The 144,179-nt window shown below is 41.2% G+C and overlaps 2 protein-coding genes across 2 annotated transcripts; both read right to left on the bottom strand.

Annotated features, from left to right (window-relative positions):
- Positions 1 to 27,393: 27,393 nt before the first annotated feature.
- LOC131292819 (ubiquitin-conjugating enzyme E2-17 kDa-like) lies at positions 27,394 to 27,837 on the bottom strand. The gene has a single exon (XM_058320903.1). The coding sequence runs from the start codon at positions 27,835 to 27,837 to the stop codon at positions 27,394 to 27,396; it is 444 nt and encodes a 147-aa protein (XP_058176886.1).
- A 38,681-nt stretch (positions 27,838 to 66,518) lies between these two features.
- On the bottom strand, positions 66,519 to 135,465 carry LOC131292821 (tyrosine-protein kinase Dnt-like). Its single transcript, XM_058320904.1, has 6 exons — positions 135,357 to 135,465; positions 67,980 to 68,346; positions 67,149 to 67,904; positions 66,848 to 67,067; positions 66,704 to 66,780; positions 66,519 to 66,630 (listed from the first exon to the last, which is right to left on the bottom strand). The coding sequence occupies exons 1-6, from the start codon at positions 135,463 to 135,465 to the stop codon at positions 66,519 to 66,521; spliced, it is 1,641 nt and encodes a 546-aa protein (XP_058176887.1).
- Positions 135,466 to 144,179: the final 8,714 nt, after the last annotated feature.

Below are 144,179 nucleotides of genomic sequence, written 5' to 3'. Positions count from 1 at the left end.
ACAGCAACATTGCATGGAGATTGTGATAGATGGTGGAGGTGGTGGACTTGCTGCGTTGCGGACTTTAAGCGTTTAACACTTTATCGCGCACATGAGTCGCGCGCAGCTTCTGCTGACCGGACAGGATGGAAACACCTAAGGAGTTTTTCCGAATACACGGTACGGAACGTTGGAAAGGGGGACTTCGACGATCCGGGAGAAAGAAATAAATGGTCGATAAATAGGTATCATACGGTTTCACGATTCGATCGGTATTTCGATGCACATACATAAATCTGTTGGGTGGGTTAAACTCCTGTGCAATATATTAATCGGCTGAAGTGCATTTAAAATGCATCAATACAACAACACAACCACTTCCGTAAATCAATGGACTCCCGATCCTTCCGGCGAAGAAATACGCAGGAAAAACTGCATGAGTTAATTGCTTCTTGCATTATTTACCATCCGATTAGTATCCACCGCAGCTGCATTCGATGCATTCAACTTATTAGCTTTGTTAAAGCACTAAACAGCTCAACAGAGACGGATGAGAGGGAAAAAGTGATGGGAGAAAAAGCTTCATACACTGTGAAGTTTGAATATGCTTCGCTAATTGATCGATCACTCGCAATGTATCAAATCATTGCCAATTCTCGCCGTCATTGTCCACAGTGAGGAATGGAACGGCTAAATCGTGCACCTCCAATCGAGTCGGTAGTTTAGGATCTTTTTCTCTCCCCCAGCACTCCCACAAACCTCACGCAAACGTTTCGATTGTCGATGGCATTTTGGACTCCGAAAGGTGCTGCTTTTCAGCCGACTTCAACTCCACTCCACTCATGTCCGACGATTTCGATGACGTATTTACGCATAAACTGATGGCTCATGTTTCTGGCGGGCGGGAGGGTGGCCAGCATCGGTAGGGAAATTCACCTTTGGCAAAAGGTTGTAGCCGACGTCGACATCGCCACCATAATCGTTGATCGATGTCGAGGTTCGGTTCGATTTGGCTTATATTGAAACTGAAAAAGCTAGCCTTCTGTATCGAGCAGCAATTTTCTGTAGGCAAAAAGGATCCGGCGATGAGGCAAAAAAGTCAATGTATGTAGACAATACCCTCGTGGTAAAACCGAGATCGAAGCGGAACGATAGTTCTGTTCATTAATACCAATTAAATTATTGTTCCGAAATCGATATCTAAACACTCCGGACGGAAGGATGAACGCTCGAGAACTATCTTGTCGTCGAGAAAAACGGCAGCCATTCGTGGCGTATTTTAAATCGCTCTCAAATTGTTAAATCTTTTAATCAATGTTAACAACGACGAGGAAAACAATTTAAAAGGGTAACAATGCATTTTGCTGGTGGACCGTAAATTTAGAGCATGTTAAGTCAAACGGACATTCTGTATCGAGAAAAAGATACCTCGATATCGATCGATATCGGTTCGTTGAAGGAAATGGCAATGATGAAAAATATTTGTGCAAGATTTTAGTAAAAAAAACGTAGCGACGAAGCAAACAACGACGTGGAGTGAAGCGATGCCAAGGCCTGTCTTCCCTCGTCGGAACTTGTTAATGATCCATGCTATGCTCCCACCGGAAAACCGAAGTGCGTCTGGAAGCAAATTGCACAAAACGTTAAACATTGTACCTCAGTCGAGCATTCAAATGCAATCAAACACGTGCTCGAAAATGTGGATTTTTCAACCAACAAAACGCAAACGAGTGCGAGTCAGGAAAAACATTATTGCTCGAGCACGTCTCCTCCGGAATGCCGCTAGTTGGATGGACGAGGTTTAATTACTCTGGTCCAAGTAAACTTTATCTCTTTTGGCAACCATTTGCAACAATGATCACAAGGTTTGTATTTGAACCGCTTTTGCATTGATGTCTAATTGGTGGATCGTTAAGTAGGTCATCGTTTTAGGGATTCTTCGCAATTGGCAAAATTACACAAAAGAGATCACTTGCGTTGGGTAATGTTTGTAGCATTGGCGTGCCTCATGAAGCGTATTTTTATGTTAAAAAGAAATAGAGCTGCCTCGAACACATACAAGTATCAATAAAATCTTATGAGCCCAGATTCTAAAGTAGTTTTAATTATTACTTCCTTTTTGCCTGCTTTTAGTCGAACCGTTTTAGCGCAAACGTCACTCAACTTTACATGGGATGTGATAAGCCTCGGGTTTGGCCTTCCCCGACCTCTGCCAAATCCTTACGGTGAAGGGAGATGACTTACTGCCAGTGAAGTCAAGTCAACGTTTGAAACATCAAACAGCTTTTTGAACGCATCAACGAACGCTTCTGAACGTTCTGAAAAACAATACAACTCAATCTATCCGCAGCGTTACAACTCCATTCCTTTCCGCCCTACGAAGTGGCGTTCTCTGGTGTACAAGAAAAAAGACAAAAATCGAAAACCGTTGGACGGGTGCACTAACGCACTACGGAAGGATTAAGGAGGTACAAGGAAGATTGGGGATTCTTTCCACTCATGTCATCGTTAGCATAATCATTACCGGATCACAACGAAAGCGGAAACTATCTTTACTTAATTCTACCAATGGAAGGCTTTCGGAAAACTGTGTTTAAATATTCCATTTTCGGGATCCTTTTGAGGGTTTTAGTTGCTTCATGCTGCTCGAATAGTCAAAAAAATGCATCCATAAATGAATTCTGTCAGGTCAGGATGAATCATAACCCCCGGTTTTGCATGTCTCATTTCATGGCTGGCCTTTTCTATTGGAATTTTGCTTGTTAAGAATCATCGCATTTTCCCTACAGCGAACCGGGACGATACCATTATTGTCACTGGCATCATCTTCCTTCTTGACATAAGGCCCTCGTTCTACATCATGTGAGTTTTGTCATCATCATCGTCATCGTTGTCTTGTGACTCCGGTGCGTATAATTATCGTTATCGTCGTAATTATTCCCTTTCTGGACCCATAATCAACGCCACCGAGCTTGGGATCAGCATCATCCATTAGATCTACGTTCTCTGCACAGTTTCTTTCTCCCAGCGTTTTGATGACTAGGAATCTTTTAATTTCAATTAAATTGTCACTACTTCGACCCATTGTGATGTTGCCTTCCATAAGTGAGTTTTCGCGATCCCTGCCTGATGCTAATTGATCATTCATCAGCTACCATATTTGAACCATAAAATGGCGATTCTGTAGTTATTCCTTTTTCAACGATAAAACTGTTTCCATTTATTTAGCCTTTCAAAGCACGTCTAGCATGAAACAGTAAAATGCAACTGAGAAAAACACAAACAACATTTCATTATTTTCTGAATTTCACCGCATCTCAAGCAAATCGGCAGAGAGTTTGATGTTTTTGTGCTGTCACTTTCCCAACAGTGTTTTCCACAAGTACGGCTTTCATAAAATTTTAATAAGAGCTTCTGATTTTTGTTAGTCCATGATAAAAATAATTATATTAAATAAATAAAATGAAAGTTCAGTTTTAAAGGAATTTCCCCAGTTTTTTATAAAAAAAATCAAAATATATTGAACATACTGGACTGTTCTTAATTTATTCAACCTAACGTAGGCTAGATGGCCATAGCCATATGTCCAATTGTTTACATCCGGAAGTCAAATCGGCAATCGTGGAACCTGGATCAAATGCGGCGGGCGATAATTGTGGTTCGCAATGGATTTTCAAAGAAGAGTGCGAACTTAGAAGTAAATGTTGACATTTTTATCATTCTAAAAGCATTGACTTGAATTGAATTTCATTAGCTGCCGGTCAAATCACAGGATATTTTTCAGCTTTTTTAAATGATCCAAAATTGTTTTTTTGAGGAGTGAGTTGTATCTTTATTTCACGGTGGATGTTGCCTCTTTGTTATGGTGCGTATTGCTCCTTTCTTGTGGTGCGTATTGCCCCTTTGTTGTGGTGCGTATTATCCAAAGGAAATGTGCGTTTTGCCTCAACCAGATACAGATCGATCAAAAATTGAACTTTTTGAATTGAAAAAAAAAATTGAACTTTTTCAAAACTGAAAAAATACGTTTTTCTTAGCAAAAACAGCAAACATTCCTGAACTGGTAACTAATTTGAACCTTAATTAATCCAAACAGTGATAAAATCAACAATCAAGAGCCAAGTTGTTAGAAAATTTTATAGTTTTCCTTAAGGGGTGCGTATTACCCCAACCACCCCTACAGCTTGGAGTATGTCTGTGTTGGACGTGACAAATTCGCCACGTGATGGCATAATGAAACGTGTGTTCACTTTGACAAATCAAAATATGTTCAACCATAAAACCAACGTTCAAGCTCTCGAATACGGAAGGAGTAGTGTTACCCGTCTATCGAGATGCTCCGGAAGCACCCGGCAAGTGCAACATCATTTCGTGGCGAATGCCAACACTATTTACCGGGAAAACTACACGCAAACTAACGAACCGGGCGAACTCATCACCGTCACAATCAGTGGCGCCTTGCTGTAAGCCTAGGGAAGAAGAGGAGAGGGGTGGCGAGTGGAAGGATGTGTGTAGATGGAGTATCGGGCGGGTTCCAATTCCGATTCCGTGCCAACAGCGGTTGATGGGCGAACGAAATGAGACACCCGAACAGCAATTCCACACGCAACCACAACCACATTGCGAACCACCATCATGATTATCAACATCAACATGCCGCGCTCTGCTTTTTCGGACGCCAGACCGCCCTTTCCTTCGACCCACTGCCAGACGTACAGGTGAACACCTTTCCACCTTTCACCCCAATCATCTGGTTGGTTCTTCTCGTCGTTCTTCACGCTATCGATGTCGGAACATGTACATTTGCTCGCCGGAAAAACCTATTTTCACGGTTTCCTGCCTGATTGCCTCGATGAAAAGCGTTGTTCATTTGTACCGGTTTCCCTTCATTTTCTTGTTCCGCGGGAATGAGCTCATTTCGAGGAGCATCTCCATCGCCCACCAGCGAGGTTCTTGATTTTCTTCCCTTGCAGCAAATAAATGTGGAAATATCCTGCAAATCTTTTCCAACTCATCGTGCATGATGTGTACCACTAAGAGTTTCTTAGAATCATTTTAACGTACTTCTGGCAACTATACACGAATGTCAAATGTTGTCGGTTCCAGTTCTTCTGCTGCGGATGCCAAAGCGTGGTAAATTTTTCCAGAAGTTTTTCTTCCTCCGCCAGGCGAAATACAAGGCAATGAAATTAAATCTGAACTGGTTTTCGTTTTTATCTCATCGAACACACTTCAATGTATCGTTGATGAGATAAGAGAACACGATAAGCACTGCTGATACTGGTTTTTACAAACATCCTACCACCATGACGATGTGATGACGATGTCCTTTCGTTCAGAGTAGTGTTTGTTTCGTTTGCTCCACGCTGCTTTTGAAACGATTTTAAATGCGAAACAAAACTGACAAAAAACTTCTCGTGCGAAAAGTGCTTAAGAAATTGTCTATCAGAAAACTTATTAACGAGGAACATTAGTTTATCGAGGTGGAAATGCGGATACTGCCAGCAGAAATGAACGCGGGAAATCGAAGCGATGGAAACATATAATCTCGAATCGTGTGCTTCGAAAACTTCCGAGTGTGGCGATGATTTTATCGAAATTTGTCCCAGATAAAAAAAAAGAAAGAACATTTAACACACCTCGTCTTTGCTTGATTTACTAGAGACGATTGGGGTTTCCAATGGTTGATTTGTCCAACGTCTATCCAACTCACGGATTTTGTAACCATTCATTCTAAACCAACGATGAAGGCGACAAGGATAAGGGTGATTCTAGTTAATTTATGATAGTATCAATTATGTAAAATGGAAAAACTGTTTTCAGGATTCTTACAATTGAATTTTGAGACATGATTTAGTTTTATTTTAAAGTAAATTTTGCTATAGTTCTTAGAGTTCTGCTGTTTATTGTAAGGCTGCTGTACATTCAGTCTTAATATTTTGTTTTTCTTCTGTCTAGGTTTTCTATTGCTTTTTAATCATTTTTGCACATGCACCAACAGACATGAGCCATTGTTAATAGAACTTTATCAATTTTACTGATGTGTTTTTCAATCTAACTTGTTCCTTCAAGAAATTTAACATTCAATGAATGGAGTTGTAATTCGTCGAATGTAGAATCGTTATTAATTTATTTTTCAATAAAGGTTTATTGGAAATAACGTCACTCCTTCTTGTACTTATTCTTTCTCACATTCAGATTATTTTCTAATTTTCAAGCTAGCAGAAATGGTAACATAATAAAGCTATCAACAATTATCACTTCTTCTTCTTCTCCACCGTGACAGATGTTTATGATGGGAATATTTTTGGAATACGAGAATCTCCCAGTCCCTATGGAAAGACAAACGAGCAGCGCTATCGACTCGTAAAGGTTTTTTCCACTTCGGTCTTCCGTAACCCACCCTAACTCGGGGCGTACGGAAGAGTAATTCGTCTGTCCTTCCTTTCAATAGACCATCCCCCGGTGGATTGGTTTGTACACAATAGTTCATCGATCTGCGTGGACGTGCAATTCAAGGCCATTGCTACTCATAAAGCTCAGAGAAGAAAAGCATATCTAATCATCAACCTGCCTATTGTCCACAACCAATGGACAGTCCATGGGATGGGGCCTGAGAGGCCATAGTGACATAAGAGTAATTTATTGGACCAACCGAATTAAAACACCACGTTGAAAGCGGCACTTCAACGAAGGGACGAAAGCGCGGGGAAGGGAGATTTGCTCACTGTTTATTCCACAATGTTCGACGGGAACATGAAAGGGTCTATCGGTAGGTAGTCCTACCGGTCGGTAGTCCTCATGAAATACCAAAATCAGTACTGACTCTTCCCTCCATGGAGGGTAACACTCGGTCCGATCATAATAATGTCATTACCCCTACGGACGTTGCAATAACCCCCAGGCAGTGGAAACTTCATTTTTGTCCAATAAGTATTACCTTTGGCTACGAAAATCGATGGCCATCGGATCGGCCTCGTGGCTGAATTTAGAAGCAAGTTGCGGTCCCCCGTTCTGGAGTATGTCCTCATCGATAAATTCTTCCACCGAATCTGGCCGGAAGTGGCTAACATAACCCGCCGAAAAGGGATTATTTCAGAGCCACCGCATAAATGAGGCCTATCATGGTGTGGCTCCTCAGGTTTGGTCCTGGTTAGTCGAGGGCAGGAAGGATATATTTATCTGCGTCGTTGTCCGCGGTGCAGCCTTTTCGAGAAGCCAAGGAACGAAGGGTTCCCCGGAGATAGAATGTCCTCGAACGTATCGAAGAGATGATGTTTGCTTTACCCTAGGGACTAAAGGCCTCCGATCCTACTGTGCCAGTAGGCAACTATGCAAGTCCCACTTGTGTATAATGCCCTTTACAACAACGACAACGTTGTCCGATTCCAAGGACCAGAGCTCAGGCTAAGGCCCTCTCATTAGCTCTTCTGTGCCACGCCGGTCGTACAAAAGGGTCAAAGAACATTTTCTCGAGTCCGAGAAAATGGATGGAATATTGTGTTGTGCGCATCCGGCAGGACATTTGGCTGCTATCTTTACTGATCAATTATGGCTATGTGTCTAGCATTTATTTTTGGAGTGTCTCCAATTTTGCTTTGTGGCCTCGGATCCGGCATGAATAAATAGAAAAGCGTTCCGGCGGACCAGCTTAAACGGAAAACAGATCGAATCGCAAGGATAGTCCTTAGACGTTAGTCTATACGTTTAATTTAGCGTAGATGCTTGTCGTTTTCATACCGCATCCCCTCGCATAAATTCTCCAGGAGAAGGTTTCCCTCCACGTCCAAAGCGTACTCATTACGGCAGTGCGATTTTGGTAGTGCCAAACATTAAGCTAGGTATATAGATTAAAGATGTTTAAAATGATTTATAGCAAGCTTATTAGGTATATAGATTATAAATGTCCTCACCACCTCGACGGCGTGGGTTCGAATCCCAACCGAGACCGGACCCTCCCCTGTACGAGAGGACTGACTATCCACGTACAACAGGGAAACAAGTCTCGTAAGCCCTTAACGAGCAGGCATGACCAAGAGATCGTTACGCCAAGAAGAAGATTATAAATTTAATAGTGAATAGTATCGTGGGCTTGCAACCCGCTTTCACCCGCTCATTTTCCAATTAGCTTCAACTAAAAATGATTTATAACAAATGTTTATGTGAATGCCCCATAGTATCGAAACTAAGATTAGTTGCGTGCACGTACAATTTTAGCTGCTTAAAAAACCTATGCTAATGACTCCACCCGGACCATGGCGCTCATATAAATGGATTAATCGCATTGAAAATGAAAACGAAGCCGTGAATCGTTCACTGGAATTTTAAAACATTCTTTCGATTTGTCTGATATGCCACGACTTAAAGATGGATCTGTTATAGTTCTGTGTCGACATCTGCAGTCACCAAATCAATGGGGCTTACCTTGAATTGTAATGCTTTGTTTTTTTTTTCAATATTGGGTCAGCTTGTCAGTTATATAGATCAAAGGTGATAAATTTATGAAATATATCAGGTAATTTCGTTAAGTTAAGAATGGAAGTTAAATTCAACCAGTAAATTAAGATAGATAGATAGAACTAGTTTTTTGGAGGCCAGGTACCTGGCCCGTCGGTAACTCCTGGGTCCCCTTCCGCCCCATGTAAGGTTTCATGTCGTCCGCGTTACTTTTTCTAGTTCTTTCTGTAGAAGGTCATTTGTGTCAAATGGTGGAAAGCGGGTTAAAATACAAATTCGAATTGTGGAATTAAAAATTAGATGTGAATCTTTCTGGACCTCTTCCTGGTCCAGGTCGAAGCCCCGCAGTATCAGCTCGAAACCCGGAAGACTGTGACGCATGCTATCCCCCACCTTCTGTGTTGCTCGGAAGGATGCATCTCCCTTATCCTGCCTTGTTCGTACCAATTAACTGACCACGTTGCTACCAAAGTCGGCCAGCGCACGGTTGTTCCCGTTCCCCCTCTTATGCTGCCCCTCTCACGCCCCCTCCCCTCACTCCTCATTCTCTCTCTCTCACGCCTCCCCCTCTCTCCCTCTCTCTATCTCACTCGCTTCCCATCCTTCTCTCTCTCTCTCTCTCTCTCTCTCTCTCTCTCTCTCTGTTTTTCTCTATTTCTCTTTCATTCCTGCTTCCCCAGTCTATCTGACTTACTCTCCCTCTTGCTCCTTCTTCTCTGTCATGTCTCTATTTCACTTTTTTTTGGCTTTCAAGCCCAAGGTATATATATATGGAAGGTGACATTACGTCGCTGTGGCAGGTGTGCCATATTTGAGTATTGATTTGTCATAACCTCAAACCTTGTGCAATACTCACTCAAAACTCACCACAATACCAACAGCAGAGTTACGTCAAGTCATGAAATGTCATTTTACTCTGGACGACTTCACTTTCTAATATATACACCTTGTCTCCAGCCCTCCTCAAAGGTGTCAAAACTGTTGCATCAAGATGTCAAAATTATGACAAATAAATTAATTCACCTTGCAATTCCATTTTTTTATTGAAAACCCATGATGATATTCCATTATCTCTATTTGATATGCTGTGTACACCTTGGGTTTGCACAAGATCAGTTTCACATGCCCATTATATTTACATGAACATTTACAAAGATACCTTACAACTCTATACACACCTTGGGCCCACCAATGGATAACTAAATTACTGATTTTATCATAAAGTCTCCTTAAATTTTTGAATGCTCCTTGTACCTTGCGTGGAACAAAAGAAGAATTACTACTAAAAGCATCATTGTATGTTCTAAAAGAAAGAAACTAAAAGCATCATTGTATGTTCTTCAAATCAAAATATGAAAACCACGCTTCTTCAGTTTATAGTTTGCTAAACTAAAAATCCTGACATTTTTAGAACACATTGATCACAAAAACTATTGATTTTATAATAAAGTTACCTTGAAACATTATATATACCTTGGGCCTTGCCTGAAATTGATATTTGCATCACATAACCAAGGTTGAGACAGCTGACGTATCTATTATTTTTCGATGATATATGATCGATGAACAAAAATAAAGCAAACAGTTTTTTTAAGCACTAAAGGTGCAATAAAAGCATTTTTTTATCTATTTTGATAACAAAACATGTTGATTTAAAAATTAGGTTACCTTGAAACGATGTACATACCTTGGCCCTGTCAGTGTCTTGAAATAATATCATTTTCATGAAACTGGCTTACATTACCCTACCTTTACAAAGGAAATCAAAGCAAGCTGTCAATGCAGTTCTAACTTGTTCATTCGTACGTGTGAAGGTTTTGTTTACAAAAGTTTTTTTCTAAAATACATTAAAACTTGTGCTTAAGAAAAAATGAAAACTTTATCGTTCAAGACACAGAGGTTTTGTGTTATGCTGTAGTGATTTTGCTCTTGATCTTCTGCTGAAAATGATTTAGAGAGAGAGAGAGAGTGTTTCCATCGCATGTTTGGTTTTAGCTGTGGCGGGCGCGACGGTCGAAAAACGCATGGTCGAAAAAACGCGTCAAACGAAAAAAAACGCTAAGTAACGCTCAAAACTATTTTAAGTATAAGGATAGTAACATGATAAAAAGAGATAGATACTTGTTTTATATAGATAATTAATTATTCTTAAATGTAAATTCAAATATGAAATAAAGGAAATGCTCGAATCAGATAGGTTATTAAAAATAGGTTAATAAGAGATACTGTTTAGGTAGGATAGGGTAATTACTACAAAGTAATAGTAAAGAAAGGATAAAATTGCGTAGCACAATCAAGCGGTCACTTTTGTTCAAATTGATATAAATGCGCACTTCGGGCGGAGTAAGATCACTGGCAATAAAGATATCGGTAAAACTCGAAAAAGCTTCAAATTTCTAAGTAAAAAGTTTTATATTTTTTTCCGAGTGGAGTAGAAAGATGATTTTGTATGTAGAAAGGCTGGTTAATGTTTTTCAACATATTTTCCCTCATTTCACAGAAAACAGTCTTGTGTCGGAACTTATTTTTTCGAAGGAGTTGGGGTTTACCAGACCAAAAAAACAAAATTTATAATGTTGCAAAACATACCTGGGTAGCGGACATTATGTTTTATGGATTACTAGAATTTTTCCATTGTGTTCGTCAATAGTTGCTCCTTTCGCACAGGGAACGTTACTGTCCCAGTGAGGATTTGAGCCCGTGGTGCCGAAAAAGTGCGCCAGGGCCGATTTTTTATCCCGTTTTTGCTGTACTGTCGCGGAACTTCAACGAGCACGTTCAATTTTATTATTTTAATATGGTATTTCTGTACAATCTCGTAAACTGCTGTTCATTTCACTCGAGCTGAAATTTTTGTAATGTGGATCTATTGCAGTTTTTTGGTATCTTATTGCTGTAATATTATTTTCACTTCTTAAAATGTGAAATCGTCAAGAAAACCATAACTATTAAATGATTTCTAAGCATTCAATCTGTATAACAGCAACCCATAAAACTGCCACATGACGACTTGCAGTGCTTCCGAAAATAATTAATATGTCTTCCCTTCTGCGTTCGCCCTAAAATCTACACACAAACAAAAAGCCCTGAATGTCAGCTATTGCAAACGGGTTAATCCAATAACGCCCAGTATCAAAAATCTCCAGCGGCGTGACTCAGTGAATTGCGCCTAAAGCATTTAAATTTATCGCCTTGCAGCGTGTGCCATGGATTGCCGCCGAAGTCGATTGAAGTTGCGCCTGTCGGTTTTTAATCGAAACTCTAACCGAAAGACCCGGCATCCCTGCTGGCAGTGTAATCGAATAAATCTTACTGCCTGTCCGTAGGAAGTTGAACCCTTCCCGCTGCCGAGTGAAGGTGATGTAGGATGAAAAACTAAACTGAAAACGTACTCAACGGCATCGGGGGATACAACCGGGTGCTGAAGAGTATAGTATTAAGCGCGAAAAAAATCACTCCACCAAGGATGCTTAAGGTTTCTGGTTTTCTTGTGATGATGCAAAACGAATGGAAAATATGTTCGCGACGATCGGCGAACAAGGCAGCATAGGGAGTAATTCCGTAACAATTCGAGCCTCAAAAAACCTATCCGACAAGTGGGGGATTTGGGATTACGAGCAATCTTATCAAATATTCATGAATCAATTGAAGTCGTCTGTCTGTGTGCACGACATCCCCCTCTCTGGTAGCCCTTTCTCTCACTTATAGCGAAAACCGCTACGGGTTTGTGGTTCAATGAGACATTTAATGGTGGCAGTTATTACTTTACCATAACCGGCTAACTCTAGGATCGGCTGTAACAGAAACCTCCGGTTGGGTTTGGTTGTAGTGAGCTTCAAATTTGCATTGAGAAGCATCGCTTTTTTGGTAGTTATCGAGTTTTGGCACCATCGTGCGATGAAGTTAGAGTTGAGCAAGGATCCAAATGGGTATTTTCAAAATGGACTAAAAAAGTGTAAGTGATCCTTACCACTCCGAACCGTTATCCGTGCCATGATTCTCGGCTATTGTGCTGTTGATTTGTTGTTTGAGTACACGCTGACGTTGTTTTTGAATAATTTTTAAATCTAAATCTTGGAGAGGAAACTTGTTGTCAATTTTTAAATTGCAAAATTCCAAAAACGAAGACTTTCACGGCCGCTTCATATTCACCCGTTGGAGCAATCGTTTCCAAGACGAACGAGCAAACAGTTCGCTGCAGACTTGTTTGCCAAACTGGCTGCGAACCGTGATGAATTAAATAAGAAACGAAAGTAAATGTCAAACTTTCGTCTGCGCCGACTTTGAACCAGTTTGAGATCAAAGACAGTGAAAAATGAAATGGGAATCGCGGGCGTTGTTTGATGACAATTTTGTTTACTCCAAACTTCCTGATTAGTTGTCGCTTTCGTGGTTGCTTTTTTCTCCCCATGGAAGGTAGCGATGGATTGATGATGACGCTGTTTTTGGTAAATTTTCGGATTTGCTTCTTCGTACGTGCAGCCCACGGAGTTTTGTGTTTGCACAGACGAGTTCTGAGAGAGGTGATGACAAATATTGAGGTCGTGATTTTTCGCTTGATGTTTAAATTATGTTAAAACTTAGGGTTCCCTGCTCGCACTTGCCTGTTCGACGCTGAAACCCTTGCCGTGGCAGTACTCAAGAGTGTCGTGCTTTCTGCTTTTCACCTGCATGAAAGAAAACATTACACCTATGTAAAATGGTGCAACGACGGAAACCGGAGCTGTCGGAAAACCGTCATGGCGGGAAAAGTGTCGGTACCGTTCCGGGCGAGTGCTCAAATGTTTGTACGGGAGCCGAGCAGGAATACTCACACACACACACATAACTTTTTCACATTGCAACGGCGCGCAATCTGGAACAAACATAGATTCTCTTTACACCACTAGTCGACGCGACACCAACAATTCAGCGTTGCATTTTTGAAGTACCTTCCTACGCAATTACTAAAAGCGGCTTGTTCGCCACTTGGACTCTTTTAACGCGGAACGTTTTGACCCCAATCGAGTGTCAAAAACGTGACGAGGTGTCAAGAGGCGCTCTGAAGATTCGCTCCAAGCTGGTTGCAAAATTAAAGAAGAGTAAAATGATGCAACGCATTACTTAAAACAGTTCCTCATGACAGAAAATTTCCAGTAGAAATAATGGGTCATGATGTTAAATATTTTTACAATAATACTGAAAAAAGCAATACAATTTGAGCCCTGACCAAGAAATGCATCAAAAGTGATAAAAAAAATCCAAAATAAATCAGAAGTACCACCTCACACAATATTTATTCATTCAAAATAATGTTATTACAAATAATGTCATGACAGTGTCATTCTATCGAGATTGAGTAAACCAATAAAGTAAAACGGATGAAAGTTAACAATTTTGAATTTTTTGCAGGGAAAGCTCTTACAATTACCTCTTCTCAAATCGGTACTGCACATTCTTTAATTTTATTGCATGCCGGGAAATGATGAACCTTTTCGATGTTAACCTCATCGTAAGAACTTGCCAAGATCTTCCTTCTTCATGCACCTATCCTGCTATGCTTCCCACAGAATGATTGGCACTCATTTAAAAAACATTAAATCGCAATGTTGATGAGAGAAACGAATTAAATGACATCCGCGTTCGTCTCTTGCGTAGTTGCATTATGTGGCGTTTCGTACGTCGTATAGTTTTTCCGTGCCATTTCGTGACTTATTTGAGCGTACAAACAAGAATAGACTACTACAAGCAACGCAAACAAGCGATATATCAATCAATGTTACGAGATGATGTTTAAATAATTTCCTTGCGAGGCTTGTACGTCTTCCCGAGACTCATTCCAGCAGTGCACGTCTTAAACTGAACGCCAAATTCCGTCACACGGAGCGACACACGACGACAGCGACGTCCATCATTGCCGCGCTTTAATGCCACAACATGGACAAGCATGTTCCGTCTCCAGGTGTTTTCCCGAGAGATCTAAGGCCCACCAGTAAACTTACTATTAAAATCGCTTGCAAAAAGTCTTACCCAAGAAAACGAACTTTCCCTCCGAACGAATGTTGAAGGAACTATTTGAAGAATTGAACGCTCGATCAATTGGAATGAACATTTGTGAACAGGAAAATGGCGCTGTAACCCCATGGCTCATCACGGTCACGGCTGGAAGCAATTTGATGTTGCCTCTAGTCTTTAATCAGGAAAAAATGACACCCGTACAGGGGCAGGAAGATTGGCTGGAGGATGCAACCTAGCAACCTTATTGGAAAAGATAATGATACTTCAATTGAGTTATCAATTGGGATGTAATTTGTCGCAATTACTGATGGAACAAATTGAGCAAAGATGGCGAAGATTTAAATTAAAAAAGCTATTTAGAATAACGCTTAAGCTTAAGGTATATGCAGTGAATTCATTCATTCATTTTCATTCTTTTTAACATAATTTTTAAACTTTATCAGCAACATTCAAATTTGTATGATGTTAAAATAAATGGTAATGTAATCAATCAATCAATGTAATGGTAATTAATCAAAATTAATTTATCATCACTTCTGCTCGTGAAACAAAATCGTACTTTCCTTGACAATTTACATAATTTCCCGCCTGTTATGGAGAAAGGAAGTCCCGTTCGTTCGCATGTCCAATCTGCAATCACACCCACGTGGGCGAAAGGCTAAAAGCAGTTTCGAATGTTTCCCTATTCTTTGCCCTCGAAATGAGTAGTAACAAAAATCACGGGTTAGTAACGATAAAAACAACATATTGATTCTTTCGGTCCCTTCGTTTCTTCGTCTTGTGTTGCAAAGGAAAAAAAGAAGCCTTTGCTTTGGGACGCCAACGTTGCCATTGATTATTTATTTAACGACGTATCGTAAACTGAAATTATGCTTTGGACGGTTCTTGCGCCCTTTCATTTTTCCATCCATCATTCAGCAGCAGCAGTATGGAAGCAACGTAACACAACTTCTGCATGGAGTTGATTTTATGATTCGCACCTATTCTTTCGACTCGAGAAATAATTATCGGTAAGGTTGCACTTCTCAATTGTTTTACGTACTTCCCCATTTCGAAAGCCTGGCTACCGAACGGAAGAGTTACTTGATCGAGCGGACAAATTTAGGCATTATGGAAATTTCACTTCATAATCAACATTACTCACTGACTTACCTTTCCTTGATCAAGATTAAATTGGGTTTTCCCCGGGGGAGTAAAAAATATGTAGTAAATTTGGAAACTTGCTCCCGTAGCATCATGTCCTATCGCCACTGGCGTAAAATGAGGACGAAAGCGATAAGTAAGGAATGGCAAACAACGACTAATCGATCATCGAACCGCTATGCTTATTGGATGGAAAATATTTATTACCAAGCTTCTGTGGTTCTAGATCGAGAAGCCAGACGCGAGGTTAGTGAAGAAGAACGGAAACGTATCGAGGTCACCCAAGTGACAGAAAACACGATTTAGATAATTTTCGCCAGGCTTAGAAAGGGGCTGCATAGAAGATTAATAGCAGTCTTATTAAGCCAAAATTGCAAGTGTGTGCGTGAAAAATGAACCCACCGTGGGTGCACTGATCCGATCCTTACTATTATAAATTGAACCCTTCCATCTCAACACCGGAACTGACAGCTCAAAGCCATCAAATCAAAACAAAATATAAATTCGAATTCAAACAGAGGATTTATTTTAACAATTTCAGCAGTTTTCTGGAATATTTTCTTCGCGTGTTCCAAAAACCGTCTAGTTGCAATTCGTAGTCATGAAACGAAAAAGACGAAAAGGTAAATATAGAAAAGTACAAATATACAAAAAAATACCTGTTTACATTTACCTTGCTTGCAAACAGGATAATCTTCCCCGACGAACTCGAATGCAACAAAATCGCAAACACTGCATGTATCGAGCCACCATGGAGTAAACCTGCTTCCTAGCTTGCTGCTCGTCCTGTATCACAGGGTCAGCTGCATCTTGCGGCGAACAGAGCGTCTGCATCATCATTGCATAAAGTTCATCCCTCGTCGATACAGTCACTGGAAATATTGGCCTACCCTGGCTTTCCAGCATTATTTTGGCTTGTATGTCCTGTCTCGTTTCCGAAATCATAGCCTCTACAAGCAGCAAACGCTCTACCACGGTCAATACGAGCAATGCAGAAACCTTCCGGCCTTTGTTGTTGGAACCTGCTGGACGGTTGCAAATAACACTTCCCAAATAAAAATTATCGAGTGCTGAAGCGATAACGCAAATAAATCAATAAACTTACCATAATCGATAAACTGCCTCATCACAATCTTGCTTGGCCCTGGGTAAACGTGTTGTTGGCTTTCATACTGTTGATTCACTCGCTGTTTAATCCGCCTTCTGATCGAGAAAATTAGATTCGCATCCCTGTTTATCTTCGAACCACAATGTTGTTTTTGGTACAGTGCAAACGACTGAATCGAGAGAGATGTGGAAATATGTTATTCGTAGACCGAGACGCAGGTGGGACATTTCAGTCCAGTCATTGCTGATGCTCTGCAGGAGTACCATGACAGTGCAGCGAAATCACTCCGTCGTGTAGCTTCATAGAACACTTTTTCCACTGGATCGTATGCCAGAGGGAAATTGGGCTACGTTCTATCGGTGCCGCAGGACAAGTAAGATCGATCAGTGCAGCCTGAATACCCATCTCGAGAATACAAGCGCAAACTACGATGCGAGTTGCATGGTTAAGCTAATGCAGTCTGACCTAGCCACAGACTGCTCGTTACAAGGCACAAGAGGTTATCTGCGTCATTTTCTTCAGCGTACTTCACACCCGGCGACTCGACACTGTTTCCAGCGCTGCTATCCAACTTTTCACTACGCTTTGTGAAAGTAATATCTTTCATCACCGACCTACCCGATTATTGAGAGGAAACATTCTCCTCGCTGCTGCTGCTGAGCGACGAGTTTTTCTTACGACTGGCCGCATCCTCGTAACAGAGCGTTAGCGAACCGATCGCGTCCTGTATGTCACCAAGTAGACGGAAGTGATCGAAGAGGTGATATTCTTCACCACCGCATCTTACACCGTATCCTCCTGCTCCTCGATCACCATTGCATCCTCAGACATGAACGATTTCGGTCCATGCTTACCGCCACCGTCGTGTACGTGTACGCATCAGTTCGTCGCCAGCACCATTGATCGCCGACGATTCACTTTCACGTTTGACCACCTCATCCATGTCGATCAAAATATTAATCTGCTTTTGCTCCCACGCGCCTCCGTGGACGCGGTTTTCCATCCGCTTTTTGTTCAACAATCGAACAATCGACTCCTGCCAGCCAATCTGTTTCGCGATCATGTGCGGAGCTTTCGGTTTGGTAAAAGTGTTGGTCATCAACCGTCGCGCATTTTCAAGCTTCAGTGACAGCTTGGCCAGATTGGTGTGATAAATCAAACAGAGTGCCCCGGCGTATCCCATCTCGGTGTCGGACCCAAGGACGAGATCCCGCAAACCCAAAAGAACGTGCGGCTCCAGCTCGAACGGCAGCGTGAAGGAAAACAACCCCGATTAAAGGTTGTGGCACTCAAGTGATGGATCGTAGAATCGCAGGACAGCATTTTTTTGCTCGAATTTCGCTTCGTGTTTAGCATATCGGTAATGAACTTGATCAGCTTCCTCGGCGCCAAAGTGTCATCAACCGTTGCCTCGTGCTTCGTTGTGGTGGTAAGGGTGAGCCCGAGTGAAATCCAAAACGAGAAAAATAGGAAAATGAATAAGCTTGTCCCCTGAATCTTACGAACCTTTTCAATGTTAAACTCTTTTCGGATGTAACACTTCACGTTTGGCAACAGTGACTACAGTACCATTTTGGTATCCTGCGGCGGAAGTGTCGTACCTATCGCGAAATTCTCTGTACCACGTCCAACATCTACTGACGTGACGCCGACAGTACTTCCGACCGTCCTTGATAATCGTACTGATGTATTGTATGTGCCCAGAATTTCGCCCAGATATGGAAGTTAAACACCCGATTCCGCAGCAGCTTATGCCGTAGCTTTATGTTACCCAGGGACATCTCGTTTTGAATCGATTCGATCAGCAATTCGAAAGCTATCGGCACCTTTTCGTCGAATATCCGCTGGTTGCACTATTGCAGCAGCGAACTGACGATGGCGATCACATCGTTCATCAGCACATTCTCCTTGTTTGTTGCGAGTTTGTAGAGAATTCCAGAAGCCACCAAGTTCGTTTTGCGAAGTTCTACTTCTCAAAAAACCCTATATCGAATATGAAGTTCAAGAGATGGAACATTTTAAACAAAACTTCCTTCAACGGTTGTGATTTATTCACTCCCGCCGTGTCAACAAGTTTTGATACAAACCTCTGGTTTGTTGAAGTTTTTTCATTGAACACCTACATTCGACCGACGTTGATGATGGTGCTAAATATGTTTCTGGAAAAACCGTGAAAACATGTGTGATTAATAAAGATTATCATCTTTTATTTACGCTGAACAAGTCCGCACGATGCACAGTCGCATTACCAAATGAAAACACCAATGACAGCTCAAAACTGGTGCACAGCCAGCTTAGAAAAATGTTCAAGAAGAAAACATTCATCAGTCCGTGTATGTACACGGCGATACGAAATTCCGCACCCATACATTCAAACATCGGTGGGATTTAGGGCAATTTCACTGCATTTTTCAAAAATAACCGTCAATTTTGTCACCTGGGCAAGCTTCAATCGAGTTAATATCCTTGCCATGTGCGCTGTTGGTTTTCGTTGCCCTCCGTTTGAAATGAGGTGGTGCATGGGAAGTGACATAAATTATGCTTCCTATCATAAAACGTGCAGTGTGTGATATACAAATTAAAAACGATAAGTAAAAGGCATTGAACAACATGGCGGAAAATCATAAAAGCATAAGTGTTCAGTGTTTAATTTCGTTGCTTATTTCAAATTAAATTCATGAAATATTTCTAAAAGAGTAAAGCAGGTCCGGCCATTGGTTTTTCGCTCGTGGGTACAGCTCTTGTGCAAGGACTTACTTTAATAAATGCAATGGGTGATATGTTACAGCCGTTACCACTCCGTACCGTCGTTCGTGTCATGATCTTCGGCTGTTGATTCGCCCATTTACTATTTAAGCCAACTCGCTTAGCTATAGCTATAGCTATAGCAATATATTGCACCAATTCCTTCATCTTGTTCGTTCCGTTCGAAACGTTGCGAATAAGACGAGGCAAGCGGATGCAGAATGTTAGATATAAGGAAACTGTTCACTAAAATGTTCGCCGAATCAGCAGTTCGCGCATACTCACAGTTAGGGACAGTTAGGCAAAGCACATGTTAGGAATAGTCAGTTTAGTTTTAGAACTCAACAGAAGAGGACATGCCTCACTAGCAATAAACAAATTGTTTTTTAAAAACTTAATTCTTTGCCCTCAACCAAACTTATAAATTCGTCAAATTCGTTGTGAAAATAATTTCACCTTAATATTCTCAAGTCAAAGTGATTTCACAAGAGCATACAACAGTTAGTTCGGAGCCGTTAGTTCGGAACCGATTTTCCCATCACTATACGGTACGGTGAGGCGTGATGTTCAAGTAGTTTTCATTTCCACTCGTATCGAGTTAATTACCGGGTTGCCGAGAAGCAAGTCAGCGAACCGTTAACTGCTCATTTAGAACGGTTGGATTTGAAAGAATTTTAATCTCAAGTAAATAGAGAAGCGAATAAGTGATAAGAGGGAGGTTGATATGATGATAAACATTTCTTTGCTGTTTTCTACAAAGCATTCAATTTGAGCACTGTTGAAAAAGCGTTCTATTTCTTAATTTCATAAAATAAATAAATAGGGATAGAGTGACTTCAAGTATTTGAGGTACCTTTCTGTAGTGTCGCCTTTCATTATCAAAACAACAAAACTATTATGATTCACAAAACATTTGTCTAGCAATCCCGGTTACACCTAAAATATGTTATCATTTACCTTCAAAAACGCGCCATCAACAACACTACTTAACGTTGCATGTTCCTGCTGAATTGATTTCAGTTTCATTAATGAACCCAAAACTGAACTCCATGTTCGTTCTGGTCGAGTTTTATCAATTATACTTATCAGCTGTCCAATTTTATGCCAACATGCATTATGCATTCGCCTTTTCCTTCGGGCTGTTACTTATTTTTCTCGCTGTTAATCGCTAACCAAACACACTGTGTGGTATCATTTGTCACTTGTGTTTTTTTCTTCTTCTGCACTCTCAGATTGGTTGTACTGACTTTTCGAAGCCACACTTTTTTATCCTCAGCCTGCGGTTTTAACGTGAGCCCTGAAGCATCGAGTGGTCGTTATTTTGGTGGTTAGCTGGTGAAAACTTAAAACGGCATTCAAATTGTTGGCCTCATTAAAATAATTGCTTCTCGTACAGACACACGCACTGGCACATGTGCAAGAATTTTCTCCTGGGGGTCTATGACGACAATGTGCTGTACGTTTTATAACGCCTGGAGATCGTATGCCTTCGCTGCATCTGAAGAATACTAATCAAGCACTCCGAAGGACCGCGGAAGATGCGCATAGACATTTCCTCCAGGGAATCCTGTTCCTCGATCGACCAATAGCCTTGAGACTCCAGATGGCCGGAGCGTTGTTGACGGAATGCGCTTTGCCTTGGCGTTTCCGCTTGGCGCGCTGTCAGGCGGTAAGAAATATGACAAAAGCATATTTCATGTGCATAGTTTCGCTGCATCTGAAAAGGTGGAGGTCTATGGGATATGGGGTTTCAATTTCGAAGGAACCAGTAGGGAAAACAAGAAGTTTCGTGAGGCCGTCGCATGCTTTTACTTTTTGGAAACTTCAACTACTATATCAACACGTCTGACGTACAACAAGTTTGTACGGGTAAACATGCGAGATGAAGAAAAACATACACCACAATGCAATCTTGGAGTAAAGTGAGCTTAAAATTTATAAAATGAAATAATATTTAAAAAAAAGTAAATCCTACCATACAATTAAATGAAACTTTAGTTCAACTATTCAAATCAAAAGGTTATGAGTCTATTGTGTCAATCCACTTATGAACATTCAGCACTAAATAATTCGGACATGAAAGAAAAATAGTCTTGACGCGTCATTTGTGCAGAGTTTTAAATTTAACTTTTAATGGATGACTTATTACAATAACTTTCATTCATGTAGCGTAACATTAATGTATATTATGTGTTCTGTTGATACAAAACAATGACTTTTGAATGTATGTGTTGTAATGCTATGATTTATGATGATTTTGTAATACTTTTGATAAACGAGAAAGGCTTCCACCAAACTGCCAGAAGAAACCGTCAGACAAATTCCTTCTTCTTCTTCTCGCGAGTCGTCTCGAGGGTGTGTGTGTGTGTGTGTTTGTTTTTCGGCCGCGTTTATCGCGTATGGATCTTGGATGAAATTTCCTCTCAGTTTCGAGCCGGCCAGGAATGTTTAATAAATCAACTTCTTCTACCCAAAGGAACAATGAATGGATCGGCTTCGCGACACTGACGCCCTCCAATCCATCGATCTTGCCGGCCTGGTTCTCAGTCCAGGGAGTATCGGTTGGCACTTAAGCCGCCGATCGCTTTGTCTGGAATTAGTTTCGAGTTGGTTTCTCTCTCGCAGTTGGAGCCAAGACGCGAACGCGAGTTACGTGATGTTTATGTATTTTGTGTAAGGTTATGGCACCCCCATTCTGCCGGATCCGTCTTCTCATTGCAGCATCCTTCAGCGAACAGCTCCATTTCCAAGTGTTTTGACAGGTTGCAAATACAATGAAAGTTATGCAGCGTGTTGGATGTTTGTGTCTGGTTTCCCCTACGAAAGACGATTACATTTGCAATCTATTTTTTCTTACGTACGAGGCGTCAAAAACTCAAACAGAACAAGCACAGACTTTGAGAAAACAAACGAATTCGATCACGAAATCAATACAATCAGGGTGTTTCGACCTTCTCGGAACAACACACCGTTATTACGTAGCATTTGCACAAAAAGATCCCAAATCCCATAACCAATTGACCGAAGTGTAACTTCCACATCCTGGCCATCGGAAAAGGCTGCGCTCGACTGACCTTATGTGTGGTCTTCCTTCAGGAACACCCAGAAACAAACCAACCGCTTTAAGGTGACCACCACCAGCTAGGAAACCCTGGCGAGACCTGGCTTGGAGGGATGAAACATCCGCAGGAGCCGTGTTTATGTTTGTTTTCTCGCTCGGTTCACCAAACAATCGGTCATGGTTTCTTATTTCCAGTTCAAAATAGGTATACTGCTTCATTGTTGTGTGTAAGTTCTATTCTTTTGGGTTTTTCATGGCGAATTTTCTTCTCATGTCTCAAGAATTCCGTTCCGTTGTCCAGCGGGAAGAGCTCCCACCATCTGTCGAAATGTTCGTTTCTTCTGGACCTTGAAATGGAAACAAAATAGCCTAGTTTTCTTCTTATGTCTAACTTTCGGCCGGCACAAACAGGAAATGTACAGCAGAACATGAAGCATTTCCTTTATTGTTCGAACTCTTCGACTTTTTGTAGTTTAAATTGCTCAATCGTTCAGAAACGATTCTGCCCAAGGACCGTAAATGAACCTGGCGTTGTCAAACGTTTGACGAAGATACCACAAGCCCGCTCGCTGTGTGTCTACCTTCGACCGACCGGAACAAGAGCTAATTTATTAGAAAGTATTCTTAAACGATCCCATTTCATCGTCCTCCAGTGCTCATCAGACGTTGCAGGCGAGTGAAGTGGTAGGTGCGAATTGGAATTCGGCCAGAAGCTGAGCGCTATTTCCCTTTCAAAGGTCACAACAAGAATGCTGGACAACACTTGACGTCTTTTAATGTTGGTTCGTTGGAATTAGGCGTAATGGGATATGAAAGATTTGAAAATGGATCTGTCTTTTTAGCATCACGATACGGATACTTAAAGTCAATAAATTTACTCAGCAATCGGCAGAGCAAAATGTTCAATCAAAGAAAACAATTGAATTATAAAAATAAAATTATTTAGCCTTACTCATGTTCAGAGCTAGTCCAGGAAAAATAATTAGTAATGAATTTACTTTTGTGTGAAAGTAACTTAATAATATGAAAATGTGAGATTGATCCAACTTTTATGAATTGTACTTTGAGCCAGAAAAGGTGCCGTGCTTTTGAGTAACTTAAAGAAACCACTGTAAAAGTTTCACAGAATAGTTTGAGGATGATGGACATGGATCTTCAAAAGCAATGTCCTACTCTTTTCCAAATATACCATTTTAACTTAACATTATTCTTACTTTATTTTTCAAACATTTTACGGTTGTCTATTTTAAATCGTCTAAAACATATTCAACTAAAAGTGAAAAAAATTACTAGTCATTTTTTGACTCCTTATCAAAAATGTGTGGTTTAAGTTGAATTGAAATTTTATAAATTTTGAAATAAAAAATTTAATGTGGAATGTATTAAATTTTTTTATTAACGACTTCAACTGATAGCTGCTTGGGACCCCTAGAACACTTAATCCGCCTCTGTTTCGGAGGAAACACTGGATGAAGAAGCATGGTTGAGTGGTTGGTTGAACGGCAAAGGAATGTTTGCCACGATGGGTTACTCCAAAAAAAAAAAAAGAAAAAAGGAGAAAAAAGCGACTTGCTATCCGTTGTTTGGGTACAGTTTTATTGGTCAGCCGTGGAGGGAAAAACAGCTTTCAACTACAAACAACTTTCCCTTCAATTTAGGTGCACTTCTCGGGGGTGGCTTGACGAAAAAGTTTTCCTTTTTATTAGCACGTTAAAAGTGGGAGAAAAAGAAAACTTTTTTCACTGCGTACGAAAAGCTAAGGTGGAGACAAATATCTTGCCACAAACCAACCACCACCGAGTGCCGGAACCAAATGGAAAGGGAAATAAAATTGTTCACAACACAACAACTAACTCTCGGCGTAAGGTAAATCAATTCCGTGAGAGATGACGAGGAGGACAAATAAAACAAACAATAAAAGAAGAACTTCCAATCAAACGAAATGAGGACAACTTACTTGATGTTCATTAGTGAAACAGAGCGTAATTTAATCCGGACAAACTAGAGACCTTCCATCGGTCGGTCTACAGGATCCGTTGTTGTTTACCCAAACAAGACTCTAACTCATCCTTCTTCCATTGCTGGCCTTTATTGTACCTCAAAGTCGTCGGCGACACACAATTGTCATATGATTGCTTCCGGTGGACGCAAATGCTTGATCCTATTTACCGTCACCGAGAAGAAGGCCCCAGGAGAAGAACTGGAGAGGGAGTAAACTTGAGTCAACCAGCATCAATCATCCTCGAATTTCCCCCTCGTATATTTCCTAATTTTTAGGATGCCACCACCCGCTGGGCGCTTAGCAGTAGAGGGTTTTGAGTTTTTGGCCTGGAGAGGTAATTTAATTGCACTTCAAAATGTGACAAGGTCCCGGAGCAACAATGGTTTCTCTTCATTGTCCAATGCCGGTATATTTTCCTTTCACCAGAAGCCAGATGAAAGTTGAGGGTAAGCCAAATGAAAAAAAAAATGCAAAAAAACAGAAACTGATGGATTAAGTTGGATGGAAAATTATCTTCCGACCAAGCGACGGACCAGAACCCACCATCAACAAAAAGATCGATTTTGAATTGAATTGAAATAGTGCCGCATTCAGACGTACCAGAGGGGCACTTCACACACGCAAACACAGTCACACATGTTGTTCCTAGAGATGTATCCTTTATCATCCTTACACGCTTCCGTGAAACACGAAAAACTTAGGATCCTACGGCGTGTGGGAGTTAGGATCGTTGCCAACCATGGAGCTGGTACCGTAATGCTTCGCTTTGCTTCGCAGTCCTTTTGGACGATTTATGACTTATTTTTAACACCGCAACCGAGGTTCGAAGGGAACGGCTGAGGTGACAGATGGCTAGGTTTTGGCAAATTCTATTTGAATTTGCAATTAAGAATCTATTCAATCTCGTTGTTGGAATACGGGTTTACTCAAACTGTGAAAAGAATGGTGCAACTCTAGCTTACAGTAAAGTAAAGTTGTAAAGAAATTTCCATTACCATTTAGTCTATTCGTATGCAATGCGTATTATTTGAGGTACCACGAACGACCATAAAATAAAACGAAATAAATATGTACCGTCTCTGATCTATTCCATACTGTTCCTACAAAATACTTATAAAATATCCTTATATCCACCAGTTTACATCAACAAACGAGAGAGAAAAATAAAAATAAGTAGAAATAATTAATATATGTCGCGCAATAAACCATGCATCCACTTTTTTATTTTAATAAAGATCATGCTTGTTTTTTTCAAACAAATTATCATACAGGTGTAAACGGTATGATGGATTCTACATCGTCACTTTGGTAAGATATCAATTAAAAGTTTTGTATTCCCGGCGCAGAAAGAGTCCACTACAGCGATAACCGGAAGGAACGCACATGACGAAGATCAGTATTGAAATAACCATCGTAAAATTCAAATGAGTTTTACACAGCATACAGGTAAACTTCCTGAGGATCGACCAAAGATTCCAACATCGTTTAAGTGCATGTTTCACGCAAATCCTTACAAAGAAGGCAATCCTGATCGGAACGCATGCCGTGTCACACGCTGTACAGCGAAGTTACGATTATACCACAAGTAGGTATATGTATGATACAGATCTTCTTTACGACAGCGTGGTTGGTCCTTTGCACACGGTATCAGATGGAAATCATCTCGTGAAAGATATCTTACAATCAATTGCAGACTATACTCACCCGACAAACAGGTCAAATGTAAATTAGCCCAAGCCGACGATTTACCTTCATTGGATGTCGAATGGTCTTCTATTGCCCGATATTCAAAAATGTGTATCCATCTTAACATTGTCCGAATGGCTGGATTGTTTTAAATCGAAAGCTATGCACTTGTAGCTTGAAAAACCACTCTCCTTCGGCAATTGATGATTCAAAACCTTTTGAAGTATAGATGCACTGAGAACCTACCAAAGCCCCAGAGGACATGAATATTTCAAAAATATCGAAATGGACCAGCTCGGAGACAAAAAACAAACAGATCCTTCGTTGTTGATCAGGTTGTTTTCACTAGTTAACAAAACTGTTAATCTGAAAACTATTTCACTTTGGAAAGAAAAGGCAAAGGTCCATAAAAAAGATACACAAATTCGCACAGATTTTAAGAGGTACTGTTTATCAAATTTATTGAATTATTAAAGAGTTCAGTTAAGTAAGGACAAATAAATTCGATCAAGCTCTAGTAGGAAAGCAGAAAACATTTCATGAATACAAAGATTAGTTTTTTTTTAGAGAACTCTCTACCCACAACTCTTCTTGTTGCAACTAAATTTGTTGATACCAGTTTATTAACGGTTCTTATCTCTGGCTAACTGGCAGGACGAGACTGAACATTGGACTGATCTTGGGTTGGTCTTGGCAAAATATATCTAGGGCGCGGGCGGTGTTACTGAAGGTAAGAAATAAATACAAGTGTCAATGGATATTGAGAGGAATTCACTCTGTCCACCCGTAAGAGATAATACTTACCAAAAAAAATCGAACGAAACTCGGCCGCATCGATCTTCGACCATGCTGCCTACCGTTCTATTGAAGTTCGTGTTGCCAAGGAGTTGTTGCTGTTACTGTTGCCGTATATGGATGGAATGCAACTAAATACTCCGCTCCTATCAAAGAAAGTTAGGATACATTCTGGTTCAATAGCTTATGATCAAGTGTGTCATGAGTTTCTTCTACCTTAGGCTGCCATGCGTTTATTGTTAAGCTGAAGATGTTGGGAATGCGGTTGGTGATGTTACCGGTTGTTACAATGATATTAATATTGAGTTATGCTTCTCAAAATCTACCTTGGCGATAGTCGTTGATTCTGCTGATGTTTTACGTGCTGCAAACACCACCGCCGACACTCACACCGTGAGCTAATGTATCGCCTTGAACGTATTACATTGCATATCTTTTTGTCCACATCCGGGCACGGTTATTATATTGTTCTCGATTCGTTTTATATACTTTGGCAATTTCGGGCACCAGTGGATCGTCCGGATTTGGATCGCATAACATAGAGCAGATGGATAATAACACTTTTGACACGGTAAGCGCCGGTGACCATGTACTGCGTAGAATGTCCAGACAAATCGACCCGTTACTGTTAATGTTGGGGTGATATATACGTGTTGTAAAAGCCACTTTAGGTGGCATAAACGGATAGCATGATGGGAAGTCTATTGTTAAGGAAAACAGGCCTCCCTGGTACGGACTGTCTGGCGGACCCATGATTGTAGCTTGCCACTGGTAAAGATTGTTGTGAATTGGACCTGCTGAGCAATGTGCTGGCGGGTCTCTTTGCAACTCTTCTAGTTCCTTGGTAAGCCTTTTCGACGCCATCTTCTGCTTTTCCTTATGCACTTCCGCCGTGCGTGACTGAGGTTCGATAACACTCTGCGCTCTACTACCGAATAATCACTTTTAGGGACTCTTTCCAATCTCGGGATATCTGACCCTGCTGTCCACCTGCTGCTGCCTTCTTGCAGTTGCGTTTGCTCCGCGCTTTGCTCTATTGCGCTATGCTCCACACAGCAAGCTTTACGATGTGGACTGAAGACTTGTATATTCTCGCAGTCACCATATGTTACACTCTGTTCAACAAAAGTTCATCGCAATACACGGATGCACTTTGAAATTCATCACCAGATCAACTAAATGCGACCACAGCAACGACAAAAGTAGCAATCGAATTCTAGATTTACATACGACCAAAAAGTTTTCCACAAACGTACTAGATTGAATAGCAAGAGTGAGATAACAGTATGTCTCACTGTCGGGACGAAGCTGTCACATTTGTTCAGCTTAGGAAATATTATGAAAGTTTTTTCAAGTCAATTTCAAATTCAAACGCTGCTTTAGTACAGTTTTTAGTACAATTATTTTTGATAAAACTCGTTCATAATGCAAATGCTAAGACTTTTAAAAAACTAAAATATTTATCTTATAGTTGAATCCCAATCAGAATACTTCTGTCACCCTATTTGTGGTTGTTTGGCGTTTATAAAGAGCACGCAGAGTACGTTTAAAAACTACTTTCGGTATATTGATTATGATTGAATTGGTTAAGCTCTGAAACATTGTACAATGTGTAAAATACATAAACTTGAGTTTTCACGGTTTAGTCTTTCTTAAATTATCAATTTGCGTCGATTTATCATCGCGGGCGGTTAATAGGCCCGGTTCTGTCTTTTACCGAGTCAGCACTGGATGCAAAGAAGCTGGCTGCTTTCGTGGCGCCCACAAGACAACCAAGAGGTGCGGCGGAATGAATGGAAGTTTGAGTACGATTCCCTTCCATCTTTTTGACTAAAGTTACCACGAATGGAACTGCCAGATTACTACCATTAAATGGTAATTATTATTATTATTGTTATTATTGTCGTCAGAACTCCTGCTCGTTGATTGTTTTCTCCATTCTAGTGTTTTTGGGGTCGTTACGGAAAAGAATGAACCTGTGGTCACAGCTTTGCGCAACCGCTTGCGGTTGCGTTTTTGATCTGTCAAACGAGCACAGCTTTTTGCCAAAAATACTTTAATGTTTGAATATACCACTTATATGAGCATACAATCTCATTAAAATCTACTAGAAGCAATATTTACTGTTGACATATAAAAACGTAAGGGTCTGCGGCAAGAATCAAACTCGTCTGATTTTTTAGTACAGAAACCGCAAGGTTTTGCATCTGCGGTGACAGCCCCTATCTCGCCCATGGGAAAAAACGCAACCGCTTGCGGTTGCGCAAAGCTGTGACCACAGGTTGAGTTGAGTTAATATTTGAGAAACACATTTTTTTCTTTATCCCAAACAATCTTCAAAATTTTTCAATCATAACAGTCAATTGAAATTTAGATGATTGAAATAAATAACGTAAGAATTCCATTTTCTTCATTTTCTATTTGAGTTTTCTTTATAAATTCTGCACAGCGAGAATGCTTAGGAGGTTATACCCGATGGAACGTATTCTTCCGACGTCGCTAAGAAATATTCTTCAAATATCCGGACCACGTTTCTGCAGAAGCTGTCGAGTTGGGGATTCAGAAAACTGCCTTGATCAGCTCACGATTGACAATCATTCTTTATTCTTTCCCAGCATCCATCCATCCACCGGATGGAACCGGCCTTGCGCAAGTCGTTCCTTCCGTTGCACCGGATATGGAAGCGTGCTGTTTATGTTTTTTCACTGCATTTTTCTTTTACATTTTATTGTTTTTTATGCTAATGACTGTTTGACGGCACCGATTTACTTGCCTCTGGTCCAGAATTTGTGTCACGAACCGGGTCACGTTTGTTTGACTTGACTTTTCGCTATTCGCACTTTTGTCTTTGGCAGGGCCAGTTTTGGTGTGGCAGTCGGGAAAATGGCGTCCCGACTAAGAAATGCTCCGTACATGACGATGGAAATAAGCTGGGCAGAATTTAAATATATATGCTCCCGGAAGAGCACAAAACGAAGCAAAAGAAGGCTCCAAAGCAAAAATAAATATAGTCCCGGATGGCGTCGCATGGCGGAAGTACGTTGGAAGGTGGATGCGAGTCCATCACGGGAGGACATATAAAAAAATTGTGATGAACCATTGATTGGATCTACGTCCCTGTCTGTCCCTACCATACCCTTCCCCAACACACTCACTACGTTTTTTCCCTTTGCCTTGGAACTATGTTATGCCGGAACTTACGATCGCGACTCACTTTGCATACTGGAAAAAGAGAGCTGTTTTGCCACCACGTTTTCGCCTCTTTCGTTGGGAAACTCGTCGATGGGAATGCGAAATTTGTGATCGCAATGTTCACGCCATCCTTTCAGGTCCATGGCCGCGGTTTAATCTATGCTGTTTGGGACGTTCGTGATTGACAGTTGAGTTTTTCATCTCCATTCCTTTTGTATTCCGTGCAGTCTTTTTCTAGTTTCTTCCTGTTCTGCACGCACACATAACTCAAATTTCGTGCCTTTCTCACAACATTTTCGATGGGCGCGGACAAACGTGTAGTAAATATGTATTATGGTACATTTGATTTGTTGAAATATTGTTTATCCAAATTTCGTTTTCTACTAGCTGCGATAACAAACCATCATCTTTCACAGTTCAAAGTTTATTTTTTTACTATGCAACATGTAAAGATTGCATTGATTTACTCCTCACTGTATGATGCAGTTTTACTGATGGTGTGTATTTTACGGTCTATTTTTATACTGTGTTTGTCATTTGGATTAGTTTCTTATAAAATGTTTCGAAAATTTATATTTCTTTTCTATATTTCAGGCAGTGCAAAAAGCATTGATTTTACCTTATCATTGATCATTAAGTTTCTATTATTTTCAGTAACAAGTGGATTTAGCTAGGTGAAAAAAAAAACCTTATTTGTTTTCAAAACTGAATCTGCCTCGCATTTTGGAATTAACAATCTAGTTCTAGTTCTAATAAAAGTAAATAATTTACATATTATTAAACATAATTTTAAGCCTCTTCATAATTTCTATACTTGTATTGCTCATAGTACTTGAAATACAAAAAATATGGAGTTGCGATGGGACAGTCTAAACATTGTGTCTTGGTTGATTTCCCGGTGAACCCAGCATCAGCCGCATCGTTTCCCTTCAATATACCTTTCGCAATATATACAACTGACCTCGAGCTGCATTGATTGATATTCATGAAATTATGCACACCCAAACAAACGAAGTGGCTGGAGGAGTACCATCCAAGGGGACAAAAGCATATGTATGTTCATCCTTAGACCATCAATCAGAACCGGATTGGCATCCGGAGTGGGGTGTTGGGAGGAAAATCAGTTTATCCTCCAGCCTGGGATACAAAAGGAGAGAAAAATGATCTTATTCTGTCTCCTACTAAGCGATTCTGCTTGGGGATCGAGGAGAACAAGGTACAGGGATACCGATCAGGTTCATATGTATATTTTCTTATTCTTTTTGTGCTCCTCTTCGTGATCAAATATTTTTTTCTTTAATTTATTCAGTGGCTGATGGCTCATGCAATATGTTTGCATTGTTGTGCTGGCCGTGTTTTCTGCTGCAAGGCTGAAGAACCATTTCTCGAAGTCACATTTATTCATTCAAAGCAGCTCGCTTGTTTGCCCAACTCCACCGACGCGGTGCGGATGGGGGAAAACCAAGAAACGGATAGCTCATTGCAGAGGCGGATCATACTGTAATCAAACTCAGCAGCTGCTTGGGGGCTCCGAGGTTTTAAAGGTTCCATCCTTTTGGCCCTTATTTTTTATTTATTATTTTTATTACCTTGCAAGAAAGTTGCTTGTCTTTTTGAATGTATAATGAGTTTAAACGTGAGAATGATCCAATTAATCTGAATTGTGTTTTGATGCATAAAAAGTATCGTCTTTAAAAAAAAGAGATTGAAGCACTAGCATGAATTAAACAGATTAGAGTAAAGATTTTAATAAAGATGAGGAAAATTCTCAGTATAGTGCGAAGATACCATGGATTACCAAAGGCCTGCACATTTCCTCATGTAGAAGTTCATAGAAAATGATATTCGTGGAAAAAAAAGAATCACGCTTGGAAAGTTATTGATGATTTTGCATGGAATAAGGTTTTGAAAATTAGGATTATGTCATTGAAATTTGTTTAACGGAATATCTTTGAGTTAAGTGTAAGTTTATTCAAATGTGATTCCTCGTTACAAATGTGTTGTTCAATCTGGATTGAAATTTTATCAATTTCAAAGTAAAAAATTGTATGGTTGATATTTTGCATGTTTTTGGAACCTGCAACTAATATTTGCTGGAGGTTCCTAGAACTCTCTATCCGCCTCTGACACATTGACTTTTCTTTGCTGAAAAAATGGTTTGTGAAGGTGGTTCCGATTGTCTTGAAAATGGTAACATTTATCGATCAATTCCTCTCATTCGATTGTACTCATTAGCTCGCTGTAAGGGCTATTATTTATTTATTTATTTATTTATTTATTTATTTATTTATTTATTTATTTATTTATTTATTTATTTATTTATTTATTTATTTATTTATTTATTTATTTATTTATTCATTTATTTATTTATTTATTTATTTATTTATTTATTTATTTATTTATTTATTATTTTATGAAATATTATCTAATAACTCGTTGTGTTTGTGACCGAGAAATAAGTTGTAGTTCAAAGAAAATGAATTTCGATATCGATTCAATTTTAATCATCACAATTTTAGTTACCTCCACTTCCCAAATCTCTCAGCATGATTTTCCTCTCCAACTTCGTTCCACTAATGACAACGGGTTTCCAATGCACACTCTCCACCCTAACTCAGTTACACAATCAATTTTCATCCGAAGATCATCCGTGTGTGCCGTTTCACAAATCATTACCGCATCACGAGCGGAAACGAACTGTTGTGTGGCGGAGCGACATTAAAATAATTTATTGGTCCAGAAAACCTCCTGACTGTGTTCTCTTCTTCACGATCGTCATCGACATCTTAGTCATCGTCGCTTTAAATGGTTATCAGATTTCTCCGGAAAATCCATTGTGGGAAATGCAGGGCAAGGGCTGGACTCTGGTTTTCTGCTCCTGCTCTTGTCAAAGAGAGAAATAGCGCTGATACGATGTCAAAACAAGAACCGTCCATCAGTAGAGCTGTTTTCCAAGGTTTTCAAAACGGCACAAGGCGCCATCGTAATGATCCATTTAACCGAAATTAACTACGATTATGAGAAACGATGATGGCTGGTGCGTGCAAGAAACGTGATGGCTGTGGTGAAATGTATCAAAAGTACTGAGACGCACATGAAAAAAGATTTTTATCGCACCCTCACTGAACGAAGCGAAAAGTGCGAGAAAACATATTTATAGCTTCCCGTCAGTTTATTATCACCGGGAAAAGGGGAGCCAAAGAGCAGCATTAAAAAATATAATAAAAAAAGAAACGCTTGATCAAGAGCGAACACAATAATAAAGAAAACCTTTGATTAGACTCTAGAGCGCTGGGACAAATAGTTTTCCATGGATGCATAAACGTGGTGGCATAAAAATTCCGATCACACACCGTGCTGAATAGTTCCATCTTAAACAACATTTCATCGTTGAACTCCAGGTAGTCTGCCATTCTATTCGTTAGCTGATGATTCCATATCACAAAGATAAAGAGGAAGAGAGTGAGGGTGAAAGAAATAGAAAAACGGAAACAAACGAATTGATCGATGCCGGGGTAATTTTCCTCCTGGCTTGCCATGACTCTAACAGCATCCCGAATTTCAAACCAAGATCGAGCAATTTAACGTGGACCGGAGTGCAACTTCGGACTGAAATGTTTGCACTTTTCCACCGAGCAGTTGTACCTCTGTGCACTGGTGAGGCAATATCCACCTGTTTTCCACCGACATCGGAAATATGTTGGCTCATTGAGGCGATCTATTTCGCTAATGTCAATTCGCAGTTTTTACAACTCGAACCCGAACGACCCGAACGGATACCTGGTGCTTCTGATTGTGCAGCATTGGTTTCTTCGAGGGTTGGGACGATGGGGAAGGTTTCGTTCGCTCCGAAAACTACTTCCGTCTATCGACAATCTACTGGCCCACGCTGACTGGCACATTTCGATTCGCAGTCTTGAAATGGTGATGACAGGGCAGTTGAATGGGTGAAGATAGTGAAAAACGTTTTCCACATGGGGATGAATTATTGCAAGGTTGTCCATGTCCATTCCAACTGCCAATCGTTGGTGGAAATCGTTTGAGAAAGAGTTAAGAAAAAATGAAAATGCTATAACCTGATCAGCACATTTTCAAGCAGACGCAACTCGTTCGGATCGGGAAGATAATTTTCGATACTTGATTTTATCTGTTTACACAAACCTTTATAACTATCGTGATGGGAATCGGTGAAAAATTCGAAAAATACAGTAGAAAAGCGCCGGGGCTCACCACCTCGACGGCGTGGGTTCGAATCCCAACCGAGACCGGACCCTCCCCTGTACGAGAAGGCTGGCTATCCACGTACAACAGGGAAACAAGCCTCGTAAACCCTTAACGGACAGGCATGACCAAGAGGTCGTTACGCCAAGAAGAAGAAGTAGAAATGTCTAAAGAAAATTATGTTTTTTAAGGCTTTCTCTTGTTGTGGAGGGAAAGGAAAAATGATTTCTTGTTGTGAAAAGAATAGAAATTGTAGTGAGCAACTGATTTGTTATGCTGTACTGTACTACACGCTGTCGGTTCGGGCTTAACTGACAACAATGGCGAATCAAATGCAATGGAAAGTATTTTCAAACAAGCCATCGTGCACAATTTGCCACCACCTTCATCGTAAAACAATTTTCGGTACAAATGCTTTCAATAGAAAAGTTATATCCTTAATACTCCATGAAATTGTTCCCAACAGGCGGTATTTCATTTATTTTCCTTAACAGGTGGATGTATTTTTCACCCTCGACTTGACTGACTGAGAACGAACAGAAAAAATATCTACAGAAATTCAGACAGTCAATTCAGTCATAGATTAAACAACAAAAAGGGAACAACAACGTATGGAATTGACGGAATAGTAGAGTGCTATACGTCCCCTTTCTTTTCGTCGCATATCCTCATGAGCCGCATCTAATTCTCAATGGAGATGCAGAATCTTATCAAATATTCATGAAGTAATTGTCTGGTTTTATCAGTTATCCTGACAGGGTTTCGAACCCTCAGTTGCATCCTTGCGTATGAAATTTGCTTAGTTGGAACTAAAGAAGAGGGGAAAAGGACCGTCTGGTGGCGTAGAGTATTAAAACCTACATGAAAACGTCTGTGGGTATCTGTTGTGAATCCTCTCGGATCTTATTTTTTGTTTTCGTAACCTGGCGCTATTTCTTCAATGCCACGACAAGCAACTCGTAGTCAATTTCGTACAATCTGTCAGGACATTTTCGGCACCAGGGGTTCGAGGAGGCGACAAAAGGCTCATGCATAATCGTGTAACTTCACTTTCTCACGATGTTTCCTGTTGACACCCTGCCAACGTTCAGCGAATGAGAAGTCAGTCCGGGGCGGAAGATATTGCGGAAATGATGTGCTTTGATGCTGTGTTTTTTTTATCTTACTCGTATCCTCGATGGGACAAATCCGGGATAAAACTCAAAAGATGAACTATGGATTTGAACTAAATGGAATATTTTTCACTAACTACAAGATGAACCTAAGAAATGACAAAAATATTAGAGTCTCCGTTCTTTTAGGTTCTGAGAAATATCCAGTGAAAGTCCAAATTTGTGAAAATATTGGAAGAAAAATAGAAAAAAATGTATCAAGTTTGAAGGTTTGTAACTTCTATGATAATGATCGGAATTTTACTTCAAGCACCCTTGTGGAAAAGTTTATTATCATGGTTTGAAACTACTGACAAATTGTATGAGATGAAGCTGAATGATATGAAATATTAAGCAATCCTGGAAAATGTTTCCATTTTCCGTTTTTAACCTTGCTCCATTGCTAAGGATTGTAAAAGATTGTATTATGATGCATACCAACTAATAATCTAGTATCTTTTTCAACAAAAAAATGTAAGTTTTTCTGCGCCCAAGCGCGACCTTTACCTTTTTTCATACTTTATATATGAAGCTTATAGTTTACCACCTACTAGGCGTCCCCATCATGTCATCATGTCTAGAAGTTTTCAAAGGATTTCTAAAATTTAGTTGAACAAATCATTTGACATAAATGCCTATACGGAAAACAAAAGTTGTGGATGTCCTAGAAAATTGTTTAGTGGTCTCTGCGTGCGGAATAAACGTGGAAGTTTTTCCAAAGACAAAGAGACAGAACTTATACTCTATGACAGGGATGTCAAACATGCGGCCCGCGGGCCACATGCGGCCCGCAAGAACATTGGGTGCGGCCCGCGACCCCTTTGAAACATTACATCGAAAGAAAGAAGATGACAAATGCGGAGCAATAAGTTAGCTATTATAATTATATACCTTTACTTTTCTAAAATCTTTACCAAAATACACAATAGTGTTGCACTGCAACATATATTTCAATAAACTTGATTTGAATTCGTTAAAATTTGGAAAACGATTGAGCAACAAACCCTCTCTTTTACTCAAAATTGGTAAATTTTATAAGAAGTAATATAATATGAAAAAATGTGAAAATGTAAAACTGTTAAGATAAAACCACATTGATAAGAACATATTTTCATCACTCCAATCAATTATATGGTTTGGCCCGCGAGCCTATTTTGGGAGAAAATGCGGCCCGCGAACCTATTTTGGGAGGAAATGCGGCCCGCAAGGTGAAACGAGTTTGACATCACTGCTCTATGAGGTTGTTAGCTTACGCTTTTGAAAAACTAGTGTAATGCCCTTGACGGATCTAGAGAACATTTAATAATGAGTAATGCATCATACAGTTATTTACTAGTATCGGGTTTAATGGCTATCCGTCTTTAGTTCATCAGTGACGATTCATATATCATCTGGATAAATGTTACGCTCCAAAGCGTTAGGATTTGCAAGGAAATTATGATTAAACTTGAGATAGAGTGAAACGAAAAATTTGTCAAACAGTTGAACAGTTAAAAGCTTAGTTCCTTATACAACATAGTTAAAAAAAAAACAATTTATGTGGCAGAAAATTATACATGTTACTTGAGTTTAGTTGTGTGTGTGGTGCCAAACCAACATTAATGTACAGTGTAGGCTACTTAAAAAATTAATTTATTCCAAATCTGGAGAATTTATCTTGTGAAATATCTCTGCTATTTGGATGAGATTTTTCGAATGCTTGCTACACACTTCGCATGGAATTGATTGAAAACTGGAAGGTTACTAACACTCTGACGTCCGGGTACATCTATAGATGTAATGTCTCCGTTTCAGTCTGCATCCTATCACATCATTTTGGTGTGTTGTCAACGCTGTCTCCTGACACGCATCACAGACAAATATCAAATGTAAACAAATATCAAAAGGAAAGTAAACAAATTTCGCAGGGCACGTTGCTGTTCGTACGTAAATTCTAATAAAGAATGAAAAAGGATAATCAAACAGGGCGGCCAGATACGGAGGAACTAGTGCAAACGCGCCGGTCGTAAAGCGTTGCGACACCGTGAATAGTACGGACGTCAAAGTGTTAAAAGTTATTAAAACATGCTGCTCAAATAAAAAATTACCGGCACAATAGCTGAAGATGGCACATGGCACAAACGCTTAAACACTTATATAAAATTTTCAATAGACTACACATATTGCTTTCGCTTTTCAAACAAACGGCAAAGCAACCGGAGTTTCGAAAAATCCAAGCGTAAAACAGTCGCCATGAACTACCCCATTCTGGTCGATACTAAAAACTTCGGCTAAAAACCGGCTATACTATTGAACCCATCTGCCATCCGTTGAGTTTTTCCGGACCCTAGCTTCGCGAGTATAATAATGGATTCTAACATTGTCCACTCATCCGTAGTGACATGTATTTATTGGAGTTGAAGTTTTTCATTTGCCAAAGTTTCCCATGGGAAAGCGTATAGAAACTCAAACGTCACCCCGAGAACATTCGAACACGAAAAACCGGATGTCCGGTGTGCTCTCAAACGATGTACACTTTACGCTCTAATGAATGTCGTTCCATTTTAAACTTTGAAACCACTCCAGTTCGCTACTACAGTAGCTAACCGGTTTCTATCACTGCACGGGGATTTGAATTTTTGGGTGGCTAATTTATGTGCGTTTTAATAAACTAAAACAATCTCCGGGCAGTGAAATGGACATACTTCCGGGCCTGGCTTTGCGAATGGTCAAAATGAGACGGTTGTAGCACGGAACTGCAATTGATTTCGGATATTTGCATGTTGGAAAGCTGTGGGGCGTTTTAAGTCGGGGACGGAAAATTTCTCAGCCTAGGCAGATGCAGCGGGCGGGTGCTGTTTAGAATATAAAATGAAGGATTTATGAAGCTTCCCCGCTTTCGCAGATTCCGTCCCAGTCTATTATGTAGCCGATGCCGCCGAAAGCAAAGTTTGCGGTTTAGATGTACCTTTTTATTGTGTTGATGAATACATATGCCAACGATCGGAAAATTCATGACCGTTGGAGTGGGGCAAATAGGTTTCTATTTTCCATTTTAACTGTTTTTAATATTTTTCATTTTAACCGAAAAATCTGCCCTTGTGTAAGCTTATAAATGAAAAGTACGAGCGCAACGAAAATCGAATGAAATGAAAGCTTCCCACGAGCGAAACCACATGTTTGGGAAACATTTGCCTCATTATAATTCTCCGGAAGCGAACGGCAGGGAAAACACACAAAAACCGAAAACCTCACACCATACAAGGTCCCTCGACAAGGGACGAACCGTTTTGACGACGGACAGTGTCGATGGAGCCATTTTGTCATTATCGTCCACCGGCTCGGACATTGCAAATCGATTCCCACACTTCACCCTGGGGGGCAAGGAACTGAGGAGGGGCTTTAATGTATCGAATCATTATCAACGCTATGAATACACTACGAATACCAGCTGCATTCTGGTTGGAGGGACGTCGTGTTGGAAAACGAGGGAAACATTTCCAAACAGGGAGCATTTTCGATTTTCCGTCCCGTCGTTTGTCCAGTGGCATCGTTGCCTTGGGTGGGATGGAAATCGAATGAAGCCAGCTGCGGCGGAAGCCAGATTGGCAAGCACGAAGCTGTACATTTTGTATCCGTATCCTTATTTTCCAGCCTTACATATACACACCAACGCACAACCAAACCCTGTGTGGCTGGTGTGCGTAATTTTATTATGCCGATTATTGCATATTTACAATCGCTCGGTGAAATATTATTCACGAACATGTTCGAGATCACGCGGTGGACACTGGCCTGCTCACGTATTGGGAAAACGTTTGCCATTTTCCGTACACCCACGATATTGGGAAAACGATTGCCATTTTCCGTACACCCACGGTATTTAGAGCACGCAACGCACGGGAACACGAAATTCGATTACAATGTTCGGTCGAGCATCATTTTGGGGCAGAAAATGGATCGTCGACGCGAACGCGGGAAAAACAACCAACGTTAAATTGAGTTGAATTTTCATCGAGTTTCCACACCGCAGTGTTAGAGGTGTGAAGTGCAGGTGAATTGAAACAGGCATATCAGAGTATGTTTCCCCTCTGCCTCTCATTCCTCCACAGTTCAACATTAACCAAAGCTATCAGCAGTCAAAACCAGAGAAAGAATGAAACCATCAACGGACGATGGGTTTTTGGAAGCGAATTTGTGACGCGACTAGTGTCCACGTAGATGGCACATGTTGGCACCGATGTTGCAGACGCGGAAAAGTGTATTGCTTTTTCCACCATCGTTTCCATGCCGGGAAAACCCCTTCAGTCGACTTCGGTTTGGCTCGTTGACCAACGGTGGCGTCGGTTTTTGGATGCCAACCGACTTCCATTTTCATCGCGTGGACGCTTCCGAGATGCGAATGAGGACCAATTTCCACATGCTACCGACCATCGGAGTGGAAAAGCGTACGTAGAGTTGAGCGGGAATAACCATAATTAAATACATGTTGCGAATCGATTTAATTTTGCCACCGCCTGCTCGGACGATGCGTTCTTTTGGAATCCTCATCCCTATCACCCCACCCCCCTCACCCCCTCAAACAATGCGACTTCGAAAATGTCCTTTACGCTTCGACTCGTTCCGCAATGGATTGGGAAGACACCGGAACGTGTAGAATGGTTTCGATGGGTGAACCACAGGATTAGGTACATACAAACGCATATCATTATATGTTTGTGTGTGTATGAAGCAAAAAGAAACGATGATAATGATGGTGATGATACCAAATTTGGGGACAGGATCTAGTGAGCCAGTCGTTAATAGTTTGAGAAAGGACAAAACGAATGAATTTTCTTTCGTAGGGCTACAACTTTTACACGAACCGAGGGAAAAGCGCAACAACTTTCTTTGAGTCGTAATGAGGTGAACATTTTTTGTAGTAAATAAAACACAATTACAAGAATTTATAAAAACGGTTTAGGCAAAAGTGGAAACTTTCCCAACTTTAGAATGGGTGTGATAAGTGATTATGGTGCCCGTGGCGCAGCGGTAGCGTGAGGAAACACCACGCCACAGGTGTGGGATCGAATCTCGAGTCTGGCACCCTCCGGTATTACGATCGACTGACCACCGATCTATAATATATCGTCTTGCGGTCACCGAAAATTCTCTTCGGAGAGAGGCCTTGTCCCACTAGGGGATGTCGTGCCACATAAAAAAAATATAATGGAACTGTTTTTGTTTGGTAATCATGATTTCTTGTTTACAAATATATGTAATTATTTTGTTGTTGATGAAACAATTAGTTCTGTATGAAATTTTCTTATTATTTAAACAAGAAGGCGTTTCAACACTTTTGTTAGCTTTCCCTTAACAAGACTATTACTACTCTGAAAATAAGCCTCAATAACTGAAAAAAAATTATTCAAACGTTTGGATCAATACCGGAATAACCGATTAAAAAAAATGTTTCATTGTGGCTCAAAAACATAATATATATGTTTTGATATAATAGTTCAAATATATATCGAGTGTGAAGATGAATGAAGAATTTGTTTTTCAATGGTTTTTTTGAATAAAATATTCCAGTGAAAACGTAGCAAAATTTTGCCAAAAATTTGCATTTAAATGTTTAAAATTGGTATTTAAAATGTTATCAACGCATTCGTGACCAATATTATTAATTGACAGATTAATTGCATCTGAATAGCTGGCCTTGCAAAGTAATTCGGTTGTAAGAATTTGTCAATGGTTTTTTATGTAATGCAACCACCCTCAAAATGATCATTTCACTATGTTACTAAAACAAAAATTAGCACACACATCAAACAAAAGCTATTGTTGATTTTCAAATTATAGACTTGTGTTAAACCAACGTACAGGAATAGTTTTTTGTTCACAGAACCTAACCGTTCAAAAGTGTTGAAATAGTAAAATTCTTTGCTTTATTCTTGATCCGAGGCTGGATGTCAAACTTTGCTAATGTGTTTCAAATGAATGAACTGCATGTCTTTCTTAACATTATCCTCCACTGCTGGCATGAGACGTCTCCTTTATTTTGTTTCATCCCTCTTAAGAGCACCTCCTAAGAGCACACTTTTCATATAAAACGAACATCGTGAATCTCTACTGGCTTCGACACAATAAGGTCGGCTGTTCTTCCAGAATACAACGGAAGAAAAGCTGCACTTTGCATCCTTCGAAAAGGCGTAAAAATTGCGCCGTGCAAACGAAAAGCCCTTTTCATCCAGAGCACGCCACATCCCCCAGATGTATGGAGGGTGAATTAGTGAACGAAGAAAAGCAGGCTTTTATCAAAATTAACCAACATCAGCGTCCTCTATGCAAAGATGCCACCCAAAAAGCAGCATGTAGAAGATGCTCATTTTATGCCATCCTAACCGCAACCCGACGCCCACGCTAGCAAACGCATTTGGAGCGTAAATATTTGTGCAAAAATATTAGTTCGAAACCGAGCCACTGCGCCAAGTGATGCACTCACCTTTTCGAGGTGCATCCGCCTTGCGACTTTCGGCCAGTGTTTCCCGTGCACTCTGCACCGTTTACGCTTAGACGAACTGTTTTCGTATGGAAATATATGTTCAAACTTCTCCCACAAGTGCATCTTTAATCCCCGAGAGTCTTTCAGCGGCATTCACAACGCTCGCTGCCGCTTTGTAGCCAGAATAGCTCACCTACAAGCTTCCTTCTAAAAGCTAGCAAATCGTCAGTGCAGGTGTATTAGATGAAAGACAGTTTGTTTAATACGGTTTAGGGAAGTGAGGTGGTGAAGCGTCTTGAATGGTTGCATCACTGATGGCTGCCGCGCATTTTGTATCGTTTCGTTCGTGAAACAAAAAACGCTAGAAAGAAAAACAAAGTGTCCGGTCAATGCATGGTAGATACAAACTCACATGCAGCTTCGTCTGCTTGGGTGAAAACAAGGCGTCATAAGAAAACCGACAGATACAACCACAACCACTACTACTTCAATTATCGTCATTTTGTTTTATCTATTGAAAAACTACAGTTTTTAATGGAGGAAACGCCACTTCTGGCTCTTTACTTCATTAAACCACGTGCTGTCTTGTTGACAATTTTAAACCACGCCTGATAGGCATCCTTCAAAGCCTCTCCTCTTGCAGAAAACTTTTGCATGTCTATCTGCGCAAACTATAAAACTCATTAACATCAACTTCCCAAATGGAAACTGACTCGTTCTATGCATTTGGGACACAAACTTTAAGCAATTATGCGTCTTATCGGCATCCAGTGCAAAATAACACGAGTTGCTTCTCTTTTATGGATGTTTCATTTTATCTAGTTTCAACACGTTTTGTGATTTGGATGACTCCATCAATCCGTTTCATTCCATAATCCAATGTTGTTTCACCATAAATAAGAGAATCCTTAAAACTCTTGTGGTATGCATCTGCTGCAGTGTCAGGGCAGCTTTACAGCCTTTTACGATGGATAGCATAAGTTGAAACGCGTTGAACGCCTTTGTAAACTCCGTTATCGCGTCTGGAAACCGGAATATGACATCTTGCAATCCTTCATCGCGTTTGTTACCTTCATTAATGATTCTTTAAACTCGAATATGATATTTGTAAACTTCATTATCGCCCTGTCAGATTGGAGGCCGGTTTGTTTTGGGTTTCATAGATGCAAATTGTGTACATATACATATATAGTCAACCATTCGAAAAAGACGTTACTGTTCACAAATTGTATCCACGCTGTGAATCAATTATTTTAAACGATTGAACGGTTCTATTGAATATCTGTTATGGAAATGGTATATTGTGGTATACACAAATCATAGGAGGGCCCATAGAAACGGAAATGTAAGATTTATTCTTACCAATCTAGTAAGCTTAGATGGGCTGCGGTGAAGGTAATTGCAAGTGAGAATTTCAGATTCCGTGATAACAAGCTCAGCGAAGGAGAAACAGGATTAATTTGCCCACTGAGGAGTAGTGAATTGGCCTTTTATTCCCCATTGAAACTGGAAAAGAAGTGTTGGCTCACGTTTACGCCAAACTCGCATATCGAAACTTTAACAATATCGAGATGGTCCTATGTAGCCTTTAAATTTAAATGTAAATGTGATATGCAACTAGTTCCTGTAAATGACCAGTGATTTATCAAATCATCCTTTGAATCCTTGCAGAATATAATAAAAACTATAGTTTGGTCGAAATAGCAAACAACAATGTTTTTCAGTGGTTTGAGATAAACTGATCCTCTGAAAATGTTTTGAACTGTGTATGAAAATGTTTTAAATCTAAGCCCTGCATGATTATTTGCATGGTATGCAACATTTTAGCGTGGGTTGTAGGAATTTATACATAGATCACCACAAAAATGAATAAAATATAAATAGCTTTCTTAGACTAGATGGGGTATCACAGATTTCTCAAAATAAACGCCCTAGTCCCTGCTCTTGCCCTTTGGTGTCCCCACACAGCATACACCTACACGGTAGTGCTACATGGGGGCGGGCGTCTGGCTATCGAGCCGTGGTTCTACTTATTTAGCCCCTATTGGGCCTCGCTCTACGCGATCCTAGCCTAGTGGGGTCACGACCGAACCTGCTCGTTCTCGCTCGATCTTGGGCCGCTGCCCGTACCGCTGCTTGTTCCGTTGCTCGCCGCCTGGCCGCTGCCGTCTGGCGCTAAGCGATGGCTTCCCTCTCGGTGGTCCAGAGCCGCTGGAGCTCGGAACAGATGATTCTTGCTGCATCCTCCAGTCGAACCCAGGCCTCCGTGCTATAGAGCAGGTGTTCGTGCATGTTGTCGGCGGTAACGGTTGCCAGCCCATGTCCAGACAGGAGCCGCTCGCGCACCCCGGCGAAACGGGGGCACTGGAACAGCACGTGTTCCGGCAACTCCTCGGCGTCAGGGCAGGCCGGACAGCCCGGGGATTGGGTAAAATTTTTGGCTGCGAGATACTGGCGGAAAAAGCCGTGCCCCGTCAACACCTTGGACAGGTAGAAGTTTACCCGTCCGTGTTTCCGGGCCATCCACCGCTCTACATCATCCGGTAGCTCCAGCGGACGAAAGCTTTCTTAGACTCGTCTTCGAACAATGAGGGTTCATTCAGAAAGCGGTAGGTTTGTTCGTGGCTTGTTGATTTCATCAAATCCCGTCGTTGCAGTGAAAGCTGCTGTTCATCGTCTTGAGCTGACACCATGCTTGTTTTCACATATGCACCCAGCAGGACCAGTGCCTCCAACGTGTCATTCTTTTCCAGTTTCAATGGGGAATAAAAGGCCAATTCACTACTCCTCAGTGGGCAAATTAATCCTGTTTCTCCTTCGCTGAGCTTGTTATCACGGAATCTGAAATTCTCACTTGCAATTACCTTCACCGCAGCCCATCTAAGCTTACTAGATTGGTAAGAATAAATCTTACATTTCCGTTTCTATGGGTCCTCCTATGATTTGTGTATACCACAATATACCATTTTCATAACAGATATTCAATAGAACCGTTCAATCGTTTAAAATAATTGATTCACAGCGTGGATACAATTTGTGAACAGTAACGTCTTTTTCGAATGGTTGACTATATATGTATATGTACACAATTTGCATCTATGAAACCCAAAACAAACCGGCCTCCAATCTGACAGGGCGATAATGAAGTTTACAAATATCATATTCGAGTTTAAAGAATCATTAATGAAGGTAACAAACGCGATGAAGGATTGCAAGATGTCATATTCCGGTTTCCAGACGCGATAACGGAGTTTACAAAGGCGTTCAACGCGTTTCAACTTATGCTATCCATCGTAAAAGGCTGTAAGGTGAGGATGAAGTTTGAAGATAGCAAACATCTAGCAAGGGTCAGCCGTTTTCCGAAGGACACGAGAACTATTGCCTCCTTTCCCATTTCCTTGTGCGAGTGTTGTCGGATGCATGTTTGACTTCTGCCAACCGGGCACGAACACTTTTCCTAGCCGAAAGTCATCCAGTGGCCGCTCGGGTGGAATTTGAAACCTCAACGGTTAGCTTGGTTTGAAGTGGAAAATGATTTTTTTTCCTGGTGCTACACCGGTTCAGATTTACTGGTTTGGTTGGGCCTTTGCGCAATGCCCTAGTTTAAAAAAAGTGTTAGAGCAAACTATATTATGCACAGCCTCAGGAGGCCAAATGCCCCTCAAAGCTGACGTTGGAAATATTTTTCGGGGGACTTGTTGACCAGGACGAACGAAGAATGCTAAACAAACACCGAAGTGATAGAAGACGCCTCGGAAAAACTGGGTCAACCTAATGAACAAAGATTGCATCAATTGGTGGAACTTCATCTTTTGCGTTAGCTGTTATTTATTTAGCATACATCTCCCCTAAAGTTTGTTTAACATCTCCCCTTGGATAGAGGGACTTCGACGTTCCGAGAGAAATAAATAAAACTACAAGAGGTTGAATTTATCATTATCTCCGATGAACTGGCACTTTAGTCCAACTATCGGTTCTTTATTTATACAAATTTTTTGGCTGTTTTATACCGGTCGGAAAGTATTTGTGATGATTATATAAAATAGTTTTTTTTTAATGTGGCACGACATCCCCTAATGGGACAAGGCCTCTCTCCGAAGAGAGTTTGTTTGACCGAAAGACGGTATATTATAGATCGGTGGTCAGCCGTTCGTAATACCGGAGGGTGCCAGATTCGAGATTCGATCCCACACCTGTGGTGTGGTGTTTCCTCGCGCTACCGCTGCGCCATGGGCACCCCCATATAAAATAGTAGACGATACTATTTCAACATCAACTTATTTTTTAATTGGTTGAAGATATATCGGAAAGATTTCTGGTGCCAGGTTGGTATATAGCCATTTATCTCAATTTTACAAACTAACTTGTTGATCAGCTTGCAAATGCTGATTGATTGGTTAACGCCTGTGTCTTATTCAACGAGTTGGGTGTGATTTGTCTCTCAGTTTTTGGCCCTCAAAACTTGTTGGTTTAATAAATATTTTAGGCATATTTTATTTCAAAAGATTGAACTAAAAAAGTGTGCTAAAAACGCTTGGCAGTCAACGTGTTAAATAGCACGTAAACTGAAGTTGAACTTGTACAAACAATTTTAGTGTTTGTTGAACAAGATACAGCGTAGTTTTCCTATCACCGTTGTCTATTTGAGAATAAATAATAGTTGATTTGATTTTCAATTGACATTTTGGAAGATTTAATTGATGTTTTAAACAATCAGTTAGGGTTTCAATAATATTTTGCACCAAAAATTGGGTAATTTAACGCATGCATCTTCGAATGAGCATTTGTTTTCTTTTTCTTGCTCCGTGTTTGACAATCGATACCATTTTCGATTCTTTTCGAAAAAATATGTTGGTCTTGAGTCAGAGGGAAATTTTTATTACAAAACTAGGTTTTTTAGGAGAGGTACCTGGCCCGTCAGCAGTCCCTTGCTCACCAACCGCCCCTTGGTAGGTTCCATCCCATCCCCGTTACAATTTCTAGGTCTTACTACAGAAGGTAAATTGTGTTGACAATTGCCGAGCGGTAAGCGGGTTCAAATACAAATACAAATTGCGGGATCAAAAATTACGAAATAATCTGACCCGCTCTCTGTTCGACCACTTAACTGAAGTCCCCATCGATATAAATCAGTGATGTCAAACTCGTTTCACCTTGCGGGCCGCATTTCCTCCCAAAATAGGTTCGCGGGCCGCATTTTCTCCCAAAATAGGCTCGCGGGCCAAACCATATAATTGATTGGAGTGATGAAAATATGTTCTTATCAATGTGGTTTTATCTTAACAGTTTTACATTTTCACATTTTATTTTATAAAATTTACCAATTCTGAGTAAAAGAGAGGGTTTGTTGCTCAATCGTTTTCCAAATTTTAACGAATTCAAATCAAGTTTATTGAAATATATGTTGCAGTTCAACACTATTGTGTATTTTGGTAAAGATTTTAGAAAAGTAAAGGTATATAATTACAATAGCTAACTTATTGCTCCGCATTTGTTATCTTCTTTCTTTCGATGTAATGTTTCAAAGGGGTCGCGGGCCGCACCCAATGTTCTTGCGGGCCGCATGTGGCCCGCGGGCCGCATGTTTGACATCCCTGATATAAATGAAAAGCACTGTTATATCGCAAAATGTTACCAAATACCAAACCAAACGCGTCTATCGAACAGATCGGTTATTTGGAGGTTTTTCAAAGACAGGTACTTGAACCGAATTACAGCATATTGTACCAGTTTCTGTGCTTCGCAGCACATGAAACCGGGTACTGCAATCTTTGCAAACGGTTAAATGCTGTCAGTTACTCAGTCAACTGTCAAAATGTGCGTAAATGTGTTTTCAATTGTCGAGTGACAAATAGATTTGCAATAATTTGCGTACCAGGTATTGATTGCAAGCGCATGGTAAATAGTGGTTTGCGATGATGTTTAATGTTTGTTCAAAAGATTTCGGTGAACACATTACCTCTCTGCTATTTTTTACTTTCATTTGGATCGGCTCACGAATAGTAGCGTCGACACGAAACGAAAAAACTGACAGCAAAACTGACATTCGCGCGTGTATTATAAATTAGAGATGGGAAAGATGATTCTTTAAAAAGATCAGGTGCGGTGCAGTTCGCTCAGTGAGATGAACTGAACGCGTGCGGTGATTCTTCCGCACGTCCCAAGAGCGATTTTTCGTCGAATGGGTTATAGATTAAACGACAAATATTGACCTGGTCATTACAACACCGTGAAAAATGGGATATATTGTAAGATATCACATACATTCAGAATATTTTTTACATAAATATTCGATATTAGAATATTTAACAAGAGAATACTTGTTATGTTTATTCATGATATTTCTGGATGTGATTTTAACAACCATAATTAATATCGTTGCCCACCTAAAACAGTAATTCATTCTAAATTATAGCGGTTGATACAATAACCGCTTTTTTTTGCTATCATTTATGTACGAACGAAAGAAAGAATGGTGTAAAGATTTGCCCCACACTTACATAGTAGGAAAGTTGATCAACCGTACGAAGAATCATAACCGCACCTCTGGCGTGCGATTGAGCAGGGCTAGCCAGCTCGTTGATCAATCGAATAAACCAATACCACGCCGCCGGTTGGAGTGTTGTCGTACACATTCATGATCAACCGTAGAACGAATCAATATCGCACCGCTGGCGTGCGGCTATAGCCGGCACGGTAGGTGACCGCACGAGGAATCAATACCGCACGTCTGGCGTGCGATTGAGCAGGGCTAGGGAGCACGGAGAACGATCGTCGTGCGTAGAACCAATACCACTCCGCCAGCGGGTAGCGTATTGTCTTATCCATTCATGATCAACCGTAGAACGAATCAATATCGCACCGCTGGCGTGCGGCTATAGCCGGCACGGTAGGTGACCGCACGTCTGGCGTGCGATTGAGCAGGGCTAGGGAGCACGGAGAACGATCGTCGTGCGTAGAACCAATACCACTCCGCCAGCGGGTAGCGTATTGTCTTATCCATTCATGATCAACCGTAGAACGAATCAATATCGCACCGCTGGCGTGCGGCTATAGCCGGCACGGTAGGTGACCGCACGAGGAATCAATACCGCACGTCTGGCGTGCGGTTGAGCAGGGCTAGGGAGCACGGTGAACGATCGTACGTAGAACCTATACCACACCGCCGGCGGGTGACGTATTGTCTTACACATTCATGATCAACCATAGAACGAATCAATATCGCACCGCTGGCGTACGGCTATAGACGGTAAGGAACCACCCCGGTGGCAAAATGATCATGCTTTCTCGTTCTGTCGGTATCAATTGTCAATTGGACAGATCGAGAGAGCATGCTGATTTTGCCACTAGGGCATCGTCACACAGCTGGCGAGTCGTGATTTTTCCTATGTATGCATAGTCGCGACCATCGGCGTGCGGAAGAATCATTTTGGTTGATTTGAATGTGCGGTACTCGTTCGCTCAGTAGAAAGATCAGAGTGAATCATACAGTTCTGATTCAATTTGCCCATGCCTATTATAAATCTGTTATGTCTCGTGCAAATTAAGCATCAAACTGCAGCTACGCATGATAATCCACATTATTGAGGTTTAAATTACGCTCTCTCTCTCTCTCTCTCTCTCTCGCTCTCGCTCTCTGGCTATATCTATCCCTTTCCATATGTCTCGCCTTGTCATACTTTCCATTTTAGGCTTTCTTTTTCTCACTATGTCTGCCTCTATCTTTACTGTATGTCTCTCTCTTTCTCTCTCACTCTCTCGTTCTACCTCTCCCTATTTCTTTCTCTCACTCTTACACATACTAACAGAACTAAATTCCAGCAATTACGCACAGAAGGATCGGTTTTGCTTAGCAGGCCCATTTTGCTAATTTTGAATTAGTAGCGACATCGAATCAGACTTCGATCGAATGATGGTTACTTTCCGCGCGCGTGTTTGTTGGGCCATGGTCGACCCTCGGAAGGAAAATTATTATATGGGAACTTTTATCAACTGTTTGATTTGGTTGCGTTCGACTAATGTCATGGAAAATGTAAATTTCAACAGTGATACGTCTACGAATGTCTACCGAGACCAGTCCCTACCCTATACAAGAGGACTGACCATCCACGTACCCGAAGGATTACGAAAGAATTTATACACCAATACGAAACGGAAAAAATATTAGTATCTTTCTTACATATCATTTCATTATCTCATCCTTACTTGGGTCCATTTTATTAACGCCACAGTGGTCCAGTCGTTAACAGTTCGAGAAAGGACTAAGCGAATGAATTTTCTTTAGGGCTAGGGCTACAACTTTTCCACGAATCGAGGAAAAATCGCCACAACTTTCTTTGATGCGTAATGAGGTGAACATTTTTTGTAGTAAATAAAACACAATTACAAGAATTTATGGAAACGATTCAGGCAAAAGTGGAAACTTTCTCAACTTTAGAATGGGTGTGACAAGTGGTTATGGTGCACCCAACACACCCATACAAAAACCAATAAATAGCGGAGCAGTAGCCTAACGTTTCTTTTGGTTCTAGGGTTAGATAGTAGGATTTAGAAATTTGAAGAAAGGCGGGAATGGCGAAAAGTCCTAACAGACAAAAACGTAATTTATCGAAACGGTTTGGAACGAAATCTTCAGTCTTACACCCAATCCCGAAACGCTAAAGCCACAATCGCAGAGCCGAGTCTCCAAACTCCATCGTGTGGGCGGTCAAAGCCGAGCCTTTAAACAATCGGAATCGGAAAAACACCATTGGAAATTCCGCCTGTAGCTGAAAAACAAATTCTCGTGCTTTGTTGTCCGTTCCGTCCGGCCCCTCGATGGGTGAATTTACGCTTTTAATAAAATCCAAGTGAATGAATGTATAAATGTAGACTCAAGGGATAGTCAGATTTTCCCTTTTCCTTCCATTTTACTAATTTTCCGTTACTCCTCCTGTCGGTGACCGAATGAAAAGGGAAGAAAATTACCCATTGCGTTGTCGTCCTCCTAGTTGTTGCCGATTGCGAGGGAACCGTTTTCGTGTATGCATAAGCTGCACACTTCAAATTCACACCCGTACCATAATTCATAGAAAATGGGTTTTATCATTAAGTTGTAAAGTATGCAACCGAGGGTTTCCACGTCCACAAGGGTCATGCGTGGATGGAAACGGATAAGGGCGGCAGGGGAGGACAAAACTCGTCAAGGAAAGTCGCCCCCGGACGATTTTAGATACTTCGGGGATTTACGCTCTAACGCCTTTGAACCATCCCCGACGGGATTTGGGTTCTGTGTTTGGATTTTCCTGGGGAATCCGGGTGAAGTTTTGCAATGGAATAAAACCCTCGACGGTTTCACCTCCGTCAAGAAGGTCTGTAGCAATTCATGGGAGAAAAACTTGATTGTAGGGGTTTTTGCTGCTGGGGGAAAAGACTCACCACTGTGAAAACTGCGCCAAACTGCCATCGATGGCTTGAAAGGTAAGCAAGCGTTTGTTAAGATTATGAATTTTAATGTGAGGAATTATTTATTCAAACACTAAACAACCTCATCGTCATGTCTTAGTAGGCGTATTTTCCCTTCTGGAAATTCTCTTGAATTGGAGTGGATAACTTTGGAAAAAAATTCTTACTACATGCTCATCGCTCCGTGCATCACTATCCTTTTTTGGAGGGAGCCTAGCCAACGAAAACTCGCACCTCGAACGAATAGGGAAATCCAACGAATAATTTGCATAATGACTCAAACCAGTTACTGACACCATCGAATCCCTGCGAGGCAAGTGTGTGCCGCCCGTGAAAAGTTCCCAGCGAGAGACTTCAACTACGTAAGTGAAAAACAGAAACGCTGCAATGAGCATGGTGTTTTAGGAAGGACAGGACAAGATACGGAGACGTGGAACTTGCAAGGACTTGGAATAAAGAAAAGTAGGATCATCATCGCCATCATCGCCCTCGTTGGCGTTGGAATCGGGAATCGTCCATAAGAGGATAGCACCATTTTTACGACTGCAACAACTGCTTCATCGGTCCAGTGAGAGGAGTCTTTCGGGGTGTTTTCCGGCTGGAAAAAACAGCAAACGACAAACAGACATTTGCCACGCCAACATGAATCCGGTGTCCCCGCGTGATCGAAGGAGTGAAAAAGAGAATGCTGAGAAAAGATAAAGGGCCAACAACTAATCCTGTGGTAAAGCAACATCTATGGAAAGGTATTCCCTTTTATTCATTCCCCATTTATCTCGGAAAAACTGACTAACAGCAAAACGTGCGCTTTCCGATAGCAACAGCAATAAAAAAAAATTTTAGAGCAAACTTTTATCACTAAACATGTACAGTTTGTGAAAAAAATGCTTGCAAATACACAAAACTGGCTCAGCAGCAGGCAACAAATGCATTTGGTCGTTTTTCATATTTTATCTTTCGCCAACACTCTCCCGCGGGAAATTGGCCATTAAAGCGAACCACATTGCTCCGCATTCGATGTCTTAATTCGAAGCGATCTCCTTTCCCCTGCCGGAATGGAATACATTACCAAGAAAGTGGGGAGGAAAGTTTAGAGCAAACTTACGACTTTCGTAACTTCTGTATGCAGTGACGGTGTATAGAAAAGGACACACAGATAAAACAAATAATTAACACCTGCTGTGAGAAAAGCGGTTATGAAAGTCGTACGATTGCTGTGTTAAATTCGTTAAATGGCTATAAAACAAATTATTGATTTAATGTAATTTATTTTTATTTGACTTTATGTAGCTGACAATCAGACATCGAAAGAAGAATGCGAGATTGATAAGCTGATTACTAGTGCCAAATTCACCAAATCTAAAAAGTATCCTGACAAATACGCTGCCTTAAATCCTTATCTCTGGTAAACATTGAAAATCTTCCAACTTTCAGACGATTGATCGGAAATAAAAATAGAATAAAGATCATAATTAAGATCTTACCGCAAGCAAACAGAAAGAACAACGTCTGAAAACGTGTTGCTTTAAAGTACCGTAACATTCGTGCATTAAATGAACCGAACCGAACTGATCCCAAATTCGATCCTCAGCAGACTGGTTTCTCTACCAAAACGACTATTTTTAAATGAGATAAGTGTTAAACCTCAACATTTTGCACCTCACAGCTCGTTAGAATGTGTACGTTTAACGACCCTTACGAGACAGACTTTATAGGTTAGATTTTTTCGTAATGTGTCCCACTGCAGTGACTTCCAATGAGCTGTAAGACGTGGAGTTATGCTCATGGTTATAGATTAAAATTCCTTCATGATGCTGTGTGTGGGTGAGATTATATAAATGTGATAAAATTATGATATGAAATAAAATTATGATATCTGCCCAACGGGGTTGTATTTTGAATCCTAAATTTGATTTCTTGTTCGTATATCTTGTCAGTCTAATCCCCTTTCCAAATCTTCACCGTAAAATGTCGGGAAATTCGGAAGCCCAACCAATATCCGGTCAACAATCAACGCCTGTTTGACTTCCTGGAAATGTTTTCTCCTCCTGCCGATCAAATTTCGTGGCACTCTATGAATTTTCCAACGGTTTCCACGGAGTTTCCTAAACGCATGGTGAGAAGCATAATTTAATTCGACACCATTAAAAAGCAATTTTCTATACAGGAAAAAGTTGGAAAAATGGGAACACTGAGCCGACTGAAAGTCAAACCCCCTTTGCCTTTGAGAACACCGCCGTGTGCGGAAAGCCGGAGGGATAGGAAATGATTTGAAAGCAACCGAAAAATTCCTTCGCAATCGCTCGGTACTTGGAAGCTCGTCTAGTGGCTGGTGGCAAAAATTGAATTAAAATGTTGACAGAACGTTTTCTCCAAGCCCCGAGTCTTGGCTGTCGGTATTTCGCATTTCCGATAGGAAAAAGATGAAGATCTAGTTTTAAAGGGCTGCAAACAGAAAAAAAGAGGGAAAGTGTAATATTATTTATATTCTCCAGGATCGGTGGAATCTTGTGACAAGGGGGCAGAGCATATTCCGAACACATTGCGATCCGGCACAATGTTGCAAAAAAGCCCCGACATTCGAATAGAGTCACGTTCGGGGTTTCATTTCTTCTTAAGCTATCCAGCCACCAGAAACAAGGGGCATCCTTCGTTTGGCAACGAGGCAATATGTGGAATTTGGCCGAGGACATCAAATGTGTGTGTGTTCAATCATATGTGATACGTAGCCGTCGACCCGGCTAGGTCTTTTCGGAAGAATATTAGTGGACTTTATTGCTTGTAAGCGAGCCGAATCGAAACCAAACGACGGGGGAATCATTTTCCACATTAGGATAATTCATATGTTTTTCCCACAACGAGACCTATACATTTTTGTTGCATGCATAACGCCCCGTATGGATTGTGATTCCAGAGTCGGACCAACTGTTGGAGGCGCTCCAGAAAAAAACCCCTTTTCCGAACGATTTCTTTCTGTTTGTCCAGCATGTCTGTTTCCCAAGGGACCGAAACGTGGAACGTACTAAAAAACAATCATGAGTGTGTGATGACGTCTTCGTTAGGAGCGAATAATAAAACAAGAATGCAACGCAACAGAATGGAGGGAATAGGCAATTTTATTTTCGTTATAGAGGAAAAATCGTCATGTTGCATTGCAAACTATTACTCGGCTTTCTGCCCAACTCGAAGTTCTGTTGAATCGTCAAAATAATGTCAAACATTTGTAAAAAATAATTCAGCTAAACAAAAAATATTCGAAAATATTGATACGTAACGGAAAATTCAAACTATGAAATGAAGGATCCACCTCTACAATCAACTCTTTGAACAAGAGCGCGCACAAAAGGCTCAGAAAAATAACTGAAATGAAATGAAAAAATAGCTTTAAGTTCGAAAAAACTACCCAGAAAATCTTACGTTAAATTTGTATAAGAATATGTTTGACGTCGACGCGTTTCATAGAAACATACACCGTTCAGGTGTATATATTGAATGTCAAACTTATACAACACATATAAAAAAACGATTGCCTTTGTAATGGCAGTAGTATTGACCAAATTGAGTCACGAGGTGAAAGATGTGTTTCTTCCACTCTTTAATAAATTTTTAGTATGCATAATTCAGCTTAAAACATACCGGGGCATTTTACTCCATCAGTGTATCTTGCCCCACTTTCTTCTACATTCCGTTTGGAGTAACACATATTTGCCATCGTGTACCATTTCGCAACCCGGCGTGTATCGATGCCAGATTGTGGTCGAGGTTGGTGTTTGCCGGGAAGGTGTGGGGCATATTCATAAATTGTAAAAAGAGTTCCCATTTTTATTTAAATTTTTCCCTTTCCATCGAGCGCCCGAAATTACCTTGTTGTGAGCAGACATGGATGCTAAAGTTGCCTACCTCGTCTCGTTTTTCTGGAAAATGTGGCCTGAGCTTGAGAAGAAAAATTAAAACTCTTCTCGGTAAGTTCCATATCTTTTCATAGGACGTCCAACAGTGTAGATGATGGGTCGCTCATCCCCACCAAATTATGCATGATCTTTGATCGGGCAATGAATTCCCATTTGAATGAAAATTGAAACACCCTTAACGCAGCTCTGTTTGTTTTTATTTTAATTCGGTGCAGCAATACTTCATCCCCGTTCATGGTAGGGAACCTCGAAAGGCACGTTTCGGGAATCCAGTAAATTTTCGAACTGATCCGCCCACTTTCAGTGGGGGAGGATAATAACCTTTATTAAAGCAGCTCGGGAAACGAATCCTTCCGTTATCGGTATCTCATCTCGAACGAAGTATTTTCCAAGTTTTCATCAACGTTGCATTAACACGATGAGCTGCGTTACCCTCGGATACGACTTGCCTCTTCCTATAGTCATTTCTCTCACACTTATCCAATGGTTTGGAAATCATAAATCAACTTTAAATTAACGACACCCTTGCCGGGGCTTGAGTTTGCATGATAAAAGGGAGGTCCCATTAAATCCATTGACGGTTGACAGACTTCCGTGTGCTGGACAGGACTTGTATTTTCCATTATCCTTTCGTGCTTCATTCACTCCGGACGATGGTGGTCAATTTTTCACTACAAGCGTCCGTTTATTTGGTGGTGAAGAGACAAATTCTGCAAAATGAAAGCAATCGAACGGAAACTCGTACTAGATTTCCACACTTTCAATCTGATTCGCACCAAAGAGACGTTGCAACACCGTGCACATGCCAGCATCGAGTTTTCCACATCGTTGTCCTGGTGATGATTTTTCACGTGACGCGCTTCCAACGAGTGGAGCGAATAATAAACAAGCAAAACGTCCCGCTGCTACTTTTGGAAAGAGCCGTTGCGATTGCACTGATTCAAGCCGATCTATCCATGACATTAACGAGGAAATGCAAGAACACGTTGAATAGTGAATCCATGTTTCCATCCTGTTCGTGGAAATACCATTAAAAAGCACACAACCGGTGGTACGCTGGACGGAAAAACAGAAGTCATAAATCATCATAACCGGTGATTGAAACATACTTGCAACCAACCGAAAAATCTTCTCCCAATTTTATTTTGTCGCGACGTGAATCGGAGTGATTCATATTTCGTCAAGTGATTAATTTGCGTACGTACCTACATTCCGTCTTCGTCACACCATTAGTATCGTGTCCCGATGCGCTTTATGGATTTTGACAACGCACCTGAGAGAGCATAATTTATGCATCGTGAATCATATGTTGGCGAGAAAATTAAATTTTGATTGAAGTATTTGCAAATGAAATACTAATGACAAAAATTCAGAAGGAAAACGAAGGAGGTTTTGACACACTAAACCAAACAAAATAATTTCTCCTTTCATTAGCTGTATTTCTTTACTATATCTTTGATATGGCTTCAAAACATACTGGATACACGTTTCTTTACTTTTTTACTTTACTTCACTTTTATAAACTAGTAAATGCAAATACATTCATTTGTTTACGATAAAAATAGTAATTGAAACGGCAAAACTTATTTACATGAAGAACATCAATATTGCTTTTCAAAGGAAATATGCTATATACAATGAAAATATATTAAATGAGAAAATAAAATATAGTAATTGTAGTGTGCATAACAATATCGCGATAAGTAGGCTAAGTAAAATTTTATAAATGAAGCAAGCTGTGCATCAGTATATAAAGAAGAAAATGCCAGCTTGCAAGGAAGTTCAATCTTGGTTTTCAACTGGGAAGCATTTCAATAAATATAGAACCCACTATATAATTTAGTGTTTTCCACTTTACAAGATACAAACGTTGTGTGAGAAATTTCAGATGATCTACGTGCGATAGAAGTAAAACCTACACCTTGAGGTTCAGTTTGCTATATTTTTTTTCTCCTGTTAAAACCGATTCATTAGGCTTATCTAGCAATTCGTTTGATTTAGTTCCTGATTTCTTTCACGTTAACCTTTTTTCCGATGCATCCCTCAAAGCCAGAATGTAGACAACTTCGTTACCTATGAGTCCAAGCTTAAATTATGTTGCGATGTTCTTAAATTTTACGCAAAATTATAACGAGAAGAAGGGGAATCAAACAGGATGCAAAGTGCTCAGTTACGCTTTCTTCAAAAACATCCGCTAGCAGGTGTGTTGCATAATCGCGTGAAGAAACTCGCTCAAAACATATCCGCTCTTTGCACAAACGAGTCTTATCTTCCTGCCAAGAAACGCCTGCTAACACCAACGAGTCGTAGCACAGAAGCCATTAGCAGCACAAATAATAGTTTGTTGTCACTAGAGATAAACGGTTCAGGTTAGTAAACTCCTGAACCACAGGATATTGGGAAATCGTTGGTCCGAAATGTGCACAATGACGATGGCCAAGGCATTCGTCCAAGACGACACTTCCGGAATGAACGCCCTCGCCCAATAAATTAAACGTATAGTCTCGTAAGGTTCCTCGTGAAGTATCCTCGTGATTTGATCTGTTTTCCGGTATAACTAGTTCGCCAGAACGCTTTTCCATTTATTCATGCCGGGACCGAGGGCACAAACCAATATTGCAGACTCTCCAAAAATAAATGCTAGACAAATAGCCATAATGAATCAGTAAAGATAGCAGCCAAATGTCCTGACGGTTGCAAACACCCTTTTCCATCCATTTCCTCGGACTCGAGAAAATGTGCCTTGACCCTTTTGGACGACCCGCGTAGCGTAGTAGGGCTAATGAGAGCGCCTGGGGTAAGCCTGGACTAAAATGGCACAAGTTCGGTCCCTTGGTATCGGACATCGGCGTCGTTGTTGTGAAGGCCTTTATATACAAGCCGAACAACTATGCAACTGGCACAGTAGGATATGGTGGCCCTTCAGTTCCGAGGCCAAGCAAACATCATTTCTTCGATGCGTTCGAGGACATCGACAACGTAAATATATCCTTCCTCCCTCGACTGACCAATCGAACCTTAGGGGCCACGATAAACCTACAATTCACCATGCGTAGAAACAATCCCGTTTTGGCGCATCCAGTTATTCGCTTCCGCCCCGGTCCGTTCTAAGGATTTACGAAGAGGCGGCGATCCAAAACGAGGGGCCGAAACATGCTTCTAAATTTAGTCCCTAAGCCAATCCGATGGCCATCGATTTTCGTAGCTAAGGGTAAAACTAATTAGACATTATAAAAGTGTCCCCTGGTCGGATATTTTACAACATCCGCAGAGGAGATTAATATTACCAATTTGAAGAACCATTCGATAGGTTCTTTTCTCGACTGACAACAATTTTGAATTCACCTCTCGTCGTTTTTCGATGGAGGAAAATCGAACCAAAAAAGCACGTACAGGTTCCGTAGAGGGAAGGGTCAGTTCTGATTTTGATATCTTAATCAAGGCCATCAGTAGGACTTCCGTTTTCCTACGTTGAAAAGCGTTAAATAAACAGTGGGGAAACACAAACCGAAAAGAATCGGGATGGTTTTTCCTGTTTCCCCTTGTCGAAGCAATGTTTTCAATGTGGTGTGTTAATACGATTGATCGAATAAATTATCCTTACGTCACCGAACTTTGGAGGGTTGTTGTAAAAGGAGGTTAGCACTCCATTTACGCTCCGTAAAATGGACTGTGCATTTGTTGCGGCCAATAGGTTGGTTGATGATTAGGTTTTCTTTTAGTTTCTCCTCCATCTTATTGTCTTTTGTCCTTTAAGTGGCAATGGCCTTGAATTGCCCATCCGCGCTGATTGATGGCGGTAGGAACCAATACACCGGGGGATGGTCTATTAAAAGGAAGGCCAAACGAATTACTCTTCCGTATTCGCCGAGTTTGTGTGGGTTATGGAAAATTGAAGTGGAGAATTAAGTTGCTAGTAGATAGCAGAGCTCGTTTGTCCTTCTATTAGGATTACGACATTCCTGTATTGAGGGACAGGCCCATCGTTAACATCTGTTACGCTTTAGAGTAGTTCATTAGTTTGTTTGAAAACCTTTTTGCCGGTAGAGAAATGCGAGAGAAGTGATTTCCTAATATGCAATTTTTATTGAACGTTACAACTATAATTTCAAATCATTTTCAAAGTTTACTTTTCGTAGTGAGTTTAAACATTTGTTGAATTTCGTGGGACGCCAGGAATTTTGAATTAAAAAATATTGGAACAAAGCAAAGCCCAATTTGTATAAAATTTTCGGTGTACTAGAAAAGAATTGGGTAGCCTTTATTAAAAACTTTTTTGATTTTCAATCAAAATTAAATACGACAAATCGTACTCAATTACTTATTTGTTTTTTTTTCATTTTCAAAATAATTAACAAACAAAAGGAATAAATCTTAATAACATGTCATGATTATAGCTCCATTTTCTTCGAAATGTTCAAAAAGTTGCGGAAATATAGATGACATCACAAATAGAATCTAGAATAATCATCATCATCATTATTAATCTTATCATTGTCGCCCTCGTCGGTTCTTTCGAATACACGATAACAAAATCCGTGCGCCCGATAGATGTTGTACAAATAAACGATCGGAAATCCCAAACCTTCGGGACGAGTGAGTGTTAAATGTTCTATCTTGCGAAAACCTTCTCCAAGGCGTTAAACCATAGTTTATGGGGGGTTTTGGCGTCCAATGCACAGTAGAATGATAATTCAAGCGAGATTAATGCTTCCATTTTAACATTCCATTACCACGCGTAGGACAATTTAAAAGAATTCCGACAAAATCATCGTATCGCTTGCAAGATTTCGAAGTGCACGATCCGGGAATATATCTTTCCATCGCTTTGATTTCCCGCTTATATTTCTGATGGCGGTTTGCGCCTTTCCACCTCGGTGAACTAATGATCTTCGATTATAGAATTTCTCGTTGGCAATTTCTTGTGCGCTTTTCTCCAGAGATTTCTTGCCTCAGTCTCCTCTCGCATTTAAAATTGCTTCGATTCCAAAGCGAAGCAAAAGGGAATAAACAAGCACTATTCAGAGCAAAAGGGCATCGTAATGACTTCTCCATGGTGGTAAGATGTTTGCACAAACTAGTATTGTGTATGTGTATGTAATGTTTTCGCTGCTCGTATCGTATTTTCTTATCTAATCAATGATCCGTTGAAGTGTGTTCAATGAATAAAAAACGAAAAACACACTCCGCGCAAAGCCACGGTACCTCACACTTTAATTCATTATCGTGTCGTCCGGCGAAAACAAATTTCTGGAAAAATAAACCACGCTTCGGCAGTCGCAACAGAAACATTGAACGATCTTGATACGAGGAAACAGAGTTCCTTAGGAGTAAGGTTCGCATCTTCCACGAGGACTTAGAGCAGAGACTTGGATGTAGATGAAACTTCCATTTTTATTTGCTTTGAGCGGCGAGCTTCAAGAACATCGCTGTTGGGAATTGATCACCGTTGGGAACACTCCCGACATTTAGCGAAACAAGGACAAGGACGGGAAACCGGTACAAACGGACAACGCTTTCCATCTCGACTGTCGGGCAGAATGTTTTCCGGTGAAATCGGCAAAATTGATTCTTCCGGCGCACCATCGGACATGTTCTGTCATCGATAAAGTGGAGTACGATGACAAGGACCAACTGCAGTTGCGGCGATTGGTGCAAAGGTGTTCACCTGTACTCTCGCTTCTGACCCGAACCTTTCCGTTCTTCTGCGTGACATGTCGAGCAGTTGGTCAAGGGAAAACGGCGGCTTGACGCACGGGGCTTCCGGAGACGCAGGAGTACGTTGATGATGATGATGATGATGGCGGTGGTTCGCAATGTGGTTGTGGTTGCGTGTGGAATTGCTGTTCGGGTGTCTCATTTCGTTCGCCCATCAACCGCTGTTGGCATGGAATCGGAATTGGAACCCGTCCGATACTCCATCTACACACATCCTTCCACTTGGCACCCCTCTCATCTTCTTCCCTAGGCTTATAGCAAGGTGCCACTGATTGTGACGGTGATGGGTTCGCCCGGTTCGTTAGTTTGCGTGTAGTTTTCCCGGTAAATAGTGTTGGCATTCGGCACGAAATGATGTTGCACTTGCCGGGCGCTTCCGGGGGGCAGGTAACACCACGCTACACTCCAGCCCCTCTGCCGCATTTGAGGGCTTGGATGTTGTTTTTGCGGTTATATTTTGATTTGTCAAAGGGAACACACGTTTCATTATGTCATCATGGGCGAATTTGTTACTTCCAACACACACATACACTGGGTCAGACTTGTTTTTCTGTTTTTTATGTTTCTATTGCAAAACAAATATGAATAATGTATGGAATATGTTACATATAATAGGAATCAGGCAAGTGGGACTTGTTTTCATGGCGTGACCTCTAGAGACCTCTTCGAAAACGAAACATTAAAATATGCTCTGATGAGGTGTTACATACAAAGTAACTTATCAGCATCGGACACGAATTGCGAAATCTCACTCAGGGAAGGCAACATCATCCATTGGACTCCTGAAAGAAAGAGTCGGAGTAGCAACGTCACCTAAACACCGGGATTGAGAAACTGGGCAGAGCAAGAAGGTCTAATGGATGGGATGATGATCCCCCCTCGATGATGTGGTTTGGGAAAATTAAGACCGCCCCGAAAAGGAAAGAACAATGACGATAACAATAATTATACGCACCGCAGCCGATGATGAAGATGATGATGACACAAACCCAAACCAGGACGTGAAACAGGGCCTTAATCGAAAGAAGGAAGATGATGCCAGTAACCATTACCATATGTTGGAATTAGAAAAAAAGCGATCCTTAACGAGCATACCCTCAAAAGAAAGGGGCGAACTTGAAACAAGAAATGCAAAAAGGGGTTAAGATTCATCCTGGCCTGACTGTATTAATTTTCGGATGCATTTTCCTTTATTATTCGAGGAGCGTGACATATTTTGATGCCAATTGAAGCTGCATAAACCATCCAATGGAAAAGGGAATATATACTCAGTTCTCCGTGCCTGTCATTGCTAAAATAGAGCAACAAAGATTGTGTGTGTGTTTACTTTCAGTGTTATGCCATGTGCCTCTTTCATCCCTCTGGTACCACGCTTGAAAAATCCATCTTTGGTACAGGAAGCAGTAGAAATTTTCCGGTTGAGCCCGGTGCGATGCTGCGTCACGTTTTGAGCACAGCATTGTTTGATGACGAGCTTGAAATGACGCGGAAGAAGAGTTCGTGCGTTCGCCCTACGGTACTCACAAGCTTTTCCCAACGACGAGGAGTTTTGCATAATTTGGTGCACAACAAACCCTTTTTAAGGGGCACGATGTGAGGATGCAGGTATAGCGCCAAGGAAAGATTGAGTTTTCATTGTTTTTCCAAACGTGCAGAAGCGTTGATTGATGCCGGGCACGTTCTAAAAGCCGTTTGATGTTGAACACGCTGACAGGCAGGTGCTGACAAGGGGAGGCCCTTGTAAGGAGTGGCAGTGATCGGGAAAAGTCAACTCGAAGGGTTATAACATCCCATGTTGAGATGAGTGGCACTTCCTTCAAGAGTAGACCTAGACATAAAAGGAATCGGGATACCAATTAGCCCGCGGAAAAAATAGTTACCGCTAATGAAAACTACTTTCAAGAATGGGCTTGAAAAATTACAGTGGGACGTGTGTGTGTGTGTGTGTGTGTGTGTGTGTGTGTACCAGGGAGCTTTAATTTATTTTTATCATTTTAACTACAAACCCAACACGGCACACCAATGCTACAAACATTACCGGTGCCAAGTGCTTTCTTGTGTGCAATTTTCTCAAAAACTCGAAACCTGATAACGATGAGCCTCTGACTTGATAACTTCACTAACTACACTTCAATGTAAGAGCATTCGGGGGAAAAATAATCAAACATAAGCAGACATTTTAATGCTTTACAGGGATGCGATGTTTAATTCTTTCGGCGAATTACTTTAAATAAATGTTGCTCATGCACACGTCGGCGTCGACTGGTTACAAACAGTTTTGATATGGAGATTTATGCAACGACACTGCACGTCATTGTTTGCCTTGCCACCTCGTTTTCCTGCCTAATTCTTCCAACAGTTTTTTCGTCTACCATTTTTATCAACACACTTTAGCTGTGACACTGTTTTTCTTCTCAAGTGTTTGCTCGGTTTCTCTTCTTTCTTGCCTACCTCAACATTTCCGTCAAGTGGTAATAGGACCAGGCTGCAGTGTTTCATAATATTTATAGAATCGGTGAATTCTTTAAAAATATTAAATTCACCGATTAAAAGTATTATTTTTTTTTTTTAAATATAAAATTAAATCAATTCTTTACAACCAATCCTTGTCACGCTTGTTGCGACCTCGCGCATTTCCCTCGCAAAAAATGGTAGTAAGTTTAGTGCCACTTTCCACTGTGATGCCGTGTTGTTGTGGGTTTGTTGTCGTTTTTGCCCTAAGAAGACTCAACGCGAAAAATGTTGCTCCATTAAAACATACCACCACCCAGAAAGTGCAATAAAATGTCTCCCCATGCTCTGGCCAGACCAGGTTGAAATAACCCGGTATGACACAACCGTTAGTTGTGCTTGTTTCACCAGGCGCCAAAAGCTGAGGTATGGAGCGAGGTTTTACATTTAATAATTTATTTATGAACTTAGTTTAGCATAATTGTGTGACCTTCCCCGATCCCTCTTCTCTGTCCCTTGCTCGTTTAGAACCCAGTCGTTGGTCGTTTTCGCGAAGGTGCTAAAAATTTACGCTTCTGGTTGGAAACGAGGAAACATTCAGGGTTTTCGATCGCGTAAAACAATGTTTACCATAATCCATTAGGATAAAGGCTAAATTTTACCGAACACAATTAAAAATTGCTTATTGAATTGTCGATTTTAAACAATATTGCTTTCAAGGAACAACATTTGAGCACAGGGTAAGTTTTGTTACTTTTCGCATTCCTTTTTTAATTGGGAATAACTTCAATTGAAAAACTGCGAAACTAAAAGATACTACTGGTTACCTACGTTTTCATAAAACATGTGTCTGGGCTCTGCATCATAAAGCTTCCGCCAATTTTTACCAGCCTCGTCTATCGGGGAGCATGGTGCTCGTAGAAAAGAGTAACATTATTTTATCGAGAGGATATTGGAACTAAAATGATTGCAAAAGATTTTTTTAGACCAGTAACATCGACGTATATTTTCGATACCCCAACTTCCGACCTGTTCAAAAACAGTTGTCACTGGCTTGTAGTTTTTTTTTGCAGCAGCAGAATCCACTAAGCAACGCAAAGGGATGCCCTTGAGGGTTTGCCCTTCCGCTCGAAGCGTTTCGATATCGATCTCGGAACAATAATATAATTGGTATTAATGCACAGAACCGCCGTTTCGTTTCGATTCCGGTTGTTGCCATGAGGGAGATTGTCCGGATTTCCATCCCCGTGCCAGTTTCCGTTGCCTCCCAGATTTAAGGGGTTGTTGCTCGATGCAGAAGGATAGCTTTTCAGTTCTAGTTTAACTCAAATGGAACCGAACTTCGACGTCGATCAACGCTCATGATGACAACGTCGACGACGACTTCAGCTGCCACCTTTTGCCGATGGTGGTTTTTCAATCGTGTTGGTTGCCAAAGCACCATTTGCATATTTGAATGCTAGTCACTCTTCCACACGGCAGCCACCATTTTATGCGTAAATCGTCGCTTTTGCCGAATCGAACGCACGTTTTCAGAGATCTGAATCAAATGGACTGCGAAAAAACAATGTACAACTACCGTTGCGTTCTGCAACGCTTCGGGAAGAACAGCATAAACGCCATTTATTTCCGATGCCGTTGAGCGTCGCGAGGCAAAAAAACGGGACACTAAATACCGTCTCATATAACAGAGAGTGGAGTGGAGTTTTCGTTCCACATGTTTACTACTGCAACCGGCTGAAAAGCAGGACCCTTCAGAACCCGACACGTCCATGACGATTGAAACGATTGACGTTCAAACCAGCTCCACTTCTGTCATTTACGGACAGCGGGGGAGGAAAAAGAACCGGAAGACCCCGACTCGCAGGTTAGTGCACGATTTAGTCCTTCGATTATACCCTGCGGACGATGGCGGCGAGAATTAGCAATGAATTGGTATATTGCGAATGATCGATCAATTAACAAAGCATTTTCAAGCTGCAGAGAGTATGGGGCTCACTTCTCCCATCACCTTCTCTCACCTGTCCTGGTGCAACTCTTTCTGCTTTAATAAAGCTAATCAGCTGAATGCATCGTACGCAGCTGCGGTTGATGCTAAAAGGATGGCAAATAATGCAAGAAGCAATACGACAGGGTGTGCTTGTCGTGTTTTTTACCTTTTGGATCCTTCACCGAGCGCAAAATGGGAAAACATTTATTTGGGGAAGTGATTGCGATGTTTTGATGCATATTAAATGCACTTCATTGGACTAATATATAAAAGGGAGGTTTAACACACACAGGGTTTGCCTTATACGACATACAGCGTTTGCCTGATTAGGTTTTCTTTCAACTCACTTCCTACCTCCAAGACTGAAGAGTAACATCGGTTTGATTTAGTTTTCATTTATTAATTCGTATTACCAACGCTGAAAGTATCCTAAATCATTGGAATGTGTTGTTATTGTATCATTGGCATGCGATTGACGGAACACTTTGAGGTTTTTACCAACTAACTAAATTATTGATCATATATTTTAAGGGTTACAAGGAAGACAATAAAACGCTGAACATTGACGAAAAGTTGCACATCATATTTACATTCAAACTTATAGACAACATAGGAACATCGCGATATTTCTAAATAATGATAAATAACAGAAACAATACTATTTATTTCTACATTAATTAATACATCTTAAATGCTATTCTATACAAGGCACATTCTTCAAGGGATAAGTTATGTCTTTGGCCATTTTCATTATGTAACCTCCGCAGTCTTGTTTTGTGAACATTCGTGAAGCATTTTCAATAGCGTCAATTAAGCTACCTTCATTATGAACATTGATCCTAGAATTCTCCCAATCGTTAAACATACTGTACACTGGATAGAGAAATAAGGGCGGTACTAGGACCAGTAACAGCTATCATGGCGGAGTTGGGCGATCTGTGTGTTTAATGGTGACGATATGGCGTAAGAAACACGTAGAACCGTTGACCGGAGCTAGCCAATCCCTAGACGTAGAGTGTCAGCTGTGCGTAGAAATCCTGCAGACAGATCTGCAGCTGTTCGAACGAGGGTCGCTCCATCGGTAGCATCGTCCAGCAGTACGCCATTATTTTGAATCTGTAGCGAGAATAGAAAGTTAAGAGTTTTTGAAGACTGATTTAGGGGTCATTTTGGGTAATGTGCAACTTACAGCTCATCTGGACAGTTGATTGGCTGCGCTAACCGATAACCATCAAGCAGATAGTGCTCCATCTCAAACGGATCGACCTATGAGGAAGGAATGCAAATGCTATAAAGCACACCTTTGGGAGGGTTTTGAGTGTGAGGAACCTACCTCTGCGTACGGCTGTCGCGCCAGGGTACACAGTTCCCACATGAGAACACCAAACGCCCACGTGTCGGAAGCTTCGCTGAACTGTTTGTACTGGATCGACTCCAGAGCGAGCCACTTAATCGGTCGGTTTTCGCTGTCCCCGAGGCAGTAGTAGTCGCCGGGAAAGAGATCGCGGGAAAGGGAGTTATCCGCCAACTTCACTCGCAGTTGATCGTCAATTCTGCACAAGCAAGGGAAGAAAGAAAAGTATGATTAGTAAATTGCCCTTGAAGTTTCGATCGTGCTGAGCGATAATACTTACACACAGTTACGGACCGCAATGTCCTTGTGGATCACACCGTGGCTGTGCAGGTGTCCTAGGGCTTGTGCAAGCTGGAGTTGAATCTTGACGATCTGGATCGTGGTCAGCGTTCGGGCCACCGGTTCCTGGAGGAAGATCTTCAGGTTGCGCGAGTTCTCTGGCGCGAGGTAGAGTAGGAATGGTGCCGTATGGTCATCGATCGAGACACCCAGGACAGAGAGGATACCGGGATGTTGTGCACCGTACAAGCTCATGCCTTCGTGTAGGAGCAACAAGACCTGGATTTGGGACGCGTGCGGTCCGACGGTTTTCACCAGCACTTCCTGGCTGTCGTTGTAGCTGCCCCGGTAGACTCTTCCGAAGGTTCCTTCCTGAAGTAGGCTGGAGAGGCGCACCCGGCAGCGTTGTACGGTCAGCTCGGAAATGCGTCGCTGCAGTTCTTCTGGTTCGGCATTCGCGTAGATTCGGGTGCGGGAAAGGGTTGCTATCGTGGGAGCAATAGAAGGTGGTGATAGGATCGACGAGGGGGCCGATGGAGCATGTGTCTGAAGGCGCTGGAAGCTGGAAGTATGGATCGGTTGGGCGTTATGTGGCTTGCGGTGGAATGATCCTCGGGTGCAATACGCAATCAAGATGATGAGTGCCACAAAAATAATCGCCAGAATCCCGCCGATTATGAGCGTGATCAGTCCATTCTGACCGTTGGACGCGTTTTCTAGTAGGTAAGGATCCGGTTGGTTTGCATCTGGATGTTCACTGAGAAACGGGGGAAGAAAAAAGTTCAGTTTCGACGTTCAGTTGTCAAAACACCTTCATGTTCGCACGACTTACCTCATCAAGCAGATCTTCTTTCGGCGAAACACCAACTCTGTTGCGTTTCCTGTGAGTCGATCGAGTGTCACTTCCACCGTTATGGTCACGTCAACCTCGGCCGTTTCTCGTCCACTGCAGCGCAGCCCGATGGCAAACGTTTCGATATGCTCCGGGATTTCACCCTGCTGGGAGATGTTCATCGAGGGCTTCGGCAGAGCGATAGGATCCGGCGAAACGATGTTAATCCGGTAAGGTAGCGGCTTCTTGGCCAGGCTCTGCCAGGTGAATGAGATCTCCTCGACGTCCACCGGAACGGGAACCGTGAAATGAAGAGCATACTCGTTCACCTGACCCTCTCGAATGTAGTAGATTTCCGCGGAAAGTCCTTTGGAAAAGAAGAAGGTTAGATAGGTTAGTGTTGTCATATGCGAACAACCTTTTTAATTACAATGAAACGGATAATAACGATGTTCCTGTAATCCTAGAACCTAACTGCTTCACAGTATGATAAAGCCACACGAAGGAGCAGAAGAGAAATAGAACCACGGGGACAAATCGACAGTGTATTACGGACGGTCTATAATTCAGGATTAATTTAAAAGTGGTTGAGCTCTTGCGCATTAACATTCTTTTCAGCGTTTTCTTTGTTTATCATCTTCGCTGTTTCATTCCAGTTGTAGGGCCATTTCTCTGACACACTAAGGTACTTTGGCGTTTGTAGTGGTCACAAACAATGCTGAATCTGGTTCTGGTGGGAGAAACAAAAAAAATGTGCAAAGATACGACAAACAAGTGGAAATAAAAAATGGTAAAAAATTGCAAGCTAACAAGGACGCAAACACATTATCCACCAATTAAGCATAACAGCGAAAAAATACATATTCCTGTGGGACAAAAAAGGGCGCGTTTGTTAATTTTTCCCCTGGATTTATATCGCCACCGTCCGCCGGCAATTATCGCCAGAGAATTACGAAGCGCTTGTGTACTGTTGCTTAATACGGCAGTAAGCTGCTATAAAATAAATTTTAATTCGCTCAAATTGCATACGTCCTGACCAAACAGATAAACAGTTATGACTACGTCGTCCATTTTTTTACCTGCAGTAAAGTGTAGGAGCTTTTCTACTATTTAGGTACTATTTTCAAATTAAGTCAGTTTATGCAATTATAAGCATTCGCACTTAACGCAAAGGATGTTCTGAGACATCCAAACACGATGAAAGCAAAATATTCTCATCGTCGAAGCGAGACGTTTTTGCGAGGGTTTTTGGCGAGATGAGAATGAAAATACATTAGACACGCACCGTAGCGTGTCATCATCATCATTATCATTGTTGGCAACCTCGTTGTAATCATTTGTTTTCTTCCGGTGCTGCCCCATTTCTACACTCAGTTTTCCACTGCGAGAAACAGCACAGAGAAATAAATCACTGCCAAAACAACGCTGGGACCGGAGGTGAATCTTGGTGACTTCTACATTGGATCATCCCCACCGTCTTCAGCTCTCTCAGTGAGAAGTAAAAAGCTGTGGTGACATTAAATGATGCATAGCATACTGTGAAGACAAGCGTGCCATTTCCAGTTGAACACGAGACTTTTGGACGCCACTTTTCCACCGGGAAAATCGTTCATCACCCGTGATGGTTGTATGTAGAGATACCTAGAGTTTAAAAATTCTACTGGCTATCTCGTTATGGATTTTGGGAATAAATTTGCTTTCAATCGAAGTACGGGAGAGAGGTTTTATCTTTAACAGTTTACCAAGGTCCAATGCCGTCCAATTTACACCACTATCACCTGGGCCCCTTTTTTCGGTGGGAAACTAATGGTGAAGCCATAGGGGAAAAGAAAACAACATAAATCTGATCCCTGGCTCTGGCTGGTTGATCCGTTGATTTATTAAAACCTAACTGCTGAAGAGAAAAGCAACTGCTGCTCCTGTGAAGCTGGTGGCTCCTGCCGAAAAGATAATAATAACAACCAACCAAAAAATTGAGAGATAATCCGATTAAATTGTAATAACAATCCTCCGCACACTGTCTTGCAAAAGGCTGCACACTCGGCTCCTTTCTTCGTTGTTTACGTTATCCCAATTGCATCCCTTCCCAAGTTTGCCGACCGATTAAGGAAGGAACAAGTTGACACTTCAACGACGATTTTACTAAATATGTACTTTATGATTACGCAAAACATAATCGAAATTCAAATTAGAAATAAAATCATTATCACAACTCACTTCGAGCACGAGGTTTAAAACGCGAAAGGTGGCAGATAAAAAAACGAAACAGTAGGAAAACTGACTGAAAACATAGAGACTTGAAATGGGAAAAAAACTTGAATTGTGATACCAGAGATTTTACCCACATTTTATTTTCTGTAGATTGTTAATGAACTATTGCAAATCTTTTGTTTCCTTGATTACGCTTAGTTCTTTATTGATTTTATTCAACACATAAAATATAGAATATCGGGCAAACACTACTTACTGCTTGATTTAATTTATACAAGTTTCAAAAGTAAGTTCATTAATTTCAAAAGACTCCGAAAGTAAACGTATTTCCCTGGAGATTGTGAGGATTTCTTAGTGAGGGAACGGAAAGTTTTATTTCGCTTTTCTGTCTTCGTGTAAACTCTTTGTTCGTTGCGGGTTATATTCATTTTTTTTCTCCTCGTCATTTCATTGTAACGTTAGAAAGGGTTAACTCAAACTTCTGAAAGGTGTGAAGTACGCTATCTTTGTATGCAAATGGCATGATTGTTTTTTGAGATTCGGTAAGTGAAATCTATTAAATTGTGCCTGTTTGCTGCATTTTTCTTGCAGTGTTGCTCTTATTGCTTTCCTTTTGTTGGAAGAAGAGCATTGCTTATAAGTTTTACGCCAGTAGGATTGAATTTCAATTCTATTCTCGGTAACCAACACGCTTCTCTCGTACACACAGGCACGCAGTCATCAAATGCAGGTCAGCGCGATGCCAGGTGCACGGTGGTAAACGGTCCTTCGTCCTGTTAGACGATGTTCCAAATATTTTTCAACAATACTATGTAATACCCCAACAAACAATAGAATAGAAACGGTTCAGCACAGAAATCGAAAGAGAAAAATAGAATGATCTATTCTTTCAATGAAATTTCGTCAAACAATTTGAAACCGATCAAAAAGAAAGATGGAACACAATCAAATAAGGGAACCCGAAAGAGAACTCAAGATGTACAATAATCATGAAAAAATGTTATGGCAAAGACCTCGTTGTGAGGCTTTGGATTAATAGAAAACCAATATATGGTTTGTTTGTAGCTTTTAAGACGCTAGTAGACGAAATATTTTATTTCATAATTCCATTGCTTCTTATTTTCATTTTCATTTTATCGACACCTTTCTGAATTTAGTTTAGTTCCATCGTTTTAGTTCTTGCTCCGAAGAAAGCATAGACAATCATAAACCAACAGTTGGGATTGTTTTTCTTTTATTTCCTCTGAACTATTTACATCACTTTGAAAAACCGTCATTGAATCGTCACCTATTATGATGAGCTAGTCATACCGGGTCTAAGGCTGTGTGTATGTATGTGTGGCCATAGAATTACCAGAATGATTTATTGTAGCAGGTCCAACGACTTTGCGAAGATGGTGTCTTATGTTGTCTTGAAAATGACAGACGATCCGAGACGGATCTTTAAGCGAGGATGGCACACACAAAACTTTCGTCTGTTCCTCCACAGATTTTCCACATTCACACACACAAACACAGAGAAGATGCTGGATGGTGACCACGGAAGTGTACGGAATTCAACACGGTTATTCAACGTGCTTCGCTTTAATTGGAATTAATTGCTTAATTTCCTCAAATCATGGGCGGTGCAAGCTGGGAAGAAAAAAGAAAAATGTCCTACATCCAAGAGAGTAATGGACTGTCAGCAGTTAATTTATTCCGTTCACATAATCGGTGGAGACGACCGTGACCTCACTTCCATCAGACCATCCATGAAAGATAAGATTTTTCGGTGACATTTTCAGCTGAAAACAGAAAGCCAAAAAAAGAAGATTGAAAAGAATTTTTGTTTCCGTTAAGAAAACGGAACTTTTGAGCAAATGTCTCAACGTCTCGAGTTTGTTGGCATTGGCTTTCAAAGCTTGATAAATTTTCCAACGAGCGGACAATGCAAGTGAAAAAAAACCCGACAAACATACCGTACGAAAAATGTTACAGTTTTCGATGAACATGGATGGAATTGACCATAATTTTCCACTTGATATGCATGGTTTGTACGATGATCGGTGATAGGTTTACAGTTCCCTTCTTTTCTGTAGATGGAGGGAAATCCTGCGAACCGAACGTGATCTAAATCACGGAAAGGAATCAAAAAATAAATTTAGCAGCCAAATGGGACGCGAATAGGAGGTACATGAAATGGACGGCATCGACGATAGTGGAGACAATGGAAGGAGCATCTTTTCAATTAATTTCCTCGTTTAATTAATTTCATTCGGAAACAATTGGAACCACACAAAAACAGAATTGGTTTCTGCAAAGGATAGCAGTGGTTGGAAAACGAGAAGGACGACGGAGGAAGAAGCTCGTCCATGTTGGGTTTCCCAGGGAGTCTGTAGGACAAGAAGCGAGGAAGCGAAGATAATGAGATAGGAATAGGATGGACTGCAAATCATTACCACCGATTCACCAATTGTTCTTCAACATTCTAAATCGTCTCAACAACGAAATGAACATCGCAGATCGGATTTTTTAAGTGAAGGATGAGTGCATCCAAAATGTTGCTAAGGGAGCTTACAACTTACTTTTGCTGAACACAACTAGAATCCTGAACCAGAAACACCTGTTGCTGGAAACTCCCTTGTTATTCTTTGGGAGGAAAAATTCGTTTTATTTTTAGCATGTACCATCTTTTTGACTTCAACTCGTCTGTTTTTCAATTTAAAAACAAACTGCGTCTCATGTGTTGAACTGTTAGACCCTAATTAAGTTAAGAATGTGTTTAGGCCTGCTATTTGACCACACACTTTGAATATAATACCGTAAAACCAGGTAATACCGTTTTATTTTTTAAGGTGAATCGGACTGGAGAACAGAATATTACCTTCAGACATGGATCGTCAAACTCTTGGGTATTTAAAAAAGTAAGACCTAGAGTAATTAGAAATAAAGGTCAGACGACAGACACCTACAATCGGAATTTCACAAAACCTATGTTGTTATTGTAACTTTTTTATAGAGTAGTTTTCAATAATGGGAGTGTTAGCCTAAGTAAACTAAACTCAGTATAGTACAACGCATAGAAATAAAGCATTTGGTGTTTCGCCAAAATATCTCCTTAATGTTCCAATGAATGGTCTCGTTTGAATCATTAAAAAATCTTTAATATACTCAAAACCAACCAACGACCTAGATTAGAGCTAATCTTTCCAAACATTATCCTCCAGATAATCGCAATCTGTAGAAAGAAATAAACTTCCGATAAACCCCAAATGAATGCTTGATTAATTGAAGACATTGCGTGACAGGAATATGATTCTTAGGCACCCTTCTTCTTCTCCACAAGATCTGCTCAGCAGTTCACCCCCAAATTTTCAGAAAAAGCCAGATTTGTACGAGGGGAGGACAGTTACAGCTTTGAGGCAGATAATTGCTGCACAAATCGTATACTGAAGGAAGACTGCAAATGATCCTCCAAGGTCCATCGTTTCCTGCTCATTTGGTCCGAAAATCAGCCATCGTTCAGATTGATGGGAAGGTTTTTGCAGTGAAGGGAACTGCGGCACTAATTACAGCCAGTTTTCCCATTCGTTAGTTTCCTGGCGTTGGCGTCTCATTGGGCAATTATACCCACACCATCGGTGGTGGTGGCAGACGATCGGAATATACATATATCCTCTCTATCATTAATTCAACATGCTCCAATTCCGTATTTTCTGGGTTTCTGAGAAAATTGCATCCCACCATTGAGGAGCGTCGCGTGTCCTCCTCCGCTTTCTACACACTTGAAGGAGGAGGACACCTAGGAAAATTGGCTCATAATAATTAAATTAGAATAGACATCGTCAACGACGCTAACGATTGATGACAAAAGGAAAAGCAAGATGAAGACACACACGCGGCTTTTATAGCACTACATAAATAGCAAATTCCATCACCTTTCTATTGCTTCAGTGGCCCTGTCACTAGACGATGTTAATTAAATGCTACACATTTCACTTAGCCTTCCTTCTTCCCTGCAAAGTTGAATCACAAATTCCTTCAAACGAAACAAACGAATGGGGCGGGACAATAAGGTGGGGAAATGGAGTACTCTCTCGTTGGGGAAGAGCATAACATACAATTTTTCTGCAGTGGAGATGAGTGTAAAGTAAAATCATCTTTCATCGAAATTGACAGGAGGCGTGTGTAGGACACGGCTTCTCGTTCATCAGTCAAGCAGGGGCAAAAAAGACTATAGCTTCAGCTGCAAGACGTTAGAGAGAACGCACATTCACGCCAGGAGAAATATCCCGAAATATTTGCAAAACCATAACGCGGGACGATGACATTTTGCTTGACGTTTACATAAAGAAGTGTTGTTTTTCTTCCGTTCCAACGGCGATTATTCAATGGTTTTTCATTTTCTATGTTTTATGATAGAACGATAATTTAAGCTTATTATTGTACAAAATTATGTCGCGCTTGGCGATAACACTAAGTTGGCCGCCGAGAGCCCAACAATTCTGATAGCTATTCTGGGTGGAGCTCTGAGTCGTGTCTGCTAAATTGGATATTTTCTCGCGCCTGGGAACCATGGAAACGATTTCAGGGAAAATGCCCATCAAACGGCCAGCTTCCTTAAGAGGGGACGTGGAATGTAATGCGCTTTGGGAATTAGTTTTCTTCGTCTTGCGATCTGTCGATGTAGCGGTAGTTGGGCAGGAAAGGTTGGAGCATTCGGGCAATGAAAGGGCGTCATTTAGTACATTCAAACGGCAAGTTCGTTCGTCTTCTTGGCCTGAAGAAATAAGCGTCGAAAAATATTCACAATCAGGTCAAATTGGGCTAATAACAATAATGCTGAAGCTTTGCTATTAACAAGAAAAACACGGGATTCCAAAAAGCAAGACTTCTTTTGTTGGAAAATTGTCCACTCGCTGGACTTTCCACACAATGAGCTTCAAATGAGATAATAATAAGTAAATTTCCCGGTACGGCCCAAGATATTGATCGAAGGAAAAATCGATGGAAAAGTTAAATTCAAACTGAGCTGGGAGCATGCGGGCTAAAGTTTAAGATAAAAACATTTGTCCAAAAACGAAGGCACAAAATGGTTTTCACAACAAATTTCATGAAACTTTGTGATGAAGCATTATTTCAGAAGCAAGCATAAGGCTATGTTATTTAGTATTATAAAGATTTGATTCTTTTTGAGAAATACTTAGGCACTTCACTTCTTATTGCTGGTTGGCCTGACGGAAAAATATAAACATATGTACATTCAATGATCAGTTAAAAATTCCATCGTTATTTGAACGCTCAAACAAACCAACATTAATACAGTACGTAAACTCGCAAACTTTCTCGACAAAAAAGGGAACATAAACCCATAATAAATTTGTTAAATCACGCCGCAAACCCAGATGATGATGGACGTATCCAACAAAATCCATCAATTACCTTCTGCTTGCTCTTCGGGGAAGTAAACCAAACGGACAACAAAAATAAAAAAAAGATCCAATAGCGAGTCTACGCAAATTCGATTTAACCACAATCTTCCCTCCCCGCATCACCACCATCGAATTGTTTTCTCGCTTTTAATCCAGCGAATGTCCTTTGGTGTGCTCTGTTCTCTTTGGGCCACACGTGGCCCAATTTCATGGTTCGTTTCCCTTCGTTTGCACACACGTTCCGACAGAGAGATAGAGAGAGTGAGAGTGATTACCATGTGTAAATATTAACTGCTGTTGCCGCCGAAGGGGCACAGAACCTCAGCTAAATACATTTTCATTGATCACTTCGCGGAAAATGTAATTACGCTAGTTCCTTGTCTTTCCTCTTTCCATCCAACGGATGAGATGAATCCGAAAGGGACTCATTTGGAATCTGTGATGTTGTTCGCACCCTCAGCCGAGGAAAAGCGACCTTCCATACAGAACCAAATGGTTGTCGACTATGGTTGGTTTTAATATTAGCCCGTCGCGATGATTAAAGACACCCAGATCAGCGAGTGAGAGGAGGATATGGATCACGGCGAAAGTATGGCAAATGCGAATTTGTTCGCTCCTATAAAATCCAGAGCTGTTACAGAAATCTAAATTTCAAAAACGCAAAATCCGCGCCAAGCCATTGTAAATCCGCGCCAAATATTCAAATCCACGCCAATACGAAAGCAACTCATACAATTATTGATCCAAGGTATTTATTACCAAGTAGCTTATTTCGGAGGTGTAAAAATGTTTAACAAAAAATATTAAGTGAAAAAATCTCTACCTAATCTAATAGCAACCACTAGGTGGTATCAGTGTGGAAATTTAAAAAAAAAGGATCATCTCTTATTTTTCTCCAGTTCATCTAATTTTTTCTGAACATCTGCCTCTTCACTCAGAAGTTTTTCGCGTTGATTCAACATGATTTTAAAGCATGCTACTTGCGGGTTATCGTTTTTCAGTTTCTTCAACTGAGCAGTGATAATATTCGTCAATTCCTCACTTGCTTTTCGTTTCTTTTTAACAATATTACTCTGTTCTTCAAGTTCGGGTTTCTTGCTGCTTGATCGTAAATCTTCTTTCTTCTTTTCTTGTTTTTCTTTTTCAATTTTTTCGTTGTGTGTCTGCCTTGTTAACTGCTTTTAACAATAATTCCTTGGGTGCAATAAACTTTTCTAAATCATTTTTATAAAATTGCATTCCATTGATGATATTTTTTAGATGATTGAACTTTTCGGACATGGATAAACTTTTTTCACGCATAACCAATTTCGAAGACGAGAAGTGAGTGGGAAATGGTGATGGCAATTTTAAACAGTTTCTTCAGCTCATTGACGTCGTGCTGCCGAAAAAGAACAGTATAAAATTCCAAGTCATCATTATAAAGAGGGATTGTATACTTCAAATTTTTTACTGCCACAATTTCTTCGAAAACGCGAACTTTGTCCAGATTAAAATCTACCTTTTACCATGTATGAAACGAGGTGGTAGAACTCGAGGGGAATTTTATTTTGAGGCAAGTATGTTTTTAATTTTACCACATAGTTTTTCATACCTTCTTTAAGAGAGGTTATGACCATTTGTTTCATACTTTGTTAAAGAACTAGGCAAAATTATTTCCTTAACTTTTTTAAATCCGCTCTCCAAACCTAAATGTTTTGTTTCAAAAACATTATCCATCTTGTCTACTTCGTAAACTTTCCCCAACCAAGCCGCCATAAAAGCTTTGATATGTTAATTTGAAAAAGAATGAAATCGTTGGTTTACAGGAATTTGATCAATCTTTCGGTATCGGTGCACACCTCAATAACAAATCGAATTATGGATTTGATACCTTCTATGGATAATATCCTGACAATAGCCTCCTAATGATAACTTAAATTTTTCTTTCCAGAATGAATTAATTTAGCTTTGAATGCAAAAGATCCTCAATGTTAAAAAGTAGAACCTGTGCATTGCCATCGCCATAACATCACCCAACGAGTTTCAACAAATTTTACAAACTTTTTTGGTTTTTCTTTACAACTTTTTGCAAATTCTTCCCACTTGGATGGGACATCAAAATAGTAGTAAACTACCTTTGCTAGCTTAGACACCTCAAACCCAAACTATTTCAAGGCATATTTTACAGCATTGTGAATTATGTGGGCAGGACATGACCCTGTATCAACGAGCTGAAATCCTCTTTCACGTATGAGCTTGCTGTTGATTTTACGCTCCAAGTTTTGGTTTACCTTTGGCCCATCCATGCTTATCATGAAAGGAGGTCTAAAGGAATCTTAGCAGCTTCTAGCCCTTCCAGAATTTTTCCCATAATACTATCAGCTGTTGCTTTACCGAGAAAAGCGGAATCAAGATGGAAGAACATGATCTTCGTCAGATGGCTTGAAAAATGTTAAATTGTTACTTCCATTTCCTGTTGTTTCCTTCGGTCTCATCAAACAACAACGAATAGAATTATCCTCACACATCCTTCAAAAAAAGGTCTCTGAAGAATGGTCCGATTGCGTAATTTACCATATCTGTCATTTTCTGCCGATATAAACTGAACCCCTTCAAATCGTTCAACAAATGTTATCGTTTTTTGCATGCTATGCCCCATAAAAAAATCACCATGTTTTCGCTTTCGCTCTTTAAGGTTTCAATTGTTAGAATGAGATGTTCGTCGATTTTGATTATGGTGATTTGCAGTGACTATTTTTACGCATGACTGACTATCCTGCTATGAGTAATCATTAGGCACAGAAAGCCAAGCTCAGTCACAAGCGTAGGCAGGCCTTGACCGATAACGGTTGTTGTGCCAGTGAAGAAGACGCTGGAACTCCGGAGGACGATTTCCGAAGTTGTTTTCCTTCACAAATTACTAACAGATCAAATTGATGCTCCGTCTCTTCTATCAGAAATCGCTTTCTACGCACCAAGTCGAGCCCTAAGATCTAGATCTTTGTTTCGTTTCTTTTCGTCGTAATGTTTATTGTGCTCGTGATCCTATGCTTCGGATGGCATCCGCGTATAATTTGTCTGCGCAGTCTTTGAACATGAATATGACTGCGGATTCAGTCAATCATCTTTTACATTATGTTCGCGTTTAATTGTTAAGTCTAGTCATAAGATTTATGTAGGCCAGATAAATTAATAAATGAATTTAAAATTGAAAATTAAAATTGATATTGAAATTGAAGAAGAAGAAGAAGAGATTTGCACTGATATAACGATAATTACGATTTTAGAACTTATTTTTATAATTTCCGCAAAATCCGCGCCGATGAAGAGTGAAAACGCGCGAAATCCGCAAAAAACGCAAAATCCGCGAGAAACGCAAAATCCGCGCCAGCTGTAACAGCTCTGAAAATCTCAACGTGACTGCGATATGCTTCAAGAAAGTCTCGACAGGTTCAGCATATGGTGCTCTGATAATTGTTTGTCATTGTGTGTAGAGAAATGTTGTGTCATTAGCTTTACGAGAAGACAGAACCCGATTCTAAAGGATTACAGGCTGAACTCGCGCGTTTTATCACGTAACTTAGAAGTTAAGGATCTCGGTACGTTACTTGACTCTTCTCTTTCGTTTCGAGATCACATCTCGCTTATTATCGACAAAGCATATCGCCAGCTAGGCTTCCTACATCGACTAACCACTGATTTTAGAGATCCTATTTGTTTGAAACAATTATTTGTCGCGCTTGTTCGATCCATACTAGAGTTTAATGTTGTAACTTGGGCGCCACACAATATGACTTGGTCTGCTAGGATCGAAAAAATTCAGCGGAAATTCACTAAGCTGGCAATCAGATGTTTAAGGTGGCGTATGGAGCAACCTCCGGTATACGAAACTAGAAGGCTCCTTCTAGGTCTACAATCTTTAGAGAAGAGGAGGGAAGTGACACAAGCAGTATTTATTGCCAAACTTATATTAGGAGAAATAGACGGGCCATATTTACTAGCTAGAATTAATTTTTATACCTCGGACCATGCACTTCGTCCCCGCCACAACCTCTTAAGACTAGATCTAGCGAGAACGGTCAGGGGCGCCAACGACCCATTTACCTCCATGTGCTCAGCTTTCAATACCTTCTCGCAGTTTTTTGACCTCCATGTATCGTCAGCCGTCTTTAAATCGACGTGTCTTTTTGCAAATGTTTAGTATTGTCGCTTTTGTTACGTGTTCTGTTATATTTAAGCATAGTTTTAAGCATTGCTGAGGCCCCTGCGTGTGCCATGCAATTAGGAAATAAATAAATAAATAAATAAATAAACAGCAGCGTGTGAGGTTAGGATGCAGTCGTTACCCTCATTTACGGCGACTTTCCGTTGTTCTTAGAAAGAGAGGATTCTTCATTTAAAAAGCTAGGACACACCGGAAGTTCCTGTTGGGTTTCAACAAATCAAAGTGATAATTAACAGTTAACATTTATTTTCCCGTCGAATGAACAATGTTTGTTTATACGTGCCGGATGTAATGTTTTGAGAGGAGTTTCCATTTGATTTCGCAGTGACGCTGGTTGACTTATCCATTCGTTACGGTGGACAGTAATTTTCATTCCGCTTTCCCAACTTTCCGCCCTCCACTGGCTCAACTGTGGAGAGAACGAGGGGCCAAAGCCAAAACCATGTTTCTACTTTTTCGATATATTTCTTGAAAGGGACACATGGTATTTGCTTCAGCTTCCATATCGTCCTGCCACCGTCATTCGAATATGAGCTAAACACTCCTATATGTTTTCTATGTGCAATTCATAACGGCCAAATGATAAGTATTAGTTTGCTGTGTAACAAAGGTGATTTTACCATTTCCTCTCCTTCCTGTAGGTATAAAAATACCTCCTGGGTGTGGAGAATCTAGTTGGTACGAGAAAGGTGAAGCGACGGAGTGCAGTCGAAAATGCATTGCGTTTCGCTGAAAATTATAAGTGTGAGTGTATTTGTTCTGCTACGTTTCTAAATTTCCTTTTTGTTTCCATCGGAACGCACCAGAGGGACGGGAAACGGACACAGAATCACTTCAGAGCCGAGGTGAACTCTTGAACGACCTATTTTAAAGCGTTGTGCGGGTCAACTATTTCGAGCTAAAGGGACATACGACGCTCGGGAAACAACGTTCGAGTGGACTCGCTCTTCTGTAGAGGGGTGTTGTAAAGTGTCAAATTTAATGGACTCAACTCTGACTGGGATCGGAAGTGCGTGCAGTTTTGTCTGCCTGCATTTCCCGGAAGTTCTGCCGCGTGAGTGCGTTTTAATGGAAAACCCGGCACCCGGAGTTGGTGGTATTTTTGCCTATTCACCATTTATTCCTCTTGATGCACTTTCGGTTTTTGCGGAGACAAACGGGTGGTTGGATGATTGAAGCGTAGTTAAAGTCTGCAAAATCTCCGGAATCTATGAAGTCAAAGGCAATTGAACAAATAACAAGATTATAAACAACATAGTGCTTTAAGCCAGGTAATCGATGGAGGATCGACAAATATTGAGTTAACGCATCACTGTTCATCTCCACATAGGAAACTCTGCTAGGAAACTGATGAAATGAGCATTGGAATGTTGGAGCATGAGGAAGTTTCCTGAGTGCGCTAGGTGGACAGTCTTCTTCTTTCTTAATCCGACAGTTATAAAACGTCAAAACAAATGGCTTTGGTAGTGCTGTCAAGAGTTTCCTATCAGTTTCCTACAAGTCAGTACAGTTTCCCGTCTGTTGCGGGAACCGAGTTTGTCAGTTTGTCCGGGGAGAGTGCGCTATGTGGAGATGAACAGTCAAACGTTAAGAGTCGAGTACTTTGTTACGAGCCACAAACCCCGCTAGATCGAAAGGATTTCAGAAGTACCGGTTAAATTGGTTTCAATTGGTGACGTAGTTTTGCTTGTTGTGACTTTCCACGTAGTTTTCTATTCGAATGGTCCAAAAATTAACGTACCGGCAAATAATTTGAGAGGAAAAGTTTACAACAATGGGCTTTGATTCGAGTTTTTATAACACCGTAAGTTTTGCGACTGGAAACAGAAACTTTGCACACAAAACCCTTTCATAAAGCACAGTTGAGAAGAACGTTGAATTGAGGTTTTCCCTTAGTTGACCTCGGGGATTAAATAACACTGTGAACCATTTGAGATGCACTCCATAATTCTACCATTTTTGATGCACGCACCAGTTTTCCCCCAAATGGAAACTTCAACCACCAGGTGCGGCGAATGAAAAACAATCAATATTATATTCACGAAAATAATGACCGTCAATTCATTTGACTCATTAATCATAATCGTTGCTTTGTCTCGCAGTATGTGCAATGCACTCAAACTTACACACACACTACTAGTGCATGTCGGGATTATAGTAGACCGTTGTTGTCATTCATTAAACCAATTAAAACCAGACACGCGGGGCGAGAAATTTTACCGAAACTTGATGGTGTGAGATGGGTTTTAATCGACGGCTGAAAGCGATTCGTATTTGTAACAGGCTCATTTTGATGGTCACCCATTGAAGTTTGAGATACCTCTTCAAAAGTGGCGAGGAAAAATCAAGTGAAAGTGTTTTTAAGTAGCTGATGCTTTACCTCTTCAGGTAAAAGCTTTTAAGTGCTTTCATGCCAACACGATTGCACTTGCTGAAACTACGAACTTATCATTTATTATAGCGGCTTTTTCCCACCTATTTAAACGCCATACACATTAACAAGCTCCCCAACTCACATCACCACATTTTAACATAACGTTACGAGCACGAAAGTCCATTGTGTTGCAGGGAGTCAAATTATGAGCGTCAACTAGGTTTTTTAGGCCAGGTACCTGGCCCGTCAGCAGTTCCTGGCTCATCTACCGGTCCATTAAAGGTTCCATGTCGTCCCCGTTACAGTTTCTAGGTCTTTCTGCAGAAGGTATATTGTGTTGACAATTGCCGAGCAGTTAGCAGGTTCAAATACAAATATGAATTGTGGGATCAAAACTAACGAAATAATCTGACCCTCTCCCTGTTCAACCAGTGCCTGGTCTTGGCGCACAGAATTTATCCCTTTAACTGAAGCCCCCATCGACATAAATGTAAAAGCACTGTGTTGTAACTACAACTTTCGGATTTCGAAGAAGTTCGAAGTGAATAATTATTTTAGACTTAGTCAACTGACTCGTCAAAATTAAGTTAATTCATCCGTTTTCCTGATCCTAACCCCCAGTCCCTTTCGGGTTTCCCTTTTATATTCCGTCCCGGGCTCCGGTTCAAACATTTGAACTATATAGTTCTAAACTAATATTAGTCCCGAGTGAGCGTTCCCGTTCTCACTCCTCAATTCTCACGCTATCACGCATGCAGCCCTGTCGTTTTGACACACTGTTATATCGCAAAATGTTACCAAAAAACTAAACGCGTCTATCAAACAGCTCGGTTAATAGGAAATTTTTCAAAGACAGATACTTGTACCGAGTTACAGCATATTGTACCAGTTTCTGTGCTCCACAGCGCATGCCCTGTGGTTGCACCACTTTTTATGCTTAGCTTACATGAACCGCAAAGCAACCTTTGCAAACGGTAAAATCCTATATAATAATTTTCCTTCCGAGGGTCGACCATGGCCCAACAAACACGCGCGCGAAAAGTCATCCATATTCGATCCATGACTGATTCGATGCCGCTACTAATGCAAAATCAGAAAAATGCGCCAGCCAAGCGACATTGTTTGTATGAATGAGAGAAATAAAAAGGGAGAGGTAGAACGAGAGAGAAAGAGAGAGAGAGAGAGAGAGAGAGAGAGAGAGAGAGAGAGAGAGAGAGAGAGAGAGAGAGAGAGAGAGAGAGAGTGAGAGAGAGGGGAAGGGGGGGGGGGGGGTTGGCTGTATGAATGAAAAATATGAAGTGTGAAATAGAATGTCAACACACCTTAAGCTGCGAATTGACGGATGCAATATGTAAATGCAAACAAATAAAATTTGACATTTCTTCCCACAATGACAGTCATTGCAATATTTCTATGCGTATTACATTGCAACATTGCTAACATCCAACTGGGGAGGTTAAGCATCGAAATATTACATTCACTGCCATTTTTGACAGAAATTTCAAATTTCATTGCAGCGAAATATTGAATCCGTCTATCCGCAGCTTTCAAGTCTACGTTGTGCGCAGGCAGTAAGCACGTACATTCCCATGCGCAAAGTAAGCGATGGTTTAAACACGCCACACGCACGCGATGGGATTGCTGCAAACGCACCGGCCGTTGTGAGGATATGCATTGTTCGTCTATTCTGTTCGCAATTCGAACGCGCATCCCAATACATGTTTTTGCGTGCAAGAAACAAACAACATAAACATGCGAGAAGTGTGGATCGCTTTCCGCGGCAGAGTGTTCGGCCAGCCGCTCCGGTATTGCTGTTGTGCGGGTTGGCCGATTTACCTTCCGCGAAACGAAGCGTATGAGAGAGAGATGGGGAACAACTCCTTCTACGAAAAACACAAGGTGGGGGATAGCAAACGGCAGAGTGTGCCGGTCTGCGAGCCGATACTGCGCATTTGACGAATCGTTTCACAAATGGAATCATCCGTCACTACAAGTGAAGTAGAAAAGAACGGCAGAATGTGTAACGAATGCGGAACGAATGCTACGGAGAGAGACGGTTGTGCACTGGAAACATTCGTTTTTCTGTAAGCTCAGGTAGCAAACAATCGAAGTATGTCTCTTTAACTCTTTGCTCTCTCGATGTAATTCTCTTTATCTCTTCTTCTAATTTTTTATCCCTGTTGGAGAAAATTGTCCTTCGCGCTCGAAATAATACGCAAATCGCATTTTAGTTGCTAATGTGTTCGTTCATGCGTAGCAAGCGTTTCAAACCCCGGCAGTGTAACAGGTTACAACTTTCAAGAAGTTTTGAAAAAAGGCTTTCATATAAGGATCATTGTAGCTCATCGTGCTATATTTATTTAGTTGTGTAGTATCTATAAAGTGTGCCAAGGTTTGTGTGGAGTGAGCTTTAGAATATTTGGCAGATTCTTAAGTATATTTAGACACCCAACACACCTCCAACAGCGATCGAGCAATTTTGGCACCCCTCAACATTGATGTTGATGCTATCAACAACATGATCCTGGACCGAATGCCGCTTACTGTTCGTGAGTATCTCTCGGTGGATAAGGTGAAGGATGACGATGGGACCAACCATGATCACCTTGAGCTACCACCAGAGTTTCTACACTCAATGAATCTGAGCGGTATTCCAATGCACCGGCTACGATTGAAGGAAAATGCACCAATTCTTCTTATGCGAAATCTTAATACCGAGCGAGGATTGTGCAATGGGACAAGGCTACAAATTCTCTCTCTGAAGGAGCACTGCATTTTGGCGCGGATCATGACCGGTCGACGGCAAGGAGATCATGTCGTTTTGCCACGCATTTATTGTGACAGTAACGATAGGTCCTTGCCGTTCCAGGTCCGACGGAAGCAATTCCCAGTGCAGCTTTGCCTCGGGATGACTATCAACAAGTCCCAGGGGCAATCCTTGAACCACCTCGGTATTTATCTCCCGCGACCCGTCTTTGCTCACGGCCAGCTTTATGTAGCTCTGTCGCGTGTTACATCACGTAGCAACGTCAAACTCCTCATCCTCGATCCTCAGCACAAGGACGATCATGGATCATATACACGTGACATTGTGTATCGCTCGGTTGTGGAGAATTCTGACCCGGAACGGCGAGTTTAAACACCAGGAGTTGCCACCGTAATGTCGAGCCCTGCAGTAGCGGCAGCTTCATTGGCCATCACATTGAGAAGCGTCAGCACCATTAGCGATAAAGAAAGAACAACCAGCTCGGAAAGGTTTTTAGGAGGTAGTGGTGGGTGTCAATCAGCGGGGGCAACCCGTCTGCTGTATCTCACAGAGTCCGTTCCTCAGGGCGTGGTACCCCTTACCTTGGTAAGGAGCCCGACAGTCCCTCAGGAACATTCCCTTACCCTCTTCAAGGGTCTGGGGGTGCTACAACGTCCGTAAAGAGAGATTTTTGTCCTTTCCAAACCCCCCTAATGATCGCTCCTACACTACGGTGCACATGCGCATAGGGAACCGGGGTACGATCGATCATAAAAAAAATTGCGATAAAGAACATGTCCCAATAGCCCCAAAGAGCGGAACCTTCTTCCAACATTTAGGACGACTTACCGCATCCTAAGGTTAAGGTCTATGGCAAATTAGTTTTAGTGGGTAGATAGTGAGCAAAAGTTAGTCGAAAAATATCTAATTGGATTTTTTTACCTGAAATAAAAATGGGCATCTTCACATGTTCTGATGCTGCACTCATGCTCACTTCACATCGGTTTGATCTCCCTGCGTTTATGAAACGTGTCGGAATATAACTACTGTGATATAGCTTTATCTAATTTTGCAAACTTATTTCTCTTTCGTGTAACTCTATGCAAACTGATAAAGGCACTAGAAGGGCTTCAGGAACAAGATGTCAGTTTGGGCTATTTGATTTTATTTGAACAGCCATAGATTGCCGACGGGCCAGGTACCTGGCCTCAAAAACCTAGTGTTGTTATAACTATAGTGAGTCAGTCAACGGTCAAAATCTGTGCACATTTGTTTTTCGGCCAGCGTGTGAAAAAAAGGTTTACAAAAAAATGTTTTTTGCGTCTCGTGTAAACTAAGCATAACACTCCTACTACGCATGATAATCCGGAAATGGGAATTGCGATGCAAACAGTATTAAAACAATTCAGAGATGCCAATTGCATTGCACCTCCTTCTCTCTCCATGCCATCCGTGCCGCATTCGCTGCAAATTCTGGGGCTCACTATTCCCCACGTATCAGTTTCTCCTTTCTTGCGTTTGTAATGAAGAATTCCTTCCATGTGTGTGACGATTCGCGAAAGGCGCAGTAACGACTCGACGTTCGGCACACTCTGCCGCTTTCTATCCCGCATTTCCTGTGTTTCGCGGAAGGACCGACCCCCATCTCTTGCCTTGTTCGTTTCGCGGAAGGTAAAGCTACCTGTCCGAACAACAGTACTCTCGGATCGGTCGTCCGTCTACTCCGCCGTGGATAGCGGTCCCCACTTCTTGCATTCTTCTTTTGTTTTCTTGTATTCGTAGATCCACAAACACAAGCATTGAGATTAGAATACGAATCGATTGGCTGCGTTATAAGCTAATCCTGTATGCGAGCGTGATTGTTCTCACTTCCTCTCACATAATCGCGAAGTGAACTCGGACATACCGTCCAATGCCGTTGGATTTCTCTCTCTCTCTCTTTTCTCTCTTTTTCTCTGTCTTTCCCTCTGTCTGTCTTTCTCTGTCTTTCTCTCTCTCCCTCTCCCTCTATCTCTCTCTCTCTCTCTCTCTTTTTTTCTCTCTCTCTCTCTCTCCCCCTCTCCATCTTACATTTCCCATTTCACATCTAACATCTACCACCTCCCACCTCCCACCACCCAACACCCACCACCCAGCACCCACCTCCCACAACCCACCTCCCAACTCTCATCTTTCACCTCCTACCAACATACCTCCCATCTCCCATCACAAACCACAAAACTCCTGCCACAAATCACCCATCTCCCATCTCCCATCTCCCATCTCCCATCTCCCATCTCCTATCTCCCATCGCATTCACACTGTCTCTCTCTCATAATCTCTCTCCCTTTTTATTCATCTCTCTCTCTCTTTCGCTCTCTGGCTATATCTATCCCTATCCCTATGCCTCACCTTGTCATACTTTCCATTTTTGTCTCTCTTTTTCCCACTATGACTGCCTCTATCTTTACTGTATGTCTCTCTCTTTCTCTCTCACTTTCTCGTTCCACCTTTCCCTATTTCTTTCTCTCACTCTTACACACACTTAAAACTCAAAATTCCAACAATTGCGCACAGAAGGGTCGGTTTTGTTTAGCAGGCCCAGTTTTCTGATTTTGAATTAGTAGCGACATCGAATCAGACTTCGATCGAATAAGGGTTACTTTTCGCGCGCGTGTTTATTGGGCCATGGTCGACCCTCGGAAGGAAAATTATTATATAGGATATGAAGTTGATATTGTGTCACTGTGATAAGTTGATCGGTTAACCGGTCAGCGTCCAAACGAAAGCAAATACCAGCGACACTGTAGGATGATTGGAAATTTAACCATTTCATGCATTTCAAATGAACTGATTAGAAAAACACATAGCAATGAAAAATGGAAGCAGAATTTGCACTGCATTTGGTTTTTGGAAATACGATTTCGAACATTAATGAAGAGAATCGGGTGAGAGGCGCATAATTTTCCATGGTAACAAAAAAAGTAAATTTAAAAAGGGTTTGGGATAATTAAATGTGTCCAAATCGAACATTGATTTTATTTATACCCTAGACGCTTCTGCTTGGTAGTAGCAGAAAGGGATGCCACCACCAGTAATGGGAACAATAACTTGTCATGCAACATACGAAGTGTGGATGAAGTATTGATTCAAATGGAAGATGTCATGAACGTTTTACAAGTTTACTTTGTCCAAATGAACCTTGTCCAGCAGCGACAAGTCTGTTTAATAAACTTAATAAAACGTCTATAGACGATGGTCCCAAAAACGAGAACGAGAGATTTATGACCAGCACTCGGGCGCCTAATAAGTCTCTCGCGTGGAAATACCTGTTAGAAAGAATCGCGTCTTCTTCCGGGAGCGCCGTTGTTGCCAAACCAACAAAAGACGGCGATTCTAGGGTCCCGGTGGTGACCGATAATCCGATTAATTTAATGAGTTGGGAACGAGAATGCGGATAGGCTCTGAGGCGACCATAAGGTCCCCCTATTTCTGTTGTATCTTGCGTTCTCTCATTGTTCCCTTAAGTTCGACGTAAAAGCGGCACGTCCGCGCTTGTTACTCCACAGGCAATAAATTAGTGTTCTGGTGGGTGTTTAATGCCTATAGCTGGCCCGACGAGCGTTTCTCAAAAGGTCTGCTACTTCTTACTTGGAGCTGCAACCTAAAATAGGTAGAAGAAATCTGACGGAATAAGACTTTTTGTCTAGTATCTCCATCAGCTGGCAGCAGGTTTGAGAAACAGGGCCGAAAATTGAATCTGCATGCCGATCTTCAACGAAAAACAACGTTGTCGATGAGGTTGTTTTAGGTCCCATTTAAGGTAGTCTCCCAGGCATGCAGAATGATGCGGGAATTAGATGAGCGATTCATTGAAGAATGGAATGTGGCGCTTCGGAGAATTTCGTGAAATTTTCGAAAGTGGTACGATTAAGGGGCACAAGATGCATTCCGGTTCGTTTCATGAGACTGCAAGAATAGTTAATATTGCTTCTCTGTTCTCTGATGTTTATTTTAATGGTTGCTACAGACTTTTACGTTATGCGTCGGTGGGGACGACGATGGGGATGCAAGCAACAAGCAACATCGTTCATGGAACAACCAGAAAAAGGGAGTGTAACACGCGCAAGAACTTGCCCCTTTCCAAGAAGCTTGCAATGGCATGTTCTAATGTTCTTTTTGATATTAAACTACATGCAGTTAAACAGTGCATAGGGAATGGGTAAAAAGCTTTTCAACCAGACTGATGGTACTGTGTCGTCTTCATGATGAAAAGTGTTGGTTGTTTGATTTGGTACGTGAAACAATTTCTTATCATTGACTGAGGAGTGGTAGGGGTACACGATTTATTTTCGAGGATTAAAGGAACGCCTTGCTTTGAGATACCTCATCGCCATGGCTGACTAGAAGGCAGGTTGAACAACGTTCACTTCAACTTGTCGAAACTTGTTAAACTGCTCTGCTCACTATCATTTATTGATACCCTTAAGGTAACGCAATCTATGCTTCTACGAAGTACCATTTGCCGTTTGGATCCCCTTTCAAACGAAGATCCATTAGAGAAGAATAGTAATTATTGCTACCGGATAGCAAGGTTCCGCGTTGATATGTGGGCGTCTAAATCTCTCGTCCTTCGTTTAACGAGGTTGGGCTGGTAAACGATAAGTAATAGCAACGGAATGAAAACTTTTACCGAATGCAGTCCGGACCCGGACCTAAGACTTTACGAGGAGTAGGCGATCCTGGTACTTGGATTGATTGATAGAAAAATGAAGTTTACTTATGCCGTTGGACGCATCTACAGCAACCATACGCTTATTTTTCCGGTAGTTTCTGTATCATAATCCCATGCATTTGGCTCACTCTCACTCTCTCTTAGGAAAACGCAAGAACCTCGTCCCGGTTGAGAGATGTCATTAATTTAAATTCCTGACACAATGCGACGATGCTGGCTACCATCATCGACTCCTGGTGCCGTCGCTTATTCCTGAGTGCGTGGCTATACCCTTTTATCTCTGCCAACCGCCGGAAGGATGGCCAGCTGGAGCAACTCGACGCGTCGAAGAATGGAGCAACTTCCGGCAAGTTGATAAAACTCCATCAAACAACGACGGGGACGACGACATTGGTGACCACTACCAACAACACTTTGTTGTGCCTCTTCTCTTTCTCGCTTTAGTTTCCTTCCATCCATAATTTCTCTTGGTATTACACTCCATCCGACGAGATTGCGGGATGAAACGTTCCCGGCGATTCACGTGCAAACGGTAGGAAGTGATTTATGGACATCGAAGACATACACACACAAGTGCACGCCGGTGTCTGTCAAATGGCCGAGAGGTAGTTGTGTCTACTTCCGCTAATAGCAAGTTACGGAGGAGGTTTTGCTGCCTTTGGAAGGCTTCGAAGCGATCGAAATCGAACCGTCCTGGAGGAAATGTTTATTCACCGAAGTTGCATCATTATTCAAGTGATCAGGAGGCGGACGGCTTGGTAAGGTATTTTCAGTGTGACCTGGGTCGATGGGCTTACATATCTGTGTGCATTTAGATAATCAGACAGACTAGCTCTGATATGTTCTTTTTGTCCTACTCTGTTGTTCGATTCCCTTCCTTTATCCGCTGATGAGCATCCGCCAACCAGTTCAGTACTGAACCACGTGGTGCTCACAGTTCGGTAAACCGCCGTCTAATAGTTTTGCAAAATCCACTCCACTCTTCCAGTGAGCGTTTTTTGCCGGTCGATTGGCATTGGGATTCCGATGGATTTTCGTCAAGAGTATCAATACTCTTCTTTCCGTCCATATGCAGGCGACGGAATGGAAAGCTTTTCAACGCGAACTCCGTTTTAGATATGCTAAATGCCTAACGCAATGGAGCGTCGTGGAGGTGAAATGTTTTGAAAACCGAAACGATACGGTTCCCAACTCGAATCGCAGCACATTCAGCTTTCATGAAGCGCTCTTGCACTGAGTGCAATTCATTTTGAGTAGGTAAACCGTGTATTGCTTTAGGTAGTCTTACCATGAGGTATTCACCAAGAACATTCGGACAAATTGTGATGGATAGCAGTTTTTAAATCCCGATCCTAGAATTTGAATTGGAAGAATGTAACGAATGAAAAATGTCACATGGGTAAAAACCGTTTACTGCAATTACAATTGACGGACGCACCATTTTACCCTCCTTTATGGATTTCACCATTTTCATGTTTTCCCCTCTGTTTGTCAGTTGTCCTCCTGATGGATACACAAACAACAAACAATGTGAAAAAAGACCACAACCGACCATGCCATAAACCAACATTTTGTGGCGGACCCTTGACTGACGTTAGGATAGTTTTGTAAATTGTTATTTCGTAACCACAGTAACTCGCCCACGTGACTTGGATTCTGCACACAGTTCCAAACATCAGCTAGGATGCGTCTCTGTTGCTTCTGTTCACCAGTTGACACAAGCGGAGAATCGCATCGCATCTGTGATCTGTGGTTGAGTTTATTTCTGCTTTCCTAGATTCAGTTGTTTGTTTATATTGTACATTTTTCTTCATCCCGTTTCTATCGTGTATTCCTGCGGACTTCGGACATGATTGTTAAAAACAAATTTTGCTGGGTTTCATACCGGTTGATTGCAATCCGCGGCAAAACCTAACAAAAATCGAATTGTCTGTGTTCGTCCTCTTGCTGCAGTTACCATGTTGACAAACGTGACATCCGCTTACCTGTAACGAAAGCAAAAAATAAAAATATTACCCACATCATATAACCAGGCAGCTGAAGTTGGCAACACGAGGTACAAAAATAAAACGGTGGTAAACGGAGTAAACTTGATTTCTCATTTTATTTGCAGTCACTTTTTGTATGCACTGAAGAGAAAGCGTCTTTCAACAGCAGCACAAATCGAATCGCTGCTGGAGCAATAAAATTGAATTACTCACCGAACCGTGAAAAAGCAAAAGCAAATAAATAAAATACTGTTCAGCACGCGAACCTCATGACAGAGGTGAATTAAAGGCTGATCATTTTACGCCTCACCAAAGAAACTTGCTTTATTTGGACACATCCTTGGGCGTCGAGAATAGTCACAACCCGATCCCCGATTTCTTATGGACACCTCTCACTTCCTCCTATGGACACCTCTTCCTTATTGAGAGCATGTGATCACTCGCAACATAAACTTTGCTCCTTCGAGGAAATATTGGAATGGTTGAGGGATCGATGAGTTTTTGTGGTTACAACCTTTCCTTTTTCGGAGAAGAGTGAATTCGGCCTTCGCCAAAGTGTTGCGATCGAGATAAGAAGTTTTGTTTTTGTTTTTGAATTTTCGAGATCGTTACGATATTGAGGATGTTTGGTTTCCACACACCATTTTCTTGATAGAACCTGCAGGCCGGGAAGGGGAGTGCGGGATATTTGATCAGAGCGCAGATCAAATTCAGAACACGACGACAAAGTCAGATCCCCCAGAAAGAATCGGAGACCATCAACGAGAACGCTTTATCATTCGCTTATCAAGGAGCACGACCCTTGAGGAGTTGTTCCGCTTCGCATTCATCGCCGGCGGGGGCTTATGATTTTTCAATTTACGATTGCATGTTATTATTTTCTCGATCTCCTTCTCTCTAGGACCTCCTGTTTCACTTATCTGTTTTTCTTCTCCTTGAGACAATGGAATGGGGACACGCAACCAACGTTTCCCAAACTAACCGACCAAATCGCGATTTGCGAATTCAGTTTCTTAGCACAACGCAGAGGATGAGGAATCCAGCCGACTTGGGGCCACACCCAAGCATGTTATGAATTATAGCATTATTTATTCAGTCTGATGTGATTTCGTGCCTTTGGTGTAGGTAAAACGCGCAGATGTTGTTGGATGGTTGGAAGAAGGCAAACTGTTTCGAGGGACAAGCAGATGTGAAGAATACTACAACACAAGTAGCACAATTCCAGGCTTATTAAAAGTTGAGTGTAAAGTAATGAAGGATTGAATAAAACAAATACGTAACAAACATAACTCAATTAAATTTCATTTCAATAGACAAATGGTTAACAAATGTAGACATTCGTGTCAGTCAAAAGTCGAATTTTGGGAAGAATCCAATTCCATCCGTCTTTATCACAGCTAAGCGAAAGCGAAATTGACGGCATATCATACATTCCCCCAAGCACCGCCTTCTTCATTCGTCATAATCGACGGGCTAAATTCAATATTCTCGAAAAGCTAGACGAGTTTCTCTTCCCAAAAGAGGCCACTTTTCTTTGACACTTAGACAGCGCCGTCATATCGTCAGAAAGATGAAATTGAGAATCGATCACCAATAACACCCGTTGGAAAAATATTAGCATTTGTTTACCTTCATGCAAACCCTCCACTCACGCCGCGGAAACCTGTGACCCCTTGCTCTAATTGGATTGCACTGGTGCTTCTCCAATGCAAATCAAATTAACCTGAAGCGACGGCGTCGTTGTTCCTGCGAAAGGATGCTGTGAACGACACCAGGCAGCATCACGCCGTTTGTGTTCAGACACGCGCTAACACATGCATGACACGTGATTGTAGTTATTGCGTTTCTGTTCCGTCTGTCACCAGACACATTGATAGTTTGGCATTTATTCTCTCCGGTGGTGTTTTCAATCCCGCAATCAACTACTTCTGCTCGGAACTCAGAGTTCTTTAAGGGGTGAATTTTTAAAGACCTTTCTCTACGGCCGAACAGAGAAAGCAGCAGTAATGCCAATAATGGCCGAGGCCGCCCTCCGTCTCCGTTTATCAGAGGTATTGAGGACGTGTGACAGTTTTAAATTGATATTTTAGTCTCCCTCTCTTGAGGGAGCTTCCAACAAGCGGTACCATGTTCTAAATACGGTTAACTCCTGGTGGAAGCGATAACAAGCCAGATTCATCCAGGCGGATGAGATAACTTTTTTTCTGAAATTCTTCAAAACGAGCTTCTTGTATATTTTCGTGGAGTTAAGAGACGTAATCATCAGTTCACAGAATATGCAAAACTGACAAAAGATTTATTGCAAACGCGTGTCACTTTTGCCCCTGTTCCGCTAGGAGTGATGTGGGGTGTACGACATTGCACCACTGCACAACTGAGGCTCATGTCGGTCCCAGTAGACCTCCTGGCGAAGGTTCGTCGGAGTGCGTCAATGCGCAGACCTCAAGGATGTTTTCTCAACCCAACCTCCAACCGTATCCGTTGTCTGGACGACATCGTGTTTTACTTGATGCTGGTCGTCCTTCACTTACTCTGACAACTGAGAAGATGTATTTAAATCTGATATGAAACCCAATCAGAGCATGGTCCAGGGTCTTGAGGTCTTGACGGGAATCGCTGGGATTGAGGTACACTCTGGTACAATCTTATGGCGGTGCCACTACTGGTTAAAGAGAGCACTCTTTATTGGTATGGCGGTGCAGGAATCACTTTGGATACTCTTTTGCTTCGTTGGAAAATATAAGGAGCTTCCCAACTATTGCCCAGCTGAAAGATGATGATTCCTGGAATCATGCTCTGAAATGTGTTCATCCTCGAGACAGTAGTTAAATCGGACAACCGGGGAAAGGGTTTTCGGTGATGGATGGCGCGCGGAGCAATAAATATTATTTTAACCGTCATATTCCTTGTCTTCCTTAACTAGGTACGGTGGCGGCTCCGATGTGGTTCCTCCTTCTATAAAATATCAGCGTGGTTTCAAAACCGCATTATTGCAATCAACTCAAGCAAAACGAAGGCAAAAATCAGGGAGAATAGAGTGTTGGATTTTGCTCTGTTCCAATTTGCACCAATAAGCTGCCCTTCATTTTCCTTCTCTGCCAAGAGGGAATCTTTTCTAATAAATTGGTCTACTTTTTATTCGACTTGACTTGTCTGATTGTCGCCTTTTATCTTTACATTTCTGTTTACGTGAAAGTAAATTCGTTTTATTGGGAGCAGGTTTTTGTCAACATCTTATTCCGGTTACGAGTGATAGGATTTCCTGCCCTTGATTTTTAATTTGAGCGGGTCACGGAATTTACCGGTAAAAGTCGCAATGTTTGCCGTTTAATTATGCAGCGATTTAAAGGTAGGAACAAATTAAATGTTGTTGAAATATTAAACTTTTTGTAATCCAAAAAACGCATTCTTAGAAAGATTAAAAATATATTCCTAATTTTCTCTATGTAATAAAAAATATCTAATGGATATTGCATCCTGGAGGGGGGGGTACAGTGCTGTGTGAACTCCGATGTTCCTGACATCCCATGAGAAATTCGAAAGCTGAGTTTTGATCATGATATAATCGATTGCATTTGTGTTTGCTCGCACCAATGCTAACCTCGGTCATATCTTAAGCGACGGCTAGACACAGCTGTAATCGCACGAATACGGGAAACTCCATATGAAAAAAACGGATTTCGTTCCCGCTATGTTTAAAAAACGCGAAACTACGACCTGGCGGGAACGGACGCATTTGCTTAATTGAAACGTTTCATGAAAAGTTTCATTCGCTTGCTACAACAACGTCGGTATGGGCAACGTATATGGATGCGGCCGATGTTGTTGGAGAGAAACCAAAATGCGAGTAGTCTTCTACGCAAAATTTTGGAGGAGGAACTCAACAACACCATTCATAAACTTTATATTAGATGATGATTCACAATTCCACTTTTACCTGCCGCCAATTAGGATCACGTAACCAAACTAAAACGTGAACAAAGCTTCACTTTGACAGATCGGACGAATAAGCTCGTTCCCGCTGGATATTCTGTCGAATCTGGCCTACTTTTTCCCGTTCCCGCCACCGGGAATTCCAGCTACGTTTAAACAGCGGTTTACATATCTGCATCCTTCGCGCCGCGTTATATCGTCAGGCGAAACTTCAACAGGATCATCAAAAATATGTCTTCGGTAGAATTTTTACACTTATTTCTACTATATTATCGCCGGGAAGATATACAATAAGCTGCATGCAGCTATGGCCATCATTGGCGCATCACTTCGTTGGCCATGCTAAAACGGTTTTGGAGACCACGAGAGTTAGCTTTTTGCTTATTTATATTTAGAATCTGGCTGCTTTGCCGGTTCCAGCACAACTTCGACTTAAAAGTATTTGTTTTGTCACGCTTTCTTCAATCGTCTTTAGGAAATACAAGCACGCTGTTTCTTCTCGTGCTCTGGTACCGATCGTCTTCGTCTCTTGATCATCGGCTCTTCGCCAAGAGGATGGTGGTTGATTGTGGTAGCCATAAATATTGTTGACTTTAGTTGAATACTCCACGCTACCAACAATTGAGCAAAATTGCTTCTGGCCGCGGGCAGTTGCTGGTAGAGCCACATCAAAAGATGATTCTTCAAACAGACTGCGAAGTCTGCCTTTTTGCTACGTCGGACTTTTGGCAGAAGAAATATATGTTCCCCTTCCATTCGGTGCTCCAGTGTCTCATATGTTGAATCGCCATTTAAAATTTATTTTACCCTCCACACGGTACCAGCTCTACCACTTATGCGAACGGAAATATTTTTTTTTACGATGCTGATCCTCTTTGACCCCTCCAGTCATATAATAAACTATTTTAGCCATATAAGAGAAATTTCATTTGATCGTTTGTTTGGTGCAATAAATTCGAGAAAAAAGTAGTTTTGCACATATTTTTAACCCAGTACAAAAAAATTAATTGGCAAAATGTTGTTTTGTAAACCAGCAATACGAAAAAATCCATTATGTGTTACAGCTATCAATGTACTGTTGAGTTATTCACGATCCTCTACTCGTAGCATCGTTCTACTCGAAATAACTCGTACAATAACTCGTATCTTAACTTGAATGGGTGGATTTTACGACCAGACTCGACACAGAATCGACGAGACCCAGTACTCTAAAGGAAATTGTGCAAATAGTATGCCCCATTACCACGATGTTTTACTGCTTCTTTTCTTTTTTTCCTTTCGATATCCTGTCCCGGAAGCAACAAAGCAAGCCACCGGCTACCAAGTCGCGTTGCAAGGAGACTTGGGAAAACGTGATTTATTTCAAATTAGTTTTCCCTACTTTTCACTCCACAGCCGCACTTTCCTACACGGCTGCATTTTCACTTTCGCGTAGTTTATGCTTTGCTATCTGATCAAGTTGGTCGTAGTTGATCATGAAAACGATTCGCGCGTTTTTTTCCGTTCATTCGGTTTTCTCAAAAAAAAAAAGAAAAATATATGTCTGAGGGAAACACCTGGGTAGAAACGGAGATGACATCGCAAGAGAACCTACACCTCTCCATCATGCGATGCAATCTAGTCTTTTTAAAATATTTATACACTTTCTCGTTTCTCGCCCAGTTTTTGCTCTTATTTTTCAGCAGTTTTCCCTCCCCATAGTTTGGGGGCATTTTATGACAAACCACAGGTGAGAACGGGCTTTTTCCACATGCAGTCGACTCGACACGATTCCGGTGGATTTTCGAAAGGATAAAACTGTCGTAGGATGTTCTGGGAAAATCTGTGCAAACGGGCCGAACCAATTTCACCTCTCTGTCCAAAAATCATAGACAATTCCTACTCCTCACTTCAACTACCATGCTTATTTTCTTCCTTCCTTACGCTCGATAAGCCTATAAAATGGAAAACGGCGTTGGAATCCATCCGAAAACAATCGACCGACCAGCAACGACCGGTAGTCAGGCTCTTTATGGGATGCAATCGTTCCCAAAACTCGCAGCACCGTCTGGCGATAGTGGTTTTTTCGTAGCAGCAACATTTCGTCCTTTTCTAGGCGGACCAAAGCCGTGCACCGTTGTGTCGGTTGCGAGGATTGCCTCATGTTGGTGTGGAATGAGTGCACTCTCCAAGCTCCTATATGTCCTCCATTACCATCTGGACTACGCGATCATAAAAAGCTTGCGGTCGTTCTTTACCGATTGGACTTGTTTGCAGCAGGCGAAGAAAATGCCAATGGTCGTAGTGTGTCTATGCGCGCCAATGCTCGCTTTCGGTCGAGTGTTTTGCTTCACAACCGGAAAGGAACCACCGTAAACGATTGTGTCCCTTTTTGAATCTTTTTTAATTTTGCCTCCCAAAAACTAAAAACAGACAGAGGCGTTCAGAGATTATAGAATGGAGAGTACTAGAAACCACTATACAGTTACATACTAACAGACTGCCCGAGGGGCAGTAGAGCTCATACAATAAGCAAAGTTATTAAGTGTAGTGTGGTTATTTATGACCTTTAGGTGCAATACGTATTACCGCCAATGTGCCACCGTCCGAGTTGAACGTCCGAGGAGGGTTCAGATATAGCCAGAGACTTCCACCGTTTTCTGGCTAGAAAGACCAATCCAGGAATGACACTTGCCAAGGTCTATTTGCCCCGGTGTTGCGGTTTTCGCCAGACACAGATGGGGAGGGAGATCACTACAACAGTCATCGGAAGTCATGACGCGGCGAGTTAAGAACCAACACCACCTGGAGACGACCCTGAGATTTAAAAGACAGTCATCCGGTCGTGGCGGCAAAGCCTTTTCCTATGAGCTGCGTCCAATGGCTGGGGCATTAAAGTGACCACACTCTTTAAAAACCATAAGTCCAGAGAGTTGTAGAGTGGGACGCACAGATCGTATCGCAGGATGGCGATAACCAGATGGTGAATAACGTTCATAAAATGCAGGTGATGAAACGGTCAGAATAGAACAACGGGCCGTCGCCAAAGTTTTGGTACGAGCTGAAAAATTTAATAAACGGACACACGTGCGAAACAAACTCTACTTCCCTGCCAACAAACCATGAAGTGAACTTGGAGCGTGGGGGCTCGAATGCCGGCTTGGTGCTTTCAGCTGCACCAATAATTTTTTTTTTCACGACATCCCCCCACGACGACATTTTTTTCACGATAGTGGGACAAGGACTTTCTCCAAAGAGAGACCGATACCTCGACTACCCGCTTTCATCCAGATAGAAATACATTTCAAACGGAAAGAGTGTTTTCATTCAGTATCTAAAGTTATACAATCTTCTTCTTCTTGGCGTAACAACCTCTTGGTCATGCCTGCCCGTTAAAGACTTACGAGACTTGTTTCCCTGTTGCACGTGGATAGTCAATCCTCTCGTACAGGGGAGGGTCCGGTCTCGGTTGGGATTCGAACCCACGCCGTCGAGGTGGTGAGCGCCCCGGCGCTAATGGGCCGATTATGTAACCGGCGCTACCGCTCGGCTGTCGCGGACCCCCTGTTTTAGATTAATTCCGTCATACTATGAATAGTTGAAAGGGGCTAATATTATAATGTTAATGAAAGATCTTTTTTCCCTACACTCAAGAGCACTGCGCTATAGAATTCCATTTGTTTTAAAAGTTCAAAGTTGAAAACCCGGGTAGATGCTATCATCTCCGTTGCATGTAATGGATTTTGATCATTCGATGGAAATTCGACTGAGGACAAAGATGTTTAAAACAAGAATCTGGAGCGAAATGAATTTCAACTTTCACCAAGGCCATCTTTTTCTAGGTCACAAATGAATCGACACGGGAATCAATCATGGAAACCAATCAATCAGATTCGAAAACGAACCGGTTTCATTGATGGACGAAGAGACAAAAAACAATTACAAATCTTGCTGTATGGCTCAGTATGGGAGAAAGAGTCAGGATGGGAGAAAGTAGATCGTTTTTGATCATAACATAATAGAAAATAAAGTGTTGCAAAAATGTGTCTTTAAATTTTTACTTGCAAATAAGACAAGGAATTGTAATTATTGTCTAGACCAGGGGTCGGCATACATTTCCCTAAAGGGCCAAATGATTCAAAGGAAACTGATACCGCGGGCCGGATACCTTAAACGATGACTGATTTTTTTCAAAGTAGTAACCTTTTCAATGGAGTTTCATTCAAAATGTGGTAAAAGATAAAATATTTGAAATTTTTGCATTAGACTTTTTAAAACATTTTCATTCTTGTTTTTGCTAAATTTTGTTTTTGGATCCCAACATAAAACAGGAACACCTCGTTGAAATCTTCATGTTTGCCAAGAAAACGAACCTGACAAATCCGATAAAAATTGAGATGGGTTTTTTTAATGAACCACTAAAATTTTATTACGGGCCGGATAAAATCAGTTGGCTAGCCGGATCCTGGTCTAGACCAGGGGTCGGCAAAGTCCGGCCCGCGGGCCAAATTCGGCCCGCCAACTGATTTAATCCGGCCCGTAAGAAAATTTTAGTGGTTCATACAAAAACCCCATCTCAACTTTTAACGGATTTGTCAGGTTTGTTTTCTTGCCAAAAATTTGATTAAAATTGTTCAACGAGCTGTTCCTGTTATATGTTTAGATCCAAAATCACAATTCAACAAAACCAAGTATGCAAATGTTTTAAAAAGTATAATGCTAAAATTTATATGACTTTATAACACTTTTTATATAACTTTACTATTTAGAAAGATGATACTCCATTGAAAAGGTTACTACTTTGAAAATATTCAGTCATCGTTTAAGGTATCCGGCCCGCGGTTTCAGTTTCCTTTGAATCATCTGGCCCTTTAGGGAAATGTATGCCGACCCCTGGTCTAGACCGTAATTCATTGAATACACCTTCTAAGACCCTCATCCAATGGTTGATTAAATAAACTCGACTTCAACTGGTTTTAAACAGGAAAACCGATTCATATTTGATTCATGTGCGATGAGAACGCCTTCAACTAATTTCGAATTAAAAGAAAGACCTTCTTGCGGTAGATACCGAAAAGGTGTCGCAGTTCGTTCGAAACGATTTGTTTTTGAGCATGAATAAACACACTTTTACACACCGGAGAAGAACTGCGCAAACCAGCCAAACCAAACCTGCTTAAAAAACCTTCTCTTCTCGCCAACAGTTGACCATTTTTCTTCATGACTATACATGCCATTCTTCCCGTTTTATCGAACCGTTTAGATCAGAACACGAACCAATTTAATGTTGCGCGTCCTGCGTCGCCCGCGTTTGGTTTCTAGTTTTCTTTTACACGAACCCCGCGCCCGTTCCAATGAAGTAATCACTTAAATCGATCTTCGAATTAATAATTTTCTACCGATCATCCTAGGTTCTCTATTCGAGGAGCGAGAAAAAGAGACACGCGGCGACGACGTTCCTGTACCAGCGCCTTGCCTAGGCTGGACAACATCATCATGTAGCTACATCATTTATTCAAAGACACGAGCAAAGAAGTTCCACCGGGTACATTCATCTGAGGGAAACGGACCTCCCTTGGTGAAGCGGCTCTAGGAACGTCATGCGTCGAGTCACCTCGCTGTCCAGTTCTCTCACTTCACTACTGAAAAACATAACAAAACGCTGGGTATAAGGGCATCGGCCACCAATCATTGAAAAACAGAAACCCCGAACCAAAGCAATCTTCCAGGCAAAAATTTCCAGATCCTCGCGAGTAGATTAGAAGAAACCTTAAACAAGATCTATAAACCCTATTTTAACCGATGCGCCTGTTTCCTCGGGACTTTAATTCTTCCTTAATTTTTTATTTTTTTGCTATTCCTTCTAGATCTACGAACATCTTCTACTCGAGACACGATCGTGCCGCGACATTTACAAGAGCAAGGAAATGCATTCCAGAGAACGTGAAAAATAACCTGCTACGGGCAACGAGTCGTTAAACTTCGTAGCGGTAGTTTTGCGGATTTCCCTCAAGAACGTCTTTTCATCTTCATTTCATTTTTTCCATACAATCGTGGTTCTCTCACCGAAGTGCACTTGAATGTCACAAATTCACTAATTTCCATAATGCTTCAATTACGAGATACACCTCTTCCGCTGCCCTCGACTCAGTGCTTGTTGAAAACATCTTACACAGGAGCGAGAAAATATTTCAATTCGACTTGAAGCACCACGAACGACGGGACCAGTAAGTGTTTACACATGAATTTACGAGGTGAATTCCTACAACAACCAATTTTCTTTTTTTCTCCTTGCTCGAGTTACTGTTTATTTGTTTTGCTGTACGTCTTTGCGAGCTTCACGACTTTCGGAGACCTGATGATTTTTTCCGTTTTCGATGATTACGATCGAAGGAAAACAAAAGAGCAAAAACGCCGACAAAATTACTGAACTTGGTGGAAAATGTAATTTGGGGATTTATAGAGAAACCGTGATATTTTACTCCTCAGTTTTGGGATAACTCTCTTCACGAACACACCTAGTGCAAACATCAAACATTGCATGTATTTGCTTGAATTAACTCTATTAATTTTGATGGTGTTGAATTGTCTAGACGACCTTCTGATTTAAACACATTTAGATTCGTAGGTCACAAAGGAAATATAAGCGTGACATATTGGAATGAAATTCTAAGTGTAAGTCACAAATATTTAAAAAAAAAAAGCCCTTTATAGTACAACAGTATTAAAAAAAAACCCCTTAATAGTACAAAACTTCATTTGGATCACCTTGAACTTCAAACTCCGTATTCTAGCAGAAAATCACTCATAAAGAAAGGTAATCAAATGCATGGTTTCAACGTTTCCAAAATGTATGCATTCAGATGAGCACAAATCATTGAATGGCAGAGAGAAATGTGGCACTTACTATGGTCAAATTAGTATCTGAACATCGAGACGCGGAATGTTCGCTTTTCTGAGGAATCCTTAACTGAAATATTCGCTTAAATTCCATTGTTTCATTTGAATTTCATAGTCGAAAGCTAAACTACCGAAATTGGAGGTACTATTTAACTTAATCAATCAACTTCACTCCTGAGTTCTCAACAAACGTCGGTACTTACGGTAAATTACCCACTCCATTCAACAATATGATGTTCGCAAAAAAGGAGCATGTGTGATGTGTACGCATCCTTTGGTCAATAATTAACTTAACCTGTCGAATTTCGCCGTATCGCTCGGAGTGAAATTCCTGCGACAAGACTACTGATGGTTCTAGTAAATAATGGTACTGTTTGCCAGAAGCGCCCAGTTTGCTCGTGTAGCCAGAATCCGTCCGCTTATCTAACAGAGACGTAGGTGCTTGAGTTAATTAGATCAATATACCAGAAACATACCTTTTCAACCGCCAGATTAATACAGTTGGGACCGGAGAAAAGCGATACGATACAACCTGGTTCAAACCTGGGCGACCCAAAACAGAGATGGGAGAGATGTGCTCTTACTTGAAGCAGCCTTAATTGTGCCCCGAAGCTGCCAAAATTCTCGTGGTCCAGTAAATTAGTGTTATCCACAATCAAACCACGCCTAGGACAGAAGAGGCAAGCAGGCGTTGTGGCTACCCGGCAACGGGGAAGATAGGGATATGAAGGCGTTCCCCAAGCAATTAAATCATCAATTTGCCGTCTTGTACACGCAAGCACTTTCCGTGTCGGTTTAACACCTTTACAAGCGATTGAAACGGAAGACGCAGCGCGACGAAAACGGTAGAAGAAAATACTCCTTTTTAGCGTAAAGGTCCAAGGGTAACCAGGTTTTGTCAGGACAGGTCGCTTTGTACAGCTCAAATGATTTGTTGTAGGATGCAAGGGATAAATTATACGAAAATAGAATTGGTGATCAGCATAACGATTTCTGAAAAGCTTAAATGAATGAGTTCAACCAAAAAAGAATTAATAAAACATTTATAAACAACTTCGACGTTCAAAAAAGGATATAATAAATCCACGAATTTACGGATCTTATCACAGAACAAATAGGAAATCGTTGCGATCGATGTTTTCAAACAAATTACCAACCATTTTATGTGATACAGCAAATTTGTAAATAGATTTGTGGACAGCTCGAATTGTGCAGGATGAGTAAACTTGACGCTCCAAGTCTTGGCACGAAACTTAATGGTCGGTGGTGAGGACGTTAATGGACACGTACATCCACAGTAGAATACTCCTAACCTCCAGTCTTCAAACCCCGGTGTGGAGAAAGCGGTAAAAAGTTGTTGGTAATTGAGTTCCCCTCGCGCACTTTATCAATCTTTTTGCTTCATATTTTTCTTTCAACAATTCAGCTTGCGGTAACGCCACCTTTCCTTGAGTGAAGATGACCATATCATTATTTTGCCGAAAGCAGCTCGCCGCCGCCACAAAATTCAACAAAAGGCATAACATTTTGACAGCTTGTTAAGCGTTCGATAGATCACTTCAACCCACCACGACAGGCGTAAGAAAAATGATGAGGTTGAGTGCCGAGAGGATTGTAGAGGGTTGTTGGTGGTTGGCGTGTTGGTCTGCCATGACGGTTGATTTCTTCGGAGGTTATTGGTTTCCGTTTACTAATTTACCAATTGATTAATTTGTACCGACATATTATTGGTAAAACTGTTCCAGCATTTCCTGTTGAAGTAAAACTTGAAGGATTCAAAAACAATTCCGATATCACACACCCGTCATTCATGTACTTTTATGGGTCATTGGAAAAAATATTTCCCATTAAATTATAAAAACAAAACCTGCACAGACTGCTAGGTTCTTCTGGTGATATTCTCTTATTTTACACCCCAAATAGCCAAAATATTGTGTTGTATAGCCAATTTTAGTCTTAAATAGCTTATGGTCCTGAAAGGGTTAACAAATAAGATTTTTTTTCCGTTCGAGCTTCAAAAAAAGGACGCGTTCAAACAGTTTTCGATATGTCGATAGGAAGCCAGTTGATAGTTTTCAGTTGTCCATCTCGCTCGATCAAGGGCACATTAATGCCGGCTTCATCCATCCTTGGATCAAAAAGCGAAAAGGAAAGAAGGACAGAAACATTGTCAGATCCAAGATCTTCGACCTACGCGCTCTGTCAAAAATTTGAGAAATAATGGGCTTCGTAAAATCGATTATGGCTAACCCTCGTTAGCATCCAACATTATCGGAACTCAATCAGAGCCATCGCGTTTTTTTCGTCCTCACGTTATCGTAAGTCGGATCAAGTAGAGGCGCCTCTTCAATAAGTTTGGGGCACGAAAAGACGTAGCCACGGTGTACTTTTATTGACCACACACTCCATCGTTCGATCGCGGATTCGGATTGTACCCGAAACCGTAGCGAGAGACGAAAAGGAAATCTTGAAAAATTCTTATGCATCGTTATGAGCAACCAACGTCAAAACGGTAAACCTAACTCAGATTCCAAATCAGGCCTCATTATGTTTCCTTCAAAAAGGGAAACAATAAGAAAATAATTCATTAATCAATTGCTCAAAGCTTTCCGTCCAGGAAGCATCGTCCAGAAAATCTGGCCCCACTTTTATTGTGCTTCCAACATCGGTTAATTGATTCTGTGAATGTTAAAGTCCAGAGGCATCAGCACCTGTGTGCGTAGAAGATATAATCAACTATACGCCTTATCGGTTGCGGTAATTTCGAAGCAACCACCTTGTCAGAGATGCATCCACTAGATGCCCGGAAATTTGCACACGCTAACCCCAATCCAATAAAACACTACCATGAAATTACCAACCTCGATCAAAATGCCATCAATGTTGTCGTCTCGTGTGCGCATGCAGATGAAAGGTGGTGGCTCAATCAACGCTGCCACCACCATTGGCGAGGTCTTTTGTCCGGTAAGGTGGTGCTATTGAGGAAAGTTATGGAAAATCACTGCACTGAAACCAGAAAGGAATTGCACCCAATCGTCGTCGTTGGCGAAGGTTGCGGTTTGTTGAGGTCATCAGAAACTTGTTTGGGTGAATAAGGGGGAAGGGGACGTAGCAGGCCCAAGGGCTAAAGAGATGAAACCCAATCCTCAGCCTCAACGTTTGGTTAATAGTTTACACGCTACGATGCAGTGCAAGAGAATTACAAACTTCAAGAATGATTAATACGATCCATGAAGTAAAAGCAAGAAAAGTTGGCGTTGTTCGAATGCCATATGGCTTTGCACATAAGGGTACACTCTTTCTCCATTCTTTTCTCGAACCGTCAATTTATGTGGAAATACATGCAGCGTTTATGGCGAACGCTTTCTAAAATTATTTCCATCCTCAGGCAGGGAATGGCGCGTTGACAACGACTTGTCATGGCGATACAGATTTTCGTTTTGGCGTTCGGTTGGCGAAGTAATAGCCGACAACCGAAAGGCGACGATGGCTTGTCGATGTCATGTTCTTTATTTTATTTCCTCCAGCCTTACACCCCAGAATCTCCCTATTGCAACCCTTGCGCATACAAAAGTACTGCACACTAATTTTTGACCAAGAGTGCTATCAGATTAACGTCAGAATGCCGGCATTCTCGACTCACGAAACGACTCGTCAATAATAACAAGTTCGTTCAAGGCCAACGAGTATAACGTCTTCCATACTAGAACCAAAATCCTAATCAACATCGAAAGCAGCCAGGAGGGATATGGAAAATCTAGGCCCGCGTTCCGACAAATGTTTCAGGAAGGAAAAGTGTCGTCTCATGATCCGATGGCGCTAAGCACGCGATTCTCGTGTGTCTATCGCCTACCGACCACCTGAGCCAACTGTATGACGTGACACATCTGGAGGCGGATTTGAGGAACGGTCTGAAACACAAGCGTTTGTGAAGTGTGCTCACATTACACAGCTCATCCGAGAGTGTCTAGATAAGGATCACTCAGGACGTACTCGAAGGACAAGGATACCGCGAAGAGCAAACCATTGGGAGGAGAGTGCGGAAGCGAGAGACTGTTGCTTTTAGTTAATGCTTGTAAACACGCACTGTGGGTGCAAAGGATGATGTGGTGTTGGATCTATTCAACGGATTTCCAGTAAATCGTTAATGTAATGGCACTGAGCAGAAGATTCCACATCGCCAGCCTACCAACGGCATAGGATTTGTAGTACATTCCTGTGGGAATTTCCTATAGAATGAATACCGTCATCGTCAATCGGTTTCGCGACGTTATTCCTTATCATCATTTTCTTTTACTCGACCGTACACAAAAATGTAACCAACTGGTTACATGTAAAAATGTAACCAACTGGACTGATGGCACTGGCATCCAAAGGGAACAAAGAAGGAAAATAAAACTGTATTTAAGCTCCCCTATGCGCTCACAGGAGAACAAAAACGACCTCTAACCTTGTGCTCTCTGATCTCATATGTCCCTTTTCAAAATGGCATCATGTTAGCCTAAAAGGAAAAACGCCGTCGCTGGAACAACTTTGACCAGATTACACCGAGGGCATGATGGCGTTGTTGAAATAAAGACTGACGAACAACCAACAATTTAATCGGAGTGTGAAGCAACCAATACTTGCAGGTACTGAGCCTCATGTGTAGACAGCATCATGGCAGGATAATGGACCTATGAGATCCGACGACTATACAAATAAATAAATTCAAATTCAAATAATAATAGATAGGATAAAGGCAGCAGTAATTAAGTCTCGAGACAAAACGATGTAATTTTTAATGGAATTTGCATAAAAATTGGATGACCCATCCATGACATCAGCTTCCACAACTGGGCCTTGGTATCATTTGGGCCGATCCAAACGATACGATTCAACGTCCTATGAAGGTCTATACTTTTTGTGCTCGTTTGCTTAGCACGAGGATTCGTGAGCAAAAGCAATAGATTTAAAAAGATTCTGTTGAACAGCATTTTATAGGGCGGAGACTTTTAATGGATGGACGATAATTATTTTGCATATACCTTACGTAAACTATGCTCTTCTGCTGTTCATTAAAACAAGTATTCATGAGTTTTGGTTTGAAATATTCCTCCTGCAGATAAATAATTTACGAGAAAAGTGAAGTCTTAAAGGAAAAAAAATCACAAATACAAAATTGGAGGACCTTTTGTGACATAATATTAATCACACCTGATGAGAACTAGTGGATTATTATTTCTCCTTGTACAGAAATACGATATGTTTTCAATGACCGTCCTCGAGACGGACACTTATGTCCTGGTTGTTACCAAATGCGAAATTGCGAGCATTTATTTAATAATTTCGGAAGCGCCCCAATTTACTTCAGTTGCACTAGGCTAACGCTTTGCAGTACCTCAGTTGAATGCATAAACGTTTCCGTCACATGTTCGTGCAGGGTGAGAGGAGAAGCAAAATTACTATTTGTGCAAATTCGCACAGCTGGGATTCTTCTGTGTGCGTGCTACAAGTTGGCATGGTTTTAGGAATAGAAATAATAATCCTTAGTTGCGACAGTACGCATCCTTAAAACAAGATTTAAAAGCTCATCCAGTTCAAGACACGCCATCGTCGTTTCTTCGGCTGGCACCAATCACCTAACCGGGCATTTTCGCAACCTGCACAATGCTCGAACAAACAACCGTTGAACTACCGTGCCGTCGTCGTCGCCTTCGAGGAAGTGGATCCTGTTGGCGCAATGAGGGGGAGAACTGCACTGTGCCCAAAGATATCAGCTGTGCAATCGAGAGATTGAGTCTCATAGCTAAAGTAGTAAGAGGTTGCGCGGCTATGTAGGTCCGTCTGCTTGCATCGTGATGAATGGCCTTTCTTGTCCGTGGACTAACACGTTAATGGGCCTCACCTTCCTTAAGAGCTTCCTCTAACCTCTGCTATAACAGAACAAGTCGGAACCCACCGGACAGACCGTTGATAAGTGCGTAATTACTCACAAAACCACTCATTTTCGACGACGTCGACGGAGACTAACAAGCTCAGAAGATCGGTCGTCGCTTGGTCGGGTGGTTAGCCAAGTTGGAAAAGACGTTGTGAATTACGCCCGGATCTCTTGCAATACGTTGACGAGTGAAAAGAAAGCGCGATCTACGGCCTTAAGAAATGGGTTGAGGTTTGCGTTTTGTTTGGTCTGCTCTTTTCGACCGCAACCCAAGAATGACGCCCGAGGAAAAGCAGCAGCTGAGCAGACCACTGCAAAAAAGTGGAGACGTAAAGAAAGGAGGGCCAATCTTCTGCTGGTGTAACCAAGAAGGTGGGAGAAGTTGTAGAGCCTTCAGCGTAAAAAGGAAATTAATTACGTCTTCAAACGATCTTGGGTTCACCATTATAAATTCAGAAGTCGTAATCATGAATATTGGAGTACGAATTTGTTTGTGGATATTTAAAATTTCCTTTACGCTATTCACTAAATCAATTTCTTTTCCAAAAGCCTTGGGACCAGCAGCATGTAGAGCAGAGACTGTATAAAACAACCAACGCTAATCGCTCGCTTTGATAACGCACGCTTCGATTCATCCCGTTGTTGGAATCAGGCACAGGTGATCGTCAGTCATAATGGAATTAATCTCAAAGAAACATAAGTGGTAAAAAGAATGTATACCTTGCATATCCACCTTGCTTCCGGCCGGTGGCTCTCCTCGGCAGATGGAAGAGAGGATAGAGAAATCAACAGAGCATTGGATGTTTTATTTACGGAGACGAAAACAATGCTACTGATCGATAGTACATTGATGCGCACATTATGCTGAAGTGCTGTTTGTGTAGTTATGTTTTTCATCGTCAGTTTGCATCAATCGCACCCTTTCATTACATGAAGAACGCCCGAGGGTTGAATAAAAAGGCGGACAAAAACAATATAGCCTTATCGCCACTTTCTTCTTTCTGCACGGTTGACGAACAATAGCTTCATTTATAGATTGATTTCGTATGCTTCGACAACAAATCTTTAGCGGAACGTACGTGTTTTCTATTGTTCTCCATGTTTTAACGTGCCGGAAAAATAGATTTTTGATCACGTTGAGCAGATAAGCTTCCCCATAAATCTGAGCATAGTCGATAATTTACAGGTGGAGGTCACACGAAATTCGTTCCGCTTGAAAAGGAAGACTGAAACGACGAATGCACAAATGCAGATTTATTCCGATGCAGACCCTAAAGTGGCATAAACAGAGCCGTACGATCGATTCCGCCACAAAGTGGAACCCTACAGGATAACGAATTGCATTCGAATGCCCTCGTTTCCAAAGATTTCCCAAATTGCTCGATGCTCGATGTTTATTCTAATAATTGAGAAATTAACATATAAGCAATCATGATTTCGCCTTCCTTTGTTATCCAGACTCCAAAAACCAGAAACCCAAAGCAAAGGACGATTATTGGGTGCGAAGAGATGATGCTGGAGGGGGAATCAGGAAGGATCTCTGTATCGTTGCAGCGAAGGTTCTGTTTGAAAACGGGGCGATGTACGTTGGTCCTATTACGGGATTATGCAAAATTCCGGGATGGCGAGGCAGGCTCCACTACTCAGCCCCTGCATCTTGTGTACCGTCAAAAGAAAACTCAAAAGAAAACTACTGTTCTGCATTGATTTACCTTTTCGACGATCCGCTTTTCTTAAAATTTAATTTAGCTATTTACAAAAGTTGCATTTCAATTTCCGTGTTTAAAAATAAACAGTCATATACCTTAACAGGATCCACTATTTCTAACCAACATTCCTTGCTCTTGCTCTTGCTTGCTTGATCTGCATGCTGTAGGTACCATGCTTCGTAAAATCATTTCATTGAGCCGGTTTCTTCAAATAATACTTCTTCTCTATCTCTTAATTAAAATTCGGGACTGCTGTGTGGATTGCCATTTCGGAAACCCAGAAGGATATCTCCAGGCTTCCATAGATCGAAACAGACACTTACCGAATAAGGGACGAAGAACAACGTGCTATGAAGCAGCACGACACCAACAAAGTAGAGTAGAGGACTGCGGGATCAAAAAATAAAATGTAGAAGCTAGAAGGAAACTTCCAAGACGTTGACGATACACAAAACAACAACGATAACAAAAAGAGCAAACGAGTGTCGACCGGCCAGGAGGAGCAGTCCTAATCGATAATCGAACTCAAACCGGGTTATGCATGAGAAAAAAAAACTTGAATCTGTGAAAAAATGGACAAGTGAGAAGACAAGCAGGAAGAGCAATGGCAAGCAGAAGCGCCACCACGGGAACTAGTTTGAATAAGTGAACAGCAACACCAGAAAACGTACCTAGCATGAGTTTGAGATGCCAGCTACACCGCAGGAAGAACAAAAAAGGTGTCGGATATGATTGGCTTAATGCCGGCGGGAGAGCCCTGGAACTGCAGGGAGTTATTTTGTGTCGTATTACGTGATATCTGGTCGTTCAATCGAGACATACTCGGTTGGCCTCCCAAGGTACGATGCAGCAGCATATTGGCCATATGACACAAACATCGTCAGAGAACGCAGGAGGACACTGTGCAGCTAAGGATAAGAGAGCAGCGTTTGTACACATCCACTCATGAAAGGTGATACGCTAGGAACTGTACACCAGCCGGTTTCCTGACTCTCCTACTACACGAAACGTGGGTCTTAGTCCCCGGCGTGTGCAAAAAACTTTAAGGTGATTGACGTTGGTGTCGGAATTCATTTTGTCACCTTTTGTGGGCCGAAATTCAGCCCGGGGGAAGAGTTTTCCTACGTGTTCCTTTTTCCGCTTCGCAAAAAGATAACATAAAAGACGTAGTTCAACTTTCAATGTACACGTTTGTAAGTGACAGAGAATGTGTCAGCACAATCTAATGACTAATTAATGTGACCGGGCCTAATACTGACCTCGTTGGTTCTTGTTGTAATTAAAACTCTCCGAAAGATCTCCAATCAAAATATCTAAGCATTGATGACAAGTCCTAGAAGAGTAAGCATTGCTTAATTCGTCTTACAAGACACGTCGTCTGCTGGTTGTCACCCACCGAAAAAGGTTCGAATCCATAAAAATCTGATTATGTATCTGAAGGGGTTCTCCTCGACTAAAACAGTTGAGAGATGCAGTTTTCCAATCCGTTCGCACGTTTCTCTGCGCTCGACTCGAAGCTGGACGTCCCGTTGAGTGATTTAGAATTACTGCAAAAATTTTCCAAAATCGCTTTTCTTACTGTTAATAGATGCTAGTAGGTGAGATAGGGACGATATTGAAGAAGAAGTGAGTAGTTTTTATCGCTTTCAAACACAATACCGTCTTCGTGGTGACCTTCCACAAAATCCTGCCTTTTCTTCGACGTAAGAAGACCTCCACCGGCTTGGATAAAAGATTTATGGTTGTATGTGTCTCGACTTTTTGATCACAATTCTTGCGTTTTTCCGCATTGCCGGAAATAGGGGCTCTAACGGGCAGATTCGGGGTTTAAAACCGAGTGAACCGTTTCTTCTCGAGCAAGTGGAGCTCAAATAGCGGCAATAGCTAACAGAGCATGAAGTTAGTGGCAGACATAACTGGCCTCGCAGCAGACTATCCAGGGATGAAAAAGGTCGGATACCTCTTCATGCGGAATCCTGAAGCGGAAACGAAGATTGAGGAAGCTTAAAGCTGTTAGCTTTAAAATTTATATCCTTTTTAAGACTCTATCCGAAAGTCTGCGGGAGCTTAACCTGTGTTTATAGGGTTTACGTTCTCGAGTGCCATGCTTGGAAGTTTACCCTTTTCATTCTGTTATTCAATTTCAATATCCTGTGTGAGATATCTGGGTGGAAACAAATTGAAAATATCGCAAATAAACACGAATCAAGCGAAAAAACACGGTCAAGCCACTAACACGAAGAAAAATAATAGATTTACAGATTTATGCGTTTGCTGCGCCTATTAACACCGTCGATTGTTTGTGGGAATACTCGAAAAATGATCCTTGCAAAGAACGCCTCTACAATGGGTTTCCAACCAACTGTCTAGAAATACCGAGAAAAGGTCATCCATTAACACTCAAGCTGAATCGATTCATCTTGTCGATTAACGACCTTGTCTCGCTTTCGTGCGTAAGAAGACACTGACAACGACCCGACGAACACAAATTGTCTCCGGGAAGGATCAACACGGATGGATGAAAACGACACAGTCAGGATCATCGGTGACATCGGAGAGCTTCATCCTGTGACGCATGACGAAGTGGGCCGTTTTCACCTCCGCCTTCGCCTTTGCTTAAAATATATGCTAGGAAGAAAATTCGTTTGTCCTTCGGCGCGTGCGACAGGATTTGTTTGTTTGTCTTATTTCGTTTATTTTATTTATGCTTCATTAAAATCCGTTCCGGTTGCTATTCGTATGCGAGGAAAACGAGAAGGACGAAGTACGAAAATGAAAGCAAGACCGTTTCCCTGCTCAACAGAGCACTGCCGGAAGTCGTGTGTTGACGACGAATTTTGAATTACGGGCGGTTTGTTTTGCAACGGTTGGTTTATTCAGGGAAGGAACTTGGAAAGACGGAACAAAAATGTTCTCGGCGGGAATTTAGGATTGTGCCAGGAAGCAAAAGCCGACACACAAGTCATGGGCGGACCGACACTATCAGCTGCCGTTAAAATAAAGACAGAAGACAATAAGGACTGAGGAGAATATCTTTCCATGAGGTCAATCCCGAGAAGCCATGCACAGTGCAGATAGTAGAAAAGTTTCCGTGCAAGAAAGTGTACCGAACCATGAGAAATATCTTTCGCCGTTGCAACGGAAAGATGCATCCGAAGTCAGGCGAACTGTAAACTTCAACTTGGACGATCGTAACTCTTCTCGTCTGATTTTTACACTCCAACACGCGTCCATGGGCCAGGTGTTACGGTGCTTCATCTCTCCCTCGACTCTTTCCCTACCGTTAAATGCGGGCGTGTATTTGCATATGGAAACAACATGTATGTAAATGAAACATGGCGACACCGGAATTAGATGCCCATGTATGCACAGATGCGTGGGCTAACAATCCTGTCTCCTGGAGTTGCTCAAGGAAGGACGCATTGACAGAAAAGTAATGAATACCAGATGATTCCGGGACACATTCCCCAAAGCGAAACCAGCGTGCCTTGTGTCACAATAACGCCGGTTGATGCTGTTTGACACTTGGTGCTGCTGTCAAGAGATAAGATTGGCTGACATCCCAGTGCCAGTGGGGTGAACTGAACAAAGCTGATTTAAACTCATGAAAAAGAGGAAATATGTCAACATAGGGATAGGAAACGAGTTTTGAATCGTAATATGTAAATTCTACACATCCGATTGAATTATTCCAACTGTCAATTGACTTCTTCGAGTTTTGGATGAAACCGTTCCATAACTAAGCAGATATGGTAAACTGTTTATGGAGCACCTGTCGTTTGGAAATGGCATTTACCAATGATTGCTAAAGTAATTCTGCTTACGAGCGGCCCAACTTATTTGCATTATAAACTGAACTAGATTAACATTGAACTGACATTAACAAAATATTCAAATTGATCGCTAACCCAGCTAATCTTTGTTAAACTCACTCAATAGATTTCATTCTCAATGTTGGAAATCATATTACCTCGCAGCAAAATACTTCAGCCATCTGGTCGAAACAATCAATATGCCATCGTTATAGACTCACATACCTGGAAGTAAAGAAAACAAACAGGAAAGAAAATGTAAGACAACGAGGCATTTAAAGGATTAAAGTGTCGAGTGACAATTCTAAAACCTACTACCAGCACTGGAGAAATCCAAAACAAATAATTTACGGTGCTGCTGCTATTTGTGGGGCTGCAAGCATCAGCTACCCAGCGCCGGACCTTGCCAACTTTAATCAGATTAAAAAGCCTGGTCACGATGAGCACAAAAGATCTTCTAGAAGTAACCGCTTTTTATTTATGTTGTTTGAACAGTCGCCAGCCAGCAACTTGACCCTGTTTGTGCTCACAAAATTCCAGTAGTAATTTTTTTATATGCCTTAACTTCGGCATATAAATTTGCTCGTGTCGCGCAAAATAGAGCAAAACAATTTAAACCCAAATTCTGCAAAAGAAACCGAGAAAAGCTAACAAATCCTTTCACCATGCTCCTACGAAGAGCGGGATAAGAAGGAATATCAATTGTTTGCTGACCGATCGGCGGCGACCACCGCTCACGGGTGTGCTTTATCGATTGTGTATTTAATTTTTCAATTTATTCCCACGAAGGACATGAGATACATCCTTAGTCCGGCCTCTTTTTCTTGGAATATTATCTGCTCCACGAAACATGTCCCCACACAAAAAGAGCACTCACACCCAACAAGACATGCCCGAAGACACCTCTCTGCCAAAAGCGCACGCATCGAAAACAAAAAACATCCAGGAAGGGAAACCAAAAGTGCATAATGATCTGTTTGGATATAAATTTTCGCGAGCTGTGGGCCGTTGTCGTTGTTGTTTCTGGCACCAGCATTGTGTGCGCGTGTAGATGGTAAGACAGTGTGAAGTAAAGGAAAAAAGATGCGTGTAGAAAGAAGCACCGGTCTACGCTTCTGTAGCAATTCCAATTCCTGTGGTGGCTTCTCAATACGAGAGGGAACAAGGAAGAAAAACCTTTAAGAAACGGGAGGAATCTTTTTACCAGAATAACAAATCTACCCTGGAGGGAGGACAAATGTTTTTCTTAAACGAGACACCATAACCGATAAGACCTAATGCAAAACATACATCAAGCAACGGGATCAACGGTTTATCTATCCGTTTACAGTTACGAGTACATGTAATTTACATATTGACCATTGAATACTGTACAACAAGGCAGCACCAGTCCGTGAACACTGAAAATTGTTTAAAGAGGATTAAACACGACACCAGCCCCGATTCTACAAGGCAGAAGAAAAGAAACCTAAGAAAAGATTGTCTGCAACTGATAGGTGGCGGTGCGCGACACCATAAGGCACAAGACAAGAACCTCGCAGAATATCCATCCACCATCTTCACCAGGATCTGCAGCTGCGGGTTCGTGTCCGTTTTCTATTTGGCGTTTAATTGTCTTTTCCTTGCGGTGGGGAGTAACGATCCCCTCGTTAGCCAACGACATCGTGATTTCGACGTTTCTCCCCTACTTCATTAATTTCTTGGGTTTTGTTGTTGGTCTGGAACAAAATCGTGCGAATGCAGCATCATTTAGTCCCTTAATATCGGAGGAGTGCGTCTTTTGCCTTCTCTGGCTAGTAGGAGTTTACCTCCTCCGCTGATGACGCTTAAGGATAAGGTGTTTTACTCCTCTAACACCCAACTTTCAACACCAAACCTAATCTCTTCCACAACATCCACACTCCTGGATAAAGGACAGAATTACTTCTTCTTATTACACATTTGATTGCTCCAAGCTTCCCAGCAGCAGCAGTTTCAGGAGTTGCAAGAACCCAACGGTCGCCTCCTGCTGATGAAGATGAGTGACTATGGTTATAAAATTACCATTTTATCACAACTGACCATAACTTTTACTGCAGTTGCTTCTAAAGTTGCTGGTGACGGCTGCGAGAGGGTGGTGGATTGTAGACAGGGGACTAGAAGGGGATGAAGGGTGAATTTCACTAACCATCTCTGCTGGGCGGCCCTGTCAGCACGTCCTAATTATTCAGCACGAAATTCTTTCGTGCCGTACGTGTTCCTTTTGGGTGAATGATGATGCGACGCAAAGCCATAACTTTTTCTCCGGTCAGTTTCGTTTTATAAGAATGAAAAGTCTATCTCCATACATATTCCAGTTATTTCACTTTTTGTCCTCCCATCGACAGTGACAGTTTTTCCACCATAATGTCTCACTGATGCATTTTGCAGAAAAAAATCCGCGAGGACGCATACTTTTGCCACCAACTTTCACCACCAACCACAGACACCTTCCGCAATGAAAGAGGAGGTGAACAAAAAGTTAGACTTACCATGCAAATAGCGTAGGAATAAAGGGACGGAGAATAGGTAGCGCTTGGGAAAAAACAACCCTTCTACCATTCATTCGAGATCCGAAGAACAAAATGCACAATCAGGAAGTTGTGAGCGGAGGCCGAAAGGACGCATGGTGAGAACGTGCCTACGGACATTCTAGGATAATCAAGGCCCAGCTGTTACAATGAAGCAAAATGTTAGTCTGTTCTTCTCACTTTTTCTCCACAAGGAACGAAACACAATCAAGCGAAAGCGTATGAAAAACTGGAAAAGATGCTGGACCTTCTCGTTTTTTAGTCCGCGTCAAAGTTTGAGCATTTTTTGTTCCGCAACCTTTTCTGACTTTGCTACATATGTTGCTCAGTACCAGGTTGATTAATTAATACCTCAGATGAAATATACAGACGTCTTTAACATTCCTCAACCGAGGGTCAAAATAAAAAAGCAATAACTAGTACACGATTGTCATACACAAACATGAACCATTGGAAACAAGTGACCAAAATTAGGTGAATGATGCATTGATAATTTCTTAAAAAAAAAAACAAAACCCTACAAGACACCGGGCCCCAATGACTAGTTTGGTATATCAACTACCATTTTAAACGTAAGCTCAATTATTTGAGCACATTTCACGACATGAATATACTCCAAAATGGAAAACTTTCCCGTCCGTCGGGACCGAACATTGGACAGTACGCAAAATAGCATTTTCCTGCAGTGAGAAATTCTATTGAAGTGCAATTTTTGAAACAGGCTTTTAAAAACACTAATGGAGAGCTACGGTAAAAAATCATTAGGTGTAAATATTGTGGCTCGAGTTTTCATTCGTTTTTCCCAATTTTCAAACCGATTACGACAGTTTTGCTTGATCTCCAAAAACTCTCCCGAAACCCTTCTCTGGCCCACAAACAAATATTATTATTAACACCTTTTTATTATCTTTTTGGGTGCTAGCGGAAGTCGTTTACAAGATTTTCATCGATATTTCCTTCCCCCGAAACAATGTTACCCCTAGAGCTTTATGAACTGTTTTTATTGCTCAGTGAAGGTATTTGCCCCAAGTGATATGCCCCAAGTTGTCATTTTTCGTTTCGCCAGAATCAATTTCTTTTGGCTCTTTTAAACACGGAAACGGTAAACCTTAACAATGGGCTGCTGTTGCTCGAAAGTAGGTTAAATTTTGAAGTGTACTTTATTCTAAACTTTTTGGAACAAGACATTTCCATTTCGGTGGTAAAAAGATCATCGACCTGAAGCGCACTTATCTTTCTCTTTTTACCGAAAGCATCCAATGGACAGAAAAGTATCTCGCCATGTTCCGTTCGGTCGAGAAATCAGCCAGGAGAAATAAGCCCGGAATATTTGTGGCGTCACCAGACTTTCACGATTTAAGAAGTGCGAACGATGAGTTTATCCGCGGTGAAAAAAAAACGTTACTAGAAAACCTTTTGAACACATCGCAAATACAGAAAGAAAAAAACAGAAGATTACTTCAGATGCAACAAATTTTCGGTTGGGTCTGGTAAAGATAGTTCGTTCCGTTGTCGAAAGTCCGTTGAGAAATAAAGCCTGTTGTACCTCTTCTCAATTCCAGAGACCGTGACCTCCGGAAAAGCCTCAACAAAAACAGAAACGGAGGGAAAACGAAGATTATTACTCTTAATGGTTCGGGTGTTGATGGATTTATCGCTCAACGACGACGATGCATTTTTCTTGGTGTCGTGAGGTTTTGAAATACTCGGATCCGGGATAGTGTACTGTTTAGGATAGAGCTTGGAATGTCTCAAATTGCATCGAAACTGCATCAATCAGTTACATCGGGATCGTATCACTTCCCACCCCAAATCCAATGATACTACATTCCAGCTCTCCCCATGTAAGGGTAGACAACTTCAATTTAAAATTAATCTGACTGACACCAACCGCTCTTCGATGGCTAGGAAATCGTGGGCTTAGTTTTGCTTGGCTTATGACTAATTGTTGTTCACTGGGAAAGAGATAGACAATCGTTTGAAAGTAGGTAGAGTGGAGGATAGGGGGTTTCAGAAAAATCCGTTGACACCGGAAATAAATACCGCTGATGGACAAGTACATGGAGGATGGTGCCATCATCACTGCTTTGTCAAATGCTAGCTTCTAAACGAGCCGGAGGTTCAGAGGGTAAGAATTTAGACAAGATGACTTACTATCCACGTAGCCAAAGGGAAATAGTCTTGTATATCCATTAACGGGCGGGTATGACCAACTCGGTCGTTACGCCAAGGAGAAGAAGTGAACATAAGATGGCGCAAAAAATGTACAAAAGATGTATGGTAACGGCCGTCGACGACAGTCCGGCGCGTGCACTTTCTCACCGGAGTGATCCTGGCGTTCCAAGGCGAATTCCGACCATTCTCAAGGCACACTTTTATGATCTCGTCTGGCCCGAGGCGCCAGTGACATGTAACACTGACTCTTCTGTCCATCCACGTGTTTGCAATAGCGTCAGTGTATGCGACCAGTAACCCCGTGTTTCACTTCGTTCAAATGGTATTTCGGAGGTCCCTGAAGAGGTCGGAGGACAGGCACACGCACAAACAAGCTTCCAGGTCGCCGGACGGAACCCACTCTCAAGCGGAAAAAAGACACGATCTGGTATAAATTTTCCGTTGACTGTTGACGCACTGACGCGGTTTCATGGAGTGTCACCAACAAGAAAATAAAGGGAGTCGGAGGGCAGGAAATAGTACCAACGAAGAAAAAAATAGCGACAAAAACTGGAAAGCTTTCTGTGTCCTTCGTCCTATATCAAACTATCGAGAAAGAGAAAATGAGAAGCTACAAGGACTAGAAGAAAGATAAATGGAAATGCAATGCCTACCCAAAGCCTATATTTCAGCCACGGTCGGTCGTTACTGTTGTCTGAGCGCGCACCGGATACTCTCACATGGCGAAAGGAAAAAAAAGCAATTGGCAGCCGATAAGACAAAAGCAAAAGGTCTCGGGAGTAGTTAAAACGAGGTAAGGGGAAAAATTTGCTATGTTGGAGGCGACAAAGTACGAAACGTATACTCGAACACTAATCATCTGCAATCTCAATTAATGGCTCCATAAATGGTCAGAAAAAACATGAATCTCGACCCTAATGGAAATATTTTTGTGTGAAATAATCTCCAAAACGCGAAAGCAAAAATATAGAAACGGAAAAAGCCCATTTGCGAAACGAACAAAGAATGCAATGCACAGATGCATCCGTACAAAACTCCAGATTCAAAACCTGGGTAAAAAAGATGAAAAATTGTGCATGCTATCTATCCGTCGTTTGGGGTTTCGAAAAGCGTAACACGGTGCTAAGCTTTCCGAAAATCATCACTTCGGGAGAAATACACATATCATTGAAGTATGTTTTACAGCCCAGCAATCGTTCAATTTCACACCCGACATTTACATAAATAGGAAAAAAGGAGTCCTCACGGCGCGATTGGTGTCCATGCGAGATAAAAAGAACAAGAAAAAAGCAAAACCGAAATATACGCCCCAAGGCACCCGACAGCTCTATTATGAAACAGCAAACAAAAACATGGTTCTGTAAAGAGTAATAGACAAATATGGTCCATATGAAACACGTTCGATATGCACTCGATTTCAGTAGGTTTTTTCGGCAAACGCTATTTCGAAACTATATCGAAATGGAATAAAAATAAAAATATAAAAACCATTGCTTTGCTCTCGAAAGTGCATCAATCAAAGTCAAGGGAAATGCATGTTGTAAGGGTAATATAACAAATAAGGCATTCACATAATACTGCATAAACTAATCAAATCTTAAATTATATACGGAAATTTTACTACTCAAGTTCATGTTTGCAGTTCATATTTGCCGTAAACACGGATTCACTCTACGCGCGAAACGTTGTCGAAAAGAGAGATCTTTACCAAATTACGCCACTTAAAAATTATGCTACAAAAGGAGCCAGTGCCAAAAGGATAGCGTTTGCGTATAGTCTTTCAACATATCGACCACGAAGGCGGGGGTTGTGGTTGGCGGTACAGATTGAGGGTTTTAATTTGCCCGAACCAATTTCCCCCACGAAGGGAACACGCGGCATACCAGTGAAATGGCAAGCACGATAAATTGGCGTTCTGCCAAAGAGAGGATACCCAGCCAAAACTATGGCAGCAGATCCATTGGGGATAAACGGTGGAGAAAACGAAGGGAAGAATACGTTCTTCAATAAACACAACGAGGTTTCAGAGAGTTTTTTTACACTGGAGGTGCGCCCAGCCCAAAGCGTTCTTCTCTTATCCGTCGTCGTTTGCCATCATCAATTTCCCGGATCGTTTGCTCGTAAGATCCGGTAGTCACGCGCCCGTGTGTGTGTGTTTTGTGAAATACACAAAATAACCACCAGCTAATTGCATATGTGGTGAAAGAAAGGTAAACCCGTGGAGAGGGTTCCTTCGGTACCGCCGAGCCAAAGGACACCACAACACCAAAGGGGCGAGAAGGTGATGATGAGAAAGAAAATCATCATCGCCGGAAGAAAGAATTGTGGGCAAAGAACGAAACGTGCACACGGCGAAATACTAAACAACAGTAGGGAAAAATACAACAAGAAACGCTTACAATCAACTTGTCGTTTTCTTCTGTCGGGAAGATCGCCTCGCCTTGTAAAGGAAAAGCAAATAGAATAAAAATCAATCCCAAGCGCGGAGCGGGTCGATTTTAACGACCGCGCGCGACGAGACAAACGAATCTCCACAAACTATCGTTTTGTCCAGAAGGCAGAACCCCGCAAGGCACGTTCGTTTCGGGAATGTCTTGGGCCCATGTTTATTTAAAGAACTTTTGGGCATGGCCAGCACAGACACACCTTCTGCTCATCGCTCTGTTCCAAAAACCAAACACAAATAGTTTACTACTGCACCACCGGTGTAAAGGTTATCTCCCACAAGAGGGAACCCCGAGTTTATTGCAGTTTTATAGTTGAGGTAGTTTTCCGCATCCCTGATTGCACGCTAATTGTGCCATGCTTTTCTTTTCAGTAGCTCGTTAATAAACGTCGACCATTTAAAAAAACGAGAGGTTTTAATTTCCAATGCAGTCGTGAAGGGCAAGAATTGGTAAGAAACAAGCGGTACGTATTGCTTCTGTAATCACTTTTTGCAGAAACAAAAATCAAATGACCAATGGAGAAAGATCAACGTGGCATTCCCATTAAGTTTGCCTATGTTATGTGAAAAATTGAGGACTATTTAAAGGATCCGTTACAGAACATTCTATGGCTTCACCTGACCACAAGCCCAAAGCAAGAATCACCCTTTGATGCTAAAACTGCTTCTCATAAGCCGTTGGTCATTAGAAAGTGTTGAGTACAAGTTGTCCTCATCATCAGCTCCATGGTATGCCACCACAAAAATTGCTTTGCACAAACTAAACGATCCCTGCCAGAGGGTGTGTGTTTGAGTGGATTAGTATCTCCAGAACGCAACATCGCGAGGGCTAGCAAGTGACAAGCGGGCCGGATTCCATGGGAAGTTCCTCTTGGCTCACCAATGTTTAGTGGGGACGAGGAAGCTCGCACAACCACTTCCCAACCTCCCAACCGGCTTCGAGGCCCTCGGAACGTGAAATCGAATGTACACAGGGTGTGGTATTGCACACCTGAACGGAAATCTACACCGTGCTGCCGAGGCCAACACTCTGCACTGTCGAGTGTCGAGTGCATGTCTACAACAGCGACCTGATTTTTTGTTCTTCTGATCCGCAGACAAACACAGACCGACGAATGGTGTTCATGGTGTGAACCTTGAATAACTGGTTTAAAAATCCCAGGTATGGTATGACGACACTACTCCGGCCATTTCTCGTAGACTGGACATTCGCGCCAACAATATGCTAGGGCCAGTACTAGCGTGGAATACGCAGATTCTGTTTTTCTGATTCCTCCCATCGTATGGTTCTTTTTTCTGCGCCATTCTATTTGCTTCCTGCATGCTTTTCAAGTGTTCAACTGCAATACGGTAATTCAACGTTCAATTCTTCTTTCGGTCTATGATAACTCGGGCTGGGTTGGCGAGATGAGGCCAGAATAAATAAGTGATCATGCAATAAAAATTATACCATCATGTTACTGCACTTATTGGATCCGTGTATATGTCTATATGTCTGGCCGGGATGTTTGTCTGCACGTCGAAACAAAAGCTCGACTATAGGAGTGAGCGAGAATCTTGTGGAACATCGAAGTCGAAAACTGCATCACCATAACTGCATATCATGACTCCGGCCTTCCGCATGTTCGATGATTTCTCCTTTCTCTCACCCCTCGACTCGCTTAAGCGCCATCAACATATTCTTTGCGACAAACAAGTTCCGCCAGATCTTCCGCACAGTTCGGCTCATCATCGATGGCTTCCTTTTCCGGAGTTCAATAATTTTTCCTGCTGATTTCCCGCACACGGTCAAGTGGTTTTTTATTGAGCATTTCCTGTACGTTGGGAGGGGGTACCCTCCGTTGGCTAACGTTGACAAAGAGTTGACCAGGACGCGAAATTGTGAACAAGGAGGAAGAGCCTGTTATCTGTGATGGGGATGTGTATCCCACACATGGAAATGCAGTTCAACTTTAAGTGGCCGTATTTTTTGTCTTTCTGCTTTGTTTCCATCTGTAGACGCATAGATTCCAGTGTTAGTCTCTTTGTTTCATCAACTGGTAGTTAGGAGTTGTTGCTGCAGCAGAAGAGTTCGCCGCAACTTATTTGCGGCTCAACGAGGAATGAATATACTGAAGGTGGGCGTTTTCCACGCCACGGTGCCATATGCAAATATGCACATCTCCGTTTGTCCGGCAAAAGGCAAAAGCTTCCACAACAAGAGTAAACAACAGACTGTGGGTAGTCCTACCATTACTCGTTTTTAATTTTCTTTTTTTTATCACACAACAGGTTAATACACACAAATTGCATCAGTGCAACCGACGCATGGTCGATTGGACAGCAATCTTCGCTTTTGTGAAGCGGTACAGCCACGCAACAACCACTCACCCATCATCACCCTACCATCCCTCTCCTGCCACGACTAATGAACTTCAACGATGTTCGAGTGAGTTATATCGATGATAATCCGGTTGTGGTGCATCAGATCGGGCGATAAATTTATTTTTCTAGCCAGCAGCAGCAACGGCCGGTTCGATTTTTGCCCGAAAGGATAAATTGAGTTTGCCTCACCAGAGGTAGGAAGGATCTGTTGGCTTTGATTATGCTAATGAATTGTTAATGCCTCGGCCTTTAACGCGGCTATGCCTCTGGCGATATTGGAGGACTAAAAACTAACTAATAGGATTTTTATCATAACGATAATTCGATCGATAGCGATTGTCAACTTAAATCTGACTGTAAACCAGTAGAATGAAAACAAAAACGCATTGTACACTCTATACTTAAAAGTCGTAGTACACACAAACGGCATAACAAACTTGGTTCATGTTTGAATTTCTTCATTGAAACGGTAAGTTTAACTTTCAAACGTCCCTCAAACATACTTCAGGTATTAAAAAATAAAAAGGTTAATGAATTAATGAATCTACATTTCATCTACGGTTTGATTTGATTGTTTATCAATCTAAATAAACAAAATTTCATTTATTTCATAACTATTTCTGCAAATAGAAATCTTACGTGACGAATGATATTCCATGTCCCGAAAACGTCTTGAAACACCATTCCCAGATTTATGTCCATCGAAAGAAAGGACCGATCAACGGGAAATCAGCTGATGCTACTTCATAAACCTCGTTGAGTAATGATTGTTTTCCAGCGTGGGTAAAATTAGTCTGATCAAAATATTCAACCCATTTTTCCATTGGACATTAAAAAAAAAGTTGGACGTAAAATTTTCCCTCCTAATGTAACCAAGTGTATCGTATTTCCAAACCTTTCCCCAGGGAGGAAGAGCGACGAAAGAATGTTTTCATTTCTTCTAATGAATGACTTGTGCGTTTAAGTGTTTGGAAAGAGTTGTTGAAATACCGCTTCGCTTCAAATTATTTAATGATTAGCTGGCGTTGTTTGGAAGGAATAAAGTGAGGAAAAACACATGATTGCCCGCTCGGATGACGCAAATCCACCTGTCTGTCCTGCATAGCACCACCATCTAGTGGAAATAATTGCTAATCGCTTTGAGACAACATCGCCATCGAGCAGGAATACAACAATTTTCCCACCGGGAATTCACACATGGACAGACCACCAGTGGAAGGGTTGCCACGCACACGTTACCTACGCAGAACGAATTGGAAATGACTTTTTTTGTCCCAAAGAATGATTCCCAAGGGCATTTTCCTAGTTTTCCAACACAACATGTCCACCAGTCGACATGATATTACTTAATCGCAGCTATTTCTCGTTCCTTTGATCTGCTCGCCTTCGAACACACAACGCAACGAGAGTCTTTTGGAATTCGATTTTCTACTTGCTTTTTGAAGTTGGAGCTTGATAAATGCTCGACGTATAACGGCATTCAACCATAGAACAGTATGGAGTTGAAAGCAAGCATCTAAAAATACGTTGTATCGTTTTCTTTGATTATTTTGCAAGCTTTGCTTCGCCACGCAATGTATTCTTCTTTGCGGTGATTGACGGCGCAAAATGCAGTCAGAATTTTCCTCCAACCGGAAGACGCTGCTGAGATGATACTATGCACGATTAACAATAAGATAGATGCAGGTGCCTTCGGGTTGTAGAAAAATGCAATGGCCGCTGATTGATGCTGTGAGAAACGGTATTTGCTTTGTTAACGATTCACACGCAAAATACCGCAATATGATATTGGCTTATTCTTTCAAGATTTTCATCAACTAGAATGACTTTTTATAATGTTTAAAAAAAACAGACATAAAAAAATAAATCAATTAACTATCAATTTTAAAATTTGATTCCCCGGAAGCGACGTTTTCGAGTCGACATGTCATGCACTATTAGTAATTGAATTCAGCAGCCATAAAACGGATGCGATACTTCACTTAAGTCCGGCGAGAAGAGAGGAGATGAAATAGTCGCTATTCTAGTTGCTAAATAGTTGTCAAAAAGCTATGTGTAAGCAATTAGGTGTAATTAAAATTGCTCGAGCTTATTGTGTTATCGATCGTATATCATATTAACGATCGGTCATGAAATTCGTTCGGGATACCTTTTTGGACGATCGTCTTTTTGCTATACGATCGATTAGCTTTGACGACTTCGTTCCCAATAAGCCCTTTAGTTTCCCGTTAATCTTTGTCTTTCCATTTCTTGAAACAGCATCCTGTAACGACGGCCAGTGAACAAACCACGGAAACGATGCTTCAAGTATAATGAGGAAATTCTAGCGGCCAGCAGCTTTTTTAGCATTTCTTATTGTAACGAATGTTGCTCTGCGCTTAATTTGTTCTCAAATATTTGCAAACAAACGTAAAAATACTCCATCTAAAGAAAGCCGTAATAGGAGAGTTGATCTATGATTGATGGATCGTAATTTATTATTAATTTTAAAACGCTCACCGTAAAAAGAAGCCTGGTGCATACTAAAGTGTATAAAATTGATCAAGTGTAAAACAAACAGAATACAAATGGCCCAAGCCTTACAAATTAAATAAAACCCATGCACCTACAATGGACATCCGTTACATGGAATAAGGAAACGGGGCGATCCTCGTGAATGCTTCCTTAAGATTATCTAGTGAGGAAGGTAGGGGTTTCGTCAGAGAGATAAGCCGGGCTAAATTAATAAATGTTCACTTTTCATATTCGGTTTTCCACGAGCTGATCCCTTGGTGATCTATTTCTTGTCCTTTTCCTAGGAGTTCTATGTTCGAGATGGAACGCAGCTTTTATTTGTTTCCTTGCTGCCAGTGTAACCGATCTCTTGTTTCGGTGCGTCTCGTTTGCAAACGCAAAACAATTAAAAACAATAACATTTTAATTTATGACGTTATTACATTTTGCTCTTCCGAACCCGGAATTCTGACGGTTGCATGTAGTCTCTCACTTTGCGGTGCTGTATTCTTCTCCTACAGATCCCAAGTAACGAAAGAACGATCATCATCGCAGATTTAAAAGCAAAAAATGTTTCAAGACAGACACTTTTTCTTCAACTTCGGCTCTGGGAATAACATGGAAGAAATAGTGCAACTAAACCATTGAATAATTGAATAAAGATGTCCCTTTTCTCCACGGAACCGCGAAAAAGGAGAGCAAATGCCTCTGAAACTGATCTGAGTAATAAAATCGTACAGATCAACATGCTTGATGCGCAGCTACCAAAAACGAAACTCCGTGAGCCATCCACGTTCAGAGGAAATAAAAACTGGATTGACCCACACGGAAAAGGTCACCAAGGTTTACGCCCGGCCCTGGTCCAGATTATCTTCATGGTGCATTGGAGTGGCGTGGTTGCCCCAGGGATAATGATTTATGGCCCAGGCGGGGTTTCGGTGGTTCGCGGTTAAGGCGAAAGGTTGGAGAACACCGCCGATGTGAGTTGTATATTCCAAAGATTTTTTTTCTACTTCAGAACCAAAAATTTCGTTTAAGAAGAATTCCTAACCCTGCTGGTGGTACGTACGGTTCAAAGAACAATAAAAAAGGAATGCATGGAAACAAAACACAACAACAGAATACTCAAAGTAAGCTCAGGAAAGATAAAAGATTGTATCCTGGGGATACAGTATTTAAACCCATAAATACAAACACTCAAACCAACAGCCAGCCACTAACCTTAACTAACTATCACTGGTATACTTGTGTGGGTTTCGAAAGTTATTTGCAGAATATAAGTTGGGTTATTGTTTAACGAAGGAAAGAAGTTAAACGCACCCCCAACTACTAAATAAATGCCCAAATCCTTTACATCCCTTTTTCCTTGAGAAGATTCATGGATATTTTATCGTATGGAGGGTTTTTTTAGCATTGATTGTAGTTCGTCGAAACGGTTGCGGATTGAACTTTCATTACATAGAATAAGAATTGCTGGACATGGAAACATTGCAAATAAACATCATTCAGTTGTAAAAAACCGGTAAAATAGCCGTTGAACGGATTTTAAATAATTCTACTTCGTTGCTCTTCCCAAATTTATAAAGAACGTTTTCTGATTACTGTCGAAGATTTTCTAACTTTTTTTTCTTAATACATACAAACTGAAACACCGTGTCTATAAAATGTATTTTCTAAACAAGAGACATGAGCCAAGTTGCGTTGACAGACGAGTGCAAAATTCCTGTCGTCTCAATACGATTAGTTCTGGACCAGAAATGACACATCGGTGTAAGAAATGAAAATTTTCTTTCTACTGGACATCCAATTTTGCTGTTTTACGAAACCATGATGAAAAACAAAAACGACACATTATGAATTCAATTCATTGCATATCGATCGATCCGATGGGACTTATAGGGAGTATGGGAATAGATCTGACATTCATCCAGCAACTGACCAGCACATAAGAATAGACAATTGACGTACTTTCCTTTTCAATAACCACATCACGTGGCCTGAGAAAAAGAAATATGTGTGCAAGAGAGGACAGACTTGAAATATCCTATTCCAGCACGTGGTTAATGCGCCCCTGGTGTACAAGAATAACTTCAGAGTGCAGTTGAATCAAGAAACGTGAGAATGTCTTCCATCGCTGCACGCTTTCCACCACCCTGAACTCGTAAAGAAAACAATAAAAACATTACCTTCATTCCAATTCCGAACAGTGAACACACGCCGAAGAAAACAGAAGAGTAACAAAGATTGGAAAATCCATGCAACGCAGAGGCTGACAGAAGGAGACTGGTCAAATATACCTGAGCCACGTATTCCTCGATTTTTATTTACTTTTTGTCAACACATGTATGCACCGTGCACAGAAGATTGTTCCTCTTACACACGCCTCACGGTCCAATTTGCTATCGCATGTTTGGTTTACTGGTTCTGGCCTAAACAAAGATAAAATCATATCTGATCGCGCAGGTCCTGATCCGATCTTCCAAATAACTGTCATAACTATTTGTTTCAACTGGCTTTTAGACGAATTTCTCTGTAGACCTAAACCAATAAAACGAAATTCCCAATCGTCTTAGCTACGTTTTCAGAAGTAGATCATCGTTACAAAGTTAGATGTATGGATGATACACGTATCAACTAGAAAATTTATATCAGAAAACACCGGAGTTCCATATCGTGGACATATGTTCGAACTTCATTAACCATTTGGGAAAACAATATTTAAAATAGTATACAGCAACTAAACACAACAACCCTCTACAGTTGAGTTTTATGAGACTTTTTGAAATCATTCTTCCAACGAAAACACGTTGTGGTATGGCCTCGCACCATCGTACATCATGGCAAGTTAATGGAGAACTCCCCGTGGAAATTTCGTGGAATATGATGGATTCGTGGGTACAGTATACTATTCTAACGTCAGAACAATGTTTCAAACTTAATGGAAAGGTTTCGGCACAAAAACTACTCTTCTGTAGCGGTAGCCGACAATAAGCAGTTATGACATACGGTCGATCATCCCAAAATTGGTCCCCCCGCGGTTTCTAACCCTTCGACAGTTCGTCGCTGGCGATGACTCCAGATATGTGCAGACTAAACCAAATACGAAAAAAGTAATATCTTTCTCCTCAGGATATCCAAAATCAACACATTAAGACTGGGGGCTCGGCACGCCTGTCCGGCATGTTGGTTTTGTTTTTTTTTTCTGGTTATAATAGCCCCAAGACGGCTTCCAAAATATGCTACCAGAGACAGAACGATGGTAAGTGTGGCAAAAGAGTTTCGATTGTTGTCGACAAGTTGTCTATCGACCATGTCAATCTTGAGGGGATGTAGAGGAGACGGATTGGGTATCCGTGGAAGGTTCTCCATCAGTGATGCTTATCCTCCTCCAATAAGAAGTCGTGATGTATTGGAAACGGATTTTCCCTTTCGTTTCCACCGTCATGTTTGGAAGGAAGGTTCGCGTGGGCACAATTGTGTGTGACGTTAGTGTGCCACACTAAACTGACACATTTGTTACGATAATCCGAGACCGAGAATGCGCCGCAGTGATGGAATCTATACCTAGGATCTATACCGTGAAGGAGAGTGCGGTAGGAATTTACGGTTATTTGTACAACACCACAGGTCTTCCTCTTCCAAGAAAAAAACGTCTTAAAGTCTGCCTTTTCGAGGATGATGTGAAGCTTGTCGCACACCACCACCTATGAGGGCTTAATCAACGACTGCAGAAAAATAGAAGCGTATGGCAACAATACCACGTAATGGGAAGGGATCCGTATGTATATCCGCTTCAACAATCCTTCCGATGTCAGAAAAATGACTGACTTTTCTGGGGGGGCCAGAAAAAGAAACAGCAATAAGCTTTGATCCATCTTCCGGCTATAAATGGTTATAAAATGTGATGAGTTATTACACCACAATCACATCTTGAGAGTTGTTATACGTTGTCATTGTTCTTAGTCTTGTTTTCATCGAAATTAAATCGAATGCTGACCAAACTTTAGTAAACAATACGCCTTAGAAACGGGCATCTTCTTTTTTTTCATTCTTTTCCAATATGAATCTCGTAGCAAGTTCTTTTTATTGAAAGCATGGCCTACCACTCAGGAAAGTCATTTTGCGTTTCACAGACATATCCATCACAATTAACAGTTCTTTTGCTGAATTACAGGATCGTCTCTAGAAGCAGAGTGTCTCGGACGCTGATCATAAACTCTAACCACGTACTTCAAGTACACGGATAAAAGATATGTGTTTCAATAAGTGGCGATACACTCTACAATAAAATCTTTATAATAGGTCATATAAATGCTCCGCACTGCGGCGCTGAATACGGCGAAAGATCGACGTCGTCCTTGTTATAAATAGTCCACAACACGACAGAGGCACACACGCATTTGAGATCTTTTTTCTTCTCTGATCGTCGCTCATTGCAGTCGAGTTTTGACCAAAAAGGGTTTATTGTGCCCAGTTTTCCTTCGCTAATGGTATGGTCAGACCACATTTCTCGGCCATTAACGATGACTAAAACAAGCAAGTGTCCCGGTCAAGTCCCATCGGATCGATCGATATGCAATGAATTGAATTCATAATGTGTCGTTTTTGTCTTTCATCATGGTTTCGTAAAACAACAAAATTCGGCAACAGTACCTAAACAGGGTTGCCGGTTGTGAGTTGTAGGACTTGCTCGAAACTCTTGGGAACAGAATAGAATACAAAATAAACTTTGTTGCGAAAAAAATTGGCGCAAATCAGCAGGAACAGCATCAGGGAATTGTATGTCTCCTGCGCTCATTTATGAAAGCCCCAAGAAACAGCTCTCCAACATCTAAAGATGCTTCATTTAACATAAAGAGGAGAGAAAACCATTATGAACGCACCACAAAGGGATGATAATGGAAAGACGGTGGCAACACACAGCCGTTGTGAACGCATTCTTAATTATTCCTGCCACAAACCATTCGCACCGACATGGAATATTCGCAATCGGTACAAACGATCGTTCCGAAGGTCCTCGCTATGGTTGACATCTCGACAATTTGACAGTTCTTCTGTCGTCGCGCCGACATTGGTCAGCATACATTGATTTTTATTTCCAGCATCTATCCTTTGGAGCACTCAAAGAACGTATCGAGACGGGTTTGGGATGAAGGTGGCGATTTGTATGTTTGGAATTTAATTGGGACTGTTCATGGTTTGAATTCGTCAGATTTGTCACTTTTCTTTCGACACTTTTTCTCGTTTTACTAAAAAATTTTCCACGGTTCAAAAGATGGCAAAAGTTTTTATATTGTTTTTCGAAGTCAACCGTCCAATATAACTTTTCCTTTTCCTTATTTTATCATTTCAAAATGACTGGATACTGTACGCTCGTTATCGGAAATTTCTTTCGAACGTACGCCCAACCATTCCACACCACAGTCTGGGTATTCTCGCGAGTGTGAGCGAGCTAGAGAGAGCAAAAGATGTAGCCACGAAGTCAATTGACGACATCATCCCATGCTTCGGTTTTCTTCCACTTTGGCTCCACGATGCCCACGGAATTCCGGAATGTCAAAAATGGCTGTTGTGTGGACGCGCAAATTAAAATTCATACTACGAATTGCTGCGGACATTTTACGAATACAATTCTGATGGTCCTACGACGAGTCAAGTTATGTCACGTGAGGGGAAGTGGGAGTGTGGTGGTAATGCGCAATTAATGGAAGAGGAAGCATCAAACGGAAGGGATGTTCAATTTTTATTGCTTTTCTGACAGTTCAAAGATGCGATAGTGACCACATTGCTGGCATAATCGATTGAAGCTAGATTTTTTGGCTTTTAACCGTAACGTAAAAGAAAATAATATGACACGCTCTGATCATTGGATTTGAGTGTGTGAGATAAGATTTGCTTATCACAGCAGAAGGCGAGGGAAATTGGTACTTGCATGGGAGCATGGTTTGATTTTTTGAGCATTAAAATTGTTTAATCTTCTTCCCAAAATTTATTCCCATCGTCCTAAACCTTACTTAGAACTGTTTGGGTGGCGTGAATATGTTGCTCATGCCTTTCAGGCGCCTTGAAATAAAACACCAGCCTTATCTTACGGGCCAGAGTTCACAAGCTACTGCTTTGATTCGTGATATTTCGAGTGGCACTTGTTGTGTCAACCAACATATTAACGTAAAAATAAAAAGTCCAAACTGTTGAGGTGTTGGATAAAGTAATGAAAAAACAAGTTGATCATACGTTCGATAAGTTCGTGCAAATAACGTAAACATATCCTTCTGCGTTATAGAATGAAAAGTGAGCAAGACGCAAAGGGGTATACTCAAGATATTTAATGTATCCAAATCAACAAAAACATAGTCCATGGTAATAGTGTAACCAAATCAAGACACGGTAATTGGGCGAAGAGAAATTTCAAAACTTTCGTGGGCGTAATGAAATAAACAGTTATGAAAAGGGACAATTTCTTCCGGTATGCCAAGGAATGTGTATGCGTGTGTTCCCATGGGTACAGTGGTAGAAAAGGATGTTGTTGAAATATCATAAAACAAATTTTCGACGATTTTGTGGTGACAATATGTACCTATCGTGACTTCAAAAAAGAACTAAGGATTCAATAAGGGCAAAAAGGTAACAAACACATGAAGTTAACCAGATGGACAGGAAGTGGAGAAAGGTGATTTGGTTACCGGTCCTTCGGTAAAAATAGAGGAAAAAAGGACACATTATTTGCCTCAAAACCCAGCTCATACGGAAGGGGTATCAGTGACGCAGTGATAATCATCGGAATCGCCTTCAGGTCCATGAGGACACACTAGAAACGAAAACGTAGGTTATGAAGCTACGGAGAGACGATTAGGTCAACATTGTACCTGCCCTGCTATGGGTTCTTTCTGTTTGATTGGGTTTGGGGGATTGAGTGTAACCAAAACTTTCCAGGGTCTTGGTGTGTGAAGTGGAAAAAAGGAAACTCGTAACCTGGGCATGATAAACTTCAGGTAAGCGGAAACCGGAGATGGCAATGGAGTGGAAAGGAAGGCGTTGGGACACACATTGATGAAAAGTCCTTTAATTGATTTATCACACACGTAGCCCAAAAAAAGGATACGGGTTTACCTGTTCTACCACATTGCTTCCTAAACCTTTCTCCTCCTTCTGACAGCCCCCGTTTTACCACTCCCCAGGATCTACAAGCCGGATAGATAAGAAAGGAAAATGTGAGAGTTTCCTAAAAAGAAGATTAGAGGATTTTTGTCCCGGTTTGATTGAAGCCGATTGATAGAGAAACCCACGCCGATCGAGTTGATACACCTCCTGGTAGTTTCTCGATATTTTTCAAGCCATTATCTTTCCATCGAATGTTTTGTTGGGTTTAGATTTTTTTTCGTTTACTGTCACCTTACTTTTTTCATAAACCTTTCTTCGTCTGTTATCCCCAATGACACCTATGCACCGGGAAGAAGGAATCGAAAAACAGTTCGGTTCGGTTCGGTCGAAAAAAGCCTCGTCCAGTGCGTTACGATATGCATTGAAGGACGCAAGTAAGGGAAAAACTCTCGCAAAGAAGAGGATAGGTGACGGTAGGAATAGATCCATTAGGAAAATATCCTGGTTTAGACCTAATGAATAGAACTGGATCCAAGGATCAACGGGGGAACGGAGATGAGATGCAAGAGGAAGCGCGTGCTAAAGAGTGATATCTTATTAGCATGCAGAAAAGGATCATGATTAGCATCTAACAAACACGTCATCTTCAATACACATAACCAAAACCAACATTTGAACCAATAGCGAAAGAGGTAGTGACTCAGGCCTTTTTTCGGATGTTGCCTTTTTTTACACAGCCGACAATTTGCTTTCGTTGAAATGGGTTATGTCCTAGCTTTATTCTTTGCCGAAATAATATAATTCTTTTGTTGTGTTATTTCTTAAATTATATATGAATACAATTTACTGACAAGATACCATCCGCTACTAAACAATTACTAGGCAAATTCATTGGTAACCGTGGAATTGTATGAATTGCTTTTCTCATGCAGGAAAATAACTTTATGCGTATGTTAGCAAAAAAGTGAGTGTCAAAGCAAACGTGTCATGATCGGAATGATGCCGAACGCAAATGTGTCTGAGCCTTTTGCTCTACACCAGGGATGTCAAACATGCGGCCCGCGGGCCACATGCGGCCCGCAAGAACATTGGGTGCGGCCCGCGACCCCTTTGAAACATTACATCGAAAGTTTGGATCCTTGAGTATTGGCTTATAGCAAATACCAATATATTTAATGTAAATTTTTTCACGATCTGCGAATTGCAAGAGAACTGAACGAATGTCAATTTAAACAATTTCAATATGAAAGTGATATGCAACTTTGCAGCAAAGGTTTTACACAGATTTTTCTAGACAAGTGGATAAATAGTGTTTATAGAAAACAAACGTGATGAACTACAAGACCATTCCATACAAAATAACAAATGCGGAGCAATAAGTTAGCTATTGTAATTGTATACCTTTACTTTTCTAAAATCATTAACAAAATACACAATAGTGTTGAACTGCAACATATATTTCAATAAACTTGATTTGAATTCGTTAAAATTTGGAAAACGATTGAGCAACAAACCCGCTCTTTTACTCAAAATTTGTCAATTTTATAAGAAGTAATATAATACGAAAAAATGTGAAAATGTAAAACATGATTGACTGTTAAGATAAAACCACATTGATAAGAACATATTTTCATCACTCCAATCAATTATATGGTTTGGCCCGCGAGCCTATTTTGGGAGAAAATGCGGCCCGCGAACCTATTTTGGGAGGAAATGCGGCCCGCGAACCTATTTTGGGAGGAAATGCGGCCCGCAAGGTGAAACGAGTTTGACATCACTGCTCTACACCATCTTTCCTCCATTAAGCAAAGAAAGCATCTTATAACATCCTAGCCCATCCACACCAAGCTAATGGAAGAAGTTGAAATCATTTCCTTGTTCTAGCATGTTTTTGATTTCTACAATACTGAGAAATCGTTTCACTCTTTCAGCACGCGCCCTGGAAACGTCAAACACTCGTCTCCAAAACATGGGGTCGTGAGCTGTCAGAATACCGTTTCTTGACTGAAGAAGTTTATACGATAGGATCCTGATTATGTTTGTTGTAGCGAAGCACTACGCAGCATAGCTAAGTGCCAGTCGCAGTTCTTCAGGTTGACTACTAACCTTAGTTTAAAGACGAAGGTTTGAACCTCGCTGTAACTTTAAAATCTAGGTTAGAGTCTCCAACAACCAACAATCTAACCTACAAGCCAATGGATTGACCATTTTCGAGTGTGACTATAGTTCACAAACAATAGCGTTCACGCCCCGTGCGCCGCTGTTCTAAAGACGAGTTTTTAAAACCATCCAGCACATAAACTCGAACATCCAGCACAACCTCGAATGAATGGAAAAACTCTTACCTAGTAATCTCTGGACTTCGATCTCGTTGAGGTACAGATTAAGATGAGCCTGACCAGATGCCACCAGCAGGGACAGCAATAATCCAACATAAACACATAAATTTGTCATTCTGGCGTGGGGGTTTAAACTCTTTCTTCTTGCTGCCCACCCAATTGCTACCTCAGTTGTCTTCGTCGGCTGCAAACTATTCAACTTCTTTCCTTTCCGTTTTGGCTTTTGTTGAGGTTTTTCTCCGGTATTTTATCCTCTGCTAGCCTTTACTTCCCTTTCCATTCGCGATATGCTTTGTTTTCGGTTCCCGAATTGCTTTTGGTTATTCTTGGTTTCACTTGGTTTTCTTGCTTCGTTTCTTCACTGCCTTCTTTTTACACACTACCTCTACGTTGTATTGCACACTTAACACTTCATCACACTGTGTATTTTTTAACTCTGGAAGATATGACGAATGCCTTACACGTAATACCTAAGAACGGAAAGGAAACTGCCAGACTCAACAAATCAATTAACCGAAGGAAATACACAACACTGGAGGCAATGCAGATTGACGGCGGACGTTTTTCTGATTTCTGACTTCAACTTGAACCACGACGAACTGGACTAATTTGGATCTTCCTGGTAGGAAGGTTACATACTGCACTTCACCAACATCCGTCCAGAATCTTTTCTGGGAATTGATACAACACTTCTATACTTAATTTATCAACACGTTATTCTTGAAATGCAAACAACGCTTCTTCGTTTTGATTTCACTTTGGCACTTTCCACACATTTCCACTTCATAATTGCTGCTATGATTCCACACAAATTTGATTATATCTATCCGTGTTGAAAACACAATCGAATAACCAATGATTTTCTCTCAATTTCTTCCACGAGAAACTGCAAATCTGCAGCAGATGATTGCAGGTTGTGAGTTGCGCTCGACCAGAACAAGATGCACTTCATAAACGGCCAGCTGCGAAAACACAACACTTCGCGACGAAGCAGATCAAAACAAGTTGCACTACGTGCACCACGACGAAATACAAACTCACTTACACGACGGACGAGAGTAAACTGATCGGTGCATGTGCGTTCAATATCGCGGGAGCCGTCAGGGAAAGAGATGGAAAATGTCTCGTGTCGCATTTTCGAAAATACGGGCTTCGGGCGATGTTTTCGCATGCCGGCCTGCTTGCTTGGTTTGTTTTCTATGTTTTATCTATGCTGTCAGTTGGTGTGGCGCGGGAAGAGAGCATGCACATGGAAACTGGATGATTGGATTTTAGGAGGCATGTCTACGTAACATTAACGAAATATAAACCGGAATGTTTGAAAAGTGAAGATGACATGCTTTTGATAATTGCGTTTTAAATTTTGATCCCGCAAATACTCGTATGATAGATGCTTGGTCATCTATCGTGTTTTTTATTCCCATAAAGTGATAGATTTGCTAATCGCATTGATTAAATAATATTGATTTGTTGTTCTCATGGTTTTATTTCTATGAATTGATTATTGTTAGGATATAATTAAATAAATAACACTAATTTTTTTTATTAATTTTAACGTTCCACTTATAAATTATTCTATGTACGCAACTAAATTCATCCTACAGTTTTAGGGCAATTAGTAGTGAATTGTAGAACACTAATAATAATATATAATAATCTAAATGTATCTAGTTTAAACTGTCAAATGTTAAATCGATAGTTACACATTGGAATTTAGAATTGGATAAAAGAAATGAAATATTTTTAGACTCAAAGTAAATGCCATAGGTAACTAATATTAAAATTTATCAGGATGTGGCAATCTGAAGGTGAGATATCTAAGCATACATTTTTGAGCAGCGTCGATGTTAGTTGCAGCCAAACATTAAAGATTGGTAATCTTTTTAGTTGATGTGAAAATACTACTCTTTATAAAAACTACATCAAATTCCGCTCAAATCAATGACATTCTATTAGCTATTGCTATTTAAATGACAAATGACACCGGATACCAGGTGGGTTAATAGTTGAGTAGAAACAAAGTTGCTTCGCATGCATTTCATGTTCAAGGAAAAATGTTATATGATTGTAGTTCGAGGCCTCCATACCATGAACATGCTATTGGATGCAACACATGGTTTTTTTATTTCTTATAAAGCCCACACTAGTGAAAGTGTTTTGTTGGAATTTTTAGTCTTGAGAGAATTTAATGAGAGAGCACCACTAAAAGGGAGTAATAAATTTCATCCATCGCTGTTTTATTTATATCATCCTTCAAGAAATCCAGGCAATGCTAGGAAAGGTTGTGTGGTGATGCTTTCTGCCATCATTTTCACGTGTGGAAAAGCTCACGAAACGTTCCCACTACCATAAGACTCGATATTTGGCTAAAAGCTTTTCCTCCCTTTATCGCTCACGTTGTGCACAATTTGTTGTTGTGCCTGCGTAACAAATGGACACCCATTACTGCCGAACAAAGCTCGATTTTCCTCCATTTACTCCACTGCCGCTTTTCGGTCGCAGACATCAAATTCTCAGCTCCTCTTGAACACTTACAATTTTTCTCATCGAAGAAGCGGCGAGTCAAGTTTGCGCAAAGTTATCTTAGCATATTTGGTGCCCTCCCTGTCTGCCAGCAGCACCTAGCCTCGTTTGCGTTCTGTATTTTTATTTTTTGCCTCCATGACAGAATCCAAATTTTCCAATCTCTAATCTCTTATCTTAATTAATGACTATCACTTTGGTTTTCTAATTTAATTCACTTTCACTACATGTTTTACGTGTATTCTCCCGACCAGTGGCCCACCAACATCGCGCAAAACATAATCATGAATTTGATGATTGAAATACCCGGTGGCCGGCTGTCGGAAGCGAACAGTGCGTGCTTCCCACAAATGAAAGTGAGAAGTTTTTCCTTATAGTTTTTTTTAGTCATCTTCGTACTCTTAGCCTCTCAAGGATAGTCTGAGATAGAAGAACATTGCTTCGATGGACTGGCTGGCTTCATGGTGGTGGTAATTTTGAATGAGGATATGGCTGCGTGTTGAGTGCATTCCACGATATGGACCTTTTTTCTTGGTGTGGAAAATTACGATTACCGAGCATTAACAGTTTCGTGACTTCCTGGAGAAGTCGGAGAGGATCCATAGAGATGTCAATCAAAACCATGGGCATGCGCTTAAGCCCAAAAACTTGGTCAAGGTGAACGCTTTCTTTACTCGAGGAAAAAGAGAGACATTAAATGTGTGTTGTTTTCAGGGGGTTCGTATTTTCCACGAGATATTTTTCCATGCTGGAACGCTGGCCATCAATAAGGTTTGACTTTGACAACGATCAAAATGGCTGTTGGAGTTCTTTTCATGCTGGTTTCTCGCTTGAACTTTTTCTGTCTCTTAAAGAAAATGTCCTCGAGGAACGCACGAGCAACGAACGTCGAACACCGGAAGAGTCAGAATCGAGAGCAAAATTTAGGGAAAGCAATGAAAAACAAGACAAAAAACCTAAAGTTAACCATAATAAGGCAATGTGTGTTGTTACCACCGGTTCATTAAAATTTCAAATATTTGTTAAACGCTGTGGCGCATCGGCTGCGAACCCCACACTTTCAACTGCCATACACGATCTTGTTCCGGTATTTCTTTCGTTATGGGGTTTTCTCCACAAGTTTTGATTTTGTATCCTCTTTAGAAACCGGAGGCGAAAGTAATGCGTGGATTGTGCCACGAATTCAATCAAATGTTTAAGTCAAGGTCGAGAATCAATAAATTAATCGAGAATTAATATGAAAAGGTTTAAAAAACTTGTACCATAAAAATTTATAATATATTATCTTGTACCACTTTTTATATAATTACTATTAAGGACACGGTAAACGAAGCGTAATCGCTGGTTTCTCGTGTATCGTCGATATTGAGACCTAGCGTCATCTTTGCTTTGTTTATGTTTTGCAATTTGGTAAAAATGGCTACATTTCTTGAAGCTACTGCTATTATTTTGTTGTTAATTGTTAAAAATACAAAAACTACTATAAATAATTACGGATGAATGAATTATTGATTCGTTTGTTTACGTTCTGACAAGATTACGCATGCGATTAAAGGTTAGGTGAGCCAAATTTTTTTTTTCAGATTGACCAGCAGAATAACACGATTACGCTAGCGATTACGCTTCGTTTCCCGTCTCCTTTATAAAGGTTAATAATCCATGCAACAGGGTATTACTTTGAAAACATTAAATCATGGTTTAAGGTATCCGGCCCGCGCATTCGGTTTCCTTCCGGCCCTTTTTAGTAATTGTATGCCGAGCCCTGGTTTAAATCGACTGAAACGGTAAAGTAGAACGACAAAGTGGTAGTCATGATGAAAAGGATACAGCGGTCGTGAAAAGTGAAAAGAAACCAAAAATAAAAAATAAAACTCCGACGAGAGCGTAGGTCAATGATCACCCCGTGGACTGCAGCTGTGATGTCCTGGAACATTGACGTATGCAAACGCGTTTATTTTTTACGATCCCGACTTTTCTGGATGATGAGCAGTAAAAACTATGCGGCAGCAACTATGAAAAGAGAAGAATCTTCTTTCACTTAAAATATTTTTATCAAACACATAACATTCTTTGATTTCATTACCGACGCTTCTTTTATAGATTTCGACGCTACAAGTGTACCTCAATTATATTCGATTGCATTTTTATTTTCTAGCTTTTCGCACATAACTTCAGATGGTGTAATGATTAAAGATACTCAATTATTCCACAAAGGATTAAGTTTTACCTAGGAAAAGCTAGCTAGCACCTTCTCGTTCTAAAAATACATAGCCGAAATTGAATAGTCATAAATAAAGTGTCCATGTCTGAGAAGTAGCAAACGTGTGCCCACCAAGAAAATGATGAATCTCCCCAGCCACTCAACAAATAGCAACGATGTCCTCTCGGGTGCATTAAGCGTTTAGCTACCAGGATGGGAACGGAACCAACGAGGGAACGTAGGAGAAAAAGGGGGATCTGTGGACGGAACAAGGCGGAAAAATAAGGCCAAGTAGCACTTCAGGAGACAGGCCAAGCAAACAGTGGCATGAAATGTAAATCAAGGCACCGTGTGTGGTTTCATCAGAGGTGCATCCTTTCCGGTTTGATGGCGACACACTAGGATTTACATCTAGACAGAAAGTATACATTCTTCTTTCTTTCATGTTTTTCTTTCTTGAACAGCAGCAGCTCCAGCTTGTTTAGAGTGCATCCCCTGACGTACGCCGAGTTCGACAAAGTGCAAAGCCTCACGTGCAATAGAAGGAAAACGAAAATGTCGTTGCTGAATAGATTTCATTCGAAAACATCAAAACACATGTTTCCGTTTTATTATGTCTGGAGAAGACCGTCATGCCGGGTAAAAAGAACCGCGCTACTGGATTGACCTACTTTGCATACTAAGGGACATCTGATTAGAAGTGCTAGGTTCAAGAATGTCACATGAACATCATATGAAAATTTGTCTTGGAAACCCTTTCTAATTTGAATTCGTTCAGCAAGCGAGATAAATGCAAATATTTCTCAATCTGGGCAATTGTAAACATTTCGACAAAAACATTTAGAACTGAAAAAAATCCGTTTCCTCCTCGTGTTTTGTGAAGCAATTTTCTACATTCGTTGTGGGCATAAGGCAGAAGCGTTTAACTTCTGTTTTTGAGGAAAAGTTAAATAAACGTTTCCTAGCTCTCGATAACAATCGAATGAAATGAACTCGATCTCAAATCTCAATGGTTCTCTTGGGCTGTTAATTTGAGTCACAAATTGAGGAAAACCCCTCTGGGAAGAAGAATTTCTGGATTGGGGAAAGAAGAAATAAAACATTCACTTTCCACTCCATTCTCCGCTTCACTTGACCCCAAAATTCCCAATCAAACTCGTGATCGACTTAGCAAATTGGATTATCCGTCAAGCAAATCCTTCTTAAGTCACTTCCCACAAGGATTACTTCAACGGGGAAGAGTTTTCCGCCAATTTTGACCAAAGTTTGTATGTTTGAATGATTCCTTACAAGAAACCAGTTCCACCATCGAGTGATTGGGATTCGTTTTAATTGATTTACAGAACACCCTTTGCCTTCAGGCGAGACAAACTGAAAAACTTAAATTTCCTCCCCACTTGAAGAACTCGAGCCAAACAACAAAAGGATTTTTAGTTGTTTTTCCGGACTTTAGGACGATGATAGAATGTCCTTAAGTGTGTTACAAAATGGAATGTGACGTTTCTCCAAATTCTTCCGGGGTTTGTTATGACAACTTCATCGAAATCCGATTGTTATCGGTCCGAGCCGAAGGGATACTGTATTTACAAATTTTCACGGCCTCTTGAGACTAATTGGATCTGGAACACATTTCCTCCAGTGGATCCACCGTGGTTGTGATTGATAATCCAGCGTAAGGTCCTTTGTCATTTGTAGCGAATAGCCACAAAAGAATCAATGAACGCAATGTATTGATGCGGTGGCTTTACTTTTTTGTATTTATGTCTATGACGAGAATAATTTAGATTTCGATAAAAATCATATTGAACTAAAGACATTATTATTGTTTATACCTCACCGGACTAAATGTTATTATTGTTCATAAGGAAATAGTTGTTTTAACTAAGAAAACAAATTACTCATGACTTTCAGCCTTCTGTCCTCTCCTGGATTGCAAGCTCATATTCTATTTTTGCATCCGTCTACATAATGTCCTTCAATTTCTTCGACAAGTGAGATGCACTTCGGAGAATTTCAGGTTTTTTTTATCACACTTTCCAAACACGAATTGTGAGAGTGAAGATTACACAACTATTCAGTTGCAAGCCTCGAGCGAAAGACCTGCAGGCTCGTGCCATTGCCACAACGTATTAAGTGACAGAACATGACGCGGCGACTCGATGCCATCTGCCATCCGTTGGTTGAAGTATTCAAGGGTGATAGAAGGCGATTGAACACACATTGTATCAGGTTTCCTCTGGAGCAGTGAGTGCGTGCGAGAGCTGGAAACCAATTCGTTGCCATTGGCTTTCCGACTCCCTGTCAAACAAGTCAAATTGCATATGCTGTCCGACTAAGTACGACCGTGGGACTTTGTGCCGATTGTGAAGGTGTACTTTTTTCGTTACGCGTGAGAACAAAGCACTCGTGACCCCCTGAAAGATCAAGTTGGAGTTTTTGTCTAGATACAAGAATAAAGTGAATTTTAATGAAAAAAGTGCTTTGTGTCTGCGTATCTGTGCATAAGACAGCTTATTTATCCGAAGGAATGATGGATTACAAATGCTTCAAATAAACCTCTCAAATGGCAGATTTTACATACCAGTTGTCAGGCCTATTCAGGTCAGGTGTCATCCAAAAATTATCGAGGAGTGGAATGTAAAACGTTAACCAATCAGGTGATCCTTTATGACTTAATTTCAAAATATACTTATATAAAACAGAAGTTTCATTGATCATCCTCGTTTTCCTGTGTTAAGAATGGAAGCGACTAGAAACACTATCACCCGATCACCAATCCTCTCCCTTTTGATTGTTTGTGTGGAAAAGTTGCTATTATAACAGCCCGCATTCTGAGGGGAAAACAGGATAAACACATTAGTTTTGTGGGTCTATGTTTCACCAACATTCAGAGCAATGAGTCAGGGCCATGGGTGTCATTGGACACGGTCAGTCCTTTGACACGTGGGTATGTTTGGCTATGCCTGCCCCGTTCAGAGATGTCATGTATTTTTAATGCTTTTTATAGAGGGGTGAATTGAATTAGATTACTCCTTTTTACGATACCAACACCTGCCACCGGTTGGATGTGTTTAGTGTAATGCTAATGTTTATTTCCGTCCCTAAATATCTCCTTCAAAGTACGCGTGCCTTATCGATATTGGATGTGATGAAGGGATAGGTTTTAATTTGCTTCCGTAAGACACAGGATGCCCTTTGGCTCAAGCCGGTGAAACGAGGTATCAGTCGTCACATTCGATGTTATCTACGGTAAACTTCTACGGCTTTTACTGATGAGTGCTATTAACAATCAATCATTGATGAAATATGTTTGTACGGAGATAAGCAAAATACTGGTGTTGTTATCCACACTTAAACCATGAGGTTAGAGGGTTTGGTATGATAAAAAGAGATACCAAAAAGGAAGATAAGAATGCATTTTCGTTGAAAAACTAGTTTCGTAGAAAAAGGTTAGACGAGTGAATGGGACCTCAAAGTGGAACAAAACAAATGAGAGTCCTCTGATGTAAAAATAAGGTGAAACGTACAAATCATATTATCGGTTTGTTCAGTCAAGACAACGCCAGCGTATACATTGTGGACAACGCCATCGCATACATTGTGGACATCGCCAGAGCATACATTGTGAGTCAACATTCGATCATCGCGACGCGGCCCCCGGACCACAACATTATGCTGAGTTGCAGCTTCCCATAGCAACGCGGACCGCCCGCATTATGCTGAGTTGCAGATTCCCGCAGCGACGCGGACCACCTAGAATCAGAAAACCGTGAACCAACGATCCAGATCGCGAACCGATCATCAGTTGGTATCCAGCATCCGAACACGATAGTTGGGTATTAACCCGCACATATGTTGTAGGAAATAAAGTTTAAGTTTTTTTAAAACTCAAACACCCGCAGCAGTGCGTTAACTGGCGCCCGAATAGGGACCGCGCTATGTGAAATTAAGTACAAGTGAAAGTGAAAGTAACCACGCTAGAGTGATAGTTACCACCGAATCCCAAACTTAAAAAGACTTTCCTGATCGCCGAGTGCAGCCGTGTAAAATGGATCCCGAGTCACCTGTGCAGTTAGCAGCTCACACAGGACAAAAAGGAGCCATCC

The sequence above is a fragment of the Anopheles ziemanni genome, unplaced genomic scaffold, assembly GCF_943734765.1.
Source record: "Anopheles ziemanni unplaced genomic scaffold, idAnoZiCoDA_A2_x.2 scaffold_103_ctg1, whole genome shotgun sequence".
Taxonomy (NCBI): Eukaryota; Metazoa; Arthropoda; class Insecta; order Diptera; family Culicidae; genus Anopheles; species Anopheles ziemanni.
The sequence above is the reverse complement of the archived record's forward strand: the minus strand, read 5'-3'. Positions and strand labels throughout refer to the sequence as shown.

What these genes read in the sequence shown, in the direction of transcription:
- LOC131292819 (XM_058320903.1), bottom strand. Translation starts at nt 27,837, where the DNA reads ATGGCGTCGAAAAGGCTTACCAAGGAACTAGAAGAGTTGCAAAGAGAC.
- LOC131292821 (XM_058320904.1), bottom strand. Translation starts at nt 135,465, where the DNA reads ATGACAAATTTATGTGTTTATGTTGGATTATTGCTGTCCCTGCTGGTG. An exon ending in CGAAGTCCAGAGATTACTAG is followed by an intron (nt 68,347 to 135,356) that starts GTAAGAGTTTTT and finishes TCTTTTCCAAAG; the next exon opens with GACTTTCCGCGGAAATCTAC. An exon ending in CGCGACAGCCGTACGCAGAG is followed by an intron (nt 66,781 to 66,847) that starts GTAGGTTCCTCA and finishes CCTTCCTCATAG; the next exon opens with GTCGATCCGTTTGAGATGGA.